General features: G+C 38.5%; 2 protein-coding genes across 11 annotated transcripts in view; both read left to right on the forward strand.

The window, feature by feature from the left end:
* The first annotated feature begins 20,347 nt into the window (after positions 1-20,347).
* Positions 20,348-120,899, forward strand: LOC124385244 (E3 ubiquitin-protein ligase HECW1). 10 transcript variants are annotated; one of them, XM_046848441.1, is made up of 30 exons: positions 20,539-20,626; positions 35,160-35,342; positions 35,439-35,622; positions 36,878-37,184; positions 37,277-37,384; positions 48,136-48,230; positions 65,548-65,623; positions 72,248-72,417; positions 86,321-86,463; positions 86,725-86,825; positions 86,916-88,310; positions 89,987-90,073; positions 94,861-95,011; positions 96,312-96,421; positions 97,226-97,347; positions 99,637-99,822; positions 100,187-100,321; positions 100,795-100,900; positions 104,161-104,257; positions 106,616-106,699; positions 109,521-109,627; positions 109,872-109,986; positions 110,115-110,228; positions 111,099-111,251; positions 111,578-111,676; positions 112,993-113,122; positions 113,269-113,415; positions 114,508-114,622; positions 115,316-115,514; positions 118,934-120,899. In XM_046848441.1, exons 4-30 carry the CDS (start codon positions 36,908-36,910, stop codon positions 119,043-119,045), a joined length of 4,734 nt encoding a protein of 1,577 aa, XP_046704397.1. In that variant the 5' UTR covers positions 20,539-20,626; positions 35,160-35,342; positions 35,439-35,622; positions 36,878-36,907; the 3' UTR covers positions 119,046-120,899. The 10 variants fall into 10 exon arrangements, with proteins under 10 accessions (XP_046704396.1, XP_046704395.1, XP_046704397.1 ...); XM_046848438.1 differs by having other exon boundaries at positions 35,439-35,556; XM_046848442.1 differs by having other exon boundaries at positions 20,561-20,626; positions 35,160-35,217.
* A 4,267-nt stretch (positions 120,900-125,166) lies between these two features.
* The window catches only part of stk17a (serine/threonine kinase 17a), a 27,261-nt gene continuing 8,248 nt past the window's right edge, over positions 125,167-144,179 (forward strand). Inside the window, exons 1-2 of the mRNA XM_046848623.1 lie at positions 125,167-125,691; positions 140,141-140,353. Coding sequence (XP_046704579.1) covers positions 125,525-125,691; positions 140,141-140,353 — 380 coding nt within the window. The 5' untranslated portion in view covers positions 125,167-125,524. The remainder of the gene's footprint in view (positions 125,692-140,140; positions 140,354-144,179) is intronic.

Below are 144,179 nucleotides of genomic sequence, written 5' to 3' on the forward strand. Positions count from 1 at the left end.
ACATTTCTGGTGTATGTTTGCATTAAATCTAACTGTAACTGGATAATGAAAAAAATTTAATTGAACATTTAAAATAAAAAAGAATAAATTACATTTAGATAAAAAATAATCTGAATTTTAAATTTCAATAACAGTGTATTTCCCTTTGAGAGATATAAAAAGATACAATTAGTAAATAAATACTGTATTAAATTGATACAATTATTATCAATCACAGTTCACAAAATAATGTATCTTCAATATAAAAACAAAATGAAGAACAATCAAACATTTCAAGAGAAAAAAAAAAAAAAAAAGATTATTAAACCTAGGTACTGTACACACCCCAAAATTCATACGTTGTTAAACAGATTTTTAATTTTATTACCACTTATGTATTACTGATATAAATACCATTTATTTATTATTTTTATCCAATTGTTATAAACTAGCTTTTAATTTTACATTTACTTGTTTTAGCACAATTTTTCCAATTCTTTCTTGCAAAAAGCCAAGCAAAACAAAAATAAATCCTTCAAATTGTAAGAGAATCTCCTCTACACAGCCCACTTCAGGACATACCACAGACTATGAGTTGGATTTAGGTCTGAGCCCAGCCTAGGTCATTGATTTCCTTTTGGTTAAGCGATTCCTTTGTTGATTTGGTAGAAGCTTTAGGTTATTGTCATGCTGAAAAGTGAAATTCCTATTTATCTTCAGCTTACAAGCAGAGAGCTGAAAGTTTTGCACTTAAATTGATTAATATTTGTAGCTGTTCACGATTCCTTTCACCTTGATATCGACACTGATAAGTTGTGAATGAAAAAAAGCAAACCTAAATCATGATGCAGCCACCACCATGGGAATGGTGTGCTTTAGGTGATGGAATGTTTTGCCACATACAGACCGTTTTTATAGAATTATTATATATTTTGGAAATGTTCTAAATAGACCTTAACACATTATGTCATATGATTTGGTGGGATTGTGTTGTGTGTGTGTGTGTGAGAAAGGGCTTCCATCTAGCCACCCTTACCTATAATCGTGAAGAATATAAGAGACTGATGTCATATGCAAAGAGTAATCAGTATTTGTCAGATATTTCTGCAGCCACTTTAATGTGTAGGTCTCTTGGCAGCCTTCCTGGAATGATTTTGTCTTGTCCTTCAGGTGGTGCTCCTTTTACTTTAATTTTTAGAAAATTCTCTTATATCCCTATATACATCTATACTTTTCAACATGCCATGTTTTTTGAGGACCTGGTTAAACCAAGTTGATGTGAAGAAGATCCTACAGAAAAAACTGATATTTATTTGGAGTTAATCAGTATAATTTCACTGATCATAGCTGAATAATAATTACTTGAACACAAGGCTGAATCTGATATTGATAAGTTATATCCATTGTATGTACGTATGTTAGAATATATATGTAGTTCAGGCAGATTAGTAGCACTTTATCTCTGAACTTTGTATAGCATTAACAACCATAAAAAATGTAAATTAGTTCCTCTTACCTATCATACACTATTATATAGCAAATAACAATGGAAATATAAATGAGTAAAACTCTTTGAAAGCATGCCAACAATGTGCCAAATCTCTCGCTCAGCACTGATATTTTATTTCTCAATACATTCGGAAAGATGTCAAATAAAAATCCAATTATTCCCAGCTGCCACGCTAACATACCTGTGACAGCCAAAAAAATGGAAGTGTCAGATGTAATACTGTGTTGTGTAGCTGCTTCGCCAGCACTCCGGCATATTTGTTTCAGACAAACAGGATAGTAAGAAGGTCGCTTTCACCGTCTCTCATTGTATTACGATAATCGTATGCGTAATAATAAATCTTTCCATTTACCGGTGAACTCTGTTCAATTCTACATGGCTTAAATCACCAGGTAGCCACTCTAGATTCAAATTAAAGAGAGTGGATAAATATGGAGTGACATAAATAAACATTGAGAGAGAAAGTGAGAAAGCATTTGTGACAGAGAGAGAGAGAGAGGAGAGAGAGAGAGAGAGAGAGAGAGAGAGAGAGAGAGAGAGAGAGAGAGAGAGAGTATTCAAGTATCATACTGTGTTAAACAAATGAGGTGTTTGTGGGCTGCAGCCCTGGGTTCCTGGTTTGAGAACCGAAAATGTATTAGGTCAGCTAGAGCACAACAGTATTCTGTGTTTCTTAAGTTCAGTCAGTAATAACATGCCAACTTGTAGTAACGAAAGTAAAATACCAATACTTTAATTGCAATTACGTAAATTGTCACAATGTAAAAAAATCTTTTGCCAAGAATAAAAAGAAAAAGAATGAACATTTGGCCTGGGACACAATGGAAGTAAATGTCACAGTCTAACTGGCCATTTATAAGGACTATTCATGGAGATTCAAAAGCTTTGTGTTTCAGATAAACTCAAGAATTAAACCAGCTTGAATGTTGAGAGTGGCTCTATTAATAAAACATTCAGTCAAAACAAACCCAACACAGATTTCAAAATAGGAAAAAAAAAACACAAAGATACCATAAAGGAAAAGACTAGAAATCAAAGTAAAAGTATCCCATGAAGACTGCATTGAAACTTTGTCAAGGCTGCAATCTCAGTGATGTTTACATGTCCTTGCTGATCTCACTATGTGACTTGGAAATGTCTTAGACTTGGATCTGCAGCCTTACAGGGAACACTGGGGTGTAGTCAGAAACAACCCTCGATGAGTTTCCAGTGCAGTGGAATTTTTTTTTTTTTTTTTTTCAAAACTCTAAAATGCATTTATTGAAACAACATCCAATTCCAGTGTTTGTATTCCATAGTAATAACGGTGGATGATAAACACCATTCCTGTACCTACAAATACCCTGCTTATAATTTCTCTGTAGAAGTACTACTAATTCTGTCCTACTTCTTTAAAGTACAAAAGTACTTGATTTTGAATGCATTTTTACTTCAAACGTGAACGTGCTGATTTATGAAAACTATATTTAACATTTTATGCAAGTTTATTCTCCTGTGCATCATACATTTTTAAGGAACAGACTCACATAGAGTACTCTTACTTCGACTCTTGCAAGAACCACAGGTTTTTTTTCTGAAATGCAGTGAAGATAGTACACATTAAATGTAGTAAAGTGAAACTTCATCAGAGTTAAAATGCTTAGAAAGTACAGATATTTAAAAATTTTTTACTTAAGTACAGTAACATGGTAAAAATTAAGTAAATATGTTTTACCGTTTATTACAAAAGTGTAATCATTTGTTCTTAAAGTTCTAAGACATGTATTATCTCAAAATAAATCAAACCTAGCTATTTTGCTAATACTAATACTAATGCTAATACTTTGTTCTTTGCTTTTATTTTATTTATTTTATTTAACCTTTATTTTTACAGGCAAGTCATTAAGAACAGGTTCTTATTTACAATGGCGGCCTGACAAGTGGAATAACCACTTAGGGAAAGGGAAGTAGGGCTAAAATAAATACAAAACAAAAAAATACATACAAAATTAACAATTACATAAATACATTTTAAAACAAAATTATGGAGAAAAACAACTGCATATATCCGTGAACAAATATGATATATTTTTAAAGGTTGAAATTGGAATAAATTTATCCAGTTTGAGGGCTTTGCAAAGGTAGGTTGACCAAAAAATGTTTTATCTGATAATAAACTGACATTTTTACTTATTGTTAAATAGAAGGAGTGGATTGTTCAACAGAAGCACACTTGACCTTGGTCTGGGTTACACCTCAAACAGCTGAGTACATTACTCTTTATATACTTTGTGTCATAAAAGTGTCAATCCTGTACCTAAAGTCAACAGTTATGCTGATTTGATCCGTTTGGGCCTCCAAGAGGTCATCTAACAAATCTAATAAAGCATAAGCCTTCTTAAGAGTGACTCAAAAAAGAGGAAGAGGAGTTGATAAAGGCTTGATGCACAGAATATCGAGTTGCTGTGTTCATGCTGACATGGTGTGAGCAGCTGTATATATTTAATTCTTTAGCTTTTGCTATTTACTACCAGGTTTACACAAAGTAAATTGTTTTTCAGCTATACAATTAAAAAAAACATGAATGTACACATGGAAGCAAAATCAATACAGGATTATCACATATTATACCACAGAGCTGTTGGAAGATGGTGATTTATTTTCTATAACAGTAGCTCTGACAGGTTTGAGGTACTGTATTTAAGGTAAATCACTGGTCTATATTCATGCACCCATTCTAACACATTAGTGTTTCTATAGTAACATCCTATTTAAAGGAGCTTGTATAAAAGATATAATTATGTCTAAAAATTAAGTCTTTTTGTTTGCCCGAGCAGATTTCTGTAGGGATATTCAATATATATCATTTATTTAATTTATTGAACATTTATTAAAGAAGAATTTAGTAAAAATGCTATGCATTTGCAAAACGCTCTTTCTTTAATTTTTTTTTTGCCTCAGGAACAGCGGACATTGTTTTTGCAGTTTCTGACTTATGTGACACGTCACATTTTCTCCCCTTTTTTTTTACTTTCTCTGAGTCTCAGGAAAGAAGGGGGAGAAGGGAGATTCAGTAGAGATTATCTATAACTTCTAAAGTGAAAAGAGTAATAACTTGTTACATGAGCACTGAATAAACAGTACAGTGTTTTCTGCAACAAATCAGTTTTAAAATAAGCAAAAATGTTGGCAAATTGCTGTGGAATAAGAGGAATATAACATGAGACAACCTGTTATGTGTTTGAGCAATTTATTGATCACAGCTTTGTTGGCTGTGCCTAAGCATTACATCAAATATCAAGCTGTCATTTCAGTCTAAATTATATAACAGCAGCAAGCAGAGCTCTGTGAGCATCATTATCTGTCTGGATGTTGTGCGAAATATCATACACGAGCACAAACCAAGCTATGTGTTGCACCTGTTCATTCGTGAAGTTACCCGATCAACCAATAATGTGCCGGAAGCACAATGCATAAAAACAAGTCGATGCAGGTCATGAGCCTCAGTTTATATTCACATCAAACATCAAAATAGAAAAAGTGTCGTCTCAGTGACTTTAGCTGTGGCATGTTTGTTGGTAAAAGATTGGGTGGTTGGTGTGGTTCAGGAAAAGCTGATCTCCTGGGATATTCTCACACAGCAATCTCTAGAGATTACACAAGATGGTGGGTCTGCAAACTGAAACACCTTGTTGATGAGAGAAATCAGAGTAGAATGACCAGGCAGACTTGAGCTGACAGCAAGTCTATATAGTCTTAGCTGACAGCAAGTCTTAAATAATAACTATTTACAACTGTGGAAAGCAGAAAAGTGTCTCAAATCAGACCTACACATCAGACATATAGGTGGATGAGATAATACAGCAGAAGACCTCTTTACCCTATACTCAGCCAAGCACAAGAATCATAGCCATATACTCAAAAAACTCAAGTAGAACAGGTGATTTTTTTCCCAATCTTCAACTGCCCAGTGAACCTCCGCCCAATGTAGCCTGCTTTTCTTCTGACCTCTCTTATAAACAGACTGAATCCACCCACAGAGCTGTCGCTCACTCAGTGTACTTTGTTTTTTACACCGGTCTGTGTAAACTTGAGAGACTTTTGTGTGTGAAAATCCCACGAGATCAGCCGTCTAAAACACTCAGTCTGGCATCAACTTCTATGTCACAGATGTTTGATTGGAATAAAGAAAAACAGTGAACAATATCTGAACCTGCATCTGCATGTCTTTTTTACTTTGTGTTGACTTGACTGGCTGATTAGATTACTGCATGAATATAGAGTTGTCTGTAATAAACTAAACCGGACCACAAGTAAACATTTTTTCTACATTTTTGAGCTGAAATTGTATCTTATATTAAAAAAAAGATACATAAAATACAAACGTTATAGAATCTGTGCAATGTGGAAAAGTACTGCACATTCTCCTGGTTGAATAGCAACAATTACATTTTTTTAATGTTTTAATAATAAAATCATAGTCTAATAGGAGCTAAAAACTTGCGCCTGAAAAGGTGAAATGTGCAAAAGACTAAGCAAGAGCTGGTAAGTTAAAGACAATGAGGAATAAAAATCGCATGCGGATCAGATTAATGGCTGTGCAGGACTCTCCCTCAGTTTCGCTCCTCAGCATCCCCTAAGCCCAAAGAAAAGGTCTGCAATCAATTTTAAAACGCCATGAAGCAGAGCTGGCACATGGTACCATACATCAGCGGCACCTACAACTCTTGATAAAAGGCGTTATTCACTGTTTTAAGGGAAGAGGTCTCGACTCATGAAGCTCCCTGCTGATCTCTCTGCCAGCCCCCTGCATAGACCGAAAGGGATCCACTCTGACCAATCTGCAGACTTCAGCGTTCCTTGGTCATGATGTACGGCTATTGCTGGAGGCTGTAGTTCACAGAGAAAGAGCGAGCCTCCCCTCTATTGCCGTTAATGATGATCAAACAGGTTGTGGCGATGGCTACATGCCCCCCGCGTCTGTCTGCTCTCCATGCCAAACAAATTATTCTAATGCTGCAAGCATGAAATTAAACCTGCAGGGAGGGATGTGCTCACTCAGCCCAAGCCTAGCTAAAGGAGTGTGTGTGTGTGTGTGTGTGTGTGTGTGTGTGTGTGTGTGTGTGTGTGTGTGTGTGTGTGTGAGAGTGAATGTTCATTCTTATCATCCACCTTTCATATGCATTATCTGCATTAGTTTGCACCCACAGTTTATCTTTTTAAATTCTGCATTTCTCTGATCCCAATTTTCTTATTATACCAAGCTCAGAATAACAGTCTGATTAACCACTTCCTGCCCACTGTAAGCGTGTGTGTCTATGTGTTGGGGAATCTTTTTAGAACTTGCTGGCAACCTAATGTCCCCACAAGACTAGGAATATCACTATCTTCACAATGTGGGCCCATTTTAAAAATAGTGGGAAATTGTAATAAATGGTTAAATAAATTAGGTGCAACATAACAGTAATTTTCTTCAATTATAAGTCCTTACAATGACAGTGAAACAAACATGCATGCATATTTCTGTGTGTGTGTGTGTGTGTGTGTGTGTGTGTGTGTGTGTGTGTGTGTGTGTGTGCACGCTGAGAAAGGTCCATACTGAGCATTGCCAGAGGACAGGATTGTGTGCAGATGAGACCCAGAAAAGCTGTGACCTGAAATCATAAGATCTCGTCTGAAAATTGCTTCCCAGTGTCTCATATTACCTGCTGGTTCAATATTCTGAATAGCTGAATATATGGAGGTGAGTGTAAGTAGTTAGACAGATAACAAACATCTAGATGCATATACAGACCCTCTGCTGTTGCTCTATAAAACGTTGGCTTTTCAGGCAGCGATACTTTCACCAGCAGTTCACAGTTAAGACGAATGAGTGAGAATGTGCGCAGAGGGTTACTATGGTTTCTGATACGAGAGGCTGTTTGTGGCCCAGCTGTTCTGTGCAGCTGCTGCTCAGTGCCGTGTTCATTAGCTCCCTTCACAGGCCACTCGCTCCACATTCAGGCCCAGCCAAGGATGAATTCAAGGCAATCACAATAATAGGTTGGCCAATCAGGCTAAACTGTCTTCAGATGCAATTATTTCTGGCCTGTTTTTCACCAAGAATGTGTCGGCACCTTGAAATGGCTCCCGCCTTCCTATGTAATAGGTGTAAGCCAGAGGTATCAGAGTCCAGGTCTGGTTCACTGCACTGTTCATTGAACGTGTCAGATTGACACCAGGATGATGATGGAATACACTTTATTATGCTTTTTTTGCATAACCAATCTTTCCAAAAGAAAAGCTTCACCTTGAAGCACTTTCTTTTTTTTTTTGTTAAAATATTTGTCACATTCTTATGCTTATTAGCTGGTTGGTGCTGTATTTTATTAGCATTATTATTATTCCCTTGGTGGAGTTATTGCTTGAGCAATTACACTAGGAGAAAATAAAATTCAGATTTTTTCAAAAACAAAGAACAGCTTTTGCTGTTGAAAAAAAAAGGCTTTTTTCCCCCTCATTCACCATCTTGCAGCAAAGATCAATGCCATGTTAATATAAAAAACTAATGTATAAATAGTAACAGGGATTTTGTCTTATGTCGGGTGTGTTCCTGCTCCATACTCAATTGTCCTGGAAAAGAAAGGACACAGGAAATGTTGCACAAAGGGGTGATGCAATAAACCCAGATTGCAGTAATGGTTTTTATTTTTTCTTTAATAATTTAAATGCTACAATGATAATATATACAGACAAACAAATAAACTTTAAAATGGTGTATGTCAGAGAGTAATAGTGTCAAAGTGTTGGAGGTACACTACACTAAATGTATTTATGTATGCATGCATTTATTTATTTAATTAATTATAATTTTGCTGCAACCAGTGAGTAATATTTTGTTTGTATAGTCTACTTCTCATTTTGCAAGATATGTGTAGTCCTTTATAGTCTATCAGTACTAGAATATTAGAATATACGGTACATATACGTATATATACACACACACACACACACACACACACACACACACACACACACACACATACACACATATATATATATATATATATATATATATATATATATATATATATATATATATATGAAAAGTCGCAAACTATCAAGGTTGTGAGTGTCAAGGTCGTGAGTATCGAGGTATCACAGTGGAATACTCACCCTTGATACTCACGACCTTGACACTCACAACCTCGATAATTAGCGACTTTCTAAGTCTAAGAGTAACTTGCAAAAACCTGATAGTTTGCAAGAAGCCGCGAGTGGCTCGAAAGTTTGGAGTAACATTTCAGAGTTCATACTAATAAATTACTTACTAAAATGTTAAAAAAACTATTTTATTATTGTATTATTTATTTAAAGTAGTAGTAAATAAAACATTTATGACAAGTGATGATATATATATATATATATATATATATATATATATATATATATATATATATATATATATATATATAATATCATAATCGGCACATTTAGGTTTAAAAATAAATATTTGTTTGTGACATCATATACTGTACATGTTTCAAATATCAGCATTTCTGCATGACAGGCTCCAGATTAATCATGCCCCTAACTTTAATCAGATGCTAAGTGAAGACTAGAATGAGGAATTATCTAATATGAAGTTTGTACTGTACACCGCTCTTAGACCCTATGAAGGACGGTCCAATTCTTTATTGTCTTTGAGCCATAAAAGAGTCATAAAAAATCTGATCCAAAGTCACCCCACAGAAACATGTAAAGCATGTCATACAGAAGAACTGGTTTGTTCTGCCATGTTTTAATCTCTAATACTAATTAAGCTTGCTTTCTTATACAAGCACTCTCTGTGTTGTGGTAATTGATTGCATTTGAGTTTTTGTGTCACTGCCAGCTGAGTTGCTCGCCATGACAGCACAGGGGAGAATTTATTGGCATGCACAACAACTGTGCAATCAAAGAGCATGACCAAGAAATGTTTATTAAAAGCCTTAGCTTTGTTTTTTTATTAATATGGCTTCATTGATGTTGGATTGAGCTTCTGTGCAAACCACTAGGTTATGGATATGCTAGTATACAGTGTGGTGGTCCATACTAGCAATTGAATGTTTATGTAAATGCTGTGGGTGAGACATGTCTTGCATTAATGACTAATCTAAAGCAGGCAGTGTTTGTTGGTAAACTAGGCTCTAAGACTTTTGCTGTATGGGCCAAGATGAAACAGAAGGAGAAAATTCTTGCCCAAACCAATCTGGATGGAAGGCCTTGATACTCATGCATATGCTCTTGTTATAAACAAAATATTACTTGCATCAGTTCCTGTCTCTCAGTCGGCCTCTGTAGTCATGATTGGTGGAAGGAATAAAATCATTCATATGGAATCATATATATAGTATGTAAGCGTTAAATCAGAAGCATGCTTCACTTTTTGCTCCTGGTCTGGAGTTAGTTTTTGATTTATTTGATATTGCTGCTTTAAAAACAGTCCAAAAAAAACCATGAGGGGTGGAGGAAATACAAACAAAGAAAGAATTGAGTTTGAGAGGAGGGTTATACTTGATGCTTCATATTTATGTTTCTGGATATAAATAAATAAATCTGTAAATAAGGTGACATGCGGTTCGGTCCTTGGAGGCTGCACGCGCTGTAATTAAAACGTTTCCTTCTCGTAGTGTGATGCAGCACAATGCAGGTGTTGGTCTCGCAGGGAGGGGGGAGAAAACCGAGAATGAAAACTACAGAAAAAGCACGTGCCTGAGTGTAGCCTTGCCAGTGTGTGTGTATGTGTATACTTCTGTAAATTGCTCTTGATAAGGCATGTGTGAAATGCCCCACACATGTAAATGCGTGTGTGTTTGTGTGTATGGCATCTTACATCCTGCTCTTGTTTATGAAAAAAAAGTCTATGTGACCCAACAGGCACTGTATTGAATGAATGAATGAATGAATGAATGAGTTTATTTGTACTTAATCAGGGACAATGCACAGAGAACATTAGTCTAAGAAAGAAGAGATGTCATGTGTAGGAGCTGTGAGTGTTCTGTGTGCCTAACTATCAGGCTTGATGATAATGAACTCCTGCCTAATCTATTTATTTCTTCCACGATTGACAGGATTTGATTGACTGTTTCCAGCCCAACCTTAAAATCAGCCTAAACTCATTATAACCATGTGCTACGCTAGCTGTCAACAAAACTCAATTTTGTTTTACCAGCCCAGAAACATTTATATCAGTGGTGTGTCCAGTTTTTAGCAACCAACGTTTTCAAAAGTGAACGAACAGCAGCAGACTAAGGGGTACCATCTCTTTTATATATGCATTACTTTTGCACCAACACTCACCAAGTAGAAAGAAACAGTGTTCTTTTGGCTGCATGACATATCATGCAGGAACACATACCTACAAGGAGCGGTAAACTAAGTAACCTGTAAAATAATGTTACCTTATGCAGGCATGAATTAACTTAGTTACAATTAAGTGCAAGCAAGTGAAGTTACCGTATTTTCCGGACTATAAGCCGCTACTTTTTTCCCAAGCTTGGAACCCCGCGACTTAAACAACGGAGCTGCTAATATATGGATTTTTCCTGGGTTTTTCCCGGTTTCATAAGCTTCCAATGAAATTGCGGAACGGGTTCAGGTGAACCAATGAAATTCTTTATATTAAATCAGATGCGCTCCCACTGAATCGGGCCGCACCACATCATAAATATGGATGAGGTTCCTCTGACATTTGACCTGCCGCTCACTCGGACTGTCAACAGGAAATGCGAATCATTCGTCACGCTGCAAACAACCGGGCATGAAAACACACACTTCACCTGTGTTCTGAGCTGCACGGCATCGGGAGAAAAGCTTCACCGATGGTGATTTTTAAACGCACGACGATGCCAAAAGATAAACTCTCAAGAGAAATAGTTGTGAAAGGAAGGAGGAAGACAGTGAACAATGACTTTCTTGGTAGGCTACTGTTTAGATACAAGCCGTGTAACAGACACTGTCTTTCATTAAAGCCTGTGTAAAGTTCATTTGTTTCAGTGTATGCTTATAGACAGGTGCGGCTTATTTATGTTCAAAATAAAAATCTTTGTCAAATTCAGTGGGTCCGGCTTATATTTGGGTGTGCTTTATAGTCCGTAAATTATGGTAATAACACTGATTATCTCTTCATCATGGCACCTGTTAGTGTGTGGATTTATTAAGCTGTAAGTGAACATTTTGTCCTCAAAGTTGACATGTTAGAAGCAGGAAAAATGGGCAAGCGTAAGGATTTGAGCAAGATGGACAAGGGACAAATTGTGATGTCTAGACGACTGGGTCAGAGCATCTCCAAAACTGCAGCTCTTGTGGGATGTTCCTGGTCTGCAGTGTTCAGTATCTATTAAAAGTGGTTTTAGGAAGGAACAGTGGTGAGCCGGCGACAGATTCATGGGCGACCGAGGCTCACTGATGCACATGGGAAGCGATCCAACAGATGAGCTCCTGTAGCTCAAATCGCTGAATAAGTTAATGCTGGTAATGCTCGACAGGTCAAAACTGTTCGGCAGCAAAAGGGGGACCAACATGATATTAGGCAGGTGGTCATAATGTTATGCCTGATATCGATGGTTATAACCTTATCCCTGTCAGTGTGCATTACAGCACAGTGAAACACAGTGAAATTCTAAAGCTGCTGAACATTTGGATTTAACAACTCTGTCGTCTATTTTCTTCAATTATTCAAGCATGGAAATAATCATAATTAGAAATATTGTTCATATGAGAATTTGAACTCTAATCAGCAGCCCAAAGCACCATTGCCATGTAGAAAATGAATTGTTGTTTTGTAATGCCCGGTAATGGATTTAATCAAAACCTACAGCACTGCAATGATTGCTTAAATCAATATAAATTTAAAATGATTAATTGAGTCAAGAGGTAGTAGACCGCTGGGCATCACCACCTCATGGGCCCTTGGTTTGATCCGAGTCTGTCACTGTAGAGCTTTCCTTGTTCACCATTCATCTGAAGAGAATTATTTTAGGTTCTCCTTTTATCTCTCTCTTTCCAATAACATGTCCTTGGTGAACTGGTTTTCCAAAATTGGCCATTAATGTTAGCATTGAGTCCTGTGAGAGACTGGTGTCCCCTCCAGGGGGAACTCAGTGAATGTTTTATAGTGACTGATACGTAGATTTAGTGTTGTATATTGATTATTTAAATCTCCATGAGCTTGGAGGTATTCATTAAACCTGCATGGATTGCAGACAGGTAACCAACCTCACAAGAACGGGACTGCATGTCCTGTTGCAAGTTGTTGCATCTGTGCACTTTTTTTTTTTCTCCTAGCCCTGGGTGTTGTTGAAAAGGTTTCCAATCATGGCAAATCCGATTCCGGTTACCAGAAGACGAACGCTAAAGAAAGGAATGAATCTCACATGTAGAGTGTTTGGTTGAACTCGGCTATGTCATTCATCTTTTTTGGATTCTTGATGACGCTTTCTTCTTCTTTTTTTTTTCTTTTTCTTTTGCCTGCAGATGAGAAATCTGACTGAGAGGATAAGTTGCTTTTATCGTATTCCTTCATATGCGCCCAGCAGTCGACAAGAGAGGAAACAAAGCATTAAGATGTTCCCAGATTCAATTTGAGTGAAACCAAATGCTCAGTGTAGACGACAGTTTTCTTTACCCCTCTTTGTTCCAGCAGGAAGGCACATGATGCTTTGCAGTTGTAATAGCCTATTTAGAGCACAATGTTAAATTTCCTCCCATTTTGAAATGAAACGTAACCTCGCATTGATCCAGCATCAGCACCGTTTTTATATACAGGGACGGTGGGGGAGGTGGAGGTGACTCACGGAAGATGCTTACAAAAACATCATTGAGCACACACTCTCTCTCTCACACACACACACACACACACACACACACACACACACACACACACACACACACACACACACACTTAACAGAATTACTGCACAGCCCTCTAGTGGAACGCCATTGGTACTGCCTGGTTCCAAACAAGCGTCATTTGGATGTTTAGAGTAGAGAAGAAATTTTGTATAATGAAGTCTGGGGCCCTTTCCAGCTTTTCAAATGCATTGTTTGAAACCAAGCCACACACATTAACTAATCACAACACAGCATCTAAATAATATCTAGTATTCTCTAGCTACAAACATGGAACCTTTTGAGACCCAATTCCAATCCATAAAGTGACTAGTGAAGGGCAAAGTAAGATTGGAGGATGAAAATTGATTTAATATTTAATACTTCTCTGGTATTTCTGCACATTAGTGATGCTCTGAGTTAAAATTACCGAGGTGAGGATGTTCGTGAATGCCAACACATGAAATCGGATTTGTGGTGTCATAATAATGGGGTGCCATTTTAGCAAATCCCACAACACTCCACACTGGAGACTTGGCTTAGTGTTCTTTCAGATTGCTCTATGGGCATGCATGCACTAGGTGAAAAGATGTGGGGAAATAAAGGGGAAAAAAGAAGTAACTCAACAGTGCCCCCTTCTGTCTGTTTCGGAAATTAATAAACATCAAAACGTTGCTTTCAGCCTGTTGGCTTTCAGATGTTTTTATCTTTTAAGATATTTTAGCAAATTGTTTCATATACAAAATATAATGATTCGCAGTGTTCTGTTTCACAGTATTTAGGAGCTCTAAACAAAGGAAAAAGCGCTGGATATTTCTTTAACTGCAATTTTAAAGCATGACCACTAGGTGACTATACTGACTCTACTTTGTTTCCTGGCTTGATTTAGAAAGACTAAGAACTCACTGCTCACAAGTTTATTCGAAATAGAAAATTAACAAAGGCAGTATTAAAGAACATATGATATGGCTGTATGATTTAACAAGAACCACGTGTTTAAAAACATCTAAATTAAAAACACAAATATAAATAAATAAATAAATAAATAAATAAATAAATAAATAAATAAATAAATAAATATGGGTTTTATTTCTTTAGAAATGGATCAGCTTGGACAGTCTGGTCGATCAAGGTTGCAGATTTAATTCAGGAAACTGTCAGAAGACAATAATTTGCATACTCTGATCAATAATTAATGAAATGAGAGTAAAGCAGGGTTTTTTATGACTCTATCTATCTATCTATCTATCTATCTATCTATCTATCTATCTATCTGTCTATCTGTCTGTCTGTCTGTCTGTCTGTCTGTCTGTCTGGAGGTTGAAAATCCAACACAATATCTGACTGATCTGCATCATTCAGTCCCAGGCTTATCAGTGCTAGTTTATATTATATGTAAATGTTTGTGTATTATCATTAATATTAGTAGTAGTATTATTATTATTAGTAGTAGTAGTAGTAGTAGTAGGAACAGTAGCAGCAGGAAGGTAGTACTAGTATTTAAAGTAACAGGAATTCATTCTGATGTAACCATCTTTCCTGAATTGTGAGAGGAAAATTCACGTGAATCTTAAACTGCAAATTTATTTTGTTTTGTTGTTTACAGAATGCAAAGTTTGCATTCATTGTAACTTTAATATTACTCCTTATTATAATCGAAATTTCACAAGATAGCAGCAAGAAGGGCTGCTAATAACCTCATAGAGATGAAAAGAATCTCGTTCTGGCTTGGCTCTATAAAGCCAATTTTATGAGGCAGATGTTTATTTTTTATGAATCCATATTATTTGTTTGGTTCAGTAGCATAGGTAATTAGTCATAACAACGGTGTTTATATTGTTGCCAGCAGGAATCATATAACTCTAATTCCAGCAGTTGGGAAAAGATATAAAATATAAATAAAACAGAATGCAATGATTTGCAAATTACATAAATCCATATTGAATTTACAGTAGAACATAGAAAACAATGTTTAAACTGGGGAAATTAATTATTCTAAGTAAAAAATAAAGAAATATTTTATGGAATGGCCACAACATTTCTTAAAAAAGTTGGGACAGGGCCATTTTTACCAATGTGTTGCATCTTCCTTTCTTTTAACAAAAGCCCATATACATTTGGGCAATGATTGTTGTTCCGTTTATGTCTCAAACCTTGATACAGGATTCTAGATGTTCAGCAGTCCAGGGTCTTCTTTGTATTTTTATATTTATTTATTTTTTTCATTTCATGATTTGCCAAATATTTTCAATTGGTCTGGTTTGGTATAGAAGCATTTGTTGCTCTAAAACATGTACATAATTTCAGCAGTGACTGTGCCTTTTCAGTTGTGAAAGCTGCCTATTTTATAGGCACTAATGTACCCCTATGCCATCAGAGATGCAGGCATTTGAACCGAGTGCTGATGGCAAGCTAGATGCTTCCCCTACTCTGTCGTCCAAGAGGATTTTTCAATTTGTCTGACCACAGAACAGTTTTCCACTTTGCATCAGTCTATTTAAAATGAGCTTCGGCCCAGAGAAGATCCATTTCTGGATCATGTTCACATATGGCTTCTTCTTTGCCTGATTAAGCTTTACCCTGCATTTTTGAATGACACAGTGAACTATGTTCACAGAAAGTGATTTCCAGAGGTGTTTCTGAGCCCATGCAGTGATTTTTATTACAAAATCATTCCTGCTTTTAATGCAGTGCCGCCTGAGGGCCTGAGGATTACTGGCATCCAATATTGATTTTTACCCTTGTTCCTTAGGCACAGAGATTTTTTTTTAATTCTATTAACGCTTTAATGATATTACATACTGTAGATGATGGGATTTTCAAAGTCATCGCAATGTTATGCTAAACATTTTTCTGAAATGATTTAACAATTTGTAGATGCATTTTTTTTTTTTTTGAGAATAATGAACCTCTGTCCATCTTTATTTCTGAGAGACTCTGCATCTATAGGATACTCTTTGTAGATCTGATCATATAGTCATATAGTTATGTAGTCATATAAGTTGCAAAATGTTCTTGCAGCTGTTTCTTTTTATTAACATAATCTTACTTAAAATTGTTTAAATTTTCAATTTTTGAAGGTTGTATATTACATGTATATAAATAAAATAAATAAGAATTTTTATACTGCTACTGTTGTCTTTAAATACCTATTGAACATAATAAAACAAATAAAAAACAAAAACAATGGTTCTTTTTATGAATAATTTACATATTGCCTGTCAGGTATAATCACAATGGCTATCATAAAGCTGTTTGTGATTAATGTTTCTCATTCCCTTTCTCTGTCCTGTCTTGTCCTATAACCGTGACCAATAAATCATTTCAAGGTACTGTAGGTGGTTGTGCACTCATTAACAAAAAAAATAATAAAAAAAAACACTGGACACTTAAATCTCAGCACAATTGGTGCTGGTCATTGTTTTTGTTTCACTGGAAAAAGTTTTTCAGTGCATTTTGACAGAGCCTAAATCCATGTGAAATTTGTTTTGCATTTATGTCTAAATTATGGTTGACTGATCAGACGAATTGCTTACATCCTGACATAATGCTGGAAAGAGTCCAAATTTATTAAAATAAAATATAAAATTGGATGAACACAAATATGCATCATATAAGCTTCACAGATAGCTGACATAAACCTTACTGGATATTTCAGTAAAACATTTATAAATAATGATTGACAAAACAGGCAATTGCATTGTATCACTGCTTGAGTAGTCGGTGATAAATAAAAAAGGCATGCAGATGAACACTCCAAAGACATTTTCTCAAGCTCAATAATTCATGAGAAGTATGTAAGATCAGATGCTGATGCTATGTTGTAAGAAAAAGCCTGTGTTGTTCCTGAAATATTAATGGCTGAGTTTGGCAAGAATAACATATGCAACGAGGCAACAAGATTATGTACATAGTCCAACACAGTTAAAGTATTAAAGATCTTAATCTTTTTTAATTATATACCTTTTGAATTTTATTAATAATATTTTATTTACTTAGAAAATAGACACATTTTTAGTTATTCTTTGATTATTCAAAATAATATCATTAACAAGTGAACTGTGATATAAGAGAAATAAAACACATTAAGATGTGCTGTTATGATAAAATAATCAATCGTGTGGTTCTGTGATGCAGCCTGATGAGAGTTATTGTACACACCAATAATGTTGATTAATAGTTTTTTATAATAAAACATCTCACTGTGATTTGCCAATGATTATAAGTGAATTGTTGCAAAATATCTATCAAACAAGTGCATTCCTGTTACTGCATTTTTCACTCACCAGCCTCTTTTTTTCCTGTGAAGGGTAAAAATGCTGATTGTCATGTTACAGATAAAGAGAAAACCCTCTGCCCTGATAATATGCCTGCAATAGAAGACATACAGCTTTACTGTTACAAAGAACTGAAACTGAAGGCTGAAAATAAGTGAATAATAAATAAATAAATATATATACTTATCCTTATGAAAATCAACTGTTGCACTTTTTCTTTTTAACATCTGCTCATGTAGAGAACCTGCCATACAAAAAGTTTTTAATAAATAAACAATAATATGTTAGATTTAAGAATGATTTGCTTTGAAGAAGGAACCAGAAGGATCAAGGCCAGCTGTTTTCCAACTACCATCTCCTTCCTGGACTCTACACTTCACCACTAGGACACTGATGTCTCACTATGCTTTACTGATTTTACTGTCAATAATCATCTTGCATTCTGAATCATTTACATATAATTACTATTTACTATTATAATTACTATTACTATAACTGTATATAACTGTATAGTCACAGCACATCTTTTATTATCCTCTATCTATATACTATCTGTATATTCACTGTGTATAACTTTATTACAGTCGTAAATATAATCTAATATTATATATCCTATATTTCTCATATTTTCCTATATATCACACCTTGCTAAATTTATTTTTACACACAATATATATATATATATATATATATATATATATATATATATATATATATAGAGAGAGAGAGAGAGAGAGAGAGAGAGAGAGAGAGAGAGAGAGAGAGAGAGAGAGAGAGAGAGTGAGTCTGCCAAAAGCCTTTTTAGTTTTATATATTTTTATATAATGCTTATATATCAACTCTTTAACTCAAGCTTTGTCATCCTTGAGTTTAGATAAATATATATATATATATATATATATATATAGTAATCCCCACTTTACTGCTGTTCGAATCTCCCTCAGTTTATCGCGGAATTGTATTTGCCATATAACTAATTTGTTTTACTGATTTTCCCGGTCTCTTGAGGATAGCATGCTAGACCAAAAAATTGAATTGTTTTTATAGAGTTTTATGTGGAAATAATGAAATTCATCAATAAAACAATAATTATTAATTATAAAATGAAGACGTCCGTTTATCGCGGTTTTTAGTCTATCGCAGGTGGTTTTGGAACATAACCACCGCGATAAATGTGGGATTACTGTATATATATATACCATAGACATTTATACAATAGACATGAAACTTGGATATATTTTAGAATCGTTAATGTGCCACTTGTATAGCAGTACAGATCTACTGTCCTCTGAAAATAACTGAACATACAGCCATTACAGTCAAAATAGCTAAAAACAAAACAAAAGTAAGTACACCCTAAGTGATAACAGCTGTATGTCATGTAACTTTGCAAAGCCACGTGTCCTATTCATCGTGTTCATGTTTTTGTTGGCTTGACAGGACCATAAAAATGTGTGTATCTTGTATTAGCAGTTACAATTTGGTGCTTTGAGTACAATTTTTCATACTGACCTCTGGATGTTCAACATGGCACCTCATGGTAAAGACTCTCTGAGGATTTGGGAGGAATTGTTGCTCTCCACAAAGATGGCCGAGGCTATGAGAAGATCAGTAACACCCTGAAACTGATCTACAGTGCAGTGGCCAGGGTCATTCAGAGGTTTTCCAATACGAGTTCCACTCAGAACAGGCCTTGCAAAGGTCGATCAAAGAAGTTGGGTCCTTGTGCTGTGTATCAGGGTCAGAAGCTGCTTAAAAAAACAGACGCATGAGTGCTGGCAGCATTGCTTTAGAGGTTGCAGAAGTGGAAGGTCCTTAGACCATACGCAACACACTGCAATAAGTCGGAATGTATGGTCATTGTCCCAGAAGAAAGCCTCTTCTGAAGCTAGCTCAAAAGTAAACCCAAAAAACAGTTTGTTGAAGACAACCTGTCCAAGGATGAATTAGGCATGAATTAGTGGAACCACGTCTTGTGGTCTGATGAGACTAAGAAAAAGGTGGTGTCCACTAGTGTGGCGACAACCTGGTGAGGAGTACCAAGAAAATTGTGTCTTGCCTACAATCAAGCATGGTGGTGGTAGCATCATGGTCTGGGGCTGCATTAGTGCTGCTGGTACTGGGTAGCTGCAATGCATTGAAGGAAACATGGATTCCAACATGCACTGTGACATTCTGATGCAGGACATGATGCCCTCCCTTCAGAAACTGGGCCAAATGGCAGTTTTCCAACATAATAACAACCCAAACACACCGCCAAGATGACAACTGCTTTACTGAAGGTGATGGAGTGGCCAAGTATGTCTCCAGACCTGAACACTATTGAGCACCTTTGGGGCATTCATAAGCAGAAGATGGAGAAATGACATGTGTCTAACATCCAGCAGCTAGGTGATGTCATTATAGATGAATTGAAAGAGGATCTCAGCAACAAGCTGTGCAGCTATGGAAAATTCCATATACAGGAGGATTTAAGCAGTGCATGCAAGATAACAGTGGTGCTCACACAAAATATTAACACTTTGGACACAGTTTTGACACGTTCAATTAGGGTGCCACTCACATTTGTTGCGAGTTATTTTTAGAGGACAGTAAATATGTACTATATTGTACAAGTTGAACTTTGACTAAAAGGTCTATAAGACTATAAGGTTGTACTTACGTTTTGTTATATATATATATATATATATATATATATATATATATATATATATATATATATATATATATATATGCTAAGATGACTTGTGCAGCGCGGAAATCACGGCATCCTTTCCCGACCATGGCGTTCACGTTGCGGCGTGGGCGGAGTCAAAGCGCGGCATCTGGTTGGCTGCTGTCCATGGTACCCAGTGAACGTGAGCAGATGGGGAGAAAGCGGCAACACGAGCGTCTTCATCACAGCGCTGCACCGTGTTCACTTCCGTGTGGGAACCTACGGCTAAAAGCATGAGCATGGGGAGCACGGCGCGTGGTTCACAGCATGCTCAGTGATGAGAGCATGATCCACAGGCAGGTTTTATTCTCTCAGGTAAGTCGCCCACCAGCATTTATTTTTAAATCACTCCGTGGCACCGTGAAATATCAGCAAATGCAAGGCTTTCCCTATACCGCCAGGTCCTTATACATGTGAGAAACCACAGGCTGGATAGCCAAAGGGCTCATAACCTGATTATTCTTAAGATATTATAGGCTATTAGCTACTGCATAAAACACCTGAGCCAGGTAACAAGGAAGCCAGGTAAAGTTTGATTAAACTGGGATTGAATATTTTGTAATTTTTATTATTTTATGAAGGATTATTGCAATACAATGTGTGCTGTTACAGGAAAATAAACATTAGTTGGTGTGGTGTAGCTAAAGTTATTGTTTTTATTATGATTTCAACATATGTCCTAGTTATTCCTTTTTTAACTCATGTAATATTACGTCCATTTGGCAAAGATGAAATTATTTTTATTATTTTCTATTACAATGTGGTCATCTATTTACAATAGTTACATAAAAAAAAACATTCCTTGCTTATTTTATAACAGCTATACACATTCACTGTCACCAGCCTGTCTTTTGTTCTCTATTGTAGTATAATAAGAGGATAAAATGAGACAAATCACAAATTTATCGCTTTTGAAAACTATTCTGTGTCAGAAAACTCACTAGCTGGGTGTGAAAGTGCTGATACTGGAGATATGTACATGTATAGTATATAAGCGGCTTACTGAGACAGAAACATGTGTTAAATGTGTTCTTTTAGATTTAGATTGCATGAAGCATCTGGTATAGAAATCCAAATGAACGAGCCATTACTGTAGAAACATTTAATACATCTCTCTCATTTTCAGCTGGCACAACTGTCAGACCTGCAGTTTTAGAAAATTATACACAAATTAGTTTTGTTTACTAACTTCACTGGTGCAGTGATGCTACAAGAGTGTTTATATTTATTATAACACACAAGGGGATTTCATTGTGTCTGTATTTGCTGTATAAAATTCCACTTCCTAGTTTGAAACAGCTACAACAATGGTGTCAGTGTCATCATCCGCAGACATGGCAAACAAAATTTTTCAGGAGTATAATGTTTGGCTTAAAATATGAGAGCTCTTCAGATAAAGATGAAAAAGAACACCAGAAAGAAATTTCACCCTTTGGGAGAAAATCGATATAAGCCAGATAGACAACATACTATAAAGTCTGAGTATGGCTAATTTGGAATCTGTTTGCTTTTGCAGAGCATGTCAAAGCATGTAGCTCTACTATGTCTAAAATGTAACAAAAAAATGTTTTGCTTTTAGAACTGTTGCAAAAAAGCAGGATGTCAAATGTTATATTGCTTGATGCCTTTTGACCAATTAAAATCTTTCGTCAGAACTGTGATATAATTCATTTTATTCACAAAAAACTGCTACATTTTGTCTTCCCATAGATTTTATATACATTTTTGTTGCATTGTCAATTAATTGGACTTGTTATATTGTCTCAGAATACACATAATATACAGAATTTTTAATATTAGCCAAGCTGTAGCTTGTACTATACACCAAACAGGCATAACATTATGACATTAGGACAGGTGAGTGAATAACACTGATTGTTTCTTAATCATGGTACCTGTTGATGGGTGGAATATATTAGGCAGCAAGTGAACATTTTGTCCTTAAACTTGATTTGTTAGAAGCAGAAAAAAATGGTCAAGCGTAAGGATTTAAGCGAGTTTGACAAGGGCCTAATTGTGATGTCTAGACAACTGGGTCAGAGTATCTCCAAAACGGCAGCTTTTGTAGGATGTTCCTGGTCTGCAGTGGTCAGTATATATCAAAAGTGATCCAAGAAAGGAACAGTGGTGAACTGGCGATAGGGTCATGAGCGGCCGAGGCTCATGGATGCACGTGGGGAGCGAAGACTGACCCGTGTGGTCTGATCCAACAGATGAGTGACTGTAGCTAAATTTGCTGAAGAAGTTTATTGCTGTTCATTATCGAGGAGTCAGAACTGTATTACCAGCAAAAGGAGGTCCAACACAATATAAGCATTACTTAAAGAGCAGAGATTATTATAACACAAAAGTGGGATAAAATATGAAACTGGATGTTCAACAAGCGCATATGGGTGTGATGATCAAGTGAGAAGAACCTGTGGCCATAAAGTGCATCTCTCTGATGTCATGCAGACCTTCCAGTGTCAACATTTTCTACTAGATCATGTGTCACTCATCGCTATGTTGTGGTAAATAAGGTGAACATTTGCTTTTGTAGGTATTAGTTTTGGTTTAGATCTCAGCTTCACAGTGTTAAGGAAAAGCACCAGGTTTATTTTACAATTGGGTGACTTTCCAGCCCTTCCAGATTCCCTTCTCAAGCTAAATAACAAACCAGTTTAAAAAAAAGCATTGACGCATTGTTCTGTACTGTAAGTTATAGAACCTGTGTTGAAATGTTATTAAATTTTACACAAAGTTTAAGAGGAAGTTAATAGTTAATCTTAAACCATTTGATGACTGGGACTGGTTATTTAGAAAAAAACACTGATTCTCAAATTTTTAAACCATTCTTAAAAATGTATTACCAGGTCTTAGCATAAGGTTAATATACATAGACTATATATTTATTATACACTGTACAGTCATTTGCAATATTCTTGGAACCCTTGATGTTAATAACCAAAAGACTATACAAAAAAACATACTTTGTGATGTGAGCCTTTACATATGTAGAATGTTTTAAGCACTGTATACTTCTTCTAAACTCTTTTTTAATTTTATTTTTTTAATGGTTACCCCTCTGTGTAATAGTTACATAACCCTAACACAATAGCTTCACAGTAATAAGGGAAGCCTAAGAGAGAACAGAAAATAACAGCACTCAGGCTCTTCCGGTCATGGCAATTAAGGCATTAGAGACTTGTACAGGGATCTTGGGCCAGTCTTTCATGCATTTCAAGATCATCTATTCTGAGCACTGTGCATTGTGAAGCCCTGTCAGAATCCAGACCACAGGTAGAACGTCAGTAGAATTTACACTTAAAAAAACAATGTTTTTGTGTTTTCTTTGGCTATTTCTGTGTTGACAAGAGTTATATTTAAGAAAACTACCTTGCTCAAAGCTTCCTTCAGGGATACAAGAATATTCATAAGAGATTCTAAACAACTCAAAAGCAAGAAAGTTGCCTAGCATTTCCAGAGACTGATGTTTATTTTACAAAGCTGCTTCAAGCATTATGGAAGTTAATGTAAATATTTTTTTTTTTGCCACATAAAGTTATTTAAAGAAGGAAATGCGTATAGGATTGATTTGGGAAAAAAGCTATTTGTCATTATGTGCAATGTTTATTTTTCAATTTTGCCATTGAATATATGTAGTTTATAATGAACATGGCATCTAAATGCTTTATTGCTTGATTGTATTGAATTGAACTTGTTCAATTTTAGTGTTTTTACTTGGTCAGTGTTTTTTAAAGCCCCAGATTGATGATGTGGTGAATTTCGGTATATGACAGATACATTTTCTGGGTTATACAGTAGACAGTATCTACAGTAAAGATGCTGTATTTAGTAGGACTACTGCTGCCTGGAAGGATGGAGGGAAAGGACAGAATTAAGCAATGAGGCTACTTTTATATGATCCCAAGCTGTGGACGCATAACATACAACAAGCATAAGTAAGCAGCTTTTCAACGCAGCTTAAAATATATAAAATACAGTTTACTTTAGCTTTTCTCTGGAATAATATTTTAAATTCTTGTGTGTAGGTATTTATTTAAATTCAGTTACATTTTTTAGAAAAATATTTTAACAATGGACACTGTCTTAAAACAGCTCTCTTTAAATCATACATTTAAAAATTAGCCCCTAAGTTTAAGCTTTGTAAGCAAGCCATTGGCTACATTGATAAATAATAAAAACTCCCTGGGAAACCTTTAGAGGAACCAGACTCAAAAGGGAACCCAACCTATTCTGGGTGACACCGAATGTCTAGTCATAATTCCATCATTGTTGAGGTTGTCAATTGCTCATTGATAGAGACATGAGTGTAATATTTTTCAATTGTCGCTCCAAGCCATTGTAGCTAACTGTTACTAATAATTAAAGTCCAAATCCATCCTTATGGTTCTTAAGTTTAATCTTCTGCAGTAACCGCAAGTATAGTGTTTGCCTGATCGACAGTTGTTTAAGTGCCTCATTTTACAATGATAATGATAATAATAATTTTACTGTAATAGTTGTTGTGTAAGGCAATAGAATAGTTTTACTGCAAAAAACAAAAGTCTAGAAAACCATTCAGAGACAGACAACAAGCAGTCTAAAAGCAATATTGCACACCTTTTTTCCCTTTCATATTTTCCCTCCTAACCCAGGAAAATGTGCTGGAAAGGACACTTCAACTTTATTGCACACTTATTGTGTGCAATAAACATAATTTATCTTTTGGAAAGCTCCATACAGAGATACAGGAAGTGTGTGGCAGAGGTACTGGCTGATAACCTTATAAGAACCCATCTTTCTGAGAAGATTTGACCTATATATGTAACAGTGCAACCCAGACACACTCGAACACAAACACTGTGATGCTTCAGTACACTCCCTTCCTGTGAAATTGTAATGTAATGTTCTGGGGGTTGCATCATTTCTCCAAGTGAATGTTTTGATTCAACCAGAACTGCTTTGTTGCCTCACTTATGTACTTATGTACTGTAAAAGCAAAATGCAATTTATTAGGGAAGAAGAAGTAGGAACAAGCTTAAAGTATATGAACATTCATGATGTTTTATTTATAAACATTAGATGGCAAGGATGTGAGGTCTGAGGAGCTATTAGTGTGCATGCTGAAAGGATATGTACGCAATAAAGTATTGTTTTTCAACAGGGAGTGTCTGTAAGCCAGTGTCAGCTTTCTTCTTACTCAATTTTACTTTAAGGCTCAAAAAAGTTTTAAAGGCACTTGTGAAAAATCTGAAATATGAATGCATTAAAAAATATAAGTTACTAGTATATTTTTATCAGTTAACAAAATGGAAAGTAAATGAACAGAAGAGAAATCCAAATCAAATCAATATTTGATGTGGGCACCCTTTGCCTGGAAATTTCTAGCATTCTTTTTTAGGTAAACTCGTACTTCTAGGTACAGTTTTTGAAGGAACCCAGCAGGTAGGTTGTTCCAAACATTTTGGAGAACTGCCCCTTCATATAAAGTCAGAGTGATGTGTGTAACCCATGTGCCGTCAAGCATTTTGACCAATGACATGAAGTTACAATTGTGGCATCAGCTGTCATAATATTGTAATCTGACAGGATGACAACAAACATTATAACAACTTTTATGATGAATGACATCATGTTAACATTATGTAGAGAACTATGTTAATTCTGTCATGGCATCCTTGTCTTGTTATGACTGTTATGACACAGGGTTATGGTTAGGGTTTCAAGTAAAGCAAAAACATGCATTGGGATATCTTTAGAATTCCAAGCTGCTGTATCCTTTTCTTATCATTTTCTTTGTATAATCATCACAAAATATCTCATGCAACAAAAATAAATAAATAAAATCCTTATATCTATCCTTTTGATGAGCCTGTCGAAGTTTATTTATATCATATTTTAAACTAATCTACTTATCAAAAAGCAGCTTTACATAAATCCAGATAAAGATCTTGAAATCTAATAAGCAAGCCAGATGTGACCAAGTTCCTTTAAATGATTACACTAAGGAAGATGCCTTGAAAAAAATCTTGACAAAGAAACTCATCTTTTTCTGGGTGACATAGTAGTGGCATTTTGTGGCTGTACCCAACGGTAAACTCTTAAATCCAATCAGAAATAGCAAAACTGCTCTAAATATTAAGAAGGAAAGATGCTTTATACTTGTCACATGTACATTACGGCAAAGTGAATCTTTTTCTTTCTATATTCCAGCGATGTTAGGATGCTGGGGTCTGAGTACAGGGTCAGCCATATTACAGCACCCCTGGAGCACAGTGGGTTATGGTCCTTGCTCAAGGCCCCAAAGAATGGTAGCTTGGTGATACTGTGGCTTAAACCCCCCACCTTTCCAGTCAGTAACCCAGAGCCTTGACTACTACTCTACTCTCCCAGTTTGCTCATTATGTTTTAGCACATTCTCAAGTGGAGGGATCAAAAGTGTTGTGCTATATAGCGGAGAGGATGATTGTTTTTCTTACAGAACTGTGACTATTTCTGTTAGTTACACTCCCTATGCATTTTTAAAGAATGAGTGATGTGCTGTTATGCTGTACATGAGCAACAACAGTAAACTGTACTTTGTATATTACATATATACACAGTAAGGGAGGAAGAACATTACTTTTTTTGATAATAAATGTAATGATCAGCCAATGTAACATTTATTATGATTGACATTTACATTTGCGCCATTTAGCAGACGCCCTTATCCAGAGCGCAAAGTGCTTTGAGTCTCTAGTAATGAATAAATCTACACTAATATGCCAGATTACAAACTTAAAATAAATATAACTCTTGAATTCTGCAAACTTGGAAAGTGCTAATTTAAGTGTTTCAGGAAAAGGTAGGTCTTCAGGCGTCGCTTGAAGATAGTCAGGGACTCTGCTGTACGTACATCTAGGGAAAGTTCAATCCACCACCTCGGTGCCAGAACAAAGAAGAGCCTTGAAGTATACTTACCATTCATTTTGAGAGAAGGTGGTACCAATCGAGCAGTGCTGGAGGATCTCAGACAGCGTGGTGCAGTGCGAGATGTGATGAGGTCACTGAGGTAAGATGGTGCTAGTTCATTTTTGGCCTTGTAGGCAAGCATCAGTGTTTTGAATCTGATACGTGCAGCTACTGGAAGCCAGTGAAGGGAGCGCAGCAGTGGGGTGGTGTGGGAGATCTTTGGCTGATTGAACACAAGCCGTGCAGCTGCGTTTTGGATCATTTGCAGTGGACGAATAGCGTTCAGGGGAAGACCTGCAAGCAGAAAGTTGTAGTAGTCGAGTTTTGAAATGACAAGAGACTGAACAAGCATCTGGGCAGCCTGTGTGGACAGAAATGGTCGAATTCTCCGGATGTTGTAGAGAAGAAATCGACAGGATCGAGCCACTTTAGCGACATGTGGGAAGAAGGACAGTTCATTGTCCGTAGTTACCCCAAGGATACAAGCAGTGGCTAAAGGGTAGAGCAGAGAGTCATGATGTGTTATTTGGAGTTCTTGACCTGGAGATGAATCACCTGGGATGACCAGCAGTTCTGTTTTGCTGATTTATTATTGATTATCATGATTCACACACACATACACACAGACCTCTAATCTCAACTCCACTGAACGCCTTCGGTATTTATTGGAAAACTGACTGTACCCCAGGATTACTCACCCCACATCATTAGCTGACTTTACTAACATCCTTATAAATGAATAGGCACAAACCTCTATAACCACACTTCAATGTCTGGCCATAAGTGCTCTTTATAAAAGAATTACAGTAGAAAGCCACACCTCTGATGTGCAAACAGGGTTTTGTGTCTCAACAATGTATTAACCTTATAACTAGGGTGCAGAAAAATGCCAGCAGGTGCTCTAGACCAGGGGTGTGAAACTCAGGCACGCGGGCCAAATCTGGCCAATAGTGTAATTATATTTGGTCGCGAGATCATATCAAATGTGTATTAGAGCTGACCCGCCAATGTATAACGCATACACCGCTAATACTACAAATCCCAGAATGCATACTCATCGCCGAGTTTACCCGGCGATTTGCCAACTTTAAAGCCCAGAAATGCAGATTTTAACTGCTCAGTAATCCGTTTGTTGTTTGACGTGGAAAGTTTACCAACTAACCTCCAAATGGAGCTGATTGAACTCCAGTGTAGTGACACGCTCAAGTCAAAGTACGTCTCTGTGTGTGCTGCACAGTTTCCATGTTTCCTCTCCGACACACTGCCCAACTCTGTGCCCAAGCTGCTCAAATGCTCTCTATATTCACCAGCACATATCTATGTGAGCAACTGTTCTCTTTGATGAAGATGAACAAAACACCACTCAGGAGTCTCACTGATGAACATCTTCACTCAATCCTGAGGATTTCCTCAGCTCAGAGCCTAACCCCAGACATTGATGCACTTGCACTTGCACTTTCAATAAATATTGAGTTTGGCCTGCCACTTTGTACCAGTTTTTAATTTTGGCTTACTGTGAATTTGAGTTTGACACCCCTGCTCTAGACAAATGAGTCAACATTTTAAATATTTTAGTGTAGCAGGAGACACATTGTTTGCAGAAGGGCTGGAGAGTGGCACAATAATGGGCATCTTGAGGCAACACTGATGCATGGTGGATGTTTCCTGCAAGTTTGAAGCTGCATTTCCACATATTAACTGTATCCTCAATGCTGGGAAATACAGGCACATACTTTATCATGCAATACCATGTGAGAGGCATCTGATTGGCCCCAAATTTATTTTTATTATGACCCAAAATATATATGTGTCTATGTATATGTCTTTAAGAACTATCTACAGTATAGAGAAGAACAAGGAAGTGATGGTTTGGGCCCCACAGAGCCCAACATCATCGAGTCTGTCCATGATTACATAAGAGGCAGAGGGATCTGAGGCAGCCTACTTCAATAGAAGATATGTGGTTAGTTCTTTCATGATATATGTCCGTATAGAAGGGGGTCCTCACAATATTTGTCATCACATATGTTGAGATTAGCACAAGTAATATATGTAAGTAGGAGTATGAAAATTCAAAATGTGCAATTCTAACAATGTTCATATAAATTCAAATACAAAAAAAAATAGTTATCTGGCATTTAATGAGGAAAAGCCATTATCTTCAGATAGGGAAAACTGGGAAGGGCCAAAACCAGGAAACATGAAACCAGGGGGCACCTACAGAATTGTCTAAGTCAGATAACGTCTAAAGAGGAAAAACGGTTTCCCCTCTTTTCAATGCTAGTATACATGTATATAATTGAGAAATAAAACCAGTGACAAGCACATGGGGAAAAAAGAGCATATGGCTTTCATTGCTACAAGAACTGAGACAGGAACGGGGAATACGAGAGATAAACATGACTAAAATTTGAAAGAGGGGAAACCTTTTTTCCTTTTTAGACCTTATCTGACTTAGACAATTCTGTAGATGCCATCTCATTTATACTCTGTCCTGAGCACAGAGGGGCTTTGCATATGTTTTGGAAAAGCTTTCGTCACAAGTGTTCCGAGTACATTTAGAAAAATAGAAGCATAAACTGTAATGCTGTTAAATGCTATAGCTATAATGCTATATCTTTAATGACAGTTATAGTTCGAGGAATATGATCTCTATTTTTTTGCAGACATATCATATTATGATCACTCATCTACTAGAAAAGGTTCAGTTCAAGTGTTGTTTGTTTCTTCTTCTTCTTCTTCCTGGTGACATTTATTGCTAAAGTCAAACATAAAAAAAAAAAATAAAAAAAAACACATTTAGAACCTTATCAGTTTTTGCTCTTTGAAAATTCTTTTATTTCTAAACTGTTTCCTAGTCAGCAAAACTTCTATGCAGAAACTATTTAAGAAGCAAAAAACTTTCATGTACCATGGTCTTTTTTTTAAATAATAGCATTTTCTCTATTTTTTGTTTGAATCGGTTATGCATAAATGAACAGAAGCTCTACCCTCTAAACAAAGACATCTTCCTCAAATGAGGCGTACAAACAGGACTATTTACCCCGAGACGATAAGATTCACAAACCATTAAAAGTCTACAGCATCGTATACAATCTAATGAGCATTTACCTTCCAATTAAGACCTGCTAGAGATTTTTGCAAGAAATCCCTTTCATGCAGGAAGCAAAGAAAAGAACAGAGCAAGCACTTGGGAAGAAAGAGGCAGCAGATTAAGGTTACTGGAGAATCCACAGCACAGAGTGGTGCTAATTATCCATTAGACGTGATGTGCTCTTGTGAATACAAAGCCTTAAAATACCCTGAACCTTCGATGTGATTCATTATTGTAACAGGAGACATTGAATAATCAGTGAAGTGATAATTATGGCAAAGCAGACACATTAAACGGGTTTTCCTTTCCCTCAGAGATTGCTTGCTGAGAAGTCTCAATAATCCAGAGGGAGCAGGAATATGGCTGCTTGTCTTCTTCGGCTAATGATGTCCTCGGTGCCTCGTGCCAGGATTTCCAGAATAAGGATTTCCAATGGGGATGATGGAATAGATGTGACTGCACATTCCTTTCATGTGTAGTGTAATTAAGATGATGGCAAGGTGGTTCATCTCTCCTTATGTTTACCCCAGAACTATATCTGTGTGCAAGAGCAAGTCTGTATGTTTGTGTGTAGGTGGTAAGAGAATATTGAGAATATTGAGAATATTGAGATTCCTGAAGGCAGTCAGCATCATTGCACTCAAAGTGTTAGTAGGTTAGAAAGCATCCATCCATCCCCAAGTGTGACACACTGATGCATGGAGCGTCGTCTCACTGCTGATGGAATTTCAGCTGTTATGGCACTGGCACTATTTTTACAATATGCTTCGTGCACGTTTATCCCCACAGAGAAACACTACATACTGTAGGTCACTTTATAATGTCATTTTGCTCGCCTGCAATTTGTGAAACTGCATTGAGGAATGAAAAACAAAGACAACAGGGAAAAGGGTGTAATGTGCTGCGTTCGAGGAATGTTAGATTTGTGTAATACAAAGCACACTCTAAAAGCCCCAAAGGCTTGTTATTTATAGTAAATGAGTTTGTTATTGCTTTATACAGATTAAGGAAGCTTGTTCTTGGTCTGTTGAACATGAGGTTTCTGTCATGTTTCGTGTGCATTTTTAAACGGCATTCATATTCATATTTTAATGGGCATTCATATTATTTGAATAGACTATATGGTTGCTGTACTGGATATAGAGTGGGTCTTGCACAACGGGTGAAATTTTGACACTTTCTACGGTAGACATTTCTGAAAGTTACACACTATACTGAAAAAAAGCAGAAAGTTTCTACTTTTTTCATGTATCTCTGCCACAAGTGAAGTTTTTAAAAAAAAATTCAAAAGGACATATTACAATTGAAATGAGAATCTCAGTCACTTTGACATCTTGTATCGGATTGCAGAATACTCTCATTTGGTTTTGCCATGCCTGTAAATGTATTGTTAATTACACTAAATTGGATTATTTGGTTTGATAATAATTGTAGTAAAAACCTAAGCAGATTATTAATTGATATCACACATTCTTACAGAGCTCTAAATAATTATAGAACAAAATAGCTGTTTTTTCCCATTCATCCAGATCATACAAAATCTAGCATCCTGAAGCATTCTTAACACAGTCTATAAGGCTTAATATATAAAAACATATAGAATGCTTAGCATCCAAACCACTGCTAGATAAAATAACGATACAACAATTAATTATACAGCAGATTAAAAAAGAACAACAGGCTTACATTAAGTATCACTTCTGAAACGACTATCAATAAAAACAGACCCAAGTCTCTTTCAAAGCTCTGCTGGATGGATTCACAGGTAAAGAAACTGACATCAAATTAGATCTCGGCGATGTCCGAGAAAAAGTGCACTGTTATCTGATGAAAGGGTTCTCCTACACTCGACCAGTCTCACTACATTATTTAATGAAAAAAGTGGAAGATGAGATGTGATATTCCTGTAATTGAGCCGTTACAGTAAAATAATGATGATGGTTTGATGTAAAAATTCAATATGGCAGTTCTCGTCCACTGTTTAAAGCTCATCAATGCTGACTTTCAATTATTGTCATATTCTGACCAATGATTTGTTAATAGGACTATTGATATTTTGCCTTCCTTGGCTTTTTATTCCATAATGCTGCCATTGCCCAGGAGTGTACATTACTTGATTCTTTTATTTATTTATTTTACTTATACATAGTGGTTACAGCAGATGTGTGATTTCCTCACACAGTGAATGAAATGCTTTAATCAAATTGTTGTATGTTGTAGCAAAATGGTCATAAATCGAATCAGTTTCTTTTCAAGAGATAAAGAAATAAACAAACATGTACGTAGTGTATTATCATTTACATTTAGAGAGAAAAAGAAAAGAAAAAATAGCCTATTTTATGAAATTTTATATTTTTATACTTTTAAAAAGAAATATTACAGAAATAAATCATGCCATAATTCAGTTGGCTTAGTGTTTTTGAACTATTTATAAATAATAAAATACTTATTAAATGTACCTTCTTCTTCTTCTTCTTCTTCTTCTTCTTCTTCGGCTTCTCCCATTAGGGGTCGCCACAGCGGATCATCCGTCCACATACCCCCCCGTCCTCTACATCTGCCTATTTCGAACCAACTATCTGCATGTCTTCCCTCACCACATTCATAAACCTCCTCCTTGGCCTTCCTCTTTTCTCCTACTGATATACCCCATGTCCAAACCATCTCAATCTCACCTCCCTCACCTTGTCTCCAAGACGTCCCACATGCGCTGTCCGTCTAATAAACTCGTTTCTAATCCTGTTCATCCTTGTCACTCCCAGCTTATCTTCAACTTATAAAATGTATACATATTATTTATTATTTAAAAATAGTTCTCTCTACATGTCCATGATAATATATGCATTTTATTAAAGCACTACAATGTTTGGTTATTTCTTTAATTAAATTCAATGAATTTTTATTTGTATAGCGCTTTTAACAATAAATATTGTTTAAAATCAACTTTACACTGATGATGTGGTAAAAAGTATTTTTTATAAGTATAAGTTTGTCCCTGATGTGCAAGCCGATGGCGACTGTGGCAAGGAAAACCTCCCCAAAATGGCATCAGGAAGAAGCCTTGAGGGAACCCATCTTCATCTGGGTGGCACCGAATGTCCATTTATTACAGATAAACAATGTTGAGGTGTGCAGTGATGATGATCAGTGTGGGAGAGCTGATGGTGGTCGGGGAAAGGAACACTACTTAGGACAGGATCGGGTTTAATGCTTTTATTTCTTTATTTTAGTGCTCAGTGCTGAAGTTATAAGGCACACACACACCATCCGCATGCGTGCTCCTGCTCCTCTTTTATGCTCCCCCCTGATCACTGCAAGAGAGAGAACATTAATTAGTAAGAATTCCCCTCAGGTGTGTCATTCCCACACTTCCCTGCTCCCGGCCTCGCCCTCCATTCACAAACCGGCGTTCAGCCACGCCCCCACTTCCACATCATGAAGGCATCAAAGAAAACCAAGCACACTTTTCAGCCGTGTGCTTCTCCCTGCCCCCGTTTTATTACAGGAAGGTATACACACAGCCTGTGTGTGGATTGTTTGGGAGCAGCCTATGAGGCTGCTCAGCTCCCGGCAGGCTCTTTTTGAGGAGGGCACCCCTACATCTCGTGGTTCGCTCATGGATATCGCAGAAGGTTCGGAGACGGGCTTCCCCCTTTCTCCTTCCTCCTCTGCTTGGTCCAGGTCTCATTCGGCTTTGGAGGCACGTTAACTGCCTGGTTGGTTCAGTCCTGGAATTCCTTCAGGAGCAGTTCGGCAAAGGGTTGGCTCCAATTTCGGCGTTACATGACCCCCTCTGCCAATCACTGGGTGCAACCTGGAGTGCCTTTGTGGGACTTGGTCGTTGTGTTGGAGGCTTTGTCCGAGCCCCCCTTTGAGCCCTTGGCCAAGGCATCTTGGAGGGTACTTACAGTTAAGATGTTAAGTGTTCCTCCTGGCCATTTCCTCTCTTAAGAAAGTAGGGCTCTCAGGCCCTCTCTGTGCCCCTCTCTTTTCTGGAGTTCAATCTCCCATACCATAGAACAGGTTGCATCAATAAGGTGAACCCTGGTGAACACTTTTGGGATGAATTGGAACAATGACACCAATGGCACCCCAGGCCTCCTCACCTCACCTACATCACCTTAACATTACCTAAATATACTTACACCATTGTAGCTGAATGAGCACAAATCTTTACAAGCACATTCTAAATCTAGTAACATCGTTCCAGAAAAGTGAAGAGTATTATAACAACACATGGGGATCAAATGTGGAAAAGGATATTGAGGAAGCACATGCCAAACTTATGGCATAGTGTATTATCGCAGCTGTCTAATTTTCCTTCGCAGACTAATGTTTGCGTACGTTTTTCTCTCTTATTAGTTTTGAAATGTTTTTGTTTTTTTTATTGAAGCATGTAAAAGCAAGGCCTTTGATTTTGGATGCATTAAGAACTGACTGAGGGGGTTAGTATGATTGCACATTATGTGTTTCATAAGCATTCGTTTGTTAGTTTGAAGCAGTGGATCAGAATAATGTATTAACCTACATAAATAAATAATCCACCCATCAGGATTAAGCACAAGGCACTAAAATTCACTACAAATGTTTTTTTTTCTGTGACAAAAGAAAGGAATTGGGATAGATATTATAATAATTATGGGATTTATTATACTATTTACCCATAGATAAATGATCTACAACACCCTCTCCTGCTAATTTAATAAACTATTCCCCTAGAAACTGAGCTCTGAGAGCTGTTAAAATGTGGAGAAAGACATCAGACATGTGTACAGTGTGGTGGGAAGCTGTACGTAAGTAACCTCTTGACCCTCTCTTCAGGATTTGATGTGCTTTGAGTTGGCGAGTCATTATGCTGCTGCACCTGTGTGGTGTTAAGGTCAGTGCTCTTCACAAGATATCTTCATCATCCTCACCCAGCTTTTACCTCACACCACATCATGTGTGCATCGAGGTTTAGTGGCGGGTCATCTCTACATTGAATGTGTGTAAGAGAGAGAAAAGGTACGATTTGTGCTTTTTATTCTAAGCGCTATTGATGTGTTGTGTCTCTGGCTGTCATTATCTCTAATCATTTCATCCTGTGTGTTTTTTTTCCAGATGATATTTCTGAACAAATTTCTCTTTTTTCACTTGTCTTCTTGCACAACGCTCCATTTGCATGGAACCAAGTGTTCTTTTGAGATTGGCCCTAATTTTCAAGGAAAGTCTGCTAAAGGTCAAGCTCTCAAATTATTACCAAAGTTTGTGAATGTCAAGACAAAATTAACATCATGTTCAGAAGGTAATGCTAGTAAATCACAGGTTGTAAAATCATTGTTGTTTCCAAAAAAAGCTCTGCATTTACTAATTAGAGTTACTTATATCTCAAATAGTTACATGGTTTCAGGTTTGAGTGTGTGTGTGAAAGAACTTTTCATATGACATTAGTCATACCCCCGAAAATACACGGTCCACCATGCAGTGAACTTATTTTTTATGATTGTTCTGAGTAAAAAATATTTTTAAGAGTATAGGATTATCTTTTATGTTAATATATATGTGCAGATGTTTGGGAGTAGCACTGAATTGAGGTAGTCGTGGGAAAAAAACACTTTTATACAACAGTTCTATAAACAAGAAACTAATATCAAGCAAAAAAAAAATTTATTCAGACTATACAATAACCAAAGATACTATACAGTTAAAAATATTGAGCAACTGAAAATTACACCTTTTTTTAGCTCTTCTTCAAACCCAAAACAAATCTACTGGCACAAATATAGAAGCACACAATTGTACACAATTGAGTGTAAGTATTTACGTTTATACTTATATGAGCTTATCTCTTATTTGACCAGCAACATTTTTCTCCCCAATTACTCATAATTAAATCTCCATTTGAAGATGACAATCAGCTTAAAAATTTATTTGTTTTTAGTAGTATCTCTACTAAGAAAATGACTAACCCAAGCCCAACCCTGGATCCTAAAGCTAAATGGTGACAAGATTATCCAGTGTTTGGTCACAAGATTATCAAAATCTGAGACAATTCCTGACTTCCTGACTTCCTTTCACAACCATTTTACATTTTCTAAGCATGCAAAAGGCATCATTACATCTTATATGAATCTATGAATCATCTTCTATGAATCTATGTACTGATTCTGATTTTTTTTTTTTTTATTCCTGTTCTTAGAAATATCTTTTGAAAATCTTGTAAGGTTTCTACTGTCACTGCTGGACAGTTGGTACTTCCAGCTGTTCTGCATTTATTTCTTGCTTTTAATGACTGTAGGCTCTCAAATAACACAAAGTGATGTAACCAGTTTTCTGAGCCAATTAGGTCACATGTACCAATGCCAGGGTCACAGCCATACCCATAGTAACTATCCACATAAAGCTTTGCATTAAATCTATGGAAATTAGTCTAAATGGCCTGTGTGTAAAGACACTATCTCTGTCTCTCACCAGTCTGTGAGTACATTCTCTGGTAAGACATGGACTCGACATCATTATGACATGTTTGGCATTTCTGTTTATATATTTTTCTCCTGCAGAACCTGTACCAGAGCAGGTTTCTGACTGCTATGTCCTCGCCATCACGGAGCTCCCAGAACCATCGGCGATGTAAAAACAGGGCACGCTATAGCCTCACAGCTGAGCAATGCCCCACCATCGATCCCAGCAGCCCCTTAGCCCTGCCACGATCCTCCAGCGACCCAGACCTGGTATCAACCCACAGCCGCTCCACCCTCACAGTCAGCACCTCCATCTACAGCATCGGACAGCCGGAGGACATCCTCATCTGCTGGGACATCAAAGAGGAGGTGGATGCTGGAGACTGGATCGGCATGTACCTGATTGGTGAGACTTCAGACAATCAGCAGCCTATTATGAAACAATTAGCATTTTTGTGAGTCCAACTATGAAAAATTGCACTCTCTCTTCTTCTATAGATGAGGTTCTTTCAGATAACTTTCTGGACTACAAGAACCGTGGGGTAAATGGATCACATAAAGGGCAGATTGTTTGGAAGATTGATGCCAGCTCATACTTTATAGAGTGTAGGTATATCCTGCTCTTTCTCTCGATCAGTCATTTTGCAGATCAGATGAGATGGTCTTTTTTTTTTTTTTTGGCAGTATGGTATTAACTTTAGCAGTGAAATGTATCCATCCCTCTTTCATGTGCCACATAATGCAAAGAAAAACAATCTCTAAATGTATATTTTATGTAGAATAAAGGAATTCAGCTTATGATTAAAACATATTTTACTACCTGGCTTTAATGTATAAAATTACTACCTGATTTCTCCAAGTGTTTCTGCATTTTGTTAGAATAATTAATTACAAATATGATATATAAATATAAATATATAATTAATAATTACTTATATTAATATTCACTATTATTATTATTCACTATTACCATAGCTACATTATTATTATGCAAAGTGTCTTGAATATGCAAATAGTGTGTGGTTATTCTTTTAATTATTTGTATTTATTTGTTTGTTTGTTTGTTTATGTATGCGATTTCAGACAGCTTACCCGATCTTTACAGCTGTCATATCACTGGTTTAGCCATTTGGACATAGGACAAAAATAATAAAAAAATACTAGAGGTGAATTTCAGAACTAGTGAATTTAATTTACTTCAGTCCCATAATTTAGAGCCCATAATTTAGCTCTAAATATAGTTTTCACATTTTCCAGCCACAAGCTTTAGAATCTTCAGAATCCATTTACACTCCAGAATGCATCATGCTTTCTTGAGCAAGATATAGTCACAAGATTAAAGACAGGAATATCCTTTCTAGAAGTCATTCAAGTTTTAATTTGAAGGAAAGTAACATAATATTGCAAAAGGCTCTGCAGATGATCAATCACAGACATTCCTCAGTGTTAACCAAATAGCCAATTTCTGTGAAAGTAGACTGTTCTTAGCAATGTTTATAAAAAAAAAAAAATTATCAAATGCACACCCTCTAGACCTTCTAGTGAAAGTTTAACTAGCCAGACTAGCAGAGATGCTATTTTAAAATTATGCAATAATGCAATTGGGTCATACAGATAACACAATCTAGCACAGTATCTAGTAAACCTACGTGCAGAAAGGATTGGCAACGATACAAAAATCCATAATTGTTTTGTCTAGAGAGCCTGGAAGCTAAAGTAAAACCTATATTAAGTCAGATTATTGCATTATCATGTCTTCAGCTGTGGCAGCTATCTGTTGCCATGACCCTCCTAAGTGCTAACGGTAAATGGTTCAAACAGGAAATTGTTCCTCATTTATCAGGAGACACTGGGCCAGATGTGGCATGCTCAGTGAGCAGGTTGTGCACACTGTGTGCTCTGAATGCTTATTAGGCTCTTGCCATTTTTAGAGGGCATATGGTTCCTACATTTTGGGAACACTTCTGAGAATTCCTTTATGCAGTCAAAGGGAGCTAGTATTAATGAGCTAGCATGACTCAGCCCCTCTCTCTAACAAAGATGAAAAAAATTCAGTATTCAGTTTATATTTTGGCAAATATATTAAATTTACTGCTATTACTAAAAAATGTAAAACATTATTTAGGCATTTTTTTATTGCTATTTATTTATGTATACCATTTTCTTTTACACAGAATAATATCAAAATGAGGATGGTGCTTAATTCTTTCTAGCCCAGACCGTAGATTCATGCCATCTATCACTTGCTCTCATATCAGACGCTTTCTTAGAGTGACACTCTAATTTGAGTGACATGCTTCAGCGATACATTCATACATACAGTGCATGTGAGATACTGCTGTTGGTATACAGTATAGCTTAATGTGAACAAAGTGGCTTATCATGCTCCCCCCCCAAACTAAATCTTTTTAAATAACCGTAGAAACAGATTGGTTAAGTGCATGTACAGGATGGGCAAATTGATAGATGAGAGACAATAATGTGTCTAAAGAATTGGTTTTTCATTCTTATAACTTTATGCCATCGATGAGACTTTGTGATGCAATGGCTCGCCCCTGCTTCAAATGAAATCAGTCAAATTTTGTCGCATACACATTCATACTGAGTATAGTGAAGTGATTTTTACAACTGTCCAACATGTAAATAGAAATAGAATATGAAAAAACTTAATAAAAATATAAAGTATAAAAGTATATATAAAAGTATAAATTATAACAAAAGATAAAACAATATAACAAATATACTATAAATAATAATAATATTAGGGCTGCAGCTAACTATTATGTTGATAAACTAGGAATCGTACGATTACATTTTCTTGATTAATCGAATGAAATCTTTTTTTTTATGAGATGTTTTGCTTATTATAACTATATAGAACATTAATTCAGGGTATTTATGTATAAAAGTGTACATGAAAAATGCAAAAGCCACATATTGAGTTCATCTTTAATTTATACATTTTAAAGTTTATAGTAGCTGCTTGTTAAAAAGTAAAAAAAAATCACTCATGCTGTTTGAGTATGCAAGGTAAAGCAATCTGTGTAAATCAACATTTGCATTGTATTTTGCAAATGGCAAGTTAACAACCATGATTTAAAAAAAAATCTATATAAAATATAATACAACATTGTATTGACAATTTTTGTTTAAAGAAAAATACACAGATCATTTAAAGATATAAGCATCTAGAATATATAATTGAATTTTTTATTATAATTTAATGACATATGCATAAATTAAATATACAAACATTGAAAACAAGCATTTGAACGTATTAAAGCTGCAGTAAATCACGTTTGAAAACAGATAGTTAACAGTTGTAGTGGACAAATGCTATAAAAAGAGAATGGAATGGAAAAATGCACCAAGCTGACAGGCTTCATTAAAAAAAAAAGAAAAATATATGCGTTGGTTGAGCATTTGCTGAAAACAACAACAGTAACGTAAATGTGAACATTTATTGCTGCTGTTATTTGCTGCTTTTAGATTAATGTTTGTTCGCACCTTTTTAATTGAATCCATCACTATGTCGCGAGTAAGCTAATTGCGCAACCTGATGCTCATGAGCCATGCCAGAACAAATCTAGTGCGACTGTCCTGAAGTTAGCAAACAAGCAGTTTACACAATAACACTACATTAAACTATATAACTATATAATTTTCACATGGTTTCACATATATATATATATATATATATATATATATATATATATATATATATATATATATATATATATATATATGTATCGATAACCACATTCGTTGACAAGGAATTTCATTTTCGATTATTATCGGATTTTATCAATTAGTTGTTGCAAACCTAAACAATATACTATAAAATATATATGCAAAAATATATAGACAGAAAAGGGTGGGTATGTATATGACAAAGATACACTATATTGCTAAAAGTTTGCAGACACCTGGTCATAAATTGTCAGTGTAGTGACCACGCGATGGGAGCGGAAGTAACTCTATTATGTTTATTTGAAGTATTCAGTACATAAACAAAGGACAGGGAGCATTACAAACTGTGATGCGGGTTGAGTCTGTAATGCTCATTTAATCCGATATGGAAGTACAATCCATTCGGGAAAGTATAATCCATATGGAAAGGGTAATCCGGAAAGCGAGGGTAATCTGTGGGACAGGAAGAAGGAACAGGAACCAGCAGGGAATGCTGGCAGTCTGGAACCAGGTAGATCACCGTAGCCATCTAGTAGGTCCGACATCAAGCGAGGCGGAACGGGAGCTTATAAAGGGGAATCATGATGAGGAACAGGTGCCGTTGTTTAACGCTGAGAGTGGCAGATAGAGGCAGCGTGAGAACCTCCGAGGGGGACATGGCAGGTGGATCCCTGACATAAATATGGTATGTGCTTTTTGTATGTATTCAATAAAAGCATTCTGTCACAAGGTTCGGAAGCATGCATTTCAGCGGTTTCCTCCTGTGCTCAGTTCTGCCTCTCTCCCTCTGAGAAGGTGAGAGGGATGGAGCTCTGCAAAGCCTCAGAGACAACCCCTTACCCAGTGCACTTCCAGGAGCTATTAGAGGTAGTGGCCCATGCCAAGCCATGCTTGAAATAATAATTAAAATAATAAATGTCCGGCCGGTCAGCAGCAAGCTCACCCATCCAGTAAGCTTGATGAGCGCTTTCTGCAACCCATGTCACTGCCACCAGGCCAGGGTTTGCCCCTTCTTTTTTGTTTTTTTTTTGGACCTTTACCGAGGTGTCCAAGTCTTGAGCGAAGCCTCATTCAGCCCATCCCTTAAAAAAATAATTGTGTTTATGGGACGATTCTCTGGGTTGTAGAGACACTGGCTAGCTATTTCTCCCCAGGTGCTGCATCATCACTAAAAACCCCGGCGCTGCCCACCAAGCTCGGCAGGCACAGACCCAACCACAACCCTGCACCTCCAGCATCGTGAGGTGCAAAAAGGTGCAAGAAGCCCTGTGAGTTGATAGGTCTGAGGATCATAACCTTCAATAGAGGAGCTTCAGCCAAAAAGTCCTGATACAGGACTATCTGGGGACTCCCCCAGAAAGGAGCACTGTGCACCTCAGGATACGATGCCCGCCCTGCCCCGGTGACTCAGGAAGCTGGTCTGTTAATCCTGCCACTTTCAGTGCTTCAGGGCATGGCCAGCTCCAGTGAATGCCCTCCCCGTTTCCGCCCGGTACCGCAGCAGAATTGGAGGGTTTGCTGCCTCTCAGGAAGCCTCTAGAATTGCACCAGGGCATAGCTCTGGCTCTAGGCACACCAGAGAACAGACTATCTAGTGATCTGCCAGATGTGTCTTGATGGGTCCCTGCGAGTCTTGTCCGCTACGGTTTAACAGGGTATGTCTCACCCTGGTAGGGCCCAAGCAGGCTCTGGTCATGAAACATGGAAAGTTTCTGAGGTTTGCTTTTCAGGGTCGAAGCTTATTAATACCAGGTCCTTCCGTTTCATCTTGCCCTCTCACCCCGCACCTTCACGAGACTTCACATTCGCAAGTCTTCATTCTAGATTATATTAACAATTGGTTGATACTGGCTCAGTTGGAGCAGCTGGCAGTCCGGCAATGAGATGTCATTCTTGCCCACATGTGGGAAATGGAGTTATGGCTAAACGACAAAAAGAGTGTGCTTTTTCCATTACTGAGAACCACCTATCAGGCATAGTATGGGATTTGACCGTTATGCGGGCACAGTTCCTCGCTTGTGTCGAATCCATCCTTATGGCTGTCGAGAGTGAGGGAAGGCCAGTCACTCACTGTGAAGAAGCTTTAAGACTGCTGGGTCTGAGGGCGGCAGCGTCCAATGTGATTCCACTTTGTCTTCTGCACATGAGACCTCTCCAGTGGTGGCTCAGAGCCCAAGGGTTCTCTTGGAGGGCAATTGACACCGTACAATCAAGGTCACATGGCGAGTCCTACGTGCCTTAGATGTGTGGAGAGTTCCCAGGTTCCTGTCTCAGGCCCTGTGCTGCGAGTTCCTGGTCTTCACATAATGCTTACGACAGGGCTGGGGAGTGGTCATGAATGGCCGCTCCGCACCTGGTCTCTAAGGAAGACCCCATCACACATGGCATATCAATTGCCTGAGATGCTGGCCATGACTCTTATTTCCAAAGCATTGTTGACACAGCTCGAGTTCCTGAAAGGGAACAACTCTAGGTTACGTATGTAACCCTGGTTCCCTGAGGAAATAAGATGTTGCGTCTCCATGCCACACTGCCTGCATCCCTTCAGCGCTTCCTTCCCTTTTTCAAAGCTAGCACTGGTTTCACTTAATGTGCGGTTTATAGGTTCCTGGTCATGACATCAACCCACTGGTGAATTTCCATTAGACTGATTACACACATGATTCAGAGTGTGGACAACGTGAAATTGTTCCCAAAGCGTTGTTGACGCAGAGTCTTGTTCCCTCAGGGAACCAGGGTTACATATGTAACATAGAGACGATTTCCCACTCCAACACATGCAAAGCATATGTTCATGGAGTTTGCTTTGTGCATAGGAGCATTTACATGCTGGAACAGGTTTGGGTCTTCTAGTTTGAGTGAATGGAAATTTTCATGCTGCCTCTACCATAGATATTCTATACAAATGTGTGTCTTCAGCTTTGCGAAAGCAGTTTGGGAAAGAATCACATATGGCTGGGAAAGTCAAGTGTCCAAATACTTTTGTCCATATGGTTTATTTCTAGTAGTCCACAGTGTCATAGTCACTAAAGTGTTCATGTGCTGTATTGAAGTGTCACTGAGGTGTGCCAGTCCAGTGTTAAAATAAAGTCATATAATTGATAAGCTTTAAAAATTAAACATTAGTTTGGTTGAGAAAGAACGGGCAAGCATCAGTTGTGGGCGACAAGGATAGTGCTTGCTGGATGTTGGACATTGGATCGGATAATTGTGGGTTAATTTCTCCGCACTACCAAGCTAATCTTTCTTTGCTCCTGAGCAAGGCAAAAGCTCTCAACTGCTTAATTGTATAAATGAGATAATTGTCACTCTAAATAAGGGTGTCTGCCAAATGCCAGAAATGTAATGTAAATGCCTTGAGGAGAAGCATCAGAAACAAAGTTGATGTGGAAACTCAGTGATTAAGATGTCGGACTTCTAATCGAAATGTCATGGGTTCCATTCCCAGCATCACTAAGATGCCACTGTTGGGCCCTTAAACAGTTGCTCTGGATAAGCTTGTCTGCTAGATGCAGTAAACGAGTGGAGGCGGATGAGCCCGGCTGCTAACACGCATTGATCCTGACCTGTGACTCGTTACAGCCAGTCTTCTTAGTCCTGTCTTTTAGTTCTTTAAGATTGGCTGTAACCAAAAAGAGAGAGAGATGAGTAACAGAGAGCTGTGTGTGCATTTTAGTAGCTACATTGAAAAATAAAAGCTAAGAATTGGAAAATAAATAAAGAAGTGATTGCTCTGTTAACATTGTGTTGTTCTTCTTGAGTCTTTTTCCACATCCTCACACTTCAGTATTCTACAGTTAGATTTCATCATGACCAGCTATCAATGCATGTTGTACAGTAAAAGCCTTCGACAAATGTAAAAGAACACATGACTCCAACACATGAATGCAAAACAAATTTTGCAAATAAAAAAAGCAAAAGGGTCTATTCCAAGGCTCAGTGGAGACCATAGCATCTCTTGCTGAACTCTTTATATTTTGATAAACTTAACATAGATCTTTTAAAATGGAAAAACATTTTAGGACCATCTGCTATAGAGAATATTGTACACATAATAATCTTGCAGGCTAAAGTCTCATCTGCTATAAAAGCTCTTGTGTACTGTAAGAAAAATGGTAAGTTAGTGGCAAGCTGCCACTTTTGTGCACCTGAGAATGACCCTTAACCCCTTAGCTTCTCAGTTGTAGGAATGACATAAAGGTAAGTCGCTCTGAATAAGGGTATCTGCCAAATGCCATCAGTGTAAATGGTTGCATATTAAATCGCCAATTTTAGAAGTAAATCAGGGATATTGCTGGCTTCTGTTGGTGGTGGCTGGTTGAGGAAGATGGTGATTGGTTTGTGGTTGTTTTTCACGTTCAAGTGATTTTTATTGTGGTTCAGCTATTTGATTTTGTATGACAAATACATACATATAATAGTAGTAATAATAATAATAATAATAATAATAATACAATTGCATTTTCTTATAATAGTTCAGCAAAAATATTTTATTTTATATTGCCAGTTAAAATCTTAATTCATTTTTTATTATTTTCTTTTTAAACAAGGCCTCTAAGGATTTCTTCTTTACATGAAGCCTTGTCAATAAGTGAATATTTAACAAGTAAATCTACATTTCACTTCATATACATTTTTGGCATTTGGCATACACTCTTATCCAGCTTGACTTATAATTATATAATTTATACAATTTAGCAATTGAGGATTATAGCCCTTGCTCAATTGCCAAACAGTGTCAGCTTTGTGGTGCTAGGATGCAAACACACTGTCTCCAGATTAGTCCAAAGTCCAACGTCTTGACCACCGAGTTACCACCTCCTCACATCATGTTGTCCTTGCAGGCTATTAAGTGGATTCTTACACAACTAGAAGGGAAATAAACTGCTAGCATTATTATGTGCTATTAATTTTCAGATTTTTTTAAGCGGTGACAGGATGCACAGTTATCCCTCACTCACCCGCTGCTCCCGGGAGTTATGGAGAGAGTTTGCCAGGAAGGAGTCCGTCTCCTCCTGGTGGCACCTTGATGGCTGGGCAGACCATGGTTCACGGACCTGGTGTCCTTCCTTGAGGAACCTTCTTGGGAGGGATTTCCTCTCCCAGGCGGGGGGGCAGGTCTGTGGGCTCAGTTCTTAGTAGCTGGTCTCTCTACTGAGGTAATGGAGACCATCCTCCAATCCAGAGCTCCCTCTATAAGGAGGTCGTATGCCGCTAAATTGCACTTGTTCTCTGCATGGTGCAAGCACCACCAGTTGGACCCAGTCAATTGGTTCAGTGCTGGAGTTCCTGCAGGAAAAGTTTGAGGCAGGGTTGCCCCCTTCGACCCAGAAGGGTTACGTGTCCGCTGTCGCAGCTTATTGTGCCCCGCTTGCTGGGCAGTCGCTGGGTAGACACCCTTTGGTAACACGTTTCCCGCACAGCTCCCTTACAACCTGTCGTGCTGCAGGCATTATACCATCCTCCTTTTTCAAGCCCCTGATCAGGAGAAACAAAATCGACTGTACATCCATTGGATGAGTCCATGGAGAACGTCGGAGCAACTGTTTGTCTGTCCCCTATAGGAAAGGGTTTCCTGCCAACAAGCAGACTTTCAGTAGGTGGATTGTGGATGTTATTTCATCTTCATATGAGTCCTCTGGTCTCCCCGCTCCTTTCGGGGTCAAGGCTCACTCCACTCGGAGTGTGGCAGCCTCTACTGATCCGCTGGAGTTCCACTCCAGGACATTTCCAACGCTGCGGGCTGGACCACCTCGCTGACTTTGGCAGTGTGTCAAAGGAAGCGTGGCTCCTCCCTCCTGAAACCACAGTGAAATATTTGAACACTGTGACATTACTGAGATTCTTCTTTAAATCGTTCACAAAGGTTTTTAGCAGTTAGTGGTGAAAAAGCAAAATACTTAAGTCACAATTGCCTTGTCATACATGCCAAGCAAATATACTGTGATAACCTAGGGTGAGTCATTTGCAGTGTCACTCACTTGCAAAAGCTTGTGATTTTAAGCATGCTGAATAAAGAAAATTACTAGACTGTCTACTGATAACTCGAAGTTATCTCTAACCTTTGTTGCCCTTAACCTTTTTTCCTTTTTAACCTATTTTCACTGACCGGTTAAATGTTAGACAATATTTTCACGGACTGGCCTTTAAGGAGTGGCAGATAAATACAACAAAATAACATGATAAGACATTAAATACATTACATTAAATACAATATATATTATATATACAGTACAGACCAAAAGTTTGGACACACCTGCTCATTCAGAGTTTTCTTTATTTTCATGACTATGAAAATTGTAGAGTCACACTGAAGGCATCAAAACTATGAATTAACACATGTGGAATTATATACATAACAAAAAAGTGAACTGAAAATAATTAATATTGTAGGTTCTTTAAAGTAGGCATCAAGAGAATGTCAAGAGTGTGCAAAGCAGTAATCTAAGCAAAAGGTGGCTACTTTGAAGAACCTACAATATGATATATTTTCAGTTATTTCACACTTTTTTGTTATGTATATAATTCCACATGTGTTAATTCATAGTTTTGATGCCTTCAGTGACTACAATTTTCATAGTCATGAAAATAAAGAAAACTCTTTGAATGAGCAGGTGTGTCCAAACTTTTGGTCTGTACTGTACGCCATTAAAACTGGTATTTTCCAAATATTATAATAAACATGAATCCACTGTGTTGTTTTTTTGTTCATTTTGCTATCTTGGGGGTTTAAATTTAGCGGTAATGTATTATGTGTTACCGGCCAGAGCAGGTAACCCTATTAAGAAGGTAGCAGATGTAGGTAAGACATGTGACCGAGGCATCTTGACATGCATTAACAGTGAGTCTTTTCAAATGTGGTGAAAAGAATCTGAAATAAAACATCGTTCAGAATCAGATAATAAATAAAACGGAAATAATGTAAGTTATGTATTCTTTCTGTGCGGTACTAATTGACCCACGGACCGGTGCCGGTCCGCAGCCCGGGGGTTGGGGACCACTGGCCTAAACTACAGCTGTTTAAAGGCTCACTAACAATACATGAAAGTTCTGAAATATTGTTCTTATTCTCTCTTCAACAGTAGTATCACATTTAAGCATTTAGATATATGGGGCTAGATAAAGAACGAATGATAAGAACTTAAAGCCCGTGACACACCAAGCTGATGGTCGGCTGTCAGGAAAATGTTGGGGGAAGGGGGGTTTAATTGTCAGTCAGCTTTAGGTCTTTCTGCACCGTTGGTTCAAGTCAAAACGCGTTAGCTGTTTTTCGTCAATTTTGTATGTCGAATCGGAGGCGGAGCTCATTGGTGAGAAAGGGGACTCCAATTGGTTACTTAGCTTAGCAATTAGAGCACATGAGAAAAAAAAATTTAACACGCTTGTTGTCATTCTTGCATGACTTTTGCGTGACTTTTGCAAGACTTTTGCATGTCTGCAAAAGACATGCAACTTTGCAGACTTTGCAGACATGATTGAAAAATGCTACAAAATGTGTGCCTGCCGAATAATCCGCCTAATATGCAGCACAATCGGCCGATGAAGATTAAATAAAAATGCAAAAAATCCACCCAATTAATCAGGCGACCTCTAGTGAAAACGTCAAAGCCCCTGGACATTGCAAAGTTTAAAATATTTGCCTCGATTTTCTTCCCCACATTATATAGCTGAGACCAAGATTTGTTTCAAGTATTACCATGGAGTGAGCGGAGCACTGAGAGCCACTACCCCCTGCGTAACTGTGAGAAACCCTTCTGCCATTGTGAGTACACATACTCTTACTCACAAACACACACACACACACACACACACACACACACACACACACACACACACACACACACTGTTGATGACTTTGACTCTAATAAAACATGACAAGTGATTTCACAATAAAGCTAGCGACATTGCGACAGAAGGCAGACATATACAAAGCACCAAATAAAAAAAAATAACATATATTCATTCAAAGCCAATGTATTGGCATAGATTTTATTAATGCTCCAATAATCTTTTTAAAAAAAACTTGTATTCATTGTATGAGTGACATACATATTTTTTCTGTTTGGTTTAAAATTAATTTTACATTTATAATTGCTTTGTTTTTACTACATTTTAATTAAGTTTTCTTTCAATGTTAAGAGAAGGCATAGGAAAGGGTAAAAGTAAAATAGGACGGTTGAAATGTATCTGTCTAGAATTTAATCTTCGATTTTTTTTTTTTTATAAAACAATACATCCAGAATCATTAAAGTTTATATATCAACATTGAGACTATCTGATATGCATCTACTTACTTGCTTGAATTGACTGCACTTACCCAACTTTTCCCAAAAGATCTATTCATAACAGTAGACTTAATTTTGTTTACAACTGTAATCCATAGTGTATTTGTTGGGGGTTCCTGCTGCATCAATCTTTTTATTATGTCCTTTGTACCAACTAGCATTAGTATTTCAAGTTTTGTTGAAGCACTGTACTAAGGTAAATGTACCGCAATGGTATATTGTCTATTCAAAATCTATCGAATAATGTTTCTAATCTCTCTTCACTACAATTCAGTTTTTAGAGAACCCCTGATATTGCTCATGTTAAACAATGCTTTTTATCCGTTAATGTTAAAATAAGAAAACTGTTTTACACTGTAAACAACCAAACACAACATTCAACATTCAACGCTTCCTCTGAAATTCACATATTACATTTCCTCTGAGAATTTTTTGAAGCTGTAGGTTGATGGGCATCTTTTAGTTATTTGTATACTTTAGTGTATCCTGTAGACCATTGATATCAGCAAACCCTCAAGTGTTCATACACCCATTAAAGTTTAAAGGAATATATTCCTTCCTAATATTTTTAATACTTACTTTACAAAGCTTTATCATTAGTGCCAGATTATGAACCTGTCCATTAAGATCACATATCTACTTAGCCATGGTGTAGCAGAGAAAGATTTTCTATACATCATGTCATAAAAATGGTTTTAACCCATTTTGTGGCTTGCAGGGAATAGAAATCATCACTGTCCTTCTTATTTGAGGCCAAGCTAGAAAGATTATTTGTCTAAAGATTAAATATAGTTTGTCTAGAAAGACCATGCGACTGATATGTCAGTTGTGTTTTAGGATAAACTGACTTTATAAAGCATTGTTAAAAATTGAAAATAATCATCTTTAGAAAATAATCATCCTAGTTCCTAGGGAACACGGCTGTGTTGTCCATTCTTTGAATAATGTGTGTAATCAGTTAAAATTGGAAGCAAGCTGTCACCGGCGAGGTGACGTCACGACCAGGAAGTATTAAATGCACATAGAGTAAAGGAGTGGAAGTGGAGGTGTGGCATAGAGATGCAGCATCTCGTTTCCTCAGGGTACTAGGGTTACATACGTAACCTAGAGACGTTCCCTTTCAGGAACTCGAGCTGCGAACGCTTTGGGAACGAGAGTCCAATACCACCGCACTGACCAGTCCCTGACTAATGTGAAAGAGCACAGCTAGGTCGAAGGACAGAAGTGCCAGGAGTGGCACAGAGGTCAAGGTTGTAAAACCTGACAAAGGTGAGTGGGGTGGACCAGTCCGCAGCGTTGCAGAGGTCTTGGAGGGACACTCCAGAGGACCAAGCCTTAGAGGCTGCCCCACTCCGGGTTGATTGCCCTCTGACCCTGAATGGAATGGGGAGACCAGAGGACCCATAAGAAGACGCAATAGAGTTAATGATCCATTGTCTAAGTGTCTGCTTATGAGCAGGAAGGCCTCTCCTCTGAGGGCCATAGCAGATGAACAATTGTTCCGACTTCTTCCAAGGACTTGTCCTGTGGACATAACAGTCCAGTGCTCGGACCAGGCACAGCCGGTTCAATCTCTCCTGGTCTGGGGTCTGGAAAGGAGGAGGATTGAATGCCTGGAGCCTGACAGGTCATGGGATGACTGAGTGCACCTTGTGGATGAAACCCTAGGTAATTGCATGGGCATGCGAGCGAAGTGCTGACAATTGGCTCCCTCAAGAGCCATTATAGCGTGCTCCACTTCCGAACAAGCCACACAAAGGCTGTGTGTATCCCTCCCCGTGATATACTGGTACTTCCTGGTCATGACGTCACCCCACCGGTGACAGCCTGCTTCCAATTTTGACTGATTACACACATTATTCAGAGCAGAGACAATACAGCCACGTTCCCAAAGCGTTCTGACGCAGCTCGGATTCCTGAAAGGGAACTCTTTCCAGCTCTGGCTGCTCTCTTATATCTTCTGATATTGCACAGCTGTAGAGTAGGAGCTTCACAATAAGAGTAAACTTGTTACAGTAACATTCTTGGTGTCTCGATGTTCAAAGATATCAGATACAAGATACAGAGGCTCTTCTTTTCTGCTCTACATACCTGTAGACCTGATGGAATATATAAAATATATATTTTTAAGCGTGAACTTGTTACAGTAACATTCTTGGTGTCTCGATGTTCAAAGATATCAGATACAAGATAAAGATACAAGAAGCTACTAGATTCTGAAGCTGGTGGACAGATAGCATGTGCAAAATTTTTGGAACAGTTTTTATATGATTATCAATGCTATGAAATAAGCATGGATGCTACGTGTGCCACATTTGGCACAAACACAATTTAGTCACACCAGTTCTACAAATGTAACCAATTTAAATATAAATACAATATATTTCATAAATAATTACCCAGCCATTAGTGCACTCTTAGTGCAGGTCCCAAGCCCGGATAAATTGGAAGGGTTGCGTTAGGAAGGGCATCCAGCATAAAATATGTGCCAAATCAAATATGCAGATCACAAATCAGAATTTCATACCAGATCCGAGGTTACCAACAACCGCCACAAGTATTGTTAGCCAACTGTTGGCCAAAGGAGGAGAAGGGGAGGGAAAAGAATTCTACAGAGACAGCAGGGAAAGGAGAAGTGGAGGAGAGTGGAGGTGAAGGCTAGTAAAGGGAGAGAGGTAGCTGATATCATGGATTGGAGAAAGGTATATATGTTGTGTGTTCAGGAGACTGGAAAAGGAGTAAAGCCAGATACATTAGAGGTGGGTTTAAACCATTGTATCATGGTGTTGATTTAAAGAGAACTTGTGTAGTGGTTATCCTGTAGGAACAGTACAGTAAGTGTGTAGTGGAGGTGAATAGAGTTTCTGATATGGTGATGAACATGAATGTCATCAGTGGTTATGCTCCACAAGTGGGTGGTGATATGGAGCACAATTAAGTTAGATGAAGTGGTAGACCTAGGAATGAACGATTGGTGATTGGGGCAGATTTTAATGGGCATGTAGGTGAAGGGAGCAGAGGTGATGAGGAGGTGATGGGTAGATATGGTCTTAGGGAGAGAAATATGGAAGGGCAGATAGTGATAGATTTTGCTAAAAGGATGTAAATGGCAGTGGTGAATATGGAGAAAGATACACACATGTGGACTATATTTTGTGCAGAACCTGGAAGAGATTGGAGACTGTAAGGTGTTGGCAGAGGACAGTGTAACTAGACAGCATCGGATGATGGTCTGTAAGATGATGGCTTTGGAGGTGAAGAATAAAAGGAGGAGAGTGAAGACTGAAAAAAGAATAAGATGGTGGAAACTGAAGGAGGAAGACTGTAGTGTGAGATTTAGGGAAGAGGTCAGACTGGGGCTCGGTGGTGGTGAAGAGGTGCTGAATGATTGGGCAACTACTGCAGAAAGTGATGAAAGACAGCTAGGAAGGTACCTGGTGTGTTAGAAAGGAAGACAAAGAGACGTAGTGGTGGAATGAGTGCAGGAGAGCCTAAGGAGAAAGAGTTTGGCGAAACAGAATTGGGATTGCCAGAGAGATTAGAAAAGTAGTCAGGAGTAGAAGGAGTTGCGGCAGCAGGTGAAGAGGGATGTGGCGAAAGCAAAGGAAAAGGCATATAAGGAGCTGTATGAGAAGTTGGACAGTAAGAAAAGAGAAAAGGATTTGTAGCGATTGGCCAACAGAGGGACAGAGCTGGGAAGGATGTGCTGCAAGTTAGAGCAATAAAGGATGGAGGAAATAAGGAAAATGAGAGAGAGAAAAGGTTGGATGATGTGGAGATGGTGAAGCAGGGAGTGGATAGGATTAGTAGGGGGGAAGTGAGAGCAGCGATTAAGAGGATCAAGAGTGGAAAGTGGGTTGGCCCAGTTGACATAGCAGTGTGTGGACATAGGAGTGTGGAGATGTTTAGTAGTGATGGCAGTGGAGTTTTTAACCAGGTTGTGCAACAAGATTTTGGAAGGTGAGAGGATGCCTGAGGAATGGAGAAGAAGTGTGCTGCTACCGACTTTTAAGAATAAGAGAGATGTGCAGACCTGCAGTAACTACAGGGGTAGAACGTTGATCAGTCAAACCAGTGATCAGTGATGCTATGGGAAAGAGTAGTGGAAGCCAGGCTGATAGAAGAGGTGACAATCTGTGAGCAGCATTATGGTTGCCTTCCGAGAAAGAGCGCCACAGATCATATACACACAGAAGTATAGAGAAGGTTAGAAGGAGTTGCATTGTGTGTTTGTGGATCTAGAGAAAGCATATGACAGGGTGCCAAGAGAGGAGTTGTGGTATTGTAATAGGAAGTCCAGTAGGAAGGACAGATTGGTTCAAGGTGGAGGTGAAACTGCATCAAGGATCGGCTCTGAGCCCTTTCCTGTTTGCAGTGGTGATTGACAGTTTGACAGATGAGGTCAGACAGGAATCTCCATGGACTATGATGTTTTGGATGTGTGCAGAGGAGGGGCATGGGATATATTGGTAGAAGAATGCTGAGAATGCAGCCGCCAGGATGGAGAAAAAGAGGAAGGCCAAGGGGAGATTTATGAATGTGGTGAAGAAAGACATAGAGGTAGTCGGTTTGAAAAAGGCAGATGTAGCGGACAGGGTAGTATGGAAACAGAAGATCCACTGTCGTGACCCCTAATGGGAGCAGCTAAAAGAAGAATATTTTATAAATAATTCCCTGACTTTTTTCCTTGTTCATGTGTCAAGTTTGAACAATGTTATTGGGACACCTGACCCAATGTTATTGGGACACCTGACCTTTCTACCATATGTGGTTCTTCTCCAAATTGTTACCACAAAGCTGGGGGCACACAATTGTACAGGATGTCTTTGAATGCAAAGTAATATAATCTTGGGTTCAATTGAACTTGAAAACCCAAACCTGTTCCAGCTTGGTACTGCCCCTTTGCATCCATGAACCATGGTTTACATGGTTTGGAAAGAACTCTATATGCTATAGAACTGTGATCTCAACCCGACTGAACACCTTTGGGATGAATTGAAACACTGATTGCACCCCAGGCCTTCTTACCTCATCTACATCAGTACCTGACTTTACAAACACTCGTGTAGCTGATGAACACAAATGTCCACAAACATACTCCAAAATGTAATGAAACATCTTCCCAGAAGAGTTGAGGAAATTATAAGAGCAAATTAGGACTAAATGTGGAATGTGATGCTCAAAACGCTAATTTTTTAAATGCAATGTATAAAATATGTTTCTATATTTTGAACCCGATTCATGATGGCTGTTTTTGTTGTCGGCCGTGTCAGCTTATATTGTCACTTCATAACTGATAGATTGAATTCGGAGAAAAATGTCGCACACTGTTTTTAGTCCGTTGCCTTCAGGGCACCTGTCCATTGTTCCGTCTATAAGATTAATGTGTCACCTTTTATTTGTCTTGCTGACCCGGTGTTTTCGTCTCTTCCAGCTTACAATGCTTCTCTGTCACTAAATTTGATTAGAAAGTTGAGTGGTTTTAAAAGTCATGGCAATTAATCACTGGCATGTCCAGTTTTGTCCTCAGTTAACGCCTGGCAATGTTTGTGTAGACTCCATCGTTTACCATTCTAAACTCATCGAAACACTACTTTTGTTTCATGAAGCATAAATAGTCAAGACATTGTCCTTTCAGTATCATCGTCCCCTGGTTAGCATCCAGCTGAAGAGGATGTGGAGATAGAGTTACTGTAGCCATCTGCTATTGTGATGCTGCCACCCTAGGAAATGCTGAGCACCCCTGAACCTGATCCCTGTGCCCTTTCTTAGAGCAGGCATTTAAAAATAACTGCTGGAAGAAGCAGGCAGGCACAGAAAAGGCCAGGTGTGAAAGAGAAAGCAAGAGCCTGGATAACAGGCAAATGGACTGCACACTTTTTCATCGAAACACATGCATCCCATTTATACACTTGTTCCAGTGCTGAGGCTGGGGCAGGCTGAATTTGGGCTGATGTCACCCAGACAGACAGAAGGGAGGAAGAGATGGAGGAAGAAAAACAAGTGCTCGGTCACCTGGATGCCTGACTGGGTGAAGGTACATTATCCTATTAATGTAATAGCAATGGTTGAGAGAGTTGGAGGTATAAGGCGGTAAAGTAGAAGGGCAAGATTCAAGTAAGATGACAACTTTAATGACAGCTACAATTTATCTGTGATCAACAAACTTTAATGAAAATGCTCAGTCGATAAAGAAACACTCTCTGCTTGCTCTACTTGGGTGTGAGCTCATTTGCCAGCCTGTTACTTTAGAAATAATCAGCACACCTAGTGTGTTTTTACGATCATCATCTATCTGTATCACTAGTATAATTTTTAACAAGTTTGCCTTCTCTGACTCACAACATTGATTGCTGAATTGATGATCATGGGATTTTTTTTCCTCCAGTTGTCAGGATTATTGATCACTGTTTTTTGGTCAGTTTGTGAAAACCTTTTGGAAAGTCACTTTGAATACAAGAATACATATCTCAGAAACTGAAAGCATTATAGTTAATGTAAAGTTGAATGTTCTGCAGATTACACAGAGGAAGATAGGATTAAACTTCCTCTTGTAACTTTTTGTATTCATAGTTCTTTTTGCCATTTGTAATGTTAAGATGTTAATTGTCTTCAGGCAATGCATAGAAAAAAATATCTTTTTATATTTTAAATATGCCTTAAAGATATTTTATTTTAACACTCCAGTATAATATCATAACCAGTTGTCCCTGTGTCAGATAGTCCATCGGCAGAACATCAGAGTCTGAGATTTCCTTTGGAACAAAACTCAATTCATGATGGCTGTTTTTATTGGAGGCTGTGTCATCTTATTGTGTTGATAGATTCTATTCTGAGAAAAATGTCGTGCATGGTTTCTAGTTTGCTGTGCTATTATTATCATCCATTTGTATTATTAATGTATGTTTGCTGGTTTGAGTGATGGTCATATGATTTTTGCATTCATTTTGTCCAGTTGTCAGGATCAATGGTCACTGGTTTTTAGTTAGTTTGTGAATCGAAAGCGAAAACACTATAATTTTAAATGTTAATGTAAAAGTTAAATGATTGAAGATTATAGGAGGCAACAAGAAAATAAAAAAAACACTTCTGCTTCCTTTTGCCATTTGCCGTCTTGTTCTTGAAATTTGAGACTTGCTTTTATCTAGGCATATAGAAACGCAAGATGGCAGCTCTGCATTTCCTGTGTCTATTCAGCATGTTTACTCAGCATGTCTAAATATATATATATATATATATATATATATATGGTGCAGTATTGTCAGCAGTAGAATAATATGGTGCCATGTGAAAGATTTACACAACAGACTGAACAGATTATTGCTTTGTCTCAAATCCTATACTTCTGTTTTATTCTGGGCACTATTTCAGCACTATCATTTACAGATATTTATATCAATAGTAGTGCTTACAATTTTGTAAATCCTATTGATAATCCCATGATATACTGATTAGGGACTCGCAAATAATTTGTGAATGTAATGTCAGAGTTTTCTATTTAAAATATAGCTCTTGTAAACAATTGTGATTAGGGCTGCTGCTATTACTTATTTTAGAAATCAAGTATTCTACCAATTATTCCAATGCAGTTCTAAATAAGAGAAAGTAAGACAGGTCTCTTAAAATGAACAAGTAAATTGTTTTTCCTTTTAGATAAATTTACATTTTTATTGCTGAAATTTCATAAAAGAATAGCGGTGAAAACTAAACCCATTTAGTGCATTTAATTGCCATATTACATCAAAAATACAAATACAGTGCATTTAGAAAATCCCTCTGCAGTGGCCACATAGAGTAGGTTATGGGAAACGATTTGTTTAATGAAAGTCATTATTATTACTCGTTACTTATTGTTATTACTCGTATTTATTTATTAAATCTCACACATAAACATGCCCCACTATCTGCTCTACAGAACCACTGTGGAGGGACTTTTCAACATTTGATTTAAAAAATATTAAAATCAACAACTGTAACCACACTGTACAGTGTTTTCTTTATGTTTTAGTTTGAAATGATCCCAAACTTTGCAAACTTTCTGGCGTTTTCTTTGACCTGAATCTTCTCCTCTCCACTCAGTGTTTTTCCCCCATTCCTCCATTATTTCTATTCTGCAGCAACTTTTGTGGTACCTGTCCAGAGCACTCCAGAATTTAGCGGGCAGTGTCAGTAATAATAGTCCGTAGGAAACACAGTGCTCATTGTTTAGTTAAATGGACTAAAAGAAGCATTGTTTTATTTTTGTAAACAAATTACTCATTGCAGCTCTAATTGTTGTGACATAACAATACCAGGGAAAACTAAAGGCTTGTTCATGTTTAAATTACGTCCTAAAAATAGACACCATGTGATAGCGAAAGCTTTTGCAGGTCGACATGAAAAGATAGCAGACAGGGATGCTTTTGCCGTTGACACAGAGCGATTAAGTGCATGCGTAATCATGTGTAAAATATACACCAGGTCTTTTTTACTGGCTTTCCATCACATTTGTTTTTATGGCTGGACAGATAGATGGATTGCTGACTGGCTGGATGAATAGATGGATGGAGTGCAAGCACTTATAGTCTCACCCTAAAAAGTTTGTCTTGCATTCACTACACACATGTTCCTCTTCTCAGGGCATCATTTTTTTTCTCACTGCTGTCAAGAAAAAGTAAATGCATTTTTTTCAGCATCATCACTCTGCCCTTTCAGTAAATGAAAAGAAAGTGTTTCTGAGAAAGAGGAGTGTTTCTGGTTGTCTGACTCTGGCACATGCAGCTCCTGCCTTGTCTCAGCATAAGCACATTTAGGCAGCATTGTTCTATTAGTCCTTTAGGATCAAATGACCAAAGCTTTGATGATGCTGCTGACAGGACTGAAAGGAGTAGCCTTTCTTGCCTGAAGGTGATTCAATGATGAAGTGCTGCTTCACGTTGTCTTTTTGAGTGTGATGACGTTTGCAATCTTACATAAACACAAAACTAGACTAGACAAAATGCTAATAGCAGGTTTATTAACAATGAGGGGACTGACTGTACTCCCAGAGTGTGTCTTTGTTTGCATGTGATTGAAGTTTTTTTGCAATGGAATATGTATAAGGTGAACAGATGAAGGTGGCTGCTTCTTGTTTCTTGTTTCTTGCATAAGTAAGGCTGTTAGGAGCATGCTGTTCTATTTGCACAGCAAAGTGGTTTCTCAGCCAAGCAGCTCAATAACCAGTCAAGGAAATATACAAGACCGTGAGTAAACATGCACAAGCATCATTGTATCTAAGGTCATTCTGCAAATCCATGCTCCGGTTGTAAAATAGATAGTATATTTATGTATGATGCTCTCTGTTGTTAAGATTTGCTGAATCACTGCGGCATTAGGATTTATCCATCACACTGCAATATCTTTCACCCTGTCCATCTTTCACCCAAGTCTATATGGGGCACACACACACACACACACACACACATACACACATACACACACCATACATATAGAAGTACACAAAATCGCATTATTCATCCTCCATGTAGATGGCTTTTAAAACAATTACACACAGCACAGCTGAGCTCAGATTTAAGCCATATGTGCTTTGACTGGGCTAAACAGCTGTCACTAGACCCAGTAAACATGCCCTACACTTGACTATAGGGAGAAATAGTATAATAATCTAGAATACCTTTTTTTCACAGTGAGTGAAAGCGTGAAAGCAGAACACCAATCCCCTGAAGGTAGTGCTCTAAAAACATACCTGCTATTATTAATTGTTTAAAATCTGTTTTGGTGAAATCAATTTCGTATTTAAAGCTGTTCTTTTGCCATTCCTAGCATTCTTTATAAAAAAAAGAGAAAAAAATCACCCTCTTGGAACACATTAACTGTATTCCTATTAGCATAAGCGTGATTTGTTAATGATCCTGATTAGGATCTTAGTTGGTGCTGCATTTTAATTATTCTTGTGAGACTCTACCATTACAGGAATACTTGACCTTGAAATTACAGTAGAACTGAAATTATTCCTCGAGTAACTCGCCGAATCCGAATACAAAAATGCTTAATTTAGCTCATTTAACTACACACGAAGCACTGTGTTTCCCCACTGAACATTATTACTGACACACCACCCACTGAACTCTGGAGTGTTCTGGACGGATAAACACTATGAAAGCCCGTTTACGGCCACATTAAAAAAAAGTTTGCTAATTCCGACTATTTCTCACAATTACGACTTTTTTCCCCTCGCAATTCCGACTTTTTTCCCCTCGCAATTCCGACTTTTTTAGCCAATCGGGCAGCGTCACCTCCTTTTTAATGCCAGAAACACATTGAAAATAAAAAAAAGCTACAATCAATAGAATTACATGGTATCAAACTAAGTCTCTGGTCCCTGGAGAGAACTCTGTCTAACAATCAGCTCTGTAAGAGAGGGAACAAGATGAAGCAGGGGGCAGAGAGAGAAGCCACGTTCATACACCAACAGCTTTAAACACACAACATGTTTACTGGTGGATGCACCAGAAATGTTGGATGTTTATGAGAAATAAAGTCGGAATTGCAAGATATAATGCCAGAATTGCGAGGAAAAAAGGCTGGTATAAACAACCTTTTTTTTATTAATCTGGTGGAAACGGGCTTCCATACAAAACCAAAGACAATGCAGAATGCAAAATGAAGGAACGGAGAGAATACAGTGAGGGTCAAGGAGAAGATTCAGGCCAAGGGACATGACAGAAAGTGTCCAAAGTTTGGGATCATTTCAAACTAAAATATTAAGAATACACTGTATACAGTGCGTGTACATTTTTTACTGATTTGAAATTAATTTAAATATTAATTCATTGATAAATTAATTAGATATTAGTACTTAGAGACCGGTCTTATTTTCTCTTGTATATTTAGTATTGCTCTTTAATAAAGAAAAAGTACAAATACCCGATTAATCGATGGAATAATCGGTAGAATATTCGATTACGAAAATAATCGATAGCTGCAGCCATACATTACAGTGCCGTTTATTAGTGAAAAAAATGTCTCAAACACAAGTGAAAATGTATTAAGTTAGTTCCAAAAGCTGGCTAGTTGGCAAGCATATGAAGCATAAATGAAGCATAAATGGTGAAGTATAAGCAGATCTGTATAATCAGTGTAGAGATGAAGAGGTGAACAGACTTTAAGACTAAAGTGCTGCTGCATCAGTCTCCTTAGATAAAGATGTAGCATGGGATGAATACCACCGGTGTTCAAACAGTTAACCAAAAGGACAAATAGACCAATAAGTCAACACAGAATTCATTATAAAGATTAATATGACAGTCATTCAGGGTGAATTTATTTCCTTAAATACAGAGCGGTTTACAACTAATCTATTATCTAACGGAATAAAGACACAATTCTGATTCACTCTGCATTATTCAGCTCATCACCCTCACCTCATCTATCCCCAACCTGCCATATGAGCTTAATTCTTATTCAGTGGCAAAGAGCCCACAGACACAGTTTATCTTTAATCAAACAGCTTGTAATACCAGGATTTCAGGCTCCAGCAGATTATTTGAATCTGGCTGTGTACTTGAGTAATCTGTGAAAAGTCTGGTGTTGCTGTGCATCTGTGACATGGGAGAGAGAACCTTCTCTGCTTAACGGTCAGTGAAACAAGATTTGCATCTCATTTTAGCACCAGTGGGCCAAACACCTGCTCTTCTTTCAGTGTGTTTGCTTTAATTTCCCCCCTATGCTTACTGAGCTTTTGTTTCTCTTGGAGGCTTCTATGTATGGTGGTTTGTATGAGCGCTATCTACAGCTTTTGTGAGGATTTGAGAAAGATAGCATCTCGTCCATTCTGCAGGTTTTCATTAATGAATGTGCAAATTCCTTATAAAAAGAAAAGAGACATGGATGGTGTCAAAGCAAACAGATTAATTTAGCCCTTGTAACGAGTTACAGAGGATGATAATCTTTAGAAGTGTCAAATGGAAATTGAGGTATTAGAGAGAATCACTGCTGATTTAAAAGTAAATTATTAAAACTGATTTATTAATAAATATAATGCATAAAAATAATAGACCTTTTGTTCACAAAACATATGTGCATGACTGCAATAAAGAAGCTTGTGAATGTAGCTTGCACATTTTGTACATTTTCAACCTATTAGTTGAAGTAGTGATTGTGTAAATGTACATCCAGTATTAGGATTTACTCAGAAATACTTCTCTATTCAAGAATTTGTAAGAGCAGCTGTAAAGAGATTTTCTTTGAATAAACTACAATATATTAACATAACGTAGACGTATCCTTCATCTACAGTCTTAGATTATACAACTGGTACACATATCTAACTATTTTTCCCCCTTCTAACACAGATACATCCAATCTTTTCTACAAAAGTGTGGGTACAGGTTTTCATTCCAACCAATCAAGGGCCACACCTGATAGTCCTGAAAAATGAAAATCATTAGCTACAAACAGGTAGAATTAGACGTGGACTTGCTTGGTTGGAATAAAAACCTGCACCCACACCGACCCTTTGTGGAAAAGATTAGACACCCCTGCTCTAACCACAGTGCATGTCATGTCGCTTAAGCAAATATTTTCAGAAAATCTAGTGATTGTGTGCAGAAGTTTGCAACAAAGTACATGATCACAGGATGCAGTCTCTATTCAGGCTTTTATAAGGTAACATAGTCCAACTTTTTTGACATAAATGAAGAAGTTATGATTGCTTCCGTTGGCTAAACCAAAATAGAAATAACCTATTGGACATATTACTTGATTTAAACTGATTAAGGAGGTTTCTTTACCAGTGTCACCACTCGCTTTCTTGTCAGGGATAAACAATTTTAGGAAACAGACTTAAAGGCAATAAACTTAAAAAAAATTTTTATACAACCTCATAACAGTTTTAACTGTGTAAAGCTGCTTTGAGACAAAGTCCACTGTAAAAAGCTATATACAAATAAAAATTTATTGTCTTTTTCTTTTGGCTGCTCTCGTTAGGGGTCACCACAGCTGATCGTCCATCTCCATACTCCCCTGTCCTCTACATCTGCCTCTTTCAAACCAGCTACCTGCATGTCTTCCCTCACCACATCCATAAACCTCCTCATTGGCCTCCTCATTGGCTCCATCCTCCGGATTCTCCTACCGATATACCCCATGCCCCTCCTCTGCACATGTCCAAATCATCTGAATCGGGCCTCTCACCTTGTCTTCAAAATGTCCTACATCTGCTGTTCCTCTAATAAACTTATTTCTAATCCTGTCCATTCTCCTCACTCCCAATGAAAATCCCAGCATCTTCAGCTCTGCTACCTCCAGCTCCACTTCCTGTCTTTTACTCAATGCCACTGTCTCTAAACCATACAACATCACAGGTCTCACCACAGTCCTATAAACTTTTCCATTCTCTCCTGCAGACACTCTTTTATCACAAATCACTCCTGCTATCACTCTTCTCCACGCACTGCACCCTGCCTGCACTCTTTTCTTCACTTCTCTAACACACTCTCCATTACTTTACACTGTTAACCCCAGGTGCATGAACTCCTCCATGAAAAATGAAGAGAGAGAAAGAGAAGAAAGGAAGAGAAAGGAATGGCAAGTTTAACTTTGAATTGATTACAACCTAATGAGAATCATCAAGGAATCAAAATTCACTTTAATAAAGGGGCTTAAACTTAAACACACATCTAGGTAGTTGGTAAACAGTTACTTGCATTGGCTTTGTTGCTGAACAAGAGTCTGGATGCAGTTGACAAAGAAGATTCTTGAAGGGTCCGCTAGGAGAAAGTTCTTGGGTGATGTTCTTGAAGGTAAAGCTGCCAGAAGATCGGTCTCAAAGGGTTTGAGTCCCATCTCAAAGGAGGGTTTAAGCAAAGATTGATGGGTGTTCAGGACATTTAAAGGTCAGGACATTTAAAGGTTTTAATCTCAAAGAAAAACTTTCTTTGACTCCGTTTATGACATGCTTTCATGTTTATGGCTGGTCTGGAAAACTGATGAAATTTAATCCAACGTGTATTAAAAGCAGTACAATAAACTTCACAACCAAATGGCATACACTATTGTTTAAGAAATAGAGAGCAGATCATTTTCCACCTCCACCTTGAACCAGTCTGTCGTTCCTACTGCACACTTCACTGCTTTCACACTGTCCTGCACCACCCTCACATACATTTCCACACCTGACTTCCTCAGACAATATCACAAGTCCTCCTTCCACCCTGTTGTACGCTTTCTCTAAATGCACAAACACACAATGCAACTCCTTCTGACTATCTCTATTCTTCTCTATCAATATTCTCAAATCAAATAATGCATCTGTGGTGCTCTTTCTTGGCATGAAACCATACTGTTGCTCACAGATGGTCACTTCTTCTCTCAGCCTGGCTTCCACTACTCTTTCCCATAACTTCATGGTGTGGCTGATCAGCTTTATTCCCCTGTAGTTACTGCAGGTCTGCACATCTCCCTTATTCTTAAAGATTGGTACCAGCACATTCCCTCTCCATTCCTCAGGCATCCTCTCACCTTCCAAAATTTTGTTAAACAATCTGGTTAAAACTTCACTGCCATCTCTCCTAAACACCTTCCTGCTTCTACTGGTATGTCATTTGGGCCAACTGACTTTCCTCTCTTCATCCTCTTAATCGCTGCTCTCACTTCCTCCTTACTAATCCTATCCATTTTCTGTTACACCATCTCCAAATTATCCACCCTTCTTAATCTCTCTCTCTCATTTTCCTCGTTCATCAGCTGCTCAAAATACTCCCTCCACCTTCTCAACACACTCTCTTCGCGAGTTAACACATTTCCATCTACATCCTTTATTGCTCTAACTTTCAGCACATCATTCCCAGCTCGATCCATCTGCCTGGCCAAAATCCTTTTCTCCTTCATTAGTGTCCAACTTCTCATACAGCTCCTCATATGCCATTTCCTTTGCTTTAGCCACATCATTCTTCACCTGCTGCCGCATCTCCTTGTACTCCTGCCTACTTTACTCATCTTTCTGCCGATCCCAATTTTGTTTTGCCAACCTCTTTCTCCTTATGCTTTTTTGCACTTCCTCATTCCACCCCCATGTCTCTTTGTCTTCCTTTCTCTTTCCAGATGTTACTTCAAGTACCTTTCTAGCTGTCTCCCTCATCACTTCTGCAGTAGTTGCCCAATCATCCAGCACCCCTTTACCAAAACCGAGCCCGTGTCTGACCTCTTTCTTGAATCTTACACTACAGTCTTCCTCCTTCAGTTTCCACCATCTTATTCTGTTTTTAGTCTTCATTCTCCTCCTCTTATTCTTTACCTCCAAAGCCATTCTAAAGACCACCATCCGATGCAGTATAGCTACACTGTTCCCTGCCAACACTTTACAGTCTTTAATCTCTTTCAGATTAGGTTGTTGCATCTCCTACATAGAACATAGTCCACCTTTGTGCACCTTTCTCCATTCTTATATAGGTCACCATATGCTCCTCTTTCTTCTTAAAATAAGTGTTCACCACTGTCATTTCCATCCTTTTAGCAAAATCTACCACTATCTGCTCTTCCAAAATCTCTTAAGACCATACCTACCCATCACCTCCTCATCACCTCTGTTCCCTTCTCCCACATGCCCATTGAAATCTGCCCTAATTACTAATTTTTCTTTCTTAGTTACACTCTCCACCACTTTATCTAACTCATTCCAGATTTTTTTCCTTCTCCGCAATATCAAAACCCACTTGTGGAGCATAAGCACTAATGACATGTATCATCACCCCTTCAACTTCCAGCTTCATGTTCATCACCCTATTAGAAACTTTCTTCACCTCCTCTACACTTTTACTGTACTCTTCCATTTAGGATCACCCTACACTATTTCTTTTTCCATGATACAACAGTTTAAACCCACTTCCAATGTTCCTTGCCTTACTCCTTTTCCACTTGGTCTTCTGCACACACAACATATCTATCTTTTCTCCTCTCCATCATATCAGCTAACGCTCTCCCTTTACCAGTCATAGTAACAACATTTAGAGTACCAACCCTCACCTCCACTCTCCTCCACTTCTCCATTCCCTGCTATCTCTGTAGATGTCTTCCTGCTCTCCTTCTCCTCCTTTGGCCAACTGTAGCCCAATTTACCCTGTTGGCTAACGATACCTGTAGCAGTCATTAGAAACGCGGGCTTCGACCAATCCGGTATGAAATTTAGGTTTGTGATCCGCATGTTTGATTTGGCACAGGTTTTATGCTGGATGCCCTTCCTAACATAATCCTTCCATTTTATCCGGGACTGGCACTAAGAGTTCACTGGCTTGTGGAACCCTAATAGCTGGGTTACAAATAGAAGTAAATTGTATATCATTTATTTAAAACTAGCAAATCGGCACATGTGTAGAATTGGACAAATGTTCTCCATGAGTTTGTTTATAAGAGTAAAAATCCAGGGTCTACATCATGAGCACACTGGTCACAGAGTCTTGTCTTTTCTTTGTTCTTGTTGAAAACCAAACCAGTGCAGTAGTAATGAATAATGTGAGATACTCGTCTAAAGCTAACCTTTCCAGGATGGCGTAGCACAGAAGAGGAATAATGGAAAGGAAATAGAGAAAGTGGGTAGTGGGAAAGTGCCAAGAGTCTTGAAAATAGCCTGCCAAGACTGACCATATCCACACATACACACATAGCTTTATAATTTGTGATCTTAAATCATGTAGTTCTTTTCAGTCTATATATTTAATATGTGCTTAAGTCCAAGTCAACAAAGATTAAGTGAAAGCTTTTTTTTTTTTTTTATCTTTCTCCCTGTTGGTCTCTTTCTCTCTTTCTCTCTTTTTGTAGGTCTTAAAGCCTGTAATGACTCAGGATGTCACTCAGAGTCTGGGCAACAGGAAGCTCATCAGCTTTTCTCTGTCAGGTAGGCTGACAGACAATACTCTTTTCTTACTTTTACCAGTTGTGAAAAATATATTATGTAATCCTGAATTATTGTAAGTAATAGTTATGTATATTGTTGCAAATTCCACCAAAACACAATTTTGTGATCAGTTTTTCCTTGTCAATGTATTGTGATATCGATTTTGTAGATTGTAGATAGTTGTAGATGTAGCTCACCTGCAAAAATAGAAATCCATGAAGAAAGACAGAATCTGTATGTGGTTATACTTAAAACCAAATTTATAAAAACAGAATGTCGTGGTCAAACATGATAAGCAGTCATGCACACTAGAAGCCAGCCAGGAATAATAACATTTAAAACTCTACACACTCAGATTGGCACAACCTTGCAAAAATACATATGCAGTATACATATGAACCAGGAAACATAAAGCATATTTACAGAAATAAATAATTACAAATATAACCTTTAAATTTATAAATCAGTCCATATAAGTTTATTCCTTATAAGCTTATCCTTAATAACCAAGACAGTACTAACAATGGCAAGAAAAAAGTGATGGTATCACCACCACAAATTTCAATATGTCTAACAGTGTTTAAATATGTTATGAACTATGATAAATTTCTTTTTTAATTTATTGCCCCTCACCTGACTAATTAAAACCTATAAATCTGCACATATGTAGACCTGGACAGATGTAGTCTATGATTTAGTTTATTATAGTTTAAAATGCAGGGTCTCCATCATGAGCACACTGGTCTCCAAGACTTGTTCCTGTTCTTGGTGAAAACTAGAACAGTGCAATAATTAATAATGCAAGAAATGAATCTAAAGCCAACCTGCCAGGATGGAATAATGTAAGAAACTAATCTAAAGCCGATCTGCCCACACCTGACCTGCTCCAGTAGGTAGCTGGCAGATTGTACATTCTTTCAAAAACACAAGTTATTATATTAAAACATTATTGTCTGGCATTTAAAATTATATTATATAGACAAAGGTATGTGGACACCAGGCCTCAACATCTCACGTTAATCCCCATTTGGTGTTATAATAACCTCTATTCTTCTGAGATGATGTTCCACTGGATTTTAAAGTATGCATGTGGTGATTTGCACTCAAGAAATCCAGGCCTTACTAACATATCGCTGTCTGGCATGTCCAGAGATACTCAGGAAATTATTCATACCTCCTGCCAACTAGCTGCCAGGATCACTGATATGACATGAGATGCTTAGCACCTGCTGTGCATATGTTGAACAAAATGGCACAGTATTATATGGACACACACACATTTAGAAGAACGAGATTTGTGTTTTACGGTGCTATAAGGATTTTAAAAGGTTTTATAAGAAATTCTCATTGGGGTCTAGAAGTATGAAGTATGTAGGAATAAAAAAGATTAATACTAGCTATGTGATTCTGGTTAGTGAGAAGGTCTTTATTTTCCTTTAACAAAACATCTTGGACAAGGATTGCTGCTTGGGACTTCCATAGTCTTTTAATCCAATAGTCCAAATATTATTGGACTTTTGGATTCTTCTTCTTCTTCTTCTGTGGCGACCCCTATTTGTAGAAGCCTAAAGAAGAAGAAGAAGAAGAAGAAGAAGAAAAGAAGAAGAAGAAGAAGTCCAAATACATTTGCATTTTAACGAATTTACCTCGCACTGCAACACACTGTCTGAGATCCTCCAGCACTGCTAGACTGGTACCACCTTCTCTCAGGGTAAGAGGTAAGTATACTTCAAGGCTCTTCTCAGTTCTGGCACCGAGGTGGTGGAATGAACAGTCCCTGGCTATCTTCAAGCGACGAAACACTTAAACTAACAGTTGTTAAAAACTAGCAGTGTAGATTTATTGATTGCTAGAGCCTCAAATCACTTTTGCACGGTGCACTAGACAAGGGCTTCTGCTAAATGCTGCAAATGTAATGAAATGTACATAAACAAGAGTCATATGATATTTCACAAAATTGCTCAAGTATAGATAAGATTTTTGTTTTCTTAACATTTACACTACAGCATTGTTGAAATGTCAGTTCTGATTTGTCAGGGTAAGAGTGGATTAATTTTTTATAATCACAATGTTTTTCTAATAAATATTTTTATAGTAACTACTGATTTACATGTTAAACAGTATAAATGAAGGTTAATGATAAATTAATTTACTTCTAATATAATTTTCATAATGTTTTACATTTATAGAAGGCTAGTTCTTGGTTTTTCAGAATGGGAAAGTGTTAAGGGCAGACAGGCTGAGTGCTTATCAGTAAAATAAGTTGCATTTTTTTGTATTATTAATTTAAATATAAAAAGCTGGTGAGGAAACAACTGTTTGTAGCTGCTAGCAGGACATACTTGTTTCATAGACGTCTCACAACAATAAATGTAATTATATACAAAGTACAGGACTGCATGTTGTCAATTACGGATTAAATCATTATTAAAGCACTGCATTATGAGGAGAACATAATGCAATATTTCAGGAGATATTTTAGGACATGTAAAATGATAATAATAATCATTGTTTTAGGATTATTTTATTAATTTTTTCGTTCCAAAATTATAATCTGATTTAAATTATGGTATATTGAATTTTGTACGATTTTTAACTTGGATAATACAACTGAAACACACAATATAGACAAAAGCATTGGAACACTTAAATTTTCCAGCAATATGTGGTTCTTCCCCAAATTGTTACTACAAAGTTCCTCTTCAGGAACTTGAGCTGCATCAACAACGCTTTGGGAACGCTTCCACGTTTTCCATGCTCTGAATCACGTGGGTAATGATGTGGGGGGATGTTGGTGAGCTCTCGGATACAACCCCTCAGCCAGCTGACCTTTTGCGGGAGCTACATGTGGGAGGCACCTCGAGTGGTCAGGAAGTCTGTGAGCTTCGATGTGCTACAGACTTAGCTCTTAGAGCTACCAAAGATACCGCTAGGGCCATTGGTGCCCTTGTGTTCACAGAGAGGCACATATGGCTCACCCTGTCTGATCTTACCGACAGGGATAGGGCCATGCTTCTGTCACACTCGTGGGTCTGCTTGGCGGGCGCAGCCTGAACCACAAACCAGCACCTCCATGCATTGTGAGGTGCAAAGGCAGAGCATTCTTCAGAGCAAAAAAGCATTCTTTCAACCCTTATGCAGGCACAGTTGTCCCCTGCACATGTTGAATCTATCCTTTTGGCCATCAGGAGAGTGAGAAAAGGCCTGTCACTTGTGAAGCAATTTCCAAGACTGCTGGGTCTGATTACAGCTGCGTCCAATGTGGTTCCACTTGGCCTTCTGCAAATGAGACTCCTCCAGTGGTTGCTCAGGACCCAAGGGTTCTCTTGAAGGGGCAACCCACTCCATATGATCAAGTTCACGCCATGAGCCCTATGGTCCTTTGATGTGTGTAAAAACCCAAGGTTCCTGTCTTAAGGCCCCATGCTGGGGGTTCCTGGTTGTCACTAAGCATTTATGACAGATGTGTTCCTCACAGGGTGGGGGGCAGTCATGAGTGGCCACTCTGCCCAAAGTCTCTGGGAAAGGCCCTATTGTATGTGGCATATCAATTGCCAATAGATGCTGGCCATGCTTCAAACTCTGAAGCATTTCCTTCCAGACCTTTTAGGCCAACATGTGCTGGTCCGTTCGGACAACACTGTGGTGGTTTCCTACATCAACCACCAGGGGTGTCTGCGATCTTGCCTCCTTTACAAGCTGGCACGTCAGATCCTCCTGTTCTCCTTGAGAGCAGCGTATATCCCAGGCCACTTAAACGAGGGAGCAAATGCCCTCTAAAGGCAAAGGCCAAGGCCTGGGTAATGGCGACTCCGCCCAGATGTGGTGGAGCAAATCTGGAAGAAATTAAGAGAGTTCAAGTGGACCTGTTCACGACTCAGTTAACGTCACACTGTCCCCTCTGGTTTTCCCTCACACCCCTGGACCCTCTTGATGCTATGGTACAGGCATGGTCGAGGCTGCACCTTTACACCTTTCCTCCTGTCGGCTGCTCCCAGGAGTTCTGGAGCTAGTTCACTGGGACGGAGTCACTTAGATCCAGTTAACTGGTCAATCGGTCCAGTGCTCTAATTCCTTTAAGAACAGTTCACCAAAGGGTTGGCTCCTTTCTCTCTTAAGGTTTATGTATCCTCTTTTGCAGCCTGTCATACTTTCCTTGTGGGGCGATCACTGGGTAAGAACCCATTGGTAACACGTTTCCTCAGTGATACAAAGAGACTGAGGCCTCCGGTACGATCTAGAGAGCCTGTGTGGGATTTAGCCATTGTCTTTGAGGCCCTGTCAGAGCCTCCTTTTGAGCCATTGTCCGAGGTGCCTCTGAGGTTCCTTTCAGTCAAGACTGTGTTCCTCCTGGCCATCTCCTCTCTAAAGAGAGTAGAGGATCTTCAGGCCCTCTTTTTGGCCCTTTCTTTCCTGGAATTTATGCCAGGCATGGCCAGGGCCTCTCTCTACCCGAAATCTGGGTATGTTCCCAAGGTACCCTTGGTCAATCCATGACCGGTAAGGCTCCAGGCTTTCTTTCCTCCCCCTTTTCAGGCCCCAGACCAGGAGAAGCTTAACTGACTGTTTGCACTGGACATAAACATCCACAGAATGGAACTGTGGAGGAAGTTGAAACAGCTGTTCATTTGCTATGGCACTCAGAGGAAGGACATTGTTTATCTGAAATAAATGGACATTCGGTGCAAACCAGATGAGGATGGGTTCCCTCTTGAGTCTGGTTCCTCTCAAGTTTTCTTTCTTATGCCATCTTGGAGAGTTTTTCCTTGCCATAGTTGCCACCGGCTTGCTCATCAGGGACAAACTTACACTTCTTATTCATTTTTATCACCACATTATCTGTGTAAAGCTGCTTCGAGACAATGTTCATTTTTATAAGCACTACAATATAAAAAAAATTAATTGAATTGAAATTCTTGTTGCCTTCTATACTTCATGTTGTGCTAGTCTACGTCTATGGTGGCAGGAAATAATACACTAGTCAAGTCAAGTCAAGTCAAGAGGCTTTTATTGTCATTTCTACTATACACAGTGGTACACAGTACACAGTAAAATCGAGACAACGTTTCTCCAGAACCCTGGTGCTACACTAAACAACAACAAACAAAACAACATAGAGCTACAACACAAGCTACATAAAGTGCATCGAGTGCAACCTGGTGCAAACAGTGCAGACAGACAGTGCAGACAGACGACACAAGACAAGACATAAAACCCTATATAGTGCCGACCAGTAAACCTACTGTATACTTGATTATACAGTACTGTACAAGAAAACTGTAAAAAACTATACAAAATAAAAAAAAAAAAACTATCCCAGAAGTGAGTATAAACAGTACAATGTAGTGCAAAATAATACAGCAGCAGTCGAAGGTGCAAAAAACAGCATGTAAACAGTATAATACAATGATAATGATAAATGTGCAAAAACAGCAGTTGAGAGTATGATACAGTTGAGAATAATAAATAAATAAATGAATGGTGGTGGAATGGATTGAGATGAGTGATGAGTGTGTTAAGTGTTAAGTCCAGGAAAAATTTTACAGTTCGTTACACACATTTGAGTGCGTGTGTGTGTGTGTGTGTGTGTGTGTGTGTGTGTGTGTGTGTGTGTGTGTGAGTTCCGTTTCATTTCTGTGCATTAAGAAGCCTGATGGCTTGTGGAAAGAAACTGTTGCATAGTCTTGTTGTGGCAGCCCGAATGCTTCGGAACCGTTTTCCTGATGGTAGGAGTGTAAAAAGTTTGAAAAAGCCACGCAATAACAAGAAATAGGTTGATGGGCTGAAAACGGCATGCAGTGACAAGGAAAGAATATTAATCATTTTACCAATAGATTAAAACTCAAGTAACAAGCCTGTTTTTACAATATAAGAAGTCGAAAGTACAGATATTTGTGTTGGAGATATTTTGTTAAATTGTCTGAAAAATAAATAGTGACAAAGTACTGAAACCAGAAAAATCTACTTTATTACAGTCACAAAGTATTTGTACTTCATCACTTCTCATTTCTGGGAATAACTAAGGATATTGTACATGGACATTCAGAGGCTGATCTGACAAATGTCAGTGATTAATGATTCCAGTGTAAATATAAACCTAATTTAAATTATAAAGCAATATATTATATATATTGACAATCCTGTCATTTGCACCACCATGCACTCCCACACTTTATGTACATTACTGGTCTGTATCCCTATTTATTACCCACACTGTCTATACTGTCTCATATTGTCTGTATTGTCTTGTATAGTCTGTTTTTGTCTTGTTGTGTCTGTTTTGTCATGTATAGGTTTTTATTTATGTCTGTACTTTTGAGAGTAACAAACAGCTGGAACCAAATTCCTTGTGTGTGTCAACACACTTGGCCAATAAACCTGATTCTGATTCTGATTCTGATTCTGATATTGATATATATTGGTCAGTAACATGATCTATTAAGTTAAAACAGTTAAGAATTAGTATGATCTTAGATACTTCTGAAATACTGGTCACATGCACACTGTAGCAATAAAGTTTCCCCATTAAATCTAGAGTATATACAGAGGTTTCATTTTGTGGACAGAGATCACACACACCCACAAACACTTACTTACTCTCTTCTGTTCTCTGATTAATGCCAGACATCCAAGCATTGGGTCTGAAGAAAGGAATGTTCTTTAATCCTGATCCATATTTAAAGATTGCGATCCACCCTGGAAAGCATAGCATCTTTCCTGCTCTCCCTCACCATGGTCAGGAAAAGAGATCTGGCATCATCTGCAATACCATCAACCCTGACTGGAAGAGAGAGGTCAGTCCTTATTTCCCTTCTCCATTACAACAATCCATGTGCACATTATACACACACAACATACTAAAATACAGTTTATACACATGTATAGCAGTTTAGGTGTCTGGTGAAACAGCTCAGACAGATGAAACAATTTGTCGAGATATTTGGATTTTCAAATAGTGTTTGATGTGCCTGTAATATGTTAGCATACTTGTTTTGTAGCACACTGAGTCTTGATATCACAGTTTTTCCTTTTCTGCTTTGTTGTCTTTAATTGTACGTTGCTTTCAGCTTTTAAAACTGTTAAAGCGTGATTATTAGCTTCCACCCCACCCACCCCCAAAGCTGCTATTGGCTGATCTAACCTTCCCATGAACATAAATTCCCACATGGCATCATTTAACATCTCAAATCTACTATTTTCTTTTTTTAAATCTACAAAAAATTATCTTATTTTTACATCAGCCCCAAAAGGTTACATGTAAAACATGTACTATACAAGCATTAAATGAAATAACAGTTTAAGTACAAGTGTAGCTAGGTTAGCTATAATGAAGTATGCCATGTGTTTTTTTTATTTATTACCAAATCAATTTTGCCAAAACATACTGTACGTATACAAGACATTACAGTGGTAGCTTTTAAACTGTCCCAGTTCTGGGGGGTTATCTGCTCTGCTCACTTGCAAATGTAAGGTAGATGCCTTCATAACATGCAATGTTTGATCATGTTAACCAAATATAGATAGGTAGAGGTAAACATTTAAGAATATACTGTACACCAGAAAAAAAGGAAATTGAGGTAATCATATGCTACTACACAGTAAGTGGGGTATTAGGGAGGAGACAAATCTGTACAGAAATATGAAAGAGACATTAGTTTTACACTAGCTACTGAGTAATTCATATAACTATACTTGGGAAGCTCCCTTAAAATAAAATTACTGAACAATGTGCCAGAAGCTTAGAGAGTTAACTCCCAAAATAGATTTCCAGCAGCCAGAGAGTCTTAACCATCCATGAAATATACAACTTATAGCATTAGGCAGCCATCAGCACATCACGAGTGTGAAATATGGCTTCATCTCAGAGTCAGCGCATGGCTGATCATGCAGAAATCCCCCACAGCGTGGTATGTGATCTCGAGACTGATGCTTCTCTCACAGATAATGGAGCCATTATGAGCCTTGGGAACCCTGGTGACTTGAGCCTAACATGATATGCATAACCACTGGGGATTTTTCCACAATACTTTTCTAGTTAATGCCGATACAGTGCATTGTTTCACATTGTTCATTGCTAACTGTAAGGATGTTATATATGTGAGGGCTAGAAAATATCTATTTATAGCTTTCTGATAAAACTAAGTTGAGCAGTGAATTAGATAAGATCTCAGTGATTTCATAAGAATAATGTAGGATAAGTGAGAAGAGCGGTAGCTTCATTCATGATTTCTAATCTCTTAGGTGTTTCAGTATAGTGAGGAGCAAACTGGCTAACTCTGTATTATACATATACATATACATATCTAAAAAAACAAAACAAAAAAGTCTACATGAAACTGGGAGTCAAGAGCCATATTGGTAAAGATTGAAGAAAATAAATGAGCCCCTGATGGTGGTACTGGAGCATCTGCAGCAATTTAGACCCTCCCTAATCAGTATACAGTGTTTTCTAAGCAGATGGCTTTATGGGATGCCAGAGGAGGAAGAGGAGGCAGAAGAAGCAGCTTTGATGCTTGGATCCCTGATAAAAAATTACAATAAACCTGTAGCTGCAAAAGTAAGGGAAGAGAACTGGTCCATTGTTCTAAGTGAACCTTTTCGCTGCTTCTTTGTTCAGATTGTTGCTCAAGAGCCAAATAGCAGCAACGTAATGATTAATGAAGGGATTAAACCCCAACCTTCTGATCAGTAACCCGCATTTAGCCGATGGCCATTACTACCCATTACTAGCCGCTGGCCATTACTACCCTAGGGTGATCGCTGCTGCTGCCCAAAATCTTTATAGAAAGATGACTTTTTTTTTTATATGAAAGCGTGTACACATGTAGGGCAGTTAAATTCTTTTATTTTGTTTGTGACCTTTTCCTGTCTTATCTTTTCGATTGTTTATTTCTCAGTATCTCTGGGTGTGAGGAAAGTGTGGGGGAGGGGAAGCTATATGCTCAAACATGGAGATTGCCGTAAAGCATGACTGTGACACTGTTAAACGGATCTCCTCTATGGCGAGACCGTAAATCGTATTTCCTCTCCCTCACCAGCAATTGATTGGATGGAGCTTACACTCCTACATATTGCTGCATCTGCTTACTTTCTTGTCTGCCAGATCAAAAGCAGGAAGCACATAGGTGATCTAACTGACCCTATATAAAGTTTGTCATACTTTCCTTGTGAGGAAGTTAAATTTATTTTTATTTAATTAATGCAATGCTTATAACTAAAACTCATCCTAAGCTTAATCTCTATTACCCAAAAGTAACACTGTAGCTTTAAGAAAATTTTTACACAAACACATGAAAAGGTTTTTCCTGTAAGAGTGCAATTTCTGCTACTGGCAGGTAATGCCCTCCAGGTTGAATAAAGATTTTATATTTTATTCTGCAATCCTGCATGTTCAGGGACAATACCACCAAATTTCATTACCCTAAAAATCAAAGGTTATTAAATATTGTATAAGAAATAAATTGTATAAAATAAAATAAAGCAGGGGTAATTAGTGGAGGGTTGGGCAGTTCTTACACCAAAACCTTTTTGCTTCACTATTTCATCAATCAGCTTTTCAAACATTTTGAATAATTCATTGAATACAGAACACAGTTAGGTAAAGTTCTCTGCAGCAAGCTTTTTACCAACATCCATTTTTCAAAAAGACTATTTACATCCTTAAATCTTTAACAGTTACACCATGGATTCAGCACTTAAGTCCTACTTTTACTGGGGTAAAAAGGAATGGTGGTAACATGGTAAAAATGGAAATGATGGGTGAGGTGGGGGTGGCGGTGGTGAAAAAGGAATGGGTGGGGGGTTTGTGGTGAAAAAGGAACGGGGGGGGGGGTTCGGGGAACAAGGTGCGAAAGAAACGGCATAATGTGGTGAAAGAGAATCAGATGGTCAAGGTGAAAGAATTGGTAGTGTGGCTTAAAAAAAGGCAGGCATGGTGGAAAAAAAACAAGGGGTGCTTGGTCATAAAAAATAAAAAATAAAAAAGGAGAGGGGTGGCATGATGAAGAAAACACTAGAGAAATATTTTACCTTATCCAAAACCAAGAACTTTTTTTTTTTTTTCAAAAGTCTTTTTGCTGCCACATCACCAATAATTATCATTAACAAACAGGTAATAACTTCTTCAGGCTTAAAATAAGAAAAACAATAGTCAAAAGCTGCCACTAACTTCCCAAAAAAAGTACCTTCTCAAACAAAAATTTAAAGAAATTACAAAAATATCGTACTCCAATAACTTCATTCCTAACCCAAAACTAAGAAAAAGTAAAGAAAGATGGAAAATGTTATATATCCATTGCATACAAACAATTTACACAACTACGCAGCATCACAAAGGAAAAAATTTGTACCATTTCTTTTTGCACTTATACTTATATTTCATGCTCCACCCTTCAACATTAGGCAAAAGTACTACCTGCTGCACTTTCATGCTCCTAAAATAACAAATAATAATAAATAATAAAAAATATTTAACATTTTGCATTACAGCTTTCAGTTTGCTGAGAGACAGATGATAAATACAGTGGAGATAGACCTCTTCTCATGGAGTTATTATATTGGTAGTATTTATCAAACATGTGCACAGTGTTTTTTCCATTCACCATGTTGCGTGCTGTGCATCAGGTGCAGAAGCTGCTTCAAAAACAGACGCATAAGTGCTGCTAGCATTGCTTTAGAGGTTGCAGAAGCCCAAACCATATGCCTTACACTGCATCAAGTTGCTTTTCTGGGCATCTTCCCAGAAAAAAAGCCTCTTCTGAAGTTGACTCACAAGAAACCCCACAAAATGCTCTAAAAGCATGAATTACTGAAACCATGCCCTGTGGTCTAATCAGACTAAGATAAACTTGATTGGCTCAGATGGTGTCCAGCATGTGAGGCAACGCCCTGTTGAGGCGTTAAGTACCAAGACAATTGTGTCTTGCCTACAGTCAAGCATGGTGGGGGTAGCATCATGGTCTGGGGCTGCATGAGTGCTGCTGGTACTGGGGAGTTGCGGTACATTGAAGGAAACATGGATTCCAACATGCAACATGCATGTGACATTCTGAAGCAGGACATGATGCGCTCCCTTTAATAACTGCAGTTTTCCAACATAATAACAACCCCAAACACACCACCAAGAAGACAGCTGTCTTGCTGAGCAAGCTGAAGGTAAAGATGATGGAGTGGCCAAGTATGTCTCCAGACCTGAACCCTATTGAGCACCTGTGGGGCATCCTCAAGCAGAAGGTGGAGAAGCACCATGTGTCTAATATTTAGCAGCCTCATAATGTCATTATAGGGGAGTGGACTTAAATGGTTGCTGAAATGTGAGGGGTGTACTCACTATTTTGAGATACTGTAGATCTTGATCTAATTGGGCTCTTTGATATGGAAATAATTTTGGTCTTTGGACTTCAGTCTTTTCTGTATGTATCTTTTCACATAAAATCAAGACATACTATGAAACTCAGTGTTTATTGCCAACATTATTAAATGGGAAGTGAAATCACCACTCAAATCCCTCTAGAAATTTTCTTTTACTTTTACAGGTAACTTTATACAATGTAGGAGAGTGCTGTACTGCTAGGTCTGAGAAAGGAGACCCAAAAAGCTATAGCCACATTCTGGAGTGTTCCACATATACTATTTAATCTTCTGGTAAAGGGTAATTGGATCTAAGTATATAATTATCAGAATAAAGAGTTTGATTCTTAGCTCCAAATCCACTTACCTTTCCCCTCTTAATGGTCCAACCCAGTTTCTTTACATCCTCTCTAGATGAAGTGAGAGCTAACAGTGATTAGTGTTCCTGGAAACATCAGAAAACTCCTATTTGTTTTTGGTTGTTTAATTGTGAGTGGCAATGATTATGCTCTCTTGACCATTTATGACATTTCTAGTTTTTGTGTAGAGCGTTCAATGTTTTATTTATTTCAAGGTTAAGGTTGTGTCATACACTATAGAAAAAAATTTGTGGACACAGGATCTTCACAACTATGTGTTGTTCTTAAAATGTTGCCATAATGATAGAAGTGCAGAATAGTTTGGAATGTCTTTACATGTTTACATGTTTAGCATTAAGCAAACCTTTTACAGCATGAGAATGTCCCTGTGCACAAAATGAGATCTATAAAGATACACTGTGCAACGATTGTAGTGGAAGAAATTCTTGTCCATCCAGACTTTCTTGTCCATCTAATCTAGTAAAAAGCTTTTTTAGGAGAGTGGAGGTTGTTATGCAATGAACTCAATATTTATGACCATGGTTTTTGAGTTTTATAATTTATGTGCTCACATACTTTTGGCCACATAGTGCATGTAGAACTCACCAACAATGTGTCACAATATATTTATTAAAATAAGAGAAAAATTATAAAAAATGTTAAGAATTGAATTTTCTAATCTTCTTTTTTGAAGTAGAGAACATACAGATTGTAGACAAGGATAAAAAAGTTGACAAGTTGCTAAAAACCTTTTAAAACTCTCCTAAACCAGGTCAGTTGTTAGTAGCCTGTGTTATGCGAGGTACGGAGGCGGAAGCCGGAGTAACGGCAAACATAAACTTTATTCAGCAAAGGCAGAGCCAACACAAAATACCCGTGCAGACTCGGGATAATCCGGCAAACGGCAGTTCAAAAGAATACAACCACGGTGCGTGAAGAAGGAAGCGCGGCACGGGGTGAAGCGACGGGGAAGCGTCTCTAGTCCGAGGTGCGCTGGGAAAGCCAAGCGGCAGTGGAAAGGACGCGGAGTCCGGGAGGAGAGAGTATGCAGCGGCGGCAGCGGAAGCAGCGGAAGCGAACACACACATGAACCTACAATAACAGACCCCGAGTGTGGGTGAGTGAGTGGTTTATATGGAGGCAGGGAGAGAGTTCATAATGCGCTTCAGCTGTGTGTGATTTGCGCTGCACGCTTGGGAGCGCGCAGCGGCAAAGGCAGCCTCTGAAGGAGGCGTGGCAGGTGGATTCCTGACACCACCCCCCAAAGGCGGCACCGACGCCCCAAGCCGCCACCAGCCCGGTGGGCCCGGGCACTCGGAGGAGGGCCTCCAGTCCTCCAGGGTCAAGGGGACCCGGCCGGGCCGTCACGGAGCCAGGAACAGCAAGGAAGGGCCCCAGGCGGCGACCACACCTGCGTAGAGCCGGGACGGAACACAGCCCCATGCGGAGGCCAGGAACGGGTGAAGTCCATGGCGCAAGCCAGAGGTGGAGAGACATCCACCACGGAGACCTGGAGCAGAGCGACACCCTCAGCAAAGGCTGCAGGCGGCGCGGCGAACCCCTGGAGACCCGGGCGTAACGGCGACCCTGGCGGAGACAGGAGGCGGAGAGACGACCTGTGGAGACCCGGGCGGGCAGCGTCTTGGCGGAGACAGGAGGTGGAGAGCGACCCCTGTGGAGACCCGGGCGGGCAGCGTCCTGGGCGGAGACAGGAGGCGGAGATGACCCCTGGAGACCCGGGCGGGCAGCGTCCTGGGCGGAGACAGGAGGCGGAGAGATGACCCCTGGAGACCTGGGCGGGCGGCGCCCTCAGCGAGGACAGGAGTCGGAGAGACGATTCCCTGGCGACCTGGAGCGGAGCGACGCCTCAGCGGAGACAGGAGGCGGCTGTAGGTCCTCGGCGGAGACCTGGAGCTGTGAGACGGCCACAGCGGAGACCCGGAAGGGGTGACGCCACGGTGGGGACCTGGAGCAGAGCGACGCCTCAGCGGAGACAGGAGGCGGAGAGACGACCCCTGCGGAGACCCGGAGCGTAACGACGACCCTGGCGGAGACAGGAGGCGGAGAGACCCCATCCACGGAGCTCTGGAGCAGGCTGACACCTCGGTGGAGACTGGAGGCGGAGAGATACCAACAGCGGAGACCGGAGGTGGAGCCACGCCCTCAGCGAAACCGGCAGCTGAGCGACTTCCCTGTGGTGGTCTGGAGCTGAGGCGGTAGCCCTGGAGACCTGACACGGCATGGCGTCCCTGGCAGCAACCTGGAGCGGACCGGCGTTACCGGGAAGGACAGCAACGGGACCTCATCACCCACGTGGACCTGGAATGGAGAGACAACCTCTGTGACTACCGGAAGCAGGGCAGAGCTTTCGGCGAGGCTTACCGGCTGGAAGACCTCGGGTGGAGACCGGAGATGGAGCGATGCCCTGACTGAACACAGAGGCTGACTGATGACTTCAGCAGGGTTCATCGTTGTGAGTTCACCCTCCAGGGAACACAGGAGTGACCTGTCCTTGTCCAGGGAGCTTGGAGACAGGATGTCACCGTGAGAGGGGTCCTGAGGCGAGCCGTCACCGAGGAAGGAGCTCGGGAGCGAGGCGTCGCCGTGGGAGGAGCTCTGTGACGTGACTTGGTCCTCAGAGTGCTCGTGGGCGAGCCGTCACCTTTGGAGACTGTGGGCGAGCCGTCGCCTGCAGATTCAGCCAGGGGCAGTGGTTCGACATCCCCTTCATAGTCCAGGAACTGAGGTGAGTGCGCTGGGGACCCCTTGGGAAGAGAGAAGGTCTGTGACGAGCATCGCCTACAGAGTGATCGTGGGGCGAGCCGTCGCTTCTTGGAAGACTGTGGGGCGAGCCGTTGCCTGCGGATGAAGCCAGGGGCAGCGGTTCGACGTCCTTTCGCAGTCTTGGAGCGGAGTGGAGAGCTCTGGAGAACGAGAGGTGGCATCGCCTCAGGAGACTGTGGGGCGAACCGTCGCCGGTGGAGCCCGGGGGCAACGGGACGACTTCCCTTTCGCAGTCTTGGAGCGGAGTGGAGAGCTCTGGGGCACGAGAGATGGCATCGCCCTCAGGGAGACTGTGGGGCGAACCGTCGCCGGTGGAGCCCGGGGCAACGGGACGACTTCCTTCGCAGTCCAGGGACTGAGGTGAGAGCTCTGGGGATCTCTTGGTGGAAGCGGAGCTCTGAGATATGGCATCGCCTTCTGGGAGACGGGGGGGCGAGCCGTAGCCTTTGGTGACGCCCGGGGGCGACGGGTCGACGTCCCTTTCGCAGTCTCTGAGACGAGTTGTGTGCTCCGGGACCCCTTTGGTTGAAGCGGTGCATGGGCTTGGAACCGAGCTCTCCTTGGGACTTGGGAGCACAGAGGAGCTCACGTCAGGAACCGGGAGCGGAGCCGAGTTCTCGTCAGGGACCTGGAGCACAGAGGAGCTCTCCTGGAAGCCTAGGCGCGGGAAGGGAGCTGCCTGGAAGCCTAGGAGCGGAGAGGAGCTCGCCAGGAGGCCCTGGGACAAAGCTGAGCTCTCGGGGACTCTCTGCAGCGGAGCCGAGCTCTCGGGGACTCTCTGCAGCGGAGCCGAGCTCGGGACTCTCTGCAGCGGAGCTGAGCTCTCGGGGACTCTCTGCAGCGGAACCGAGCTCTCGGGGACTCTCTGCAGCGGAACCGAGCTCTCGGGGACTCTCTGCAGCGGAACCGAGCTCTCCGGTTCGCTCATGGACAGAGAGGAGCTCACGGTTCGCTCAGGGACAGAGAGGAGCTCACGGGTTCGCTCAGGGACAGAGAGGAGCTCACGGGTTCGCTCAGGGGCAGAGAGGAGCTCACGGGTTCGCTCAGGGACAGAGAGGAGCTCACGGGTTCGCTCAGGGACAGAGAGGGGCTCGCTGGGTCGCTCAGGGACAGAGAGGAGCTCTCACGGAGGTCCGGGGCTGGAGCCGAGCCCTCACGGAGGTCCTGGGGCCGAACGGAGCTCTCCTCGGGACACGGGAACGGGGAGGAGCTCTCAGGGCCGTTCGAACGAAGAGGGCACTCTGTAGACACCGGTGCGGAACGGAGCTCTCCACAGGACCCTGGAGCGGAACGGAGTCGTCCCGGAGATTCTGGAGCAGAAGGGAGAGTTCCCGGAGGTCCTGTAGCGGGACAGAGCCGTCCTGGATGGCCTGGAGTACGGCGGTGATCCCCTGGAGAACCTGAGGCGGAGCGGACCTCCCCTGGAGGGCCTGAAGCAGGGCGGAGACCTCCTGGAAGCTCTGGCGGAACAGCGTTCTCGGGGCCAGGGGTGAGGAGATGAAGATCAGCCGTGGTCATCCCAAGTTCCTTGGTGAGCAGCTGCAGGAACTGGGCGCAGGAGCGGAACTCTCCTCCAGTCGCATCCCACAACTCACTGGCAAGAGAGTGCTTCCCAGTCAGTAGAGAGATGTGGAACGCGATCTTAGCACTCTCCGTGGGAAGCTGGACGGATCGCCTCCATGTAACCTTCCACGCTCCGTAAAACACGCTCCACTCAGCCCTGTTGCCGGAGAAGCGAGCCGAGTCCTATGACGTCATTAGGGGCGTGGCGCTGCCGGCGTGCCGAGAAGCGGCTGCGAGCTTCCGGGTTTTCCGGGCGGAGCTTGGCTGCCGCTGATCGTGGCTGAGCGAACCCGACCTCGAGGCACGGCTCGCGCCGGGACCATGGCGTTAATCCGATCATGTCTTGTCCTTTTCTTTTTTTTTTTTTTTTTTTTGTATATTCCTTTTCAGGGGTCCGTTATTCTGTTATGCGAGTGCGGAGGCGGAAGCCGGAGTAACGGCAAACATAAACTTTATTCAGCAAAGGCAGAGCCAACACAAAATACCCGTGCAGACTCGGGATAATCCGGCAAACGGCAGTTCAAAAGAATACAACCACGGTGCGTGAAGAAGGAAGCGCGCACGGGTGAAGCGACGGGAAGCGTCTCTAGTCCGAGTGCGCTGGGAAAGCCAAACGCGGCAGTGGAAAGGACGCGGAGTCCGGGAGGAGAGAGTATGCAGCGGCGGCAGCGGCGGCAGCGGAAGCAGCGGAAGCGCGAACACACACATGAACCTACAATAACGGACCCCGAGTGTGGGTGAGTGAGTGGTTTATATGGAGGCAGGGAGAGAGTTCATAATGCGCTTCAGCTGTGTGTGATTTGCGCTGCACGCTTGGGAGCGCGCAGCGGCAAAGGCAGCCTCTGAAGGAGGCATGGCAGGTGGATTCCTGACACCTGACAGTACAGTTTTCACAAAAACATGCCGGTTCATTATATCCATTACATTTCCCTTTATGCACCCTAATGTGCTCCTTGCACATTATCCAACACTAGCGGGCACAGTTATATTACTAGTTTCTATTTTTAACTTTTTAATTGGTCTGATTTTAATTAGTGTCTTTATACCACTGTTAAATTCTCAATTCTAAATTATATGAATTAATATAAAAAATAAAATATATTTCAAATATAGAATAATTGAAATACCTTTATGAATTAAAAATACCTTTATGATACAGGGAAAGTGGTAGCTCAGTGTTTAAGGCTCTTTTACTGATCAGAAGGTCAGGGTTTCAAGATCTAGTATCACCAAACTGTCACTATTGGTCCCTTGAACAAGGCCCTTAACCCTCTGTGCTCCTCGCCCTGTACCATGGCTGCCCCTGCGCTCTGACCCCAGCTTACAAACAAGTTGGGATTAATTTTGAAGAAATAAATTTTACTGTGCTATAATGTATATGTGACAAATAAAGGCTGTTCTTCTTTTTTTTTTTTACTTATTCTACAAATTTTGCCTAATCACCAACATTATTAAGAGTAAACTGCTACCACTGTCAGTGTTCAAAACATACAAATCAGGAATAAAACTTAAATGAAATGAATCACTCAAATCTGATATAGTTTTGTTTTCATCTGACTAATTGGGGAACAGCTGTAGAATGTGAATGAGGGCCTCACTGAGTTTGGGTGCTTGGCCCCTCAAAAGTGTTGCTTGCAGCTTTAATTAATATGATATTTGTTGCCATTTTATAAAAAAAATGCTTTACTGCATTATTAATCAATCGTTTGATCATTCACTAATGAGCTTAATTGGTTGACATTAGATCAATTAGTTCATGCTCTGAAATATGGGCAACATGGCAACTAAAATCAGCACACAGGGGAACCCATCCACCACACCATGGCCTTAGGCATTGGCCTATACAACCTAATGAATGGGCCTGCACGGCTTTCCAACACATTACAGCAGTTACATTCTGGTTAATTGTTAGAGGAATATCAGCTGCTATCAACTTGTCTTTCTTTCACTGTTGTTTTTTAGAGAGCATCATTACTGCAGTTTTCCACATGGCTCCAGGGTGAAAGAATGCAGCGTTTCAGGAGAGATCATTACATTCCCCTTCTGCTAAAAATGGTTAGGATCTATAATGAATGGCAACACTATCTGGATGACCTACAGTTTTTTAAGCATTGATTAGGAATTTATTGTGGCAGCCTGAGGCCAGCCTGAAATAATGTCTCACTGTTGTGCCCTGGTGAGGAATTTGCGAAACGTTAACAATCCCTGTGTAGCCCACACTTAATTTATTTTTATCCTCTTAACATCAGGACTCATTCTTTTTTATATATTTAATAAAATTGAATTATTTAAATTTCAGTGTTCGTTTTTTTAATACAGAAAACCAGAGTTACAGTATGAGTACTTCGGAGAAATTAATATTCTTAATTAGGGAAGACAGTGTATTTTTCCGCTTTTGCTAGGCTAAAGCACAGCGGGGAAAAAAAACTGCTAAAAATGAAATTGAAAAAGCTGCAGGGGTCTGAAAGGCGACTGCAGTGTGATTATATCCTTTAGATGCACATTATATTTTCACCCCAGCTGAATGCAGAAATTGGGAGAACAAAGTAAAGCACTAGATATAATGTGCTTTACTCTAAAGACACTGCTTTTAGTAATGAGTTTCTCATGCTGACTGCAGTAGAAATATAATAGAAAGGTCCAAGGAGTAAATTGCCTGTTAGTCAGCTGAATTCTTGTAGTGCACTGCTCTGAGATGACTCCTTTTTTTCATGGGAGGATGTGGCTTTTTCTCAGAATTGCATCAAATGATATCGCTTAAACTGCAATTGAATTAAATACAATGTTCAGACTACTCTTAAGAGCAATGTGGCACAATGTGTCCTAAAACTGAATTCTTCTGATGCCCTTGGAATTTGGATTGAGTTCAAGTTTATCCCTCAGACTTGGCTAAGGCAAAGCTTTTTAAAGAGGCTTATTCAGCATACAGGCACTGCTGCTTGGCTCAGCATCTTAAGTTCTAACAGTAGCTCCTGGGACACACTAGTTCTGGGTTCTGCTGTCCTTCAGCTGTGCAGGATGATAGGAGTACTTAAGAGTAAATGTCACAGTTAATATCAAGCCCACTACCTCTAAATTTAGGTAATGAAGTTGAGCCATATGAAGGCAAACATTCACTGAAGAGTCTCTATGGGTTTCTCTTCCATTCAACCATAGCACTTCTTTAAACACTTACCAGTCAATTACATGCATTATAATGCATGTGAAAGGCAGGCCAGACATTTATGGCCCAGCATTTCTTTCTTTCCTTCCTATATGTGGTGCCCCTTCAAGTTCCAAAACAGTGGCAACGAAAACATGGAGAGAAACATGGAAGGGAGAAACATGTCTTATTAGGTATGCCTATTGCTACATTATAGTTTAGGGCCCCATGTAATATGATCCGAGTGCATATACAGTAGGGACTCCAGCAAGCCTGGCGAAGTAAACAAATATGTTTTTAACATAAACTTAAACATTGAGACTGTGGGTCTTAGTCCCAAATACTAATTCTAAGGCTTTTCCATAACTCTAGGGCTTTGTTAAAAAAAAATCTCTGGCCGTTGCTTTAGTCTTCACTATTCGAGGTACCACCAAATAGCTTGCACCTTCTGTTTCCTGGATGTCGATAAACTGTGGTTCAGTGATTACCATTCTTTCATATTGTTTAGGAAGCCTTTGCTGCTGTTACATTTGCTGGAAATCAGTTTTGACATGTAATTAAAATATTTTACTATTATAGATGTCTTTATTGGGTTACTTTTGAACAATATATGCATGTATTTTTATTTTATTAAACTGCAGAACTGTGCAGGAACAAGATACCATGAAAAACTCAACTGGTGATCAAAATGTCTTCACTGTAGCATCCACATACTGTACTAAAATGCTGTGTTTAGTTGAAGCCACTTATTACACTAAATATTTACATGTGTAATGGACCATTATACCCACATGTGGTTCTTCTCAACCTTACAAGGCCAGATTGGAAAAACTTTATTCCTTTGAAAAGAGCTCTGACTTCAACCCTACTAAAACTGTCAGAATGAATTGGAATGGTGGCTGCACTTTATGCAACATCCAGCAATCCTTGCACACTCTCACACACTCTCACACTCTTGTGCTGAATGGACAAACCCCACAGTTAAAATCTATTTTTCCCATGACAGTGTTTAATACAGTACATACTTCAAAATGTTCAATGTTAATGTCCAGTGGTTTTGAAATGAGATATTTAATTCTCAGGTGTCCACATAATTTTGGCCATATAGTGTATCAGCAAAGGTTCTAAATCACGTTAAGGTGGAATCTGTTTTAACTTTATGTGGGTGCAGGTTTTCTTTGCAACCAAAACCAAGAGCCACATCGCTAGTCAAATGAAGGCAAATGCCTTGTGACCAACATCCACAGCAGCTCTTTGTGATTTAAAATGTTGGCATCCTGGATTGGATGATGTAATATGTAGTAAAAGCTACTCAGTAGTTCTCATTACAATTATTGGTCATGCAGCTACCTTGAAGAAGCAGGACAACTTAGAAATGCTGGATGGTCAGTTTATAAAACTAGAGGATGTATGAAATTGAAAAGAATGGAAATTACATGGTCTTAATATAGCATATTCTTTAAAAGTGCAATACCATTTTGCTTTGCTATATTTCCACAGAGATTTAACTTTGTCTCTTTACCAACGGATGTTTTGGAGATTGAGGTCAAAGACAAATTTGCCAAGAGTAGACCCATCATTAAACGTTTTTTGGGCAAGCTGTCTGTGCCTGTTCAACGGCTGCTGGAAAAGCATGCAATTGGGTAGGTGTCATATACTAAATAACATGATCACCATACAGTTCTTACCTTGATGTAATTTTTTCAATAGTGTATTTTCATGTTTTCATTTTTAATATCAATGTCAATTAATATATGTATATTCATATTTTGTAAGCCATATATTTACTAAATCAGTTATTCTTGTGTTAATGCCATATTTCTTCTTATATGCTTATAAACTTTACTTTTCCCAGTGCCCAATATGTCAGGAATAGTAATAACTGTGTGTGTGTTTTTCAACAGAGACCGTGTGATAAGCTATGCTCTAGGCCGCAGGCTGCCAACGGATCATGTCAGTGGACAGCTGCAGTTTCGCTTTGAGATAACATCTTCTATTCATCCAGGTCTATATATATATATACAATGCTGTTAACTATGAATAAATACTGATATTTATTGGTTTCTCACTTTTAGTGTCCTGATCTTGATTGCAGATGATGAGGAGGTGTCTGTTAATGCAGATGCTGCTGTGACCCCTGACGAACAGGAAGTGGAGGAGTTAAATATCGACCCAACACCAACTGCTGACTTGGATGCTAAAGATGACAATCTAAACGAGCTCAATGAGAATATCTGTCTGGATGTTGAGGCAGAGAATACGTTAGCTCTATCTTTTTCTACTAAACCTAGTTCTCCTGTTCATAATGTGTCTAGCATAGAGGAAACAGAGGAGGTTGAAAATGTAGAGGAGGCACCAGATGATGAAGAAAACAAACCACTGGAGGATGTGCCATGCACACTTCAGCTCACTAAACATCAGGACAACAACCCTGAGGAACCACTTGCAGAGCTGAGAGAGATGCATCATGATGGGGATACTGAAGTTACAGAGAATTTTGTAGAAGCTCATGGAGATGAATCTGCAGACAAAATAGGGACAAGAGATAATGGAGTAAATGAAGAAGCCATTAGGGTAAGTACAGAGGTTGAAGATACCACAGAAGTGGAAGGAGCAACAGGCTCCGACCAGACAGACCTAAGAGAGGAGGGAGAGGGTGAGAGTGCAGACCCAGGTTCTCCAAGGACAACTTGTATGATAAAGCGAAAGGCAATGAAGCGCCGTCCCTGCTCGCTTCCTGTCTCTGAACTTGAGACAGTCATTGCTTCATCTTGCACAGAACCTGAAACACCGCGATCACACTATATCCGTATACACCACCTCCTGCACAGCCTTCCATCTGCTCAGCATGGCTCCCGCAGTCAAGATGATGAGGAGACGGTTGGTCTAGATTCTTCTGAGGGTGTCAGCCTAAAACCTGAAGAGAGTGAAAAGGAGGTGGCTGATGAGAACGAAGAAGGATCAAGCGAGGCTCGGTCTCCATCAATAGTCCCAGAGTGTATAGGGCCTTGTTGTTGCAGGATTCTGACTCCGAGCCTCTCTATCGAACGCCTGTCTGAGCTCAACCAGCTCTTAGAGGGTGGAACTCGCTCACGTCTAGAGAGTGAGGACGGGGAAACTGAAAGCGTTGGAGGAGGCTATCGTGTTCACAGGGAGAGTGAGTGTGAACTGTGTGACAACTCGTGCTACAGCACCTCATGTTACAGCACATCCTGCTACAGTACATCTTGTTACAGCAACTCAGGTCAGGAGGGACGAAACCGCCTGTGCAGCCACACACGCCTGTCATCTGTGGACAGCACACGTCTTTCAGAGAGCACTGTATTCTCCTCGCAGGAGGAAGAGGATGAGAATAGTGCATTTGAGTCAGTAACAGACTCAGGACAGAGTCCAGAGGCAAGAGAGTTAGGATCCACCCAGTGGATGGAGGAGCAAAATGAGGGAGGTCAATCTCAGTCTCCAGTAGCTGGACCCAGTGTTGGGTCAGCAGGTGAGGAAGAGATGTACCTTTTACATAAAAAAAATGTGCACAGTTCATACAGTTATTAAAGAAATTTGACGAACTGCCATGATATTAATCATTGACCCTAAGCTGAAATTTACCCTTTTATCTCCTTTGTGGCATAAAGATTTTTGTTACTTCACCAATTGACATGTCTGCAGTCTGTAGGTTTTCACACCAGTGCAATAATAAGACATTAAGGCTTATTTTTCTATTAGCTTTCCAATATAACACCAATCTTAAACCAACAGGAGATAAAAGCAAAGGCTTGAAAGCAAAATTTTTTAAGTTTTCTCTTCTCCCTACTAGTTTGTTCTAAATATATTGGAATCTACATTTTTTTAATAATGATCTTTTCTCCCAGGCAAGGGAATTGTTAGCAGCCAGGCTCAATCATCCTTCTATGCTCCTAGACCATTTGGGGGTTAAGTGCTTTGCTCACAAGCACAGTGGTTGGTAGATAGCATATTGGCTGTCTTCTTTATGACTCATTCACAAATGCTGTTTGAGTCTCATAAGTTTGCCAACATGTCTGGTTGGATTTATGTACTGTGATAACTTACACTCTGGTTGCATATTGGAGACAGTGATGCAGTGGGGTACTGTGATGCCAAGTTGGCTGATTTTTTACAGGAAATGTTCATCTATACCATCCAAATATTTATTAAAATACAATATAGAAACTAACTAACCATTTCCTGGATTATCTGCAAAGGTGTTTTGAGGGTATTCGGTTATGAGTGGTCAGTTGCTATGCACAATGTAGACGCTCCCCTCTACCTCATTCACTAATGGAAAGTACATGGGTTTGGGCCTCACATCAGGCACATGCACTAAGCAACAGCAGAGTGGGTCAGTGTTGATGGTGAAGGATTTTGTTTAAGTAACAACAGCAACACCAAATTAATTGTTTAGGAAGAAAGGCATGGCAGTCAATTTCCATTTAATGGCACTAAAATTCTCATCTTTTTTGCATTACCAAGCAGTTGCTTATAGCATTTCCTCTAAGTATTGGCATGGCCATAGGACAAATGTTGGCTGGATAAGACAGACAGACAGACAGACAGACAGACAGACAGACAGACAGACAGACAGACAGACAGAGAGACTGGGTAACAAGGGGGAAATTGGCCATGCTCTCTAGGTGGGAGAAATGTCACCATATAATTGAATTCACCCCATAATTCAATCCTGTTTTTTCTCTTTCTCTTTGAGTTCTTTTTATTTTGAGCAGTTTACGTCAGCATCACAGTGGCAAGAAAGCCACTTTTATTCCTAAGCAGCTGAGATTACTTAAATACTAAATAATAATTCCTGTTTGCAAAACAGTAACCAGAATTGTTTGGCTTTGAAAAATTTAAGGATAAATCCTTCCCATAAAGCTGCTGTTGAATACATGCATTCTTGCTGGGAAGGTTTCTTTAAACAATGGCATTGTTTTGGCTATCATAAATCTCTTCCTGAAATAATTACAATTTCTAAGACAAACACAGAAAGAATGTATTCATCATTGTACCCTCAGAACAAGACAGGGTTCCCGTGGAAGTTTTTTATCATGTTTCTCATCATGCCAGGACTTTCATCATGTTTTTCCATTTATTTATTTTTTCCATGATTGTCCATGAATAGTGAATCTCCACTTTTAATTTTCATCACCTTTGTAGGGGCTAGTCACCATCCAATCAGTCAGCTTCCTGCTATGCGGGCCGTCTCTAACCATTACCCCAGTGTTGATGAATCATTACCACCAAGTAAGCTAATCTTTGCCACTCCTTACCCTTTCTCCTTCATTTACATCTGAAGCGATGTGTGTGTGTGTGTGTGTGTGTGTGTGTGTGTGTGTGTGTGTGTGTGTGTGTGTGTGTGTGTATGTGTGTGTGTGTCTGTCTAGATAGATCTTATGAATTTGTGCTCTCAGGGTGATGATAAGGTAAACATTCAACCGGCACACCGTTCAAGTGGTTTGATTCTTTGGGAAACTGTTGCTAGGCAACTGGAACTGTAAAGGTTGAACTTCAAATTTAGTTACGAACTGAGATGATGATTTAGCATGCTAGCACATACATATGTCATGAATAAGGACAATAAAAGTATCAACATTTTTTTCAGATAAACACCTTAGATTTTTCATGGAATCTACTATTTTAAGAAATGTTATAGTTAAATCAAAAGTTGTGAATTTTGAATGCAGCCCAGAATTTGACATTTTCAGCATTTTTCTATTAAACCCTTTCCATTAAAGACCATTTAAGCACATGCTTTCCATTAAACCCCATAGTCACATGCGTTTTTTTAAATACTAATCCATCTTGTTATAAATTTTATAAAAACTTTATATAAATAATACTATATGTAAACTTTAATCTCTTTTTTAATATTGTGTTCATTCAGGGAAGTGCAAAAACATGGCATACACAGAAAGAGTAAGGTGTATAATTAGATAAGAATCCTTATTGCATTAGAGTCCTCTATAGACTTGAATCATTATGGACATGGCCTTTTCTGGGATGTGCTATATACATCAGTATAATGCCACAGGACTTTTCAAGGACCTTCAAGGCTCCAGAAGTACAAGCCATAAAAGAGACTTTCTTCAAACATATAGTTTAGGATGGATATTAGAAATTCTGCCAAGCAGTCCTGCTGCCAGAAGGGTTTTTTAAGCAGAGAGAAAATGAACGCAGTTTGCATTAGCTTGCAGGGCAATGCATCACACTTTTGAACGTTGTATCATTCAGCAATATGGCTCCATGCAAAGTGCAATTGGCACTCTGCCAGGATCAGCATAGGAAATATTAAACGGCAGGTTTCGCTTCCTCTGGAGAATTCATGAGTCATATTCCTTTTATACCTTGGACTATTGATATTCAATAGCATCCTCTTTCTGTAAAATGCCCCTCTCCATGTGAAGTGCCCGTGGTGTATTTGAAGTAAGTCAATCCCTGCCGCTCTAAACTGAGTGAACTGTTCCTCTCTGAAATGCTCTTGTTTCTGCAGATCTCACGTCTGTGTTTCAGCAGATTGGACGACAGTAATAAAACAAAGCTGCTGGGTACACTGCTGAGCTTTGGATTTTCCTTTTAAAAACGGAACACATCCAATATGATCAAAATAGTCTGCCTCGAAAACAACTCTCCTCAAGGGGTACTTCAAGAGGACATTATGGCAGCCACATTCAGTACATCTAGTGCTTCCTTGGCATCTATCCCGATTAAACTGTAAATATCTTGATAATGGACGTAACAAAATCAACACTAACACTAGCACCACTGAATTCTCAAATCTGTTTGGTCAAAAATTTTGAATAATATTCTATAACAACATCATTTACAGTTAAGATCAAATACAAGGGAGCAGTTTATCAACCAGTTAACCAATTAACTGATTAATCAGTTAGTCATGACTTTTTTAAGAATAGTTCTCATAGAACTCAGAGGTATATTTATGGCAGGCACTATATGTTATTTAACACATTATTAAACAAAGAAAAATATATAATTGACCATGTGGAAATGTTTAAGCAGGTCTCCAAGTCCAATGCTTTGTAACTGGCAGTATGGCTAGAAGATTTTTCCTCTGTAACACAACAAGTTGTGGTTTTACTTATTAATTATGAGATTTTTAAAAAAGAGAGTCTGGTTAGGAAATTACTGTTTATATGAGCTGGTATCAAAAAGTTTTGTGCTGATGCTATTCTGATTATGTGCATTACTACGTCTGCAAGTTCATTATGGACAGCAAGTTAGAACAAAGAGAAAATGTGAAATTCTGCATAACACTGGGCAAATCTGCCATAGAGACGTTTGACATGACATACGTTTGACATACAGCGATGCTGAAACAAGTTGCTTTTGAGTGGCGGAAAAACACTGGAAGATGCCTAGAGATCAGGAAGACCTTCAACAAGCTTAACATCCGAAAATGTCAAAACTATTTGGCAAATTGGGCATGATGATTGTCAGAGAACTACCATTAGCCAGATTTGGCTTCTGTGGTCTTCACCCTTTTCTTGAAGATGAAGATTCAGCTCAAAGGTCACCATTTTGACACCATTGTGGAGATCCAGTGCGAAGAATGAAGACTTCCAAATGAAGACTTCCAGGATACATTCCAGAAATATGGCAGGAACACTGGGAGCACTGTATTGCTGTGCCAGGGGAATATTTTGAAGGTTATTTTGTAGATAAATATAGTACTTTCTTGTGAACAGAAATAGTCTCACAGCTTTTTGATACCACCTCATAGCTGATATAATGAAAACTAATTTGCTTTGTGAATTTTTAATGATATTATTGAACTATAAATGGTTCGATGTATAGATTATTATTTAACAAATGGAATTTTGCCATTGTTGACACAGTGAATATAACACCTCAGTATATGCTGTTGTGATCATGGTGTGATGGATATCACCCAAATGCTTCAGGTTTCATTTCTTGCATAGGATCAGAGTATATAATTTTACTTATGTATAGTAAAACACCATTATAGAAGAGGACTTCTTTAGTTAACTCACTTAAAAATCATTGTAGGATCAAGATCAAATTGAAGTGGTTTAGAGTTGCCATCCTGCACTAGACGATTACGTGGAGTAGTAATTCCTCTCCTCTTTGCTTTGTCATCTCCTCACTGCACCAGCTAAGTAATCCCTTAGCTTTCAGCCCATATGCTGAACTGCTTTCTCGACACAACACGTGACTGCAGTGTTCAGCACTATAATGTTTTTTTTTTCCTAGGCTCTCTGCACCTTTTTTGAAATATTTGTTGGCAATGCATCGCTGGGCTAAATTCAAACATATGGCTCAGACCTCCCCATGTGCCCTGAAACATTCGGCTCCTCCTGCGCTTAAGATTAAAGTCAGAGAGGAAGGAGATAGATAGGGGGTAGGAGACAAAGCGAGAGATGATTAATATGGAAGAAAAGAGTGCAGTAGAGCAGCAACGAACAGCAGGTGTCTGAAAGAGCTGAAAAAGTTCAAGCTTGTAAGACACTTCCCAGAACAATATGATATTTGTGGTCTGTTCATAGTTACAGTTTGCAGTTCCACCACATGCTTACCCACAACCCACAGCTGCCTAAAGACTAAACAATTAAAGATATATTGCCTGGTTTCTGGTCCAGACTATGATCAGCAGCTAATCCAACAGCCATGTTATGTTGGTTATTAAACTGCACTGGCTGTGTGATATTCCGCCATTTTTTATTTCTGGTTGATTTATGAGCACATGACTGCAGATGTTTCCTAAATTTATCTCCCCTGTATTACATGTACACACTGATGAGCCTAGATCACATATTTCTGGTAATGCCTGTATGTTTTGTGTGTATTGCGGGTTTGGGAGAGCTGATTTGTGTACAGCGAGAGTCGCAGTCTCCTGAGTCGTGCTGTTCAAACACACTCATAACTAGCTGACAGTGTGACAGAGTGTTTGCCTGGCTCAGGAGATAAATCAGAGCTCGAACACTCTCTCCTCTGGGCTGGGGCGTGCCACTGAATTTTCTCATCGTTTTATTTACAGCTGTCCCCTAGTCAGAATGTGTGCATGTGTGTGTGTGTGTGTGTGTGTGTGTGTGTGTGTGTGTGTGTGTGTGTGTGTGTGTGGGTGCTATCCAAAGATTGTACTGCTGCCTTTGTGTGTGATCTCCTTGACTGAATGTGTTTGAGGGCGTGTGTGTGAGTTGTAACTGTGATGGAAGCCTTGAAACCACACATTATTACAATATGTTAAATTCGATATCCTTATTTGAATTAAAATTTCATTATTGACTTAATTACACTTCATTTTAAAATATCATGTAATTATCTTGATCTTATTGTTAGCTCATTATTTTAATATAGTTAGCTGTTATTTTAACTGAACATCTTTTTTTTTTCCTAATGTAGAAGCTCATTATTTCAGGATATTATGTCCTTATTTGGAGTTATTATCTTGTTATTTAAAAATGGCCACTATGACCTTTATGGAATTTCATTAATTCAAGTTTAATGAAACCAAAACCTTGGACACACCTGAATAACTCAATTATTAATTGGATGCCTAAATATTAACTGAATTTTACTTAAACAACACCTGAGCACATTTACTATTTAGAAAGCAGCACAAAGAGCAGGAATCATTATTACTGTCTGCTAAAATGTAATATTTTAATTTTATTCATAGACTGTGAAGTTGAAATAAAGAGATATTGTAGTCTCCTAGTATATGAGAAAGAAGATATTGCATTTGATGTATGTGTCATGTAATAAACAGGAAGCAGATGCAAATGCAAAAAAATATTTAATAAAGAAGGCATGTACATAAATATGCTCTGATCAGGCATAACTTTATGGCCCCCTGCTAAAACAGTTCTGACCCATCGAGCAATAACAGCATTAACTTCTTCAGCTAATTGAGCTTCAGAAGCTCGTTTGTTGGATTGGACCACACTGAGATTATTGTTAGTGTAATGCTTAGATATAAGATTCATCTCATCTCAGCTTTTATACTGTATGCTATTTCACAACTATGTTCTGCCTTTCTCCTTCTGTGTGCTCAGACTGGGAAGCCAGGATAGACAGTCATGGTCGTGTCTTCTACGTTGACCATGTGAATCGCACCACCACATGGCAAAGACCCAGCCAAGGGACAAAATGTCCTAGCATGCACCGCTCCAACTCCATCCAGCACATGGAGCAACTCAACAGGAGGTATTTTAAAAGCGAGAGAGAAAGTTTACATTACATTTATGACATTTGGCAGAAACCCCTATCTAGAGTGACTCACAATACAAATCTTATTTATACAAGGGAGCATTTGAGTGTTAAGGGCCCAAAAGTGGAAACTTGGTGGTTCTGGGATTTGAACTTATGACCTTCCAATGCAAATAACCACCAAGCTGGAAGGTATAAAAGGTTCCTGATTAACAGAAATTTCTGAATGGAAATCTTTCATCATCTGTGTGAAGTCTATCTCACACAAACCTCAAGGTCATTTGAAGACCACAATCGGTCAATTAAACAAGTGAAATGGCGTGTGGTTCCTTTTTTTTTCCTGTGGAATTCAGCCGCACTGCCATTATGTAGATGACAATGAAGAGCCCTGCTTTAGAAGATTAAACCAATTGATGAAACCATTTTTTTTTTCATTTTAATGTTTAGTCTAATGAGCTCAGCTCATTAACAACCTGTTACACTATTTCTATTCTCTCTAGTACAGTCTGAGTATTTTACCAATATACAAATGCTCAAATTTAGCTGCATGTGTTTGTATCACTATAATGATTAATCATTTCTGTTTTAGATTCAATATAGACAGCAGATAGACATATGGTGACTTCTGTATTATTCCATCATACCTGTTATTGTAGCTGCAAAAATTAAAAACAGTCAATAGGTTTGTTTATGCAATTACAATGTTTGTTACAAAACCTCACTAATTTTGTGTGTGTGTGTGTGTGTGTGTGTGTGTGTGTGTGTGTGTGTGCCAACAACAATTTGTTCTACCAAAACAAACATGCCCTGCAATTGTCTTCTGCAGGATTAGCAAATGAGCATGATTAGCAAACCAAACACCAACAGGTTTTAAGGAAGCTTAGCATGCTATGCTGCCATCTAGAGTACAGAGTTGTAGGGGCACAGTTTATGTATTTATTGCAGTGTGTTCATCTAGATTCTGTTTTCCTTTTGTTCCTTAATAATGAAGAGTGTGTGAGGAGTCTAAGTTAGTCATGTTGAAGGTCCTGAGAAGGTCATAATACCATTAGCTGTTATTTAGTTGCTGCTCAATAATCAGAACCCAATAACTTACGGAACTCCATCGACTTGCTCAGGTCCATATTATATCTACTTCAGTTTAACTGAATGTATTCTTTTAGATGTTATACAATATAAATAAATAATTATTGGAGCTGCAGGAAATTATCTTATCTATATATCCCATATATATTTATCCTTTATCTATATTCAGTATTCATATATCAGCTTATTTGTTTTTGCCTTTGCTGCTCAGGTATCAGAACATCCAGAGGACCATGGCTACTGAGGATGAGATTAGTGGCCAAAGGTTGGAGAGCAGCAGCAGCCCAGAGAATGAGACTGATCTCCCGTCTCAGCCTGCTGGTACTGCAGCTTCTCATAAAATATATTTACACTAGCCAGAGGCTATTTTGTTTGCTAACCATCTGATACTCTGGATAGATATTAGTGGATGTTGGTGTTGGGGAATTGGGGAGTTGAGACACAATAGATGTTCAAATTTGTAAACAAAGTGAAACCGGTGTGCTTTTCTGCTTGCAATGGTTGTAATATGTGATTCTACAGTATGAGATACTACATCTTTCCTAGCAAACCAATCTGGCCTCTTTTATTCACAAACTGGTGAACTACCTTTTTTTATAAACTCTAGACTTCTAGACTCTCAAAAGATCAGACACTTTTAAAATGTTCAGACTAAACCATCTGGAACATACAAACATGCCTTGGTTAACGACACCAAAATAACCACTTTTTCACCATTTTGATGTTTGACATGAACATTAACTGAAGCTCTTGGCTTCACTCTTCATGTTTTGCATTGTGCTGCTGCCACATGACTGGCTGATAGAATTACTGCATAAATATGCAGGTGTAAGGGTGTTCCTATAAATGCTAATTTTATTAATAGTGAAAGCAAATTTATAATGTTTTTTGAAAAAAAAATCAGAATAGGACATTCTCCTAACATAAACCTTCATTATATAAAGTTTTTTCAGGGCTCTGTTGACATTTTTCTACACTTCAGTCAAGATGAATAGCTTGTTCTGTTTCCTCTAGTCAATATGTACAAGTCAGCTTGGACATGTGACTGTAATCATCACTGTGTTCCCCAATAGAAATAAGCTGTGATTGTTTTTGTGACTGTCTTTTCTGTTTCTTTCTTTTTAGATTCAAGGAGAGAAGGCTCATCCTCCCCAATTAGAAATCAAAAGATCACTCTGCTCCTGCAAAGTCCAGCAGTCAAGTTTGTAACTAATCCAGAATTCTTCACTGTTCTACACTCCAATTATGTAAGGAACAAAGAGGGGCATTTGTTATATGGTGTGGTGGTAAAAAAAAAAATGCTGTTTGTTTTCATTATTATACTTATAAATAGCTTAGGTTTTATCAACCTACAGTACATGCATGAACACATAAAAGCAGCTGTAGTGATGTTTCTGATGGTTTGAAGTGTCTCAGGTCCACAGTGTTTCCTCCAAATGGATAGCATGTTAAAGTTCGATCTTGGCTTCCCTTGCCATTAGTCAGCTCTTACGATCAAAGTAACAAATGCTATGCTGTGAGGCCTTTAGATTCAACACTGTTGGTGCCTGTAGCATACAGTACAAGTTGCTCAAAGCTGTTGCTTTAACCAATGAGATTTCTAATAGGTCTTGCAGGTGTACAATAATGTTGCCATTTTCACGCCTTTTGATTAGATCTTCTGAGAGCACACTAGTCAGAGGTAGCAAACTTCATCCTTAGCAAACTGCACAATCTCAAATTAATTCCTATGGATTTAATAGTTGTTGTTTTGGCTGACAGAGGAGAAGAAATTGATTTATTGATATTTAATAAAAGCTGGACATTGTGAGGAAAGCTCAGTCAAAACAGTTCAAAACAGTTTATAAGCTTTTTCATGAACTACTTTTGCGTTTTCATTCCTGTAAAATTTGCACAAAAGCACACAATTTGTTTACATTTAACAGGGAAACCGTAATGCACAGAATAAATGCACAAGAATGCACCGGGGTCATTTTATGAGGTTAATATTGATACTTCTGCTAGAGATGATGTATGCAGGAAGTGAAAGGAGACTTGTTGAGTTGCGTTATTTGGGTATCTTTCTTTAGTAATGGCATTCATTCTTGCTGCATAAGATACCTGTCGATGATGCAGCGCTCTGTTATACTGTGTTTCTGTATAATATTGATCATTTCTATAGCTGTGGTGTTATAATGATGGTTTGAAGAGGCATACTGAATGACTGATTAGTAGTATTGACTGATTTTAGTATTGTGACACATTGTATTGTATTGTATTTCACTTGCACTGAAGATGGTTTATCATGACTGTGAAAGCAAATCAGGTTTCAAGCTAAAATTGTCCAAAATAGAGCTCAAAACTGTTGGTGGTGGTGTGCACAGAAAAGGAGGGTTTAGTAATGTATACTTATTTTACACAGTTTTCATTTATACACTGTGGGAATCTACAGTATGAACTAAAAGGAAATAAGTCCCATTCGAACTGCTTAGTGCCATCTAACCATTTTTCTTGTAGCCATTATTGGTGCTATTGCTGATTGTTTAGTAAAAACAAATACAAATTAATCAGCTGCAGGGCATTTTAACAGCAAAAACAGTGCCATTGCAGCATTTTTAAGAGAAGTACAATAAAATGGCTATTTTTGAAAAAGGACATTTTAGACAGTTCAATTAAGCACAAGAATGTGTTTTCAGGTGCAAGATGATGTAGTTTGATAATCTTTTAGCGGCTTTACTATTGATTAGGTCGCCTGTGTTAACAGCAGATATAGACATTGGGCATTAGTTCTATTTACTTTTGTTGCACAATACATAAAATTTACATTTGACCCTTAACTTATATTCATATCTTATATTTGAGTCTTGCTTGTATTAAGTTGTACTGAGTCTCATTTATTTATAACTAAAAATCCAAATTGGATTTGAGTGCAAATTTTTTTTTCACTATATAATAATATTTGATGTTCAAAAAAGTTGAAGTTAGATTTTAGCACTTGGACTTGAGAGCCAGTGACCTGTTTGCCTTTTCTGTATCATGGCCCCTGTTAGTCAATGGAATTTATTTTGCAGTAAGTAAACATTTTGATTTGTGCAGGAAGAATGGGCAAGTGTAAAGACTTGAGTGGGTTTGACAAAGACCAAATTGTGATGGCTAGATGACTGGGTCAGAGCATCTTCAAAACTTCAGCTCTTGTGTGGTGTTCTCGGTCTGCAGTGGCCAGTATCTATCAAAAGTGATCCAAGAAAGGAGCCGTGGTGAACCGGTGACAGGGTCATGGGCAGCCAAAGCTCATTGATGCACATGGGCAGCGAAGGCTGGTCCGTGTGGTCCGATCCAACAGACGAGCTCCTGTAGCTCAAATTGTTGAAGAAGTTAATGCTGTCAATGTTTGATGGGTCAAAAATGTTTTGTATATATATATATATATATATATATATATATATATATATATATATATATATATATATATATATATATATACACACCAACCACGCATAACATTATGACCACCTGCCTAATATTGTGTTGGTTCCTGTTCCATAATTCTTTTTTAGGGGGCATACCGGGTGTTCACCAACAGCACCTGCCTAAAGCACATGATTCTGAAAATCCGGCGAGACGCTCGTAACTTTGAACGTTACCAGCATAACCGTGACCTTGTCACGTTCCTTAACAAGTTTGCAGACACACAGCTGGAGCTGCCGAGAGGCTGGGAGATCAAAGTAGATCCTCAGGGCAAGGTGAGCATTTCTACAAAGATAGATCCTTCTTTCATTACCATTTCTAAATCTATGCCAATTTAAAATCATACAACATGGATATATATCCTTTCAAAGTTATAATACGTTATAATGTAATCTAGATTGCATATGGAGAAATATCCTTTCATATTACTTATGCATGCATTGGTAGCTGTGGGTGGCTTCTTTTTATCCTTTAGGAAATCTGCTTTCAAATATAGTTAAAATATTAATATTTGCTGTGAGCATCCTTTGCCATTAACTTGCATTATTTTTCTTGAATTTGCTGTTACACAATTCACTAAATGACTCAAAAGTATGACTCAGGGTGTGAAGTGGAGTGTTTTCTTTTTCTCTGCCTCAGTCATTTTTTGTGGACCACAACAGTCGAGCCACCACCTTCATCGATCCCAGAATCCCCTTACAGAACGGATGTTTGCCTAATCACCTCACACATAGGCAACATCTACAGAGACTACGCAGTTATAGTGCTGGAGAGGTACATTTACACACACACACACACACACACACACACACAGACTCTAAAAGAGGCAACCAGTAAAATAGTTTATTTGTTTTTACTTAAACATGATGAAGAGTGATTGAGGATCAGTGGGAAAAATTCTGGGAAGACTGGATGAGGGAGTACCAACCAAATTAGTAGTGAGGAAACAGGGAGGTGGTGGTTGTGGAAACTGTCACTAGTAGAGAATCTGATAAATGGGTTTTGTAAAAAAGTTCACTAGAAGGCTTCAGGACTGGTGTTTCTCTAAAGGCTGAGTTATATATATAAATCATAACACCATGTAAACAGGCTTTGACAAGTTAAAAGGCTGTCAGAAATGACACAGAAAAACATTTCTCATTTTGAAATCTGAGGGGAAAAGTGGTATCATTTATTTATGTAGGTGTGTGTGTGTGTGTGTGTGTGTGTGTGAGTAACTGGATGCATGTGTTTATTCTTCATCACAGGCATCTGATGTGTCCCGCAGTCGGGTTGCGTCTCCCTTACCCAGGCCTGGCAACAGCCTTGTAGCTGCCATAAGGAGCCAGCACCAGAATGATTCAGTGCCCTTAGGTCAGTGTCTCTCACTCTCTCTCTCTCTCTCTCTCTCTCTCTCTCTCTCTCTCTCTCTCACTCTCTCTCTCTTTCTCTCTCTCTCTCACACACACACACACACACACACAAACTCATACATTAAACAAAGTTTTGCTGCAAACCTCATTTCTCTAAGAATGTAAGTACTATGGCTGTCAAAACACACTCTTTCCTTAAAAACCACAAACTGATCTCACTATAAATCTGCCTTTGGTCACATTCGGACAGTATTAGTCATTCAAATAAAAGATATAGTAAATAATATGTTGCCTTTTGCATCAGAAACTATTTGATGATAAAAATCTTTCTTAGTTACCGCATCCTTTATGAAGTACAAATACAGTCCTTGCTCTGAGTTTCTCTTTTTTTTACATCATTATTTTTCCTCACATTGTTAAATCTGAATTGTTACAGAACCACATACAGGTATTTCTTAACAGTATTTCACTGTGAGAAGCATTTGATGATATTCTTTTTCATAGAACTCTATCCTTGTCTTTTTACTCTGTATACCTTATAGTGCTTTGTGTTTGTTGTTTTTGTTTTTTTTGCTCGTGAATGTGGGTAGGTAAAAGGCACCACAGGAAATATTTTTTATAGAAAAGTTAGCAAGCAAACGAACAAATATAAATGGTTGATTATTTGATTAAATGACCGATCGCTTCTTATTATTTTGCCACGAAGACCAACAGCAATATGCCTTCAGTTACACTTTATAATTATTTAAGTAGAAAACGATTTTTATCAGATTACAGTTACATATAATATGGAACATCCACAATACCAAGTTAGTTATCACCTCTAATATACCGGCTATAAACAAGTGAAGTTAAATAAGAGAGAAAAGCATGGCACATGCTACATAAAAAAAAAACTGTCCTTGCTGCATCTAAGATATCATAGTATAAATTACTATGTTACTAAGTTACTAATTTACTTGAGTGAGATGTTACTTGAAAAAGTATATAAACTATTAAAATAAATGCATTAGTAAAAACCTGTGATTTGAATTGTAGCAGGTATTACTGTCAGAGCTCTTCTAGAAAATTAATAACGTGCTTATTGGAGAATTCATCAGCACACAATTTTGTATCCCTTTCTGTATAACTTTATTGAGTTACAGGGTAATATAAATGAGTGCTCAGAAGGTCCAGAGAAAAAAAAGTAATTTCGAGAATAGTACACTGGTTCACTGATCATTACCCTAACAATGCTAAAGCTAAAGCTGTATAATATTTTTAGCACTTTTTAATTTGTTGTAAATCGCAATGCTGTATATTTTTATTTAATAAATTTGTGCACACTTCCTGATCTGAATGCTTAAAAGATACAAGGAAACAAAACATCTCGCTTCACCAATATTGGTTTAGAATCATAAATATGTATACACTTTCATTCGGCTTCTCCCATTAGGGGTCGCCACAGCGGATCATCCATATTCGTGATCCGCATGTTCGATTTGGCACATGTTTTTACGCTGGATGCCCTTCCTAATGCAACCCTCCCCATTTATCCGGGCTTGGGACCGGCACTAAGAGTGCACTGGCTTGTGCAACCCTAATGGCTGGGTTCAATCATAAATATGTATAATAACCAAAATAATAACATCTTTATAGAACCTGCATTGTGAATATGTGCTGATATTCTGCTTGTCAAATCATTTCATTATCAAAGCAACTCATTTAGCTCACAAGCAGGATGATGGAATCCAGCGCTAACTCACTGAAATGCTTTCTGGTGATGCCAGTGCATGGGGAAATAGCTTAACTAAATTTACTAATGCCTTGCCTCAAGATTTCCTTTAGAGAGAAGAGTGAAGCCCTTGCTGGGAAAAGTGCTGTAACTGGGCTGTAACTCTAAATGTTTAATGGCTTTTGGAAGGCCTCATAAACTCCAGCTTGAGAGAAAAAGTAGACACCTGCGGCAATACAGAGCAATTCCTATTGTGCAGCCATTGATAGGGGAACAGAAGCTTTTTTATACAGAATATTAACCCCACTTATCTGGCTACAACGTATTTTGGAAACCTAAAATGTTTACTTTGCTCTAATTCACCAAAGTCACTGCATGGAGGTTTAGCGATTAGCTGAGTTGAATAAGGTATTAGATTTGAACATGCTAAGGTCGGCAGTGTCATGGCCCTCCAGGAGGCTACCATCTGTCAACCCTTCAGAGTTGAATATCCCTTGTGCAGTGGATTAATGCACAAATTTAGCACATACGTATAATCAGAGACATAACAACTTAATGTGGATGAATAACCTGAATTTCCATTAGAGAAAATATGAGGAAAGAAAATAAGAAAGTAACACAGTGAGTGGGCTGATTTGAGAAAATAATGGATGTAAGGTGAAATGGAAGTTTTGGGCCACTGTGATCCAGCAGAAGAGCTATAATGGTACCTTGCTATTGGTTCATAAAGGTCTCTGGAAATGAACTAGAGCACTAAATACCATTCTTCTAAGATATATCTCTCTCAGTTGGAGTTTTGATGATAGGAATAGCATATGATTTATCTTAGTCATACACTGCAAGTAAAAGTAGTAGCATAACCTTTATCTTATCCTCGTTGTCAGTTACAAGAGGAGGAGCTAAACATATGTCCAATTAGAATTAAATTTAGCATTTCCAGTGATATGTTGATATGAAAAAAAACATTTTTTCTCCCCACTGTAAAGATTATTACATTCATTAAATGTGAAATGGATGATGTCTGGTTCCTATTTAACTTTAACCCATGACAATTTGCTTTGTTATTATCTAACAACATAATAGAATCATACATTAGCCTCTTTAAAACCATTCTTCATAACTTTGGCCATGCCTTAATTAGGTTTTTGAGGCTCTTGAGGGCTTACATTGCTACTGCACCTCCTGGCTTACACATTAATAATCTAAATCTACAACCAGATTTTTGTGAAGCTGCCTTATGACAATATTTCTTGATAAAAGTGCTATTTAAATAAAATTACATTTGACTGAATTGAATTATGCTGGTATAACTGTGAATATTACATATGGGGTATTTGGTGTTTTATGTAACATGCTGAAAAAAGTCATGCTTTTCTGTTGTAATCAGGTGAAGCTATTGGTGCCTTGGGCAGGTTGTGTACTAATCTAATTTTGTGCCTATCCATGTGATTATAGCCAGTATGTGACTAACACATAAGCACTGTTCTTAATTTCCTAGTTAGAATTACTTACATGCACATTAACCCCCAATTTTTTATTGATTGCAGCATATAATGAAAAGATTGTGGCTTTTCTACGCCAGCCAAATATCTTGGAGTCACTGCAGGAGAGGCAGCCTAGTTTGGCCCGCAATCATACACTCAGGTAAGGAGAAGTTTTATGATTTAAGACTGAATTGTGTTTTACTGTCAAATCTACAGGAAACAGTCTTTTGGTGAAATTGGTGAATCCTCCCCACAGCCTATTATATAAACTACAAGAATATAAGGAAAAAAAGACACAAGACAAATAACAAATATACAGAACTACTGTAGTGCAAATGCAAGAAACAGTGACACACTTCCAGTCAGATTTTGGACACACCTTCTTATTCAGTGTTGTTTTTCCAACATTCTTTATTAATCCTGAAGAGATTAAAATGATAAAAGAACAAATATGGAATTTGGTAGTCAACAAAAACTGAGAAAGCCACCTTTAGCTTTTGACATTCCCTCAGTCAGCCTCATGAGGTAGTTACCTGGTACGGTTTTCCAACAATCTTAAAGGAGTTTCAAGACAAGTTCAGCACTTGTTGGCTGCTTTCCTTCACTTTCTGGTTTAACTCATCCTAAACAATCTCAAATGAATTTAGAGCAAGTTATTGTGGAGGCCAGGGGGGGTCCCCTGGTGGTCTAGTGGTTAAGATGCAGCGCTCCCACCGCTGCGACCCGGGTTCGATTCCCAGTCAGGGAACCATCCCCAGCCACTCTCAGTGCCGGTCCCAAGCCCGGATAAATTGGGGAGGGTTGCGTTAGGAAGGGCATCCAGCGTAAAAACATGTGCCAAATCAGACGAGCGGAGGATCCGCTGTGGCGACCCCTAACGGGAGAAGCCGAAAGAAAGTTTATTGTGGAGGCCAGGTCATTGTCCTGTTGATAAACAAATGATGGTCCTACTAAGTGCAAATGAGGTGGGATGGCATGTTGCTGCAAACTGTTGTGGTAGCCATGCTTGTTAAGTGTGCCCTCAGTTTTGACTAAATCACCAACATATATATATGTTGGTGATTTATATGTTAGATTTATATGTGTGTATATAATTTTTATTTATTTATTTTTAATAATTTTTTTGTTATTTTTATTTTTATTTTTATTTTTTTGTGTTTATGTGTGTATAATAAGAATGGGGTAGTTCACCACTCTCAGGATCAGACCATGGTCTGGGTCTGCATTGGTGGATAAAGGCAGTGTATAGGTGTTGACTTCTATGACTCTTTCTGTTTGAGAGTGTCACTTACTACTAAACAAAGTACTTGTAATACTGGGCCTTAGTTTAAGACCCATAGGTTAGGTATGTGTGGAAAAAAACTAGCCTAAATTAGAATTAGTCCAAATTTTAAAACATCTGACTGCCACCAAAACTTTACATTTACCTGATGCTTTTATCCACAGGGACTTAATATCGAGACAAAATACAACTGGAAAGTTTATGTTTAAGAGTCTTGCTCCTGTTGCAATTCTATCATTGGTAACATGTTGATGCTGGGATTTCTTGACCTTTCATGACCTTTAGTAGCGTTAAGGTGTAATACGTGAGCTAATTCCTGCCCAAAATACAAAATATGCTTCCAAAAACATCCAGATTCTTAATACATGAACTGTGTATATATACTGTTATAAATAAAAGACTATAGTTTTGTTGCCTTACAAGAAACACATTCATAAATATAAAAACACTACAATTTTTTATTTTATGAGTCATAGTTTTCTTTTTTCTGCTACACCGTTCATCTGATAATACATTACATTTCACTTACAACCAAAGCCCATTTAGAGAATTAATACATTGATCCATGTATTTTTTGCTTTACACTTAAAATTGTGTCATAAATGAAAAGACATTCATTTGGAGCAGGAAATCATAGCTAAATGCCTTAGAACACCAGTGTGTAATGCAGCCCAAAGATTACTGTCAGCCTAGGTAGATACTTCTGTTTGGAATGCAATATAAAAGAGATATACATTTATCTTAGCGGTCAGCATTTCTTAGGCGTAGCTGCAGAAAAATAAAATCAGGAAGGGACAAATTACAGAAAGCACAGGTCATGATATTAATCTTTCCAGAAAAGGCAGGACTGGAATAATGTGACTTTGGGTCACAATCATGTGACTTTGGGTCACTGTTAAATTATAGTACATGCTACTGTGTTTACTGTCAGCTGATGACAGATGACTGTCCTGGCTGCTGTCCTCAAATGTGATAAGTGCAACGTTTATGTTGGGGTTCGCAGTATAGAGTTACACACTGAGACAGATTTCTATCTTTCAAATGTGGACGTCTGATTGTTGTCTTAAAAGCATTCCTGAACTCCACCTATTACAGCTCCATTCAGCCAGATGAAATGCATTACCTGTGTGTTTAAACACAAAATTAACATTCCTTTAGCCTTTCAATAAAAAGGAGCCGAAAATTAAAAAGTTGGACCTGAATAATATCCTGAGTGTCCTGTTTTGTTCCTGGTAGGGAGAAGATTCATTACATTAGGACTGAGGGGGCACAGGGGTTGGAGAAGCTGTCTTGTGATGCAGACCTGGTTATGTTGTTAAGGTGGGTTTGCCTAAGTAAAGCTTAATTTAGTAAGACCTCAGTGTCAAGCCTTAATCTTAATCTTTACTGGTCATCTGACATGTGGGTTAGCATTCAGTGTATTCATAGCCTTTATTCTGCAGTCATATCAATACCTAACTGCATGTTCACCTTATTTGTTAGGTTTCCTAGAATAATTCCATTTTGAAGTTTTTCTGATTTACTGTACTTTCTGTGATTTAATGATTCCGATCTGTTTTTCTATTGAAAGAATTCTTGTATTGTTTTTTGTGAATATATGTTTTTATGATACTTTGTATGCTTAAATGATTATAGACAGTTTTCCAAACATATTCTTGTTATAGATTTGTGCAATTTTTTGTCAGTGAGATATTTTCCATTGTCTATTATGTATCTATTATGAAGGTAGACCCCAACTTACGAAGTAGATAGGGACCGAAAAAACGTCCGTAAGGCCATCGTAAGTCGAGAAGAGTGACTATTCTATGATGTGTTCCGACGCAGACATAAAAAGGCACTGTTAATACATTTACTTTTTTTTTTACATAGTACAAACATAGTCAAGTCAAGTCAAGTCAAGTTTATTTGTATAGCGCTTTTCACAACAGACATTGTCTCAAAGCAGCTTTACAGAAATCAACAGTCAAGGAGAATGGTGTGCATTTATCCCTGATGAGCAAGCCATGGCGACTGCTTTTGCGTTTTTTAGCCCTGGTAAATAAAGCAGTAAATGGTACAATCACTTCAAAAAGATACGAGAACACCTTGAACACGTCTGAACTATGTGAGGTCACGTCAACTAGAGCATCTCTAATACCCACAATGCATGCCTGCCAGGCATACTTGTTCCCCACACTGTTTACGGCGAAAATTTTGATTTTCTAAGATTTATTTAATTTTATTTTTTTCTGTCAGAGGTGACCCTTGTATCTCCGAAATGTCGTAAGTCGAGTGGTCATAGGTCAGGGTCTGATTGTATTCTTCAGTTTGTACTGGAAAAAGAACAATAGTTATACTTACAGTAAATGCTACTTAACACAGCATAAGCAGATAGTGAACACAGTCAGCTTCCTTATTTTGTCCTCATTAAAGATAGATTATAGAAACAAACTGTGGTCAATCTTTGTGTATTTACACTAAAATAAATTTAGTTGAAGTTAAAAAAAAAAAATTTTGAGATAGAACCACATTTCTAAAAAAGTTATAATGTGTAAAATGAAAATGAAACAGAATGCAATGATTTACAAATCTCTTAAACCTATGTTTCATTCATATTAGAACATAGAAAACATATCAAATGTCTAAACTGAGGAAATGCTCCATTTTAAGAAAAATATAAGCAGTTTTGATGGCCGCAAGACGTTGAAAAAAAGTTGGAATGGGGAAACAAAAGGCTGGAAAAGTTAGTGTTACTAAATGGAAACAGTTGGAGAAAACATTTTTGCAACTAATACATTCAATTGGCAACAGATCAGAAACATGATTGGGTATAGAAGAGTATCTTGGAGGGGCAGAGTCTCTCAGAAATAGATATATAATATAAGATATATATAAGATAAGCAGATGTTTGCCAGTCTGTGAAACAACTGCATCTACAAATTGTGGAATCACTTCAGAATAATGTTCCTTAACATAAAAGTGCTTTGAATATGTATAAGTATATATCAACAGTACATAAATTTATCTTATTCTTGGTCTAAACATTTTGTTTTATGTGTTCTATTGTGAATAAAACATGGGTTTATGCCATTTGCAAATCATTGCATTCTATTTTTATGTTCATTTTACAATCATTGCAACTTTTTTTCAAATTGGTGTTGTATATTTATAACAAAGCTGCATAAATGGCCTTGTGTAAAGCTTGTTTCTGTGGCCAGGAAATCAATTTTGTATGAATTTGGACGTACATTTTGGTGCATTGTCTTGCTGGAAGATTCACACACAACCCATTTGTAGCTTCTTGGCAGAGATTTCCTCTTGGCAGAGAGATTTTCATTTAACATCTCCTGGTACTTCATAAGACCATGATTCACTGTGTCCTGACAGTATGCTAGCATGTGTCCTACTTAACCACCCTGTTTATGCCAAATCCTCGATTAGTATTGCCAGAAAATTAATTTTGGTCTTTAATGACCACAGACTCCGAGTTTCATTCAAACTTCTAATAAAATAAATGGAAAGAGCATTCTGTAAAAAGAAAACAGATTTTATTGTAGTGGCATATAACTAAACATTTGTAGATTAAGATTTGCTTTCTAAGTTCTACATATTAATAGGTTTGATGTGTTTTGGAAAACAATGGAAAGTTTAGTGTTAAAGTTTTACAAACTGAAAAAGAACAAGGGTACAAAAAAAGTAGGAAAAACTCAGTATCCAAGTAGTAGTTTGGTTGTAATAAATGGTTGAAGGAAATAGTTAAGGAGGTTATATACAGTAATTACTCAAAGACAGAAAAACTAGGTTCCCTGGTGGTCTAGTGGTTAGTAGGTGGTGCTCTCACCGCTGCGGCCCGGGTTTGATCCTTGGTCAGGGTACCAACCCCAGCCATTAAGGTTGCACAAGCCAGTGCACTCTTTTCCCAGGATAAATGGGGAGGGTTGCGTTAGGAAGGGCATCCAGCATAAAAACATGTGCCAAATCAAACATGCGGATCATACATACGGATGATCCGCTGTGGCGACCCCTAATGGGAGAAGCTGAAAGAAAGTACACAAAGACAGAAAAACAGCATTCACATAATATGAGAGTGGACATCATCAGTTAAACTTGATTTATAGCCTAAATTGTCCTGGGCTCATCACTTGTTCAAATCTCTCTGCAGTTTGTTTGAAGAGGAGATTATGTCATACATCCCGGCTCATCCATTCCATCCTGGCCTCAACTTCTCCCCGAGATGCTCTCCTGGATCCTCACCCCAGAATTCACCAGGTGTGTTTATTTTCTGCTCTAAAAACATAAACCTTTTGTAGATTAACGATGCTACTAGCAAACCTGGCACGAATTTGCCAATAAAGGTAGGGGAATGATTTTGTTTACAAAACCCATTATTGAAGCCAGAATATAATTTGTCTCTGTTGACATTCTGAGCAGTTTGTATGGTGAATATTTTACAACTAGGAATAATTTAATTCAGGCACATAACCTGGAGCTAACACTGTGTTTGTATTGGCAGGACTGCAGAGAGCCAGGGCACCTGCTCCATATCGCAGGGACTTTGAAGCCAAACTGCGCAATTTTTACAGGAAGCTTGAAGCTAAGGGCTATGGCCAAGGGCCAGGAAAAATCAAGTATGTGTGTGTGTTTGTGAAAGTGTTTGACATCGGGGTTATGTGCATGATGTTTACATTATAAAATTAAAGTAAACCTAAAGAGTTGCCTGCTGTCTTGAAATAAACATCTATCTGTCTTGGAAAAGGCTGATCATCAGAAGAGAGCACCTACTTGAAGGCACCTTTAATCATGTGATGGCTTATTCGCGCAAGGAGCTCCAGAGGAATAAACTTTACATCACATTTGTGGGAGAAGAAGGGTATGAATAGTGGCTTTATAGTACTTCCAGTGTCCTTCCTTTATCTATCTATCTATCTATCTATCTATCTATCTATCTATCTATCTATCTATCTATCTATCTATCTATCTGCTTTGTTTAGGGTTAGAGGTTGGGGTTAGGGTTGGGGTTGGGGTTGGGGTTGGGGTTAGGGTTGGTGTTAGAGTTAGGGCTAGGGTTAGTCTATCTATCTATCTATCTATCTATCTATCTATCTATCTATCTATCTATCTATCTATCTATCTATCTATCTATCTATCTATCTATCTATCTATCTATCTATCTAGGTTGGGGTTAGGGTTCGGGTTGTGGTTAGGGTTGGTGTTAGGGTTAGGGCTAGGGCTAGGGTTGGGGTTAGTCTATCTATCTATCAATAGAAAATTGTCCCACTGTGAAACGAATAAAAGTTTATTTTTACTTACCACCCTGTGATGCTGCACAACTCACCAAACCCAACTTTAAAGAGTGTACAAATGCATATATGAATGTAATTGATTGTTCTATTTTATTATGCAATGACTTCCAACTGCCACATATTTCCAGCTTTTCCTTACTTCATAAAATATTATGGCAGTTCCTCTGCCGCAATATCTTTTACATCCTGTGCTCTGCAAACACAGCTGTATTTAAATGAAAGAACTGAATCATAAAAATATGCTGTGTAATGTTTTGTAAAGTTTAGCTAAACTCAGGAATTTAACATACATTGCAAAATTCATTTAACAGTGTTTTTTTGGTGGTATTTTTAATTATAATGAATATATATTTTAAATATTATTGAATATACTGTATATGTTGCTAGTAATAAAACGTGCTGGTCACTTGGTTTCTTTGTTCATCTGTCTTTTATAGTCTGGACTACAGCGGGCCTTCGAGAGAGTTCTTCTTTTTGCTGTCTCAGGAGCTCTTTAACCCATACTATGGTCTGTTCGAATACTCAGCCAACGATACATACACTGTTCAGATTAGCCCCATGTCTGCCTTCGTAGAGAATCATCTAGAGTGGTAAGTCACACCATTCTCTCTTTCTTACTTTTATAGCACACATTTTAACATTACCAATGCCAACCAAATGTCATGTTTGTTTACGATAATAGTTGAAAGGGAAGACAATAGGTTTCTTTGATTTCTATATGCTTATAGACAGCTGACTGCAAAGCAAATCAGGACGCATCTAAATATCACAGTGTTTTAACACTTTATATAATGTTAATTACAAATAGGCATGTGTCCGTTTGATAAGAGTGCCAGGTTCAGTACCTGAGTAAGTCAAGTTATATAAAAGCATTAACTGTTGTATAAGTGTTTACTAATGCCATCCTGACCCACAGGTTCCGCTTCAGTGGACGTATTTTGGGCTTGGCATTGATTCATCAATACCTACTGGATGCATTTTTCACCAGGCCATTCTACAAAGCCCTCCTCAGACTGTGAGTCTTTTACTAACTAAGGGTGGAGTGGGTGGAGAAGAGTGATAGCAGGAGTGATTTGTGATAGAAGGGTGTCTGCAAGAGTGAAAGGAAAAGTTTATAGGACTGTGGTGAGATGTTGAGATTTTCGTTGGGAGTGATGATGATGGACAGGATTAGAAACAAGTTTATTATAGGGTAGGCACATGTAGGACGTTTTGGAGACAAGATGGTTTGGACATGTGCAGAGGAGGGACATGGGGTATATCGGTAGGAGAATGCTGAGGATGGAGTCACCAGGAAGGAGGAAAAGCAAAAGGTCAAGAAGGAGGTTAATAGATGTGGTGAGGGAAGACATGCAGGTAGTTGGGTTGAAAGAGGCAGATGTAGAGGACAGGGGGGGTATGGAGATGGATGATCCATTGTGGCGACCTCTAATGGGGGCAGCCCAAAGAAGAAGAAGATGTTTATCATCAGTGAAACCATTAACTACATAGAGCATTAAGACAAAATATTCTTGTAAATGTTTTAAAGTAAATTTGGTGTCTTGAATTACGTAAATTATCAGGACACCAAATGAAACTTTTGCTATGTTTCCACACTGACGGTTAATGAGGTGACACCGGAGAAACTGTACCTCTACTAACTTTCATATGGATTACATAAACAGGGAATATTTGTTTTTGATGTAAAGTTTAAGTTTTAAGTAAGTTTAGTAAGTAAGTTTAAAACTCAGAATTTTCAATTGTTTGACAAACATTGTAAGACAAACATTTCATTGCGTTCAAGGTTTTAATTTCGCCTAAAATTTGTGCCGTTAAAATGAATTTGTGTTAATGCTTTATAAAAGCTGCGCAAAAAGTGAACCTTTGTATCATTATGGATCTGGTTACGGTTCATTTTTAGATTATTTTCAATCTAGACAAAGATTATCATCTTGCAGTTTGTGGTGAAATTTGTAGAATGTTTTCCATATTATTGATCCTCTTTGTTTTGAATAGCGAACTTACAACAAAGCATGAATATTTAAAAATGATAGGTAAAAAAAGGGATTATACTCCTTTCATCAAACTAAAAACTATTGTACCTCATGTGTTTCGAGTCTATGGTACTCGTCAAAAGTCAGAACATACAGTAAAGCGTTATACTTAGACTAAACGTAACTGAAAATTGTGTTGTTTATAGTCATACATTAATTGTAAATGGTTAAACATTGTATATAATAACTGTCACCATTCATGTTAGTTTGTTATTTGGAGCTTTGGACTGCCTAGAATATAATTGAAATTCTACAGTAGGTGCATGCAAACATTTCATGTGTGTGTTATCTTGGGCAGAGCGACCGATCTGAGCGATTTAGAGTATCTGGATGAGGAGTTCCATCAGAGCCTGCAGTGGATGAAAGACAATGTTATTACAGACATTCTGGACCTGACCTTCACTGTGAATGAGGAAGTCTTTGGACAGGTACCACATGCCTCAGCCAATCGGGTTATTGCTACATCGGATTTAAAATGACTTTTCATTTTTAGACATTTTAATTTTATTTACAGCAAACACAAACAGTTTCACAATCCAGAGTAAATAACTAGAACAGTGTTTTATGTATACAGGTAACTGAAAGAGAGTTGAAGTCTGGAGGAACCAACATTCAGGTTACAGAGAAAAACAAGAAGGAGTACATTGACAGAATGGCCAAGTGGAGAGTGGAGAGAGGGGTGGTGCAGCAGACAGAAGCTTTGGTTCGGGGTTTCTACGAGGTACACAATGTGCATTTGAACAACCAACAGGTCATTACTAGTGAGATTCACACAACAGTAGTAAAAACCACTAAAATTTTTAGTTAGTCATTTGTTTTTGGTAGAGTACTTAATTAATAAAATAGGGGCAGAAATTTACATATGACTGAAGTATAATCATTTAAAATGAGGGTTACCTGTTCTTTGTTGTTAATTCTGCTGTATTTTTAGTGTGCATTTTATACCTGGAAATAGTTATAAAGTATACTTTAAAGATCAATTTTTGTTACATAATTAATACCAATGATATACCTTACATTTAAAATAAAATATTGAAATACTTATTCCTATGTGAAAGACACTATACTAAATGACATTTTTGTAAATATATTCACCTTTTATTTGAATTACAATATGTTAAAATTATACATATAATTATTCATAATCGATTGAAAGCCTAATATATATATATATATATATATATATATATATATATATATATATATATATATATATGTAGATTCTCATTTCTTCAACAACTATGTCAGAAAAGACATCCTGTGGTCGTGGGCAAGATGTTAATCTGTTTCAGAAGGGTCAAATTATTAGTCTGCATCAGGCAAAGAAAACATCTAAAGAGTTTGTTGAAACTACTAAAATTGGGTTTTTATACTGTATATACTATATATCTATATACTGTACATACATGTATACTGAATTTTATAGTCATTTCCCACAGATTTATTATTGGTTAGCATTAGTAGATTGCTGTCGTATAAAAGGCATAAATATCTGAGAACATGATCCTATTTTTTTTTTTCTTTGTATTCCTTATATAATGGATAAATAAACACAAATTATATTGATATTAGTTTATGGATGTGGTGAAGGAAGACATGCAGGTAGTTGGTGTGAAAGAGGCAGATGTAGAGGACAGGGGGGTATGGAGACGGATGATCCGCTGTGGCGACCCCTAATGGGAAAAGCCGAAAGAAGCAGATGATATTGATATTAGTTTTCAATAATAGAACCCGACTTGAAACTCTTTAGATACTAAACTACAATCTTTTTCATGTAGGAATGCTTGATTGCACCAATTTTGTTTTCAATCAGGTAATAGATTCACGTCTGGTGTCTGTTTTCGATGCACGGGAGCTGGAGCTGGTCATTGCAGGAACAGCAGAAATTGACTTGAATGACTGGAGGTCCAACACAGAATATAGAGGAGGTGAGAGAATGATTCTACAATGATTATATCGGCATTGACGTGCTGGCATGTAATCCTATTACATCTTGAGTGAGTCATATGACATTGTGCTGATGTGTCACAGTAGCTAGTCACCAAGGACTGTCATTTAACTATAGAAGTTATTTATATATGATGTGATACAGTAGTAAGGCTGTTAAAAAAGCCCAGTTGTGTGCTCTATTTATTACTTGTCTAAATGTCAGCTTTAGTAGAAGACATCCCAAGCCAGAAATATTCATAAACATCCATAACTCATTAACCTCCTAGAGCGCTGTGGTGGGATTGCCAAAACACTCATCTGGCCCATATTACAGCCTGAGCTCTTAATTGCCCATGCTAATTATCTGCTCCATTTGAGCCATTTAACCCGATTTTACTCAAGACATCTGCAATCAATCAATCTGGAGGCCTACACACTTTTGTCCAACCTTTGCTGCCAAAACAAGCCAGCTGTTTGTCTCACTCACAGTTTATTGCCATAAGTGGAACTTATGACATTGATCATCAAACCTCAGCAGTATTCTTTTGAATCTTGTGCCTTGGTGCTGGAATGGCCTCATTCATATTTCTGACACGATGCTAACCTTTCAGGGACAAGGTCATGTAATACTTTTCAGTCATGCTGACAGGTGCAAAAGACTAACGTGTTTTTTAATAAATTAATCCATGCAGGCTACCATGATGGACATATCGTGATTCGTTGGTTTTGGGCGGTGGTGGAGCACTTCAACAATGAGCAGAGGCTTCGTTTGCTGCAGTTTGTGACGGGTACATCCAGCGTGCCATATGAGGGCTTTGCAGCTTTGCGTGGGAGCAACGGCCCACGCCGCTTCTGCATCGAGAAATGGGGCAAGATCAGCTCTCTACCCAGGTACACAGAAACAACATTCCCATTAAAGCACCAGGTTCCTGGGGGTGTATGATGTGTTTGTTAAGATAAGGTTTTAGGATAAACCTTGTGTTTAGGGCTTCAGCAGCATTCCAGTGATACAGAAACGTCTTGAATATTCAGCCTTCAGATACAGTATGTGTCACCTTGCTGACAGTTAGTGACAAAATCTGCTGCAGAAGCATATAAATTAATATATATTGCATGTCAATTCAAGTCAAGTTTTTGTTTCTAAAGTAACAGCTCATACACTATAATAGCTAACAATGAATGACTTTTTTATTAAAAGTGTTATTAAAAAAATTGTGTTAAAATTTTTTTGTTGAGTTATTTATTTATTAATTCATCATAATTTTGGCTTTTCATCATGAGTTTTCTGAGAGAGAGAGAGAGAGAGAGAGAGAGAGAGAGAGATTCTGGTAAAGAAATTACTAGAAATAACAGCTATATTAAAATAAGACACTATGCATTGTAACAGGCTGCATCTCTGCAATACTGTAACACAGTAATCCGCCGCTTTCCCGCGGTTCGAATCTCGTGCCTCCGGTTTATCGCGCCATTGCATTTGCCACATAACTAATTTGTTTGGCTGATTTTCTCGATCTCTCATGAGGAGCACGATAGACCGAAAAACTTGTAAGGAATTGTTTTCATGGAGTTTTATGTTCAAATAATGACATTTATTAATACGTACAATGTTAATACAGTACAGTACTGTATACATAAAATAATATTTTTGGGGTGGGGTCCGTTTTTTTAGAACATAACCACCGTGATAAACGGGGGATATACTGTACAATGTCTGTTCACATTTTAAATTTCAGTAGTTTGTGCAATAAGTGACAAATGTTATCCATAAAATCACCCACTCAGTCATACCCAATGAAGTACAAATAGCTCCTAGCCCAGCAGTGTTTGAGATAATATTAAGTGTGTGATACATGCTGAATCACTCTCACATGTCCTCTCTAGCTTCAGGACAGTGTTCACTCACAGCATGAGCACAAAAACACTTCGTTCTGAATCATAGTTTATATCTTCAGAATGTCCCAAATCAATTTTATGGCCTTAAAGAAGCATATATATATATATATATAAGTTGTTTGCTGAAGGGCTGAAGAACGGTAGAATAATGAGTGAATGATCAGTGAAGAATGGTGGAGGTTTCCTGTAAGTTTGGGTCTGCATATCTGCAAATGGAGTTCGAGATTTGGTCAGGATTAATAGTAGCCTAAATGCTGAGAAATACTTATATATATTTATCCACAATGCAGTGCGATCAGGAAGGTGACTGGCTGGCCTTAAACGTATGTACAATGTAAAAACTCTTAACTCATTAAGTCTGTTTTGGAATAACATAAAGTGACAGAAGGATTTGAGGGTTTACATACACACACACACACACACACACACACACACACACACACACACACACACACACACACACATTTTTATCTGGAGGGACCCAATTGTATAAGATGTTTTTGAATGTAGTAGCCCTAGAATGATTTTTGTCAATGAGATATGAGACCCAAACCTCTTTCAGCACAACAGTCACCCTTGTACAAAGTGGGCTCTTATAGGATATGTTTTACAAAAGGTGGAGTGAAAGTTTTTGAGTGACCTGCTATAGAGCTCTGACTTTAGCTCAACTGAACACCATTGGGATGTACTGGAATGCTGACCCAATATCAGTACCTGATTTTACTAATGCTCTTGTGGTTGATGAACACAAATCTACACAAGTACACTCCAGAATCTAGTGGAACATCTTCCCAGAAAAGTGGACAATATCATAACATCAAATGGAAACTAAATGTGAAATGGGATGTATTTTATATATATATATATATATATATATATATATATATATATATATATATATATATATATATATATATGTCCATTTTTTTTTTTATTTATACTATTTAGAAGATGTTTTCTATTTATTCCCCATACAGCTTTCAACAGTGTTATGTGAAACAGATCAGAGCTCAAGCAACAGATTACCGAATACTAATGGGAATAAGAAGTGTATTCAGCATGCCACCTCCTACTGAAGTCATGCCAACCTCTTTACAAAATCTTCTCTTTTGGAGATATCCAAGGGATCAAAAAATTGAATCGTTGTTTTGTTTATTGGCCTCATTTCTTTGATGATTCCTTGGGAAAAATTCAGCGAGCCAGTCGTTCGTTTAGCCTCAAAGAAGCCGCTCTTATCACATGGTTTAGACTTTTAAATAATGTTACCTGAGATGACAGAGTGTGTCATCCTCAGATTGCCTATTTGAAAAGCTTTCCCTGATGCATCTAAAGTTTCACCTTGAAATGTTGTTTTTCGTAGCGCTGCACTGACAAAAAGGAAGAGGCGGCAGATCAAAAACGAGCGGCCATCAGCAGTCAATGCTGCACCGAGTTCATATTTCACTGACACAGACAGAACCGACTTGTGTTTGGCAATGCATGGAAGTGGATCAGCACAGATTAAGCTGAATAAGCGCAATATGAGGGAATGTATTATAATAATTGTTTTAGCTTTACAGATTATAGAACAGGTGTAATATACATTACAGCACATTGAAATTATTTTCTTTACATATCTCAGCTTGTTTGGAACCTATGGTCATAGTGGAGAGTCAGCCATGATACAGCATTTCTGGAGCACAAAGAGTTAGGGGCCTTGTTTAAGGGCCCAAAGGTGGCAGATTGGCGATACTGGGGCTTGAACCCCTGGCCTTCTGTTCAGTAACCCAACACCATAAACACTGAGCTACCACTTCCCTCTTGTCACATGTACTTTACAGCACATTGAAATTATTGTTTTGCATATTCCAGTGATATTAGGAGCTGGGGTCAGACATGATAGAGTGCCCCTTGGAGCACAGAAGGTTAAGGGCCTTGCTCGAGGGCCCCAAGAGTGGCAGCTTGGCGATACTGAGACTTGAACCCGTGACCTTTCAATCAGTAACTCAGAGCTTTAACCACTGCGCTACCACCTCCCCTATTGGATTTCATTGTGAAATTTAAATAGTTTGCATTATTTTTTTATAACTAAAAAAGTTGCACCATTGCAACAGGACCTCAATATTGTCTATTTTGTAAAAATGAACGACATGATCCCATTCAAGTACATTTTAATTTCCATGTTGTGTTGTGGAAAATGTAAAGGGGCGTAAATACTAATGCGAACGACTGTACACACTGATAGTTATGATTTAAAACCTGAGAAGCAATTAATTTTTACAGTCATTCATTCTTACATAACATGAGAAAGATTGATGAGAGCAGTTTTTTAAATGCCCAAGAGAATTCTGACATTCTGGAAGTGCATACCTGCATAAATGGACTTACTTAACCCTTGACCTTGTGTTTTTTTTTCCTCCCCTCTCATTTTCTCCCAGGGCTCACACATGCTTTAACCGTCTGGATTTGCCTCCATACCCTTCCTACACCATGTTGTATGAGAAACTGATAATTGCTGTGGAGGAGACGAGCACTTTTGGTCTGGAATGAAAAGTTCTTGCAAAACGGAGAGACTATATTTTATAAACTGATTTTAAGTGACCATATCCTTAAGGGACTGCAATTTTATAATTGAATTCATCTTAGCATTGGTTCGTTTTTGTTTTATTTTTGTGTTTAACTGAAAGCGCATGAAGTATGTTATGGAATTATTGTATATATTGTATTATTATGGGGATGAGGGACGGGGAAATCCAGTACTAGTGCGTAGTGTAAACCTGCATCCAGCCTACAATGTAGTATATCTGACTGAATTGTCATGCTAATGTTCATGTTTATAAGGAGGCTTTTTTAACATTATCTTGCTGATACGCTGTTATTGTGCATGGAGGATAAAGCCCACCTGATGTGCAGTTATCTAAGGGCCTTAATACTGTAAGAGGACATGACATTAATTAACATCCTTGACTTGCTTGATACCAGGCAAAGCTCTGTGAACATTCCCTGTTTTTCTAACAATACATGAGTTCAAGATGACCATATGATGGAAAGAGGTGCACACACCTAACTACAATCATCTAAATAATGTTTGGATCTGAGATCCCATTTCTAACCTTTATTCACTGTCAGATGGATGGAGTATTAAATCAGAAAGCTAAAATCTCATTTCTATGAATAGCTTGAAAAAGGAACTATTGGTTTGATTGGTGCATTATATCACAAGGTCTCAGTGATGACATCATTAGAATGGGAAGAACTTTCACATCTACATGCACACACTTAGACAACTAGGCAGCTGTATTTGGACAATGTGTCCTTAGTCTATATAGAAAACACGAAAGGATTATGAAGTACAATAATCCACCTTGTTCATAATCTGGGCTAGAAAGAAATCAGTTCCTCACTTCTTCATGCCATTCTGTGTGCATTTCTTTTCAGTAAGAATCTTACACATGAATCCCAAATTATCCACTTTAGATTGTATACTAGCAGCAAATAATCTGATGGGGCTACCAAAATATGTATCCCCCATACTGAGGTCCATGTGTCAGGTAGCCTGGCAGACTGCAATTACGACCTTACTCTATGTTATGTCATTGTCCTCTAACTCAAGGAGATACCGAGGTACAAAGGAAACAGGATGTTCTGGGTGATGTAAGGGAATTTACTGTATACCCAGATTAGCATCCTAATCTTTTCTAAATGCACTGGTATTTCCAATTTCAAAGGTATGTCTTGAGTGTGTTCACTCAGGGATTCTTTTGTGATCCTTTCAAGCTAAGGGTCATTTATTCAGATGATTCCGATGCACAGTGGAAGGCATGGTCGTGTTGCTTTCATTCCAATCACTTGTCTTTTAAATAAAACAAATAGATCTATATGCAAAGCCAAGAAAACAGATAAACCTAAACCAGAATATTAGTCTTATACTAGTATTTATTAGAAATATGCCAATGTTTGCCATTATGCCAAACAACAGGCCCAGGACTGAGAAACAAAATGGAATATGCAATGAACATAAGGAGCCTTGATAAAGCAGTGCATTTGAAGTTAACATAATTTTTCCACCGCACGCTTCAGCCATTGTAATCCATGATTATGTAAAGCAATATATTGAGCCCACAGAGATATCCATGTGTAAGAACTAGGGATTTACACCAATTCATCTAATAGATTCATTATAATTGTTTTTAATCAGCATGGATGTGATCAGATGTTTTACAGTGTTTTACAGCGTATTCAATGTGTACACCTTTCTAATGTGTTTATTTATATATTTATTTGGGTTTTTTTTGTTTTGTTTTCTTGCGAAGGGACCATGAATAAATCACAGAGAAATTTTCATAACATTACACTAATGCCTATGATCTACTCCTGTAATGCACTGAATTATTTAAATATGTATCTCTCAACTATATTTAAATTCTGTTTATCTAATAAAATTATCTTTATAAATTAGCGGTTTCCGTTTCGTATTTTGGAACCTGGCCACAGCCCTGTTTATTCGCAGTCACGGTGTATTTAAAGTATTTTGATGTGAATAGTGTGTGATAAATAGTGTGCTGGCGTGTGGTTGTGGTGTGTGTAACGTGTTTTCACTGACGCAATCCAGATCTGGAATAGCTATCAGCTAGCCAATGTTAAAACTGTAACATGGACCATATGTCATGAAAAGTATATTTCCTTGTTTCTTTTCTGTTTTAAATATTTTGACGTTATTATGTTTCCACTCACATACACACACAAGGACTTGTATATAAATCACCAGTAGGCTAGATGATGGTGTTGTTAGGAATTTGGTTCTTCTTTACAACTATAAGATTCCAAGTGCAGTACTGAGGTTTGGTTGTTGCTTGGAGTTTTGCATGTTCTCCCCATTCCTCTGCATTTCCAGTTTCCTTCCTCTTTCCAAAAACATGACAGTGAGTAAAACTGACTATAGATTTCCCCCGGGTGTGAATGAGTGTATAAGTTCTCTGCATGGTGACCTGGGATATGCTGGCGTCCCAAATGCAGTGTATTCTCACCTCACAGCGAGTGTTTAATTGACTCTGACCAGAATACTGCAGTTACCAAACATGCAAGTGAGAAAAAGTAACAATATTAATTAAATGTACATTATTTACCCCGTAAAACTTGATCTTACTCCTTTTGCTGCTCCTGTGTTAACTTGTTTCACCCTATGCCACATTTTCCTGTCCTTTATTTCATTGTGTAATGAATGTCAATTAAATAAAATTCATAACACATTTGCTTTTTAAAGCCATCACCAGCCATTTACTTAACTGATGTTGTGGTCAGGCATTACCACCGCACCTCTCCAGGGTCCCCCAGTTTAATCCTAAACTAAAGTTAATGTTGGTGTCAAATTTCTGTATAAGTGTATGTGTGGGTTTCCTCAAATTTTTTACCAGCTCCTAAAAACCATCTTGGTAGATAAATTAGCTATGCTAAATTAGACCTGGGTGTAAATGTATGTTCATGGCGATGGAAAGGTGTATATTTGAAAGTGTTTTTAACTGTGTAACCCCTGTTAAATAAATACATAAAAAAGAAATTGTCACAAAATGTGTAATAGTTTGTAATGGTCATATTGGTCTCTACTGGTAATTTGTTTCTTTTATTGGTGGCATGTTATGTCTGGTGAATACTTTTAAGGACCAGCTGAACACTCTAGCACCTAGATTGCATGCTGTAAACATAATAACGTCAAAATATTTAAAACAGAAAAGAAACAAGGAAATATACTTTTCATGACATATAATCCATGTTACAGTTTTAACATTGGCTAGCAGATAGCTATTCCACATCTGGATTATCTACTGGACACCAATAGGAACCATTCGGACATCAATAAGCATCCATATTCTAGAGATTATATTCTGGATTTGTTGGTTTAAAACCAATGTAATGATGTACACAATCACGCCATGTAATTGAAGCAATTCAGTTATCTTTTAATGGTTATTAGCTGGTGGCTTGCAAAGGTATTTGTAATGAAAAGCATTAGAATTTGCATAATGTTTTTTACTTCTAGACCAGGATGACATGGTTCCAGCAGATGAAGGAAAAAATCCCAAAAATGTCTCGATGCATGATGAGGAGTATGAAAATGATGATGATGGTGATGATGATTAACATTTGATTAACATTAACATAATGTCACAAGTTTTGAGGGAGAGTGCAATTGACATGCTGACTGCAGGAATGTCCACCAGAGCCGTTGCCCGTGAATTGAATGTCCCTTTCTCTACTATAAGCCATCTCCAAAGGCATTTCAGATAATTTGGCAGTACATCCAACCGGCCTCACAATCGCAGACCACGTTTAACCACACCAGCTCAGGACCTCCACATCCAGCATCTTCACCTCCAACATTGTCTGAGACCAGCCACCCAGACAGCTGCTGCAACACACGGTTTGCATAACCAAAGAATTTCTGTTCACACTGTCAGAAACGGTCTCAGGGAAGCTCACCTGCATGCTTGTCCTCCTCCTCGGGGTCTCGACCTGACTGCAGTTGGTCGTCGTAACTGACTTAGTGGGTAAATGCTCACATTCGATGCCGTCTGGCACTTTGGAGGGGTGTTCTCTTCACGGATGAATCCTGTTTTTTACTGTACAGGGCAGATGACAGACAGCGTGGATGGCATCGTATGGGTGAGCGGTTTGCTGATATCAACGTTGTGGAGCAAGTGGCCCATAGTGGCGTTGGAGTTATGATATGGGCAGGCGTATGTTATGGACAACGAACACAGGTGCATTTTATTGGTGGCATTTTGAATGCACAGAGATACCGTGACAAGATCCTGAGGCCCATCATTGTGCCATTTATGACCATCACCTCATGATGCAGCATAATAATGCACAGCCCATGTTGCAAGGATCTGTACACAATTCCCGAAACTGAAAACATCCCAGTTCTTGCATGGCCAGCACACACACTGGACATGTCACCTATTGAGCATGTTTGGAATGCTCTGGATCAGTGTGTTCTATTTCCTGCCAATATTCAGCAACTTCGTACAGCCATTGAAGAGGAGTGGGCCAACATTCCACAGGCCACAATCAACAACCTGATCAACTCTATGCAAGGAGATGTGTTGCACTGAGTGAGGCAAATGGTGGTCACACCAGATACTAACTGGTTTTCTGACCCCCCCGGACCCCCTCAGTACAGTAAAACTGCACATTTTCCATTGGCCTTTTATTGTGACCAGCCTAAGGCACACCCGTGCAATAATCATGCTGTCTAATTAGCATCTTGATATGCCATACCTGTGAGGTGGATGGATTACCTCAGCAAAGGAGAAGTGCTCACTAACACAGATTTAGACAGATTTGTGAACAATATTCGAGAGAAATAGGTCTTTTGTGTACATAATAAAAGTCTTCAATCTTTGAGATCAGCTCATGAAAAATGGGGGCAAAAACAATATTGTTGCGCTTATAATTTTGTTCAGTGTATTTCCTCAAGAATGAAGATGTTAAGGTTTTCGTTGGGAGTGACGAGGATGGACAAGATTAGAAATGAGTTTATAAGAGGGACAGTGCATGTAGGATGTTTTGGAGACAAGGTGAGGGAGGCGAGATTGAGATGGTTTGGACATGTGCAGAGGAGGGACATGAATTATATTGGTAAAAGAATGCTGAGGATGGAGCCACCAGGTAGGAGGAAAAGAGGAAGGCCAAGGAGGAGGTTCATGGATGTGGTGAGGGAAGACATGCAGGTAGTTGGTGTGAAAGAGGCAGATGTAGAGGACAGGGTGGTATGGAGACCCCTAATGGGAGCAGCCGAAAGAAGAAGAAGAAGAAGTATTTCCTCAGGAAATTTACATACTTTGTCAGGGAGTTTAGCAGCAAAGCGATTCAAATATTTGATATTTGATCTCAAATAAATCAAATCAGATTTTACCCTTAAAGCACAATAAAAAGATAAAAAAATATGTAATAGCAAATGGAATTATAAAACATTGAAAGCACAGGAGAAAAGGTGAGAAGGTCGTGAGTTCAAATCACAGCCACATCAAGCTGCTATTCCTAGGCCCCTGAAGAAGGCCCTTAACCCTTCAATGCTCCGTTGTATAAGGGATATAACTGTAATTCGCTCTGGGTAAGGGCATATGCCAAATACCACAAATGTAAATTTCTCTCTCACCAGCAGGGGGCGATTTTGCACGACTTTGTAGATCATTTGCATTTTTGAAAATAAGATGGTCAACCACTGTATCAGATTCTATACAAGATTAAGTTTATCGGTAATTCAGCACAACGTGTGCAATTATTTGAGTAAAAATGAAGCATTTTATTGGCTTACGTTTCCATAACGTTTAAAAATTATATATAAAAAAACGTCTTCAGAACCAAAATCAATAGAAAAAAATTAAAATAAATACATGAATAAATAATAATAAAAAAATTATATACATATATATATATATATATATATATATATATATATATATATATATATATATATATATATATAATAAAGTAATAAGTAATAAAGGTCTTGAGTGTGTAAAAATAATGCAGTGCAAATAATGAAATTTTTAATATTTCTTTATGGAGACGTTTAAACAGAATCAGATTTGACATTGGCCAAGTGCTTGAGGGAAACCCTGATTACAAAAACCACGCCCTTTTGGGCGGGGCTGCTTGTCAATCAAAGCGGTTACCACGGCGACGGAAATCAAAGCGTGTTTGAAGGCTAGAGAGAGAGAGAGAGATTCAGAACCATGATAAAAGTTTCGGAAGTCGCCTGATTGTTATAAAGTTGCAGTTGTGTATGGGTGTGTGTCTGTAAGAGTATCCGCTGTGCTCGTGGTGTGATCAGGGCAGTTTGTCGGTGAGTGTCGGTCAGCTGGTCTTGTGCATGTCGGTTGGGTGATTAACTGGGACAAACTTATTAGACATAGACAAAAAAAAAAAACATATCACCAAGTTTAACTCGTGGTTTGAGTTTGAAGCGTCCTGAAGTGGATCAGTGAGTCGATTCCAGCTCATTAGCAGTAATTATTACCGTCGGTATGATCCCTGAATATCCGTCTCGGAGCGTCGAGGCGAGGAACCGCGGTGGCCGGTGGCGTGAAGGCGCTCAGGGACGCTCCGGGTTACTGTGCGCCATCCACAGTGTGGTCAAGAAAGAGCCGTTCACCGAGCATTACACCCTCATCCCGGGAAAAGAACTGGGCAGGTAAACTCACACACACACACACACACACACACACACACACTTCGAGCACATGCATGATGACTTCATTGTTCCCACAGTTCTGATTCTCTTTCAAACAAATATCACATCGAGTGTTTGGGTTTTTGTCCTCTTTACCAGGGGTTCACATTCAGTGATCTTCTGAACATTTATTTTACACGGAAACTCCAAACCGTGGTCACAATACTTACTAAAAAGTGTGTTTTTGAAATCATTGGACTTATTCCTATCAATACTATCTGTAGCCTGTCTAGATTTGACTTTTTTCACTCATTTGTATCAAAACTGTTCCTGAATTGCAGAAGGCACAATCTTGTTTATAAGATTTATGAACAACAACAACAACAAACTTTAACACCTTTTCAACAAACTTTTAATAACACTCCTGGAAATTTAGCCGTCATGAACCCGGTGGGTTTGGTGCCACAGACCCTCTGCATCAGCTTGATTGCCAAGTATCCTGGGTTGCATGTACAAGGAATTTGTCATGGTGTGCTGGTGCTTTAACAATATGAAAAACTAGAAATAAAAAAAAATAAAGTTTGTGATCATGAGTCATTTTTTTCCCCAGAATAAGATCAAGGTGCAGGATTAAAATATAGTAGCCCTTGTTGATTGTGTTAATGTAACACATAAAATGAACAGTGTGGGGTTTACATGACTGTAATGTTACTGTTAATGAAGGCAGGTCAGAGATGATGGTGAATACTTGGTATTATTAATGAGGTCAGATGCATATTGGAAGAAGTACACCATAGCTGTAATTTGAGCAAAATGTTTCAATTATATTCCAGTTAAAGTGCAATTTTTGTTACATTTCTACTTTGCACAAAAGTACAAACGAACCTGCTTCTCAATGTACTTAAGGTTGAAAAGTAAATGGACTGACCCATGAGATCTATATTTCAATAATTTCTGCTTCCATTCTCGTGCACATCACGTTACACAGTGAGAGAAGCCATTCTACACACGTTATCATTCCAACTCAGTTTTCTCACCTCATGACAGCATGATATTCATATATACAGAAGATATTACGCATTTGAAATGTAGTGAGATGAAAGTTTTCCGAAATAAACTACTGTGATTAAGTGCAGATGCTTGAACAAAGAAAAAAAGTGTTTCATTACTGTCTAGAAGTAGATGCCGATCCCGCAAACATCCCGAACCATCTAGAGACGTACCAGTGCCAATTGGATCCTACTTTACGTGGAGTTTAGACATTGGACCTCCTTGAGTATTTAAAGGCTCTGGCATGGAGAAACTGGTGTTGGATCTGTGATGATCGGAAATGTTGAGCTATTTTATGAGTTGCTCAGTAGCTCCTAGGGTTATAACCACAATGACTGTATAAGACTGTAGAAAGAACATTACTCATCTTACACTCCGGTGCTCATGTTAGTTCTCACTCTTCAGTGTTCTGTATTGTTTAAAGACTATAATCACACTCTTGATGTCACCTAAATGAGGATGGGTTCCCCTTTTGAGTCTGGTTCCTCTTAAGGTTTCTTCCTCATGACATCTAAGGGAGTTTTTCCTTGCCACAGTCGCCATGGCTGTTCATCAGGGATAAATACAGATCGTTCACCTTAACTGTTAATTTCTGTAAAGCTGCTTTGAGACAATGTCTGTTGTAAAAAGCGCTATAGAAATAAACTTGACTTGACTCTAGCACCACCCTAAAATATGAACCTGGGTACCCTGTGTATATACAAGACCAAAATGACGTGTTTCTCAGGACTGTGGTGCAGCACACTATATTGAATTTCATATTTATGTGTGCAAATCATTAATAGTGCAAGACAAATGTACAATAAATACACAGGACAGTATTTAATGAAATAAAAAAAACTGTAAATGCTGTGTATAAACCAAAAACTGTAAATATAATGTTTTATGGCAGTGTGTACAGTGTCTGCAGTAAACCAAATACAGATTTCTGGACAAAGTTTTAAGTGTTTAAAGGGTGTGAGGTGTGAGATGCTTCATGAGTAAAGGCATTGTTCGCACTTAGGTGAGTAAGGCAAGAGTCAAAGGTTGAACAACATTGCCTGACTTAGCTGGTTTAGTCTTTTTTTATTATTATTATTATTTTTTTTTTATTTGTTTGTGTAGTCTATGCTATATCTTAATATTCGGTTGAAGACCCACCTCTTCCTGAAACACTTAAATTAGCACTTTCCAAGTTTGCTTTGTAGAATTCAAGAGTTATATTTATATTAAGTTTGTAATCTTGCGTACCAGTGTAGATTTATTCATTGCTAGAGACTCAAAGCACTTTTGCACGTCGCTCTGGAAAAGGGCGTCTGCTAAATGCTGCAAATGTAAATATTCACACATTTAGCATATTGTAATGTGAAATCAATCGTGCAGAGACTCAGCAGACTCTGATAACATGATCGCTGACTGTGTTTAGAGGAATTTCTAAAGGTTATATTGAAGCTTGATATTTCTGCGGTGAGATGTTTACACATGCTGTATAATCTTATTGCAAATACATGCTTTCGAGCCAATGCAGCGTTCTTCTCTCACAGTCCTCTGTGTTAAGGCGCAGTTTTATTTCTTCTTTATGTTCATCGACCTACTGGTTGTCAGCGGTGACCCCCATGTTAAGTCTTTTTGCAGGGTTTGTTATAAACAAACACAATAAAAAAATGAAGCTTTGGTTAGGTTAGTGGTTTAGATGATTGCAGAATCTCGACTATTTTAGTGCCACCACTTACAGTCATGCCAAGTTGCAGGATTTAAAAGTGACAGTACAGATCGTCCTGGTTCGCTATTTTTATCAGGAAAAAACTTTTTTTTCCACCGATTAACAAATTGACCAGTAGTCATTTTACACAATGTTATGACCTCTAGTGGTTTCAATTTATGCAGCACTTAGGTGTCATTTAATTGATGCTCATTTAACTTGGGTGCCAAAACATTTAAGTAACATGAAAACATCCTTACTAAGTACTCTTGCTACCCTGGCCAAAATGGTAACCCAATAGTAATCATGTTACTTAGTTACTGTCCTTGGTAATAGAAATAATAGCTCAGTGTTGCAAACTCATGGATTTGTGACCATAGCGTGTTATACATTGTCTTATAGAAAGACACTATTATTAGGAAGTATTAATGGTACTGTAGAAAGGCTAAGAACTTTGTCACACACTAATGAAATCCTATAAGGCAGCCACCCTTTTGTCATACAATGTCTCACAAAACAGTTAACATCGCCCCATCTCCTCTCGCTAAAAGAAATGATGAAACCCGGCATTATCCTCACATGCACTGCATTGGAGCTTCGGTCATGTGACTGGAAAAAAGAAGAGCCACTGTTCGGATGGTTTGTGGCTTTGAGGCACACGAGTCAGCCTAATGGTCCTCGTCTGTATCGTTGCTTGCAGGCGGACTTCTAAGCCAGGCAGCTTTCAGAGTGCAAGACGTAAATTTCACAGCTGAAACTCGTTCAAGAACAAGAGCAATGTCTGAGATTTTACACAGAGTCGGTGGGGCAGGACAACGAATTAAACCCTGGAAGTCTCTTGGCATTTCCTCCAAACCTTCTTTAACCTTCTTCATTCTAATTTCTTTACTGGATGGCACATCTGTTTCAGAATGTGATCGCTTTAAAGTGGGGTTTCAGTGTCCGCTAAAGGAATAAATACATTTTATAGGACTAAGGATATGTTTATGATTTTGCAGAGGAGCAAGAATCCTTGTTCCCCAAATTTTTGGTAAAAGAGGAAGCATCATATTGGATATGTTTTTCACTGTATTCATTTTTAAGCCCAAAACCATAAATATGTCAAACTCCACCTTCAACATCAGTCACTGTGGGTAGGTTTAGTATTTTTGGGCCGACTTTAAACAAAAGGCATTAACACTCTACTGTATATGGTGCTAAAAAATTCTGGTTTAATGATCTACTACGCCGGTCCCTCCTGAGTGAGGAGGAAACGTTAGGCTGTCTGGATTTTCGGCTGACTCAAGGGATTAGACTAATTGACATATTTACAGCCAGGCTGTAAAACCATCAGTCACATGCACAGTTGCTGAGAACATTAATTGAAACTTTTTCAGTGTTCACGCTCACCCAAACAGATTTATGTTCGAGGAATGATTGGTATTTTGTCAAGTCTGGAACCCAAGGGGCATGATGACAATACAACCCAGTGTTTGACTACTGAGCCCTAATGTCAAAGTAGAAAATCGATCAGATTACTGCAAATATAAAGAATATTTACAGGGACGAACAAATCACTAGCTCAGGTAGATTTTATTAGTATTTTTTTTTTCCTTCATTCAACATCCACCGAAAGAACATTTTTTTTTTACTGACCTTCACTGAACAAGTGTTTCTTTGTTTCTTCAAGTTTATTTTAACAGCTACGCTTCATGTTTTTATGAATGATTGCTGAGCACAATAAAGTGCAGCATATGGCTGTCCGATGTAAAACGCTTGTGAGCACAACACACAGTTAAATTTGAGAGAGGAGATAAAGCAGGTAGTCATAACTGAATAAAAGTCAGTGGCTTTCTGAATTTTCTTGAAAGTGGCAACATGATAGTGCTTGTGACGCTTTTGAATAATGACTACAATCAAGTCATCCAAAATGTGGGAATTAATCCTGAGTTTGGAAGTTGGTCCTTGTAATTGTCACCTTTTGTTTCCGTGCATTGGATTGGAGGTGTGCGAGGGGTAGGGGGCACGTGTTGATGTAAAGTCAAGTGCTGTACAGTTTGGTAGGAATTCTAAGTTGATAGAGCATTATTAGTCTTTTTCTAATTGGCGGTCCGTATCTCCTAATCAAAGTTACAAGGTTTAGTCAAATGATGCAAAGTATTGTGCCTGTATTACTTGGATATTGAGCTAGCTTGTCACAATTTTGTTGTTTACTGTTTTTCAAGGACAGTTATGATTCCAGGCAACCAAATTTATGATTCATTTGACCCTTTCTTTTTATTTTAAACATTCATTTGCATTCAATCATGTAGCATGTTTCAAAAGGCATGTAATGACCTGTACAATTATTTAATGTGTTTTCAAGTTGAAATTATACTCATGATGTGTTGCAAAGTATAACACAAATAGGGTGGAGTGAAGAAATTATAAATAACTATATAGATCCTGCGGGAGAATGTGTCGTCATTCAATTCCATCCAAAGTAAACTCAAATGAATTATGTATATGAATATTAAACAGGGTACATATATAATCACATAAACTTATATATACTATATGGATAAAAGTAGTGGTACCACAAAACTGGAGTCACACAATTGTATAGAATGTCCTTGGATGTGGTAAAATAAAATATTGCGTTTACTTAAACTTGAAAACCCCAACTGTTCCAGCATTGCAATGCCCCTGTTCACACAATGTGAACTCTATGAACATAACGTTTACATGGTTTGGAGAGGAAGCTCCTGTGTGGCCTGCTGTAGAACTCTGATCTCATCCCTACTGAACATGTTTTGGGATGAACATCAGTATCTGAAATGATTAACACCCTTGTGGCTCATGAACACAATTCTCCACAAGCACACTCCAAAATCTAGTGCAACGTCTTCCCAGAAGAGTGGAGGGAATTATAAGAGAAAATTGAGACTAAGTGGGGAATGTGATGCTCAAAAAGCACATCATACTTATTATATCATATACTTATATGTTTTACCCGTGTACGTTTGAACCATTTAATTTGTGATCGCTTTCTTTCTGGCTGCCAAAAGCATCAGATATTTATTATCAACTGATACTATATCTGGACATACACAGCCAATTTGACCCTTTCTGTGACGTTCTTTGGCGTTTTTATGCGAGTGTCTTTGGTCTATGCTGCTGGAAAACGTCTGCTCTGTTCTAGTAATACCAACCATATATAATCCATTAGGTGAAATCACAGTGGTTATGTGGTTTCTAAATTTACAAATATGGGTAATTGCAGGCTTGTCGCACTGCATTCCACTACTCAGGAAACACCCAGTCCTGTCAGGTCACTGCTATAATGTTGTGCAGTCCCTCTCCAAATCGCTTGGTTTAAAATGCCTTTCCGTTGGTGTGTATGACCTTGAAACCCATTCAACACATGCTCGAAAATAGACGTGAGTTTATTTGCTTTGAGATAACCATTCTTTGAAAAATGTGATATAATTTAGTTCTGAAACATTTGGCAAACCATATCTAATGATCCAAAGTTTTTATAGTAAAGAACACATCGTTCTAAATGGCAGTTTGTCATGTTATTTCATATCAAGCGAAAGAAAACTTTTGATAACCACATACGGCTTTCCTAAAATGGAATTGTTTCTAGCTACATTTTCGTTTGCTGAACAAAGGTATTGTATTAATAGCTCAACTGCTGAGAGTTTCTTCATGTAAGACTTTTACTGGAACTTCATCAGTAACGCAAAGAATTAGTTGCCTAGCAAAAGCATGCTAATTATTGCTCATGTTTTAAAAAAGCACGCATTAGGTCATCTGAGCCTCCAGTGGTTGTTCACAAAATGGAATTTGTCATCGTTAATTAAGGTCAGACACTACATAGGTATTTGGGAGGGCTTGGTTTACAGCCTGTATTTCTCCTTGTCTGGCCATCAGCTAAAATAGCATGTCATCAGCTGAAAATGTCTCACCCTCCCTCGTAAATCTGATGGCCGCTGCGTGCGGTTCCGTCTCAGGATGGGGTTTAAGGGCCTGTCGGATGTGTGCAGTGTGGTCCCTTTCACTTACGCCACAGGCCCCCTCCTCGTTTCCCATCTCCTATTCTTACAGAAGGGATCTGTCTCTGGCCTGACAGCTGAGACGGGATACCATGACATCATTGCTCCACTTCTCACATTGTTTGGGTCTCAGGCTCCGATGGCAACATCTGCGGTGCGCCATGGCAATGGTGCGAGGGAAGAGAAGGGGAGGGTGGCCATGTGAAAGCTAAGTTTGTTATTGAGGCCCATTGGTGAGGAAAAATGCCACCCTCGCTCCCCACCAAGCATCAGCGAGAAGCTGTGGTGCCCATTGTTTACACACTGAGAATGCCATGCTGTACTTAATGAGGCAGTCATATAATGTTTATTCAGATTATGTTGACAAACCAAAGCTCACAGTTCTGATTGTGAATTTCATCATAGCTTGTTTTACTTTGTATGAAAAGTTCCCCAATGGTGGACAAATGATAAATTCATTATCTGTCCTTCGGGGCAAGTATAAGCTCCCGTGTCCTACTCAGCCCCATGTTTTGGTTGCCCAGAAACCAAACTGACCAGAAAACTATGTGGCAAATAATTAATTGTAATAACATATGGGAATCCAGTTTGCTTGTTAAGTATATTAATACAGATTAAGTGAAATAAATGAGCAGCCAACATGAAATCTATAATCTAGTTCTATAAGATCTGATAAAATATGTTTGCATGACATTTGTTGCATCTTAGGATATGATTAGAGTCCGAGAAGTGTCCTAGTTTCTCTTCAGTCTGATTAACTGTGAGGTGATGTGTTAGCTGATGAGTTATTTGACAGATTTTTTTTTTTTTTGCTTAATTTTTCAGTGTTTTGACAAACTGGCATGTTCATGACTGAAAAGAGGACCTGTTTTCCATGCGTGCTAATAAATTACACAAAATTGTTCATCTGGGATCCAGATCACGCCTCTGATATGTGTGTAGTGCAGTAGGTGGTGGGATTTGGGAGCGAGTTGTACAGTATCAAGGTGCATCACAGCCACGCTTATGTTTAAATACAGCTACAGAACAAATGAAAACCTAAGGTTTTCAAAAGGGAATAAAAAGTTGTTTGTTTCCTCAATGACACTAAATTTTGGGCAAATGCAGATTTACAACAAAATTGGATCATTTTTACATGCCTAGCAATTTCATCTCGAGTTAATGATTTTCCTGTTTTCACCGTCTTCACCTCAGTTTGTCTTTTTTTCATTACTCTCATGTATTGAAATGATCGAGATGTTGAACGGAAACAGGCACATCTGAAAACATTTGCTTCATGACACAAATAAGGTAATGCACTTTCCCAAAGTATGCAGAAAATGTCTGCCTGTGTGCCCGGAGATGAGTGTGAATACTCGCCTCTCTGCGTTGAGGTCACATGTCAGAGTTCATTAATTCCTCCTGTCATAGCCATAGAGTAAACATGCCTCAGGTTTCTATCTGGGCGCTTTTCTCTCTCTCACTAATCTTTCAGTCATGATTTTGTGTGGGGTTTTTTGTGCTGTTTTTTGAGATAGGGTTGTAGTTACCTCATTACCTTATCTGCTTCTAGCTGCCTAGGTGACTAATGCAGCATGAGCAGCCACACTATCACTTGGGCTTGGGAGAGAAAGTGTGCACAAGCCAACTTGTTTTCTATTTACACAAGATAATGATGGAGTAAATCCTCCCTTCATTACTTTTGTAGTAAACTGATAAATGTAAGGGGAGCACTTACACACACTCACAGGTTGAAATGAGTCAACCAGCACTTGAGACCCACTGAATAAGAAAAAAATTATATACAGTTTACCAAAGAAAAACTTATAAACAAACTTTAGACCAACTTCTGGTAATTTCTAGACTCAGGTGACATGATATAAAGTGACAATAATGAGGATTTACAATGGTGTGAAAAAGTGTTTGACCCCCTCCTGATTTCTTAGGAAAAGATAACACAAGTGATCAGTTCAGTTGCAGTGCAGTTTTTAAATGAAGGTTTTTATAATTGAGGGAAAATAAAATCCAAAACGACATGGCCCTGTGTGAAAGTGTTTGCCCCCTAAACCTAATAACTGGTTGGGCCACCCTTAGCAGCAACAACTGCGATCAAGCGTTTGCGATAACTTGCAATGAGTCTGTTACAGCACTGGGGAGGAATTTTGGTCCACTCATCTATGCAGAATTGTTGTAATTCAGCCACATTGGAGGGTTTTCGAGTCTGAACCACCTTTTTAAGGTCATGCCACAGCATCTCATTAGGATTCAGGTCAGGACTTTGACTAGGCCACTCCAAAGTCTTCATTTTGTTTTTCTCCAGCCATTCAGAGGTTGACTTGCTGGTGTGTGTTTTGATCATTGTCCTGCTGCAGAACCCAAGTTTTTGCTTCAGCTTAAAGTCACAAACAGATTGCCAGACATTCTCCTTCAGGATTTTTTGGTAAACGGCTGAATTCATGGTTCCATTTATCACAGCAAGTCTTCCAGGTCCTGAAGCAGCAAAACAGCCCCAGACCATCACACTACCACCACCATATTTTACTGTTGGTATGATGTTTTTTTTTTCTGAAATGCAGTGTTACTTTTACGCCAGACGTAATGGGACACACACCTTCCAAAAAGTTTAACTTTTGTCTTGTCAGTCCACAGAGAATTTTCCCAGAGGTCTTGGGGATCATCAAGATGTTTTCTGGCAAAACTGAGACGACTGTTTTTTTTTTTTTTTTGCTCAGCAGCGGGTTTTTTTTTTCTTGGAACTTATTTTTGCCCAGTCTCTTTCTTATGGTGGAGTCATGAACACTGACCTTAACTGAGGCAAGTGAGGCCTGCAGTTCTCTGGATGTTGTTGTGGGGTCTTTTGTGACCTTGGATGAGTCACCGCTGTGCTCTTGGGGTAATTATGGTCGGCTGGCCACTCCTGGGAAGGTTCTCCAGTGTTCCATGTTTTACCATTTGTGAATAAATGTCTCTCACTGTGGTTCACTGGAGTCCCAAAGCTTTAGAAATGGCTTTATAAACTTTTTTTTACCAGACTGATATATCTCAATTACTTTCTTTCTCATTTGTTTCCGAATTTCTTTGGATCTCGGCATGATGTCTAGCTTTTGAGGATCGTTTGGTCTACTTCACTTTGTCAGGCAGGTCCTATTTAAGAGATTTCTTGATTGCAAATAGGTGTGGCAGTAATCAGGCCTGGTTGTGTACACCACTGTATTGCTATTTGTTTGAACATCATACAATTAACTGTGCAGGAAATACAGGAGCCATTGTATTAATTATTCCTCTCTTATGTTAACTGGATTGATTTGGTAAGCTGTTTGATAGACATATCACATTTTGTTTACTACATCAGCTAAAAAAAAATTTAAATAGTGGTGGCTAGATTTTTTCCCAGTCCAGATGGTCGCAGGCCAAGTAGATCAGTAAGATGCATGACTACTACATGAAGAACCCTGTTAGGATTTGCAGGCAAAACATTTTTCCTGGTGACCTTTGCTGTAAATGGTTTGAATAGACGTCTTGTACCGTATCTTCTAACCTTTTTTTGCTTTGTCAAAAGGTAGTTACGGATTTTCTTTAGTAAGTGTGAATAAGATGTACTTCAGCTGCTTGGTGTCAAAATGTCACCGCCCTGACGTCATGTCTCTAGCATATCCCTGCCAAAGGCTCTCTGCCAAGTTCCAGTCTTACTGAGTCCATCTGTCAGCATCTTTAAAGCTTGCTTTTAGGCCTACTGTCATCTATTGATCCCCTTTTCTTAAGGGTAGGAGTCACTGCTCTTAAGTTAATTTAAAAGCTATAAGAAGCCTTCTTTCCACATTGCTGCTGCTAGTTCATGGAAGTCTGTCAATAGTAAAGTTTACAAACGAGCTTCTTCAGCAGATCTGGGCTGATTAATTTGTTTTGTTATCATTTTTATAGCATCAAACTTTTCTGAGTGGTTTGGCATAGATTTCTTAACTAGGATTACAGACTTCTATAGACCGGGGCCACTCTGTCAACCCAGCACACATGAAAATCATCTCTCTCAGGGTGTTGTCTGAGGCTACTGGCATTGGAAATGTGCTGACACGATTCCAGAAAAATGCTGTGAGCCTTTTTAAAGACACTGTAAGAGCAAAAGCTCAGACTGTGTTCCCAGCCATTTAAATCCTTCACTCTTGCTGGGCTAACAGAATAAGCATTTTGGATCTCAAATTATGGGACAAATCATAAAACTGTTAGCTTGTCCACCAAGGGTTGGACAAATCATAAAACTGTTTCAGTCTCAGTCTCTTGGCTGGAATTTGGCAACCTTGTTGACTAAGCTAAAATGTGATTGCTAAGATTTAGTAATTGTAAGGTAGCTAGTTAATACAGACTCAGGGAAACAAACTTGTTTACTTGCAAACTTTTTGGTGGGTGGGAACTGGTGGGAAAAGACCAAATTGGGGGGAAAATTCTGTCATTTCTTTTTCTGTTTGTTAAAGCTAATCTCTGCCTGGTAACTATAAATGGAAATAAGTATATAATAGAAAATTAGCTTCTTTTTGTTTTTTAATTTCTGCAGATATTTTCTTGTAATTCCCTAAATAGTACATTTTGTGTACAGTTCACAGCATCATAAAGGCGAAGGAAAAACAAAGCATATGAAACATTCCACCTGAAAGTCCAGTTATGGTTAAGCAGTGAGGTTTGTGTAGCAGTGGCCATGCTTCACCTGATTAGCTGCAAACCTCTGAACTGACAGGTTTTATGTAAGGGGATTATAGACACTCCTTTATTACATTTAGACCTGGCAGTCCTGTTTTTAAGAAGCCAGTGTTTAGCAGCAGGGGTCAGATTAGCACACTACTACAGGAGTTAAGGTACGGTGTAACCGTGCCATCAAGGTCGATAAAATCCTGTTAGGTTTTCAATTGAACGGAAGAGGCGATATAGTTTGTGAGTCAGTTAACCCCAACGAGCGTGATTAGACTTGTGTATTGGTGTGGAATGAAGCTAGACTTAAAGATGTCAAATCTATGAGGTATTACTATGGTTGTCAAAGTGGAATTTGTGAAGCATAGCAAATGTTTCTGCGATCTGTTTAAATAACCGCCATTTCCTATAGTCAGGAGCCTCTGTGTCTAGACACTTTATTCGACTTGGTTTAAATAAGCAGGCTTAATAACGGCAACGCAAATCCATTGAAAATGAGTGTGGAAAAATATTGTTAAAATGCAATCCTTTGGTTTACATGATCATCCAGCCGGACCTAGCAAAACAAAATTGGGAAAAAAACAAAAGCACCTCCCCTCTCAGTTGATAATGAACTAATGCTTCTTATAGCGTCCTCAGGTGTCTGACCTGGAGGATTGGAATCAAAGTCTAAATCTTTAAAATAGAGAAGACATATCAACAGTTTAGGAAGAGGAACGTGGAAAAAATGGCAAACCAATAGATTCAGATATGTTGACAGGAATCTCTGAAAGTCCACCGTGATGTAATTTATCTCCTTTATCGGATATTCCTTTCTCTTTCTTCCTACCTCCTAGTTTCAAAGACGGCAGCTATGGCAGCTGTTTGTAGTAAATCTGTAAGCGAGGCAGACAGAATGGGGCTAAAAAATGGGGGATGTTTCCTCTGGGCCCTGAAGTCCACTCCAAAGTCTGTGATTTTCAAATGAGTGCTGTCTAAAGCCATTTCTGTCTGAGAACCGGAAGGACCAAGGGATTGATTAACGCCAGAACAGCAGATACAAGTCCATGCTATACTGTAATATAGCGAATATAAATGATTTAAGTAGCCGAGTACATAAGTATGGTATAAATTCTGATTCTGTATGACCTGATTTCATCAATTTAATACAACAAAGTATGGTTTGTTTTTATTCAACATGGAATCCTTTTTCTGTTCACCAGCAAAAGATTCTTCTCTATCTTCTGTTTTCGCTATAAGCTATGTGCAAGATTTATGTAATGAATCTATTTTTGTCTATTTGCTGCACAATAATAAGACTATAAAGGGAATAGACATTATAGGAAGAGATAAAATTATTGCAGTTATATATTGTTGCATTTGAAGAAATCAAGTATACTATATGTAGAAATGTGCGTAGCCGCAATTATATAAAAAAGGGTGTTTTCTTTCCTTTTTAGAGTAAAGAGAGCGATATACTGTATACAAAAAAATTAAAAAGCTTCATACCAATAAAGGGTATAAATTATATCACAATATACTCAGAGATCCTGTCAACATATGTGGAATATTTGTTTGCCATTTTCCTTTTCCTCTTCCTAAGCTGTTTGTTCTCTATTGTAAATGTTCAGACTTTGGTACTGTAACTGTACCACTTGCAGTTATGGATAACTACAATATTATTTGTAATCTTATACTGTACATAGGAACACTGGATATCTCCATCTAACCGCTGGATGCAAACGAGATTTCAAATGCATGCAGATGGCTGGATTGGCAGATGATTATTTTTTAGAAGCAAAACTGAACTATCAGGTTCACACAGCGTCCAGCTGCGAGTAGGAAACGCACCCTGCAGATCAGTCCTACGGTCACGCCATCTCATTCAAACACATTCCTTTTTGCTTGCATGTTTAAAAGCTGGAGCTGTTGAAAGAAGAGGAGCTGTCATATCACAAGCCGAGGATCACATGACTCTAAGGATGATCATTAATCCTGCTCTAAAAGCACCAGATTGAGCGAGGTAGCGTGTCCATGGTCATACATGCGCAGAATCATTAAGCCCTAGAGCATTGGAGGCTGGCTTGCTGCATTGTAAATCATTCCTGTTTAAGTAGGGATTTGTCTGGTGACAGCTTTCTTTCAAGGTTACCTTCCAGTTCAAAGGAAGTCTTTTTGTTGAACTAAACACCAAGACTATCACAAGGTTAAATCAACAGCATTGCAGTGGAAAGGTCAGTTTCTCACACTAAGATGTTTTAAATTGGCTATATCATGAATGGTTCATTGTGTCAGTCAGGGTTTTTTTTTTTTAGTGTAGAGAGAACTTCGTTTTCTCCCTGTTTCTGTGACCGTGGCGAAACAAATTATTAGTTAGGATGCTAAGGGCATAATAGATTTCAGCAGGGGATGTCATCTCGATATATATAAAAGGTTCCCCCCAGGCAACAACCATTGTCTATGAGAGAGAGAGAGACAGTTTCACCTTTTAAACATCCTATCCAAAAGTGGGTCACCCACCACAAAGTGGGCACTTGATTGTGCAGAGGGAAAAGGAAGGATTCGGGCAGCTAATGATTTCATTCCTTAAAATTGCAAGTGGGACAAAGGCACGTTCAGCCTTCAGGATATCAAGTGTGCCATCTTTATACACCCCACCCCCACCTTTTACACTTTTATCCACCCTCTGTCTTTTATTTCAGTAGCATGAAATAATACTTATAATTTTCAGGTTTGTGTGTAGCTTACATTAGCTAATGTAATGCCAACTGATAGCTATTCTTAACAGCAGGTCTTTAAGGTGTTTTGTTTTTATTTTAATGCATCAGCATAAAGAGTACTTTTGTACGTCACTCAGGAGAAGGGCGTCCGCTAAATGCCGCAAATGTAAATGAGTAGAGATAATTTTGGGGGTAATTTTGATCCGCCATTACATTCAAACATTTGGTGTAGATTTTCCACTCCGTTTTTACTTCCCAGTATGCGTTATTTGTTTGTATACAGAATGTGTAGCGAGAAGCCCGTACTTCACTCGTCCCTAATCGAAATACACTACATCTTTCTTTTTTTACTTCCTCGGCCTCAGGGGGAAGTTTGCAGTGGTGAAGAAGTGTGTTGAGAAGAGCACCGGCCGAGAATATGCTGCCAAGTTCATGAGAAAAAGGCGGAAGGGCCAGGACTGCAGAGCGGAGATCATTCATGAGATCGCTGTGCTGGAGCTGGCAGCATCGTGCCATCGAGTGGTCAACCTGCATGCAGTCTATGAGATGCCCAGTGAGATGGTGCTCGTTTTAGAGTTGTAAGTATATAAATGCAGATGTGCTTTAATCTCATGATGTGTAGAAGTGCTTATTAAGATCAAATGCATTTATAAAAGGCAACGTATATAAGCTATTAGACTAAATAAATACCCAGTAATGAATAACGGTGGTTAATGTGGCAAAATTGTATGTAAAACATCATGATTGTAATGATGATGTAATATATATCTCGACCAGGCATAACTTCAAGGCCACTGATCAGGTATAGCATTATGATTACCTGCCTAATATTGTGTTGGTCCCCCTTTTGCTGCCAAAACAGTTTTTAACTTCTTTAGTAATTTACTAAATCAATGAGCCTATGATCTTGTTGCTGGTTCACCGCTGTTCCTCCCTAGGACCACTTTTGATAGATACTGACCACTGCAGACAAAGAACAGCCCATAAGAGCTGCAGTTTTGGAGCTGCTCTGACCTAGTCGTCTAGACAAATTTGCTCAAATCCATACGCTTTTAACACGTCAACTTTAAAGACAAAATGGTCACTTGCTGTAATATATTCCACCCACTAACAGGTGCCATGATAAAGAGATAATCAGTGTTATTCACTTCACCGCTTATAATGTTATCATTTTATAATGGTATGCCTGATTGGTATGTATGTGTGTATATTGAGGTCATATTTTCATCACCAAAGCCGAGTACCAAGTCACCCGACTCACCTGGAACTGGATTTATTTTTAATGAACTATAAAACATGAGCATGATTTAAAAACCAAATAAGAACTAACAGCCTGCATAGTGTGCTAAGGTAATTCAGATGAGTAAATAAGCCTGCATGTGTTTGTTCTACAGCTTCCCAAATGCTGGGTTGCCTGTTCCCAGTGCTCAAGGTGATTGCACTGGCCCTGTGTATACTTACAAATACGCACATTTGCACATTGAGAGAGAGAAAGAAAGAAAGAAAGAAAATGCGGTCATCACAAATAGTTGAATCTGCAATGCATAGGCTGTCCTAAAGCTATTGTATCTTAACTATAATGAGGGTCCTCCATTTAATGAGAAGGCATGTAAGTGAATGTGGTAAAGCAAATGAAGAATGCAGTTGAAAGTTAGAAGGTAAACTTAATACTGAATGTATGATCTATTCAGTATATTTATTAGTTACTTAATTTTACAGCTTACACCACACATGTACGCTGTATGTATGCATTGTGTCTTCTGTACATACATGGATTATATTTTAAATGAGCCAGTTGATTATATAAAAATGTGAAATTGCAAATTTGAACTATTCTAATACATTTCGTGTTATATAAGACCGGGTCTTATATAAGACGGGGTAGGGCTTATTTTCGTGGACTGTCTTGTATTTTCATTTACAACAATCTATGTAGACACAACCTGATACAACCTGTACTCTGATTGGTCATCTGTTTACCGTACCGCTCCTACAAAGGCACCCGCTTGGGTATTTACAAATACTTACAGTAATTAAAATTTATATTACCTGAATTATAATATTATATTACTAAGATAATAATAATAATTATTATTAATATTATTATATGTTAATGATATTACTATAATTATTATATTAATATTAATATTTTATAATTCCATACATCATTGTGTGTTGCAACAGACCTATAGTATTAAATGCCGGCTGAGGATCTTAACTAGAGCTTATTTCCAGGGTAGGGCTTATATTATTAGCACCATGAAATATAATGCTAGGGATTATTTTCAGGGAAACACAGTAATACATCATAATACATTGTTTACGTTGTTGGTTGTATATTTGGGCTATCAGCTTTTAGCTCTGTTACACTCAAAGCTACTATTTATTCATGAACAAAACACATTTCAGGAAGGAGAGAGTTTTTGGGAATTGATAAAAAAAAAAAGTAAAAAAATCTTTTTCTCCAGAGAAAGAATGTCTGATAGTAAAGTGGTGTGCCAAAGGCCCATTTACTGCAGTGCAAACAGCATATTGTCTTAGATGGTGAAAGTAGAAATCAGAAATAGAAATAGTTTCATTGCATGGTTGCCATAATATAAAACTTGTCTTGTCTGCACTGGCATAAGCAATCCAGAATTGCGGTCGTACACAAGGGTGATTGAACAGATAGATCACTAAATTATAAATAAAGTGTGTTCTACATCTGTTCAGATTCATCCACAGGCCTCATTTTAGAGCAGCATTACTTCTCTTTCAGCACCCCTGTCCCAGTGCAGGGTCAATCTCATTTCCTTTCTTCCATCAATGAATGGCATGTAGTCAGTTCCCTTTTAGTTCAAGTCCATCATCTAGCCATCGGCACACCCTTTTCCCAGCAGCAGCTGGTGAAGAGAGCTGTTCACTGATTTGGAACTTGGAATTTCCAATTGATCAGCCAGATCATGTATCAATTCTGGAATCATTTGAGTAATTCCAGTTTTTTATCTTTTTATCCTCAGTTCCCTCATCTTAAAACAATCACACACATAAAATGTGCAAATGGAACAGAAATATAGAATTGACCTATAAAATGTTCTATGTTATATACTGTGTATGAGTGAACACCAGTTTTTTTTTATAAACCTCAGCCAAGCCAGATTAGTTAAGAAGTGAATCAACTCAACAGAAAGTTCACCAGAGGTCTTTTTGGGGGGGGTTGCAGGAAATGAGCCGTAATGCATTGTGCTTTTGTGAAAATCCATCATGTTTAATGAGAGCAAACCTAATAAAAAGTTAATTGTTAGACTCTTTTTATTCATCCCTTTCCGTGCACTATTGGGACTATTTTGAGGCACTGGGGCGATTTGGGGGAGGGAAGGGGACTTTGGCTTTGGTTGGGGTCATTCCACAATGATAGAAGCCTATTCATGGTTAATGGTGGGTTTATTTTTTTTTTTTTTGAGGGGAACTTCATCAGCCTTGGCTCAGGAACATGCCCTCATTGCACTGTGGCCTCCAGCTGAGTGTTCATAATGTCAATGCGTTGTGAGCGACACGTGAAGGCCTGGATTGTTGATGTGGCTCTTGCTATGTCTTTATGGTTTTGTTTTTTCTTTCCTTGCAGTAACAAAGGAAAAATATATATAGTATACATATTATGATAATAATAACGATAATAATCAATAATGAAATTTGTTGTCAACGAATGCCGTTCTCGATTAATTGGGCTACTTAAGTTACGGGTTAGCGCGACGGCAAGAAAACACAGCCGCTGCGAAATGGCATAGAGTACAGGGTCAACCTGCGGCAGGAAAAAGCCCCAAGTTACAAATGAAGACGCAAAAATCCTCATATAATCTTCATCATGCAGTTTAATGTAGTGTTATCGTGTAAAACTGTTTGCTAATTTTGGGCACTGGATCTGTTCTGTCTTGCCTCGCGAGTATCAGGTTGTGCAATCAGCTCGCATAGTGACAATTTAATTATAACGGTGCGAACAAACACTGAAACTAAAAGCAGCAAATAACAGCAGCAGTAAACGATTACATTTTTAGTCACTGTTGTGGTTTCAGCGAATGATTATGCATTTGTACACCAATGCATATTATTTCCTTTTTTTTTTATCAAGCCTTCAATTAAGTATTTGTCTGCTACAACAGTTTATATATTTAATATATGTATATATTATTTAATTATTATACAAAATTTGATTATATATTCTAGATGCTTATATCTTCAGAACTGAACCAATTGTCTATTTTATTTTAAACAATAATTGTGAAAAGAATGTTGTATTATTTTATATAGATTTCTGAAAGCAAGTTTGTCAACTGCTATTATCATTAAAAACAATACAAATGTTTATTTATGCAAATTGCTTCACCTTGCATACTCAAAAGCTTTTTTATTTATTTTTTATTTTTT

Source organism: Silurus meridionalis, chromosome 4 (genome assembly GCF_014805685.1).
Source record: "Silurus meridionalis isolate SWU-2019-XX chromosome 4, ASM1480568v1, whole genome shotgun sequence".
NCBI lineage: Eukaryota > Metazoa > Chordata > Actinopteri > Siluriformes > Siluridae > Silurus > Silurus meridionalis.

What these genes read in the sequence shown, in the direction of transcription:
- LOC124385244 (XM_046848438.1), top strand. Translation starts at nt 35,500, where the DNA reads ATGGAACCAAGTGTTCTTTTGAGATTGGCCCTAATTTTCAAGGAAAGT. An exon ending in ATGAGGAAGTCTTTGGACAG is followed by an intron (nt 113,123 to 113,268) that starts GTACCACATGCC and finishes TTATGTATACAG; the next exon opens with GTAACTGAAAGAGAGTTGAA. An exon ending in CAACACAGAATATAGAGGAG is followed by an intron (nt 114,623 to 115,315) that starts GTGAGAGAATGA and finishes TAATCCATGCAG; the next exon opens with GCTACCATGATGGACATATC.